At 39.0% G+C, this 144,179-nt stretch overlaps 2 protein-coding genes across 2 annotated transcripts; both read right to left on the bottom strand.

The window, feature by feature from the left end:
* Positions 1–23,455: 23,455 nt before the first annotated feature.
* Positions 23,456–89,281, bottom strand: PGM2L1 (phosphoglucomutase 2 like 1). Its single transcript, XM_065881610.1, has 14 exons — positions 88,932–89,281; positions 48,265–48,432; positions 45,938–46,044; positions 45,137–45,221; positions 41,644–41,727; positions 35,197–35,390; positions 34,154–34,343; positions 33,508–33,605; positions 32,621–32,801; positions 30,745–30,838; positions 30,286–30,415; positions 29,864–30,053; positions 26,049–26,182; positions 23,456–24,213 (listed from the first exon to the last, which is right to left on the bottom strand). The coding sequence occupies exons 1-14, from the start codon at positions 89,040–89,042 to the stop codon at positions 24,111–24,113; spliced, it is 1,869 nt and encodes a 622-aa protein (XP_065737682.1). The 5' UTR covers positions 89,043–89,281; the 3' UTR covers positions 23,456–24,110.
* Positions 89,282–137,006: 47,725 nt separating this feature from the next.
* On the bottom strand, positions 137,007–137,311 carry KCNE3 (potassium voltage-gated channel subfamily E regulatory subunit 3). The gene has a single exon (XM_065883108.1). It carries the CDS (start codon positions 137,304–137,306, stop codon positions 137,007–137,009), a length of 300 nt encoding a protein of 99 aa, XP_065739180.1. The 5' UTR covers positions 137,307–137,311.
* Positions 137,312–144,179: the final 6,868 nt, after the last annotated feature.

Here is a 144,179-nt window from a genome sequence, read left to right as displayed (position 1 = left end):
TAACAAACATTTAGCACCTGTTCCACTGTGCTGAGGACAAAGAGAAATAGCAGATCCAACCCTAGACTCACAAGGGGAGACAGAGATGTAAACAAATAACCACAAAGTGCTGTCAGGGTAACCGAGGGTTGTGCAGTGAGCAAGGGCAACTCTGAGGAGGGAGCCCATCCCCATGCATAGACGGTGGAGAGGGCTTCACAGAGGGGGCAACGTGTGCAGGTCCAAAAGGATGAAAAGGAATTGTCTGGAAGATGTCGGGCAAGGGAGGGATGGGCTTTCCTGGAGAAGGTACTATGTATGCCAAGGTTCGGAGATGGAAAATAGTTTGAGTTGCAGAAATGATGAAAAGTTCCTTGTGGTTGGGCCTGTCAGATTGTGAAGTGTTTTTGCATGTCATACGAAGAAATTTAGCCTGTTATGAAAATCCAATGGAAGTTTTTTTTTAATTGAAAAAAAATTATTTATACAGCTGCATCGGGTCTCAGTTGCGGCACACGGGATCTTCGTTGAGGCATGCAGATCTTTCGTTGCGGCGCGCGGGCTTCTCTCTAGTTGTGGCGTGTGGGTTTTTCTCTCTCTAGTTGTGGCACACGCAGGCTCCAGGGCATGTGGGCTCTGTAGTTGTGGTGCCTGGGGTCGAGAGCGCATGGGCTTTGTAGTTTGCAGCATGCAGGCTCTCTAGTTGAGGCACACGAGCTCAGTAGTGTGGCGCACAGGCTTAGTTGCCAGGGATCAAACCCATGTCCCCTGCATTGGAAGGTGGATTCTTTACCACTGGACCACCAGGGAAGTCCCCCAGTGGAAGTTCTTAAGGTGGTGTTAATAGCCATCCAGTGACTGAGCAAGGTGAGGGAATAAAGGCCCAGCCATTTAGGCCCAACATGAGACAGCTCTGAGAGGCAATACTAGCTCTAGCCCTCCTGCCACATTAATCAACGCTTTGTCAAGCCTCTTTGACCTCTTCCTCTGCCCTTTCCTGCTTCCTGTCCCTTTCACAGATGTTGATCCCTAACAAATATCTTGCACTTCAAACTTCATCTCAGCATCTGTTTCTGGAGAACCCGATCTGTAACACCAATGCAATCAACATACACAGCTGGTGAGTGTAGAGCAGGAACCTGAACCCAGGTGGTGTGGATCCAGGGGCCATATTCTTAATTGCTACCAGAGGCAGATTTACCACGAAGCCTTTGAAGCTTAAGCCTCAAGGCCCCTAACTTGCACAAACCCTTTCCAACACCCTCAGGATTGAGGGGTGGCAGAACCTAACAATATGTTCACATGGTTATATGTATTTGTAAAATTTGCAAAATAAAGCTATTTTTTTTTTTTTTTTTTTTTTTTTTTTTTTTATGCGTTACGCGGGCCTCTCACTGTTGTGGCCCCTCCCGTTGCGGAGGACAGGCTCCGGACGCGCAGGCTCAGCGGCCATGGCTCACGGGCCCAGCCGCTCCGCGGCATGTGGGATCTTCCCAGACCGGGGCACGAACCCGTGTCCCCTGCATCGGCAGGCGGACTCTCAACCACTGCGCCACCAGGGAAGCCCAATAAAGCTATTTTAATGACAATTTTCTCTTTCCACTCTGACTTCCTCTCCATTACACTTCCCCTTATTGTGCGCATGTTGGAATGGCCAAGGGTCTGTATTTACAACTGAGTAGTCATCTTAGCCTGCTTTCTGCCCATAGAAGGTTGAGGGTTGTAGTATGAAGAATCATGGCCCCCCAAAGATGCCCATGTCCTAATTCCCACAGCCTGTGACTATGTTGCCTCACACAGCAAAGGGAATTTTGCAGGTGTGATTAAGGATCCTGAGATGCCCCATTTATTTACTTATTCATTTATTTTACATCAGTATGGGCTCATGAATTTTACTGAATTAATTATAATTCATTACTTTGCTTATTTTGAATCTCATATTGCCCTAGAGTTGGTCAATGGCAGCCTCTTCAATCTGCCTCCTGTGTCCTTCTGATATGTCCCCTTCATTCCTTGAGCACTTCCATAATTTGTTACTTCCAAGGTATTCCAAATCGCCATGTACTTTCCCTGCTCCTGTCCTGGAATCAAGCATTTCCCCCATGAGCCCTGTTTCCTTGTATTCAGAAACTAAGATCTGGGTGCTAAGTATGCTCATTGCAACTGTAGTGTCTCTGTTCTCAGGTCCTTTCAGCAGACAGAACTACGTAATTATATATAACTCTGTTAAACTTTTCTTAAGTATTTTTTCTTTTAAAAAATGAGATATAATTTACAAACTATAAAATCCACATTTTTAAAGTGTACGATTCATTCATTTTTACTATGTTCACAAGGTTGTGCAACCATCACCACTAATATTTTCTTGCACCCCCCCAAAAAAAACCCCTATGCCCATTAGCTGCCACTCTCCATCCCCCTCCCATGTGACAACCACCAATCTATTTTCCATCTATATGGATTTACCTATTATGGGCAATTCATATAAATGGTTTCACTTTTGATACTATAATAAATGGAATTTTCTTAATTTCATTTTTAGATTGTTCATTGTTAGTATATAGAAATTCAGTTGATTTTTGTATATTGATCTTGTGTCCTGTAACCTTACTGAAATTGCTTATTATGTCTAATCGTGTTTTTTGTTTATTCCTTATAATGTTATATATAGAAGATTAAAACATTGGAAAATGGAGAGAGTTTACTTCCTCCATTTGAATTTGGATGTTTTTTCTTTCTTTTTTTTTCCCCTAATTTACTTTGCTAGAACTTCCAGTGTAATATTGAAGTGACAAGAGAGGATATCATTGTCTTGTTCCAGATCCTGGGTGGAAAGCTTTCAGTCTTTCACCATTAAGTATGATGTTAGCTGTGCGTTCGTCAATGCTTTAACTAGGTTGAGGAAGATCTCTTCTGTTCCTAATTTTTTAAGTGTTTTTATCTGTCAAGTACATTTTCTGCATCTATTGAGATGATCATGTGGTTTTTATCCTTTTTTGTCTTAATATTATGTGTTATAATGATTGCCTTTTAATATCTATTTACTTATTTATTTGGTTGCATTGGGTCTTAGTTGCGTCAGGTGGGCTCCTTAGTTGTGGCAGGCAGGATCCTTAGTTGTGGCAAGTGAACTCTTAGTTGTGGCATGCATGTGGGATCTAGTTCCTGGATCAGGGATCGAACCCAGGCCCCCTGCATTGGGAGTGTGGAGTCTTAGCCACTGCACTGCCAGGGAAGTCCCATAATGATTGATTTTTCTTTGTTAAACCAACCTTGGATTCTGGGTTAAATCTTGTTCATGTGTTGCTGGGTTCACCTTGCTATTTGTGCTTCACTGAACTTCTTGGTTTATGTTTTTTCAAATCTGGGAAATATTCATATATTATTTCTTCAAATATTTCTTTTTGAAAATCTTCTGGAATTCTGATGAGATAAATTAGGTACTGGCTCACAGATCAATAAGGCTCTGTACACTTTTTTTGTTGTTATTTTTATTTTTGAATTTTTTTTTTTTTTTTTTTTTTTTTTTATTTTTGAATTTTTTAAACATCTTTATTGGAGTATAATTGCTTTACAATGGTGTGTTAGTTTCTGCTTTATAAACAAAGTGAATCAGCTATATATATATATATATATATATATATATATATATATATATCCCCATATCTCCTCCCTCTTGTGTCTCACTCCCATCCTCCCTATCCCACCCCTCTAGGTGGTCACAAAGCACGGAGCTGATCTCCCTGTGCTATGCAGCTGCTTCCCACTAGCTATCTATTTTACATTTGGTAGTGTATATATGTCCATGCCACTCCCTCACTTCGTCCCAGCTTCCCCTTCCCCTTCCCTGTGTCCTCAAGTCCATTCTCTACATCTACGTCTTTATTCCTGTTCTGCCCCTAGGTTCTTCAGAACCATTTTTTTTTTTGAGATCCCATATATATGTGTTAGCATACAGTATTTGTTTTTCTCTTTCTGACTTAACTTCACTCTATATGATAGACTCTAGGTCCATCCACCTCATTACAAATAGTTCAATTTCATTTCTTTTTATGGCTGAGTAATATTCCATTGTATATATGTGCCACATCTTCTTTAACCACTCATCTGTCGATGGACACTTAGGTTGCTTCCATGTCCTGGCTATTGTAAATAGAGCTGCAATGAACATTGTGGTACATGACTCTTTTTGAATTATGGTTTTCTCAGGGTATACGCCGAGCAGTGGGATTGCTGGGTCGTATGGCAGTTCTAGTTTTAGTTTTTTAAGGAACCTCCATACTGTTCTTCATAGTGGCTGTATCAATTTACATTCCCACCAACAGTGCAAGAGCGTTCCCTTTTCTCCACACCCTATCCAGCATTTATTGTTTGTAGATTTTTTGATGATGGCCATTCTGACTGGTGTGAGGTGATACCTTATTGTAGTTTTGACTTGCATTTCTCTAATGATTAGTGATGTTGGGCATCCTTTCATGTGTTTGTTGGCAACCTGTATATCTTCTTTGGAGAAATGTCTATTTAGGTCTTCTGCCCATTTTTGGATTGGGTTGTTTGATTTTTTGATATTGAGCTGCATGTAAATTTTGGAGATTAATTTGTCAGTTGCTTCATTTGCAAATATTTTCTCCCATTCTAAGGGTTGTCTTTTGGTCTTGTTTATGGTTTCCTTTGCTGTGCAAAAGGTTTTAAGTTTCATTAGGTCCCATGTGTTTATTTTTGTTTTTATTTCCATTTCTCTAGGAGGTGGGTCAAAAAGGATCTTGCTGTGATTTATGTCATAGAGTTCTGCCTATGTTTTCCTCTAAGAGTTTTATAGTGTCTGGCCTTACATTTAATCCATTTTGAGTTTATTTTTGTGTATGGTGTTAGGGAGTGTTCTAATTTCATTCTTTTACATGTAGTTGTCCAGTTTTCCCAGCACCACTTATTGAAGAGGCTGTCTTTTCTCCATTGTATATTCTTGCCTCCTTTATCAAAGATGAGGTGACCATATGTGCGTGGGTTTATCTCTGGGCTTTCTATCCTGTTCCATTGATCTATATTTCTGTTTTTGTGCCAGTACCATACTGTCTTGATGACTGTAGCTTTGTAGTATAGTCTGGGAGCCTGATTCCTCCAGCTCTGTTTTTCTTTCTCAAGATTGCTTTGTCTATTCAGGGTTTTTTGTGTCTCCATACAAATTGTGAAATTTTTCATTTTAGTTCTGTGGAAAATGCCATTGGTAGTTTGATAGGGATTGCACTGAATCTGTAGATTTCTTTGGGTAGTATAGTCATTTTCACAATGTTGATTCTTCCAATCCAAGAACATGGTATATCTCTCCATCTGTTTGGATCATCTTTAATTTCTTTCATCAGTGTCTTAGAGTTTTCTGCATAGAGGTCTTTTGTCTCCTTAGGTAGGTTTATTCCTAGGTATTTTATTCTCTTTGTTGCAGTGGTAAACGGGAGTGTTTCCTTAATTTCTCTTTCAGATTTTTCATCATTAGTGTATAGGAATGCAAGAGATTTCTGTGCATTAGTTTTGTATCCTGCTACTTTACCAGATTTGTTGATTAGCTCTAGTAGTTTTCTGGTAGCATCTTTAGGGTTCCCTATGTATAGTATCATGTCATCTGCAAACAGTGACAACTTTACTTCTTCTTTTCCGATCTGGATTCCTTTTCTTTTTCTTCTCTGATTGCTGTGGCTAAAAATTCAAAAACTATGTTGAATAACAGTGGTGAGAGTGGACAACCTTGTCTCATTCCTGATCTTAGAGGAAGTAGTTTCAGTTGTTCACCCCTGAGAACGATGTTGGCTGTGGGCATTTTTTTTTTAATCTTTTTTTCTGTCTGTTGTTCAGATTAGATAATTTTAATGAATTTATCTTCAAGTTCACTGAATCTTTCCTCTGTCATGTCTATTCTGCTATTGAGTTCATCAATGAGTTTTTTAGTTTGGTTATTTTACTTTCATTAGATTTCTCTTTATATCTCTTCTTTCTTGATAATTTCTACCTTTCCATTCACTTCAAGAGTATTCACCCTTACTTCTTGGAGCATTTTATAACAATCTTCAACAATTTCAACATTTGCGTCATCTTCTCCTTGACATTTGTTGATTGCCTTTTCTCATACTAATTGAGATTTTCCTGATTCTTTGTGTGCTGAGTAGGATTAAATACTGGACTTTTTGAATGTTTTTAAATGTCTAGATCTTGTTTAAATCTTATGGATAATAGTAATATTTTTAGTTTTAGCATACAGCTCACCCAGTTTGAGTCAGAAGTACTGACCTGCCTCTGTGGTTGTGGTTCCAATGTCAGTTCAGTTTTCAAAGCTTTTGCAATGCTATTCAGATCTGTCCCAGTTGTATGCCACCCAATGGCCAGTCCTAGATCTGGACAGTGGTCTATTGTATACCTCAGTACTCAGGTGTATGGTATGCTATTTAGCATCAGATCCATGCCTGCACAGTTCAGGGGTGAGGTCAAAAATTATGGGGTTGCTCTCCTGAACTCCTCCCTCTCTGTGATTTCTCTGATACTTTCCAGTCTTCTGAACCCACTTTTCAGTCCTTTGGCCAAAAACCTGGGGGTTCAGTTACTCTTCTCTGCTGTGTCCTTTTCATGATTGCATGTATCTAGGGCCAAGTGGCAGGAGGATAGAGGTAGAAAAAAAAATCAATGGGGGTTTTCCCTACTACTGGGATTGTTGAAAGCAAAAATTACAGCATTATTTGATACGGTTTCAGTGTACGTAGATGTAATACGTAAGATAAATTGAAGTTTTAGGTGGCCATAGGCACTCACTGCCACCACTGCCATTGTGGCCACCACTGCGGGATTGCCTGGAGGGAGGGGTGCAGGAGGACAGAGAACAAAAGACAAAAAAGGTTGGATGTTACCCCCCCACCTCCAAACCTCAATGTGAGAGTCCTCTTCCCCTCTTCTTGAGCCAGAGTTAGAGGGCTTCCCCTGCAGCTTTCTCAGTACTCAACCCGGAGCCCACTTACAGGTTTAAGGCTGCTGAGGATCAAAAAGAGGAAACTCACTGCCAGTTCAGTGATGCTTCAAATTCTGGTCTTTCCCCTCAATCTAACTGCTATCATTTATTTGCAGAGTGCTCAATTGCCTGTTCCATGGATTCTGTCCAGGTTTTATAGATGCATTCAGGGGGCAAGACATCATCCCACAACCAGAATTTCCTACACTTTTATATTGTGTTTTAATTCTGCATCAGAGAGGAATTTTTGAAGTCACTCTAAGTAACAACAGAGTTCCAAGTTCAGCCAAAACCAAACTAAATTTTAACTAAATTATGCTACAAGTACAAATAATTGTGTGACAATAGAATAGATATTTTCCAAGAAAGCTAAGTTTGTGAGGCTCAACTTATGTTCCTGTTTGGTACTCAGCAAGGTTTTCTTGTTTGTTTATTTTTTGACCTGTGTTATTAGACAATTTCTATTTCTGAATGTTAAAAACTAAAAAATGCATGTTAGCTTTGAAGAAATGTTACTATTAGGTTTTTTAGTGCAAAAATAGAAAATTGAAGTAGAAATAAAAGGGTCAAGGAAAAGATCACGATTTCCAAATAAATATCAAGGCAGAGGAGAGAAAGGCTTTTCCATAAATAATCAACAGCAGCAGCTTCATGTCATGCCCCTCTTCCCTGCTCACTCCACACCAGCCACACTGGCCTTTGGCCTTTTCATTTCTTGCTCCTGCCAAGCTCTTTCCTGATTCATGAGTAATTTCTGACTCACCCCTACTCACCCTTTGAGTCATTTCCTCAAGGATCTTTTATTTGTCTGCAGATTTGGTTCAAATCCCTATAATATTCAAAACACCCCCTATATTTTCCCTTGGTAGGATTTATTACATTTATAATTCCTTATTTCTATAATTCATGTCAATCTGCTCTACCAGATCATAAGTTTCATATAGGCTGGACTGAGCTTAGCAGAGTGCCAGGCAATAGTAGGTACTCATTTAAAGAGAATAAATAGAGCAAAAGGAACATTCAAAATAATCCCACTCATCAATCTCTTTATTGAGGGTCCTCTATGTGCCAGTCCTCTGCCAAGTCTTTTCTAATATTTATCTCCTTTATTCTCACAATAAGCCTATAAGGTATGTATTGTTGTTTTGCATTTTATGGTTGGGAAAACTATAGCTCATTGAAGTTAGTGATTCAACAGCAAGATGGTAAAGCCTGAAATTGAAACCAGCTCTCGGCTGAGTACACTTTCCACTGCATCATTACTTGGTGTTGCTCATCACCAGCTCCTGGCTCAGCCTCCTTCCAATACCCAAGAAGAGTTTCTGGGATACTCACTTCTCACTTCTCAGTTTTATTCTCCTCTGTATTATGAAAGGATTAAACAAATGGATTGGTGTTTCTAAAACTGTGGTCCACAGTACACCTGCATCAGAATTATAGGGGGAAGAGTGGATGTGCTTATGAAAAATTCCGTGTCCATAGCCCTACCGGACTCACTGAATCAAAATGTAGGGGACGCGGAGCCAAAGTCCAAGAATCTGCATTTTTAACTGGCTCTTGAGGAGATGCTTATGCATATTTAATTTAATTTGGTGATTTCCAAAGTTCCCTCCAGCTTTGACAGTCTTTTCTTCTAAGACATTAAATTTGGAGGGCATGCCTTTGTATCTCTATCATCTTTTACAGAGCTGTGAACTCAACATATACTATTTCTAGTGAATGAATACATTTGAATTTGGAAGACAGATTCTTAAGTATTTACCAGCTGTGATTCCTTGGGAAAATTACTTCACCTCTTGACTGTTAGAGTTATCATCTTTTAAGATGGAATTAATAATAACAACGCCTATCCTGGCTTCCAACAGTTGGTGTGGGAGATAAATTAAATCATGTTTTTGAAAGCTCTTGTGATTCCAAGTTGAGGAACCACTACAGGTATAAAATGGACACCAACATGTGTTACTTCAGTCCTCAAACTCACAGATGGCTCAGTTACAGCTCTTTCAAATGCAAAGAATAGGTAGTTTATTAAAACATAAAACAGCAATCACCACCTTTGAAAATCATATTTCCTTAGAAAGACTCTAGCTTTTTTTTAGAAACCTGAGGCATTCCTATCGCGCCCCCTGGTGGAACTTAGAAGCTAACTCAAATCCACAATTCTTGTCAAACGCTGTTTACTTGGCAACAATGTATATAGCCCTGTCCGGGAAGATCCCACATGCCACAGAGCAACTAAGCCCGTGCACCACAACTATTGAGCTTGTGCTCTAGAGCCTGTGAGCCACAACTACTGATCCCACGTGCCACAACTACTGAAGCCCACATGCCAGAGCCCGTGCTCCACAACAAGAGAAGCAACCACAATGAGAAGCCCCCGCACCACAACGAAGAGTAGGCCCTGCTCCCCGCAACTAGAGAAAACCCGCACGCAGCAGCAAAGACCCAAAACAGCCACACACACACAAAAAAAGTGGAGTCAATTTCCCCTCCCCTTGAATCTGGGAAGGCCTTATTCCATTCTTTAGCCAATAAAATGCAACAAAAGGGACAGTGTGCCAGTTTTGAGCACAAGGACACTTGCATGCTTTGGCCCTCTCTTTGGGAACCTTGCACGGGCACCCATGTGAGCAAGCCTGGGCTCGCCTGCGGGAACATGGGAGCTACATGAGGCAGAGCTCGGCCAACCCAGCCGAGGCCGTCCTGAACTAGCCAGCACCCAGGCAACTTGGCAGCTGACCTCCACCTATACGTGAACCCAGCTAAGACCAGAAGAACCAGCCTACTGACCTCAGTCCAAATTGCCAAACTGCAAAACTGTGATATATATAAATACTTGCTGTTTTAAGCCACTAAGTTGTGTATAGTTTGTTTTGCAGTAAAAGTTGTTACAGAAATTGGTGTCTGAAATGCTACCTTTAACAAAAACCCCCAAATTCACGGCATTGGCTTTGGGATCAGGGATGGGTGGAGATTGGAAAAATGGCAAGCAAACAGTGAAGTCTCGGAAAATGGTGAGGAAATTGTGACCGGAGGCTGGAAAAATGGTAGTGTCTTACAGTGGCAAAACAATTGGCAGAACTCTTGCCTATGGTAACTTGGAAGGTGGAGGATAAATACTCAAAAATTTTTGGTTTGACTAAGGAGATTTCTAAGCAGAATGTTGAAAGTGTCAGTTGGGTTCTTCCAGCTGGGTATTATAACTTTATAACAGGAAGAGAGGTATGAGCTAAAGAAAGGACTGGCCTGATTGAAACATGAATTTAGAGAGAATAGAGAGGGGCAGGACCTACTATGTTAAAAAATAAAACTTTCTTCATCTTGAGGCTCTCTAGCCAGCAAAGAATTTTTACAAGGAACTATAGCCTGGAGATGTGAATCACATCAAAGGTGTGGCTGTAACACACTTTATTAAGACCTTTGAGAGAATTAAAGTGATGTCTAGTAGACTTCTAGACAAAAAGACTTCTTGGAATCTTAAGAGCAATATCCACAGATATCTAATTCCAAAATAGCACTGACAAAATTGAGAGAGATGTCTCAAAAACGATTGTCAAACAAACAAACAAAACGATTGTGTATGTGTCATTTGGAGTATGGAATAGACTATAATCAGATACATAGAAAACCCACAAAATTTGTAAATGAGTCACACATGTGAAAGTGCCACCAGCCAGGACTAAAAGGGACTGAAATAATTCAAATTGCCACTCAGCTGCCAATATGAGCCACTTTGTCAGAAGTAGCCAAGGAAGGTGATAGACAAAGGATAGTTCAGAGAGCAGAGCAAAGAAGCAGAGATCAATAGACTAGGGGACTACTCCCAGGGAGTAGAATTTAGGCCTGAGCAAGGAATATTCCCTCTACCGGGATAGGGGACCTGACAACCTTCATCTACCTGGAGTCCAAGATTGCTCTGTTTAAGGATGTCTATGTACCTTTCATGTTTCTCCTTCTTGAATGGAAATGTCTATTGATGTTATCCTGTCTGCCTCATTGCATACTACGTGTTTGGGAGGCAAATAACTTATCTTTTAAATTCATAGATATCAAGGTCAGAAAGAACAACATTTATCAAGTCATTTACAAACCTGATATAGATGATAAGATCCTAGACTTTGAGCCTGATGACATAATTGCAAGAGACTTTTGGGGGTTCTGGAATGGAGGTAAGCACATTTTGCCTGTGGGAGGAATGTGAATAATTAGAGAGTATATATACTGTGGTAGATTATAAAAACGGTCACAATCCTTCAGCCCTCCCTGAATCCATACCCTTTGAGTTGTGACACTGCAGTTCCTCTCATCGAAAGATGGAGACTATTTCTCCATCCCTTAAATCTGAAGTGGCCTTGTGACATTTTTGGCCAATGGAATGAAGCAGAGGCATGCTTAAGGCTCAAGATGCCTCAAAAGCATGTTTCAGTTCTTTTTCTTGAAATCCTGTCCTGCCGCCCACGTGAACAGACCTGACCTAGCCTGCTGGAAGACAAGAGACCACATGGAGCAGAGAGGAGCCATCCCCGCAGAGGCCATCCAGCTCCCAGACAACTTGGCAGCTGACTTCAACCCATGAAATGAACCTAGCCAAGACCAAAAGAACAGCTCAGCTGAGCTCAGCACAGATTCTTGATTTGCAGAATTGTGAGCTATATAAATACTGGTTTAAACCACCAAGTCCTTTGGGGGTGTAGTTTATTATTCAGCAAAACTAACCAATTGAAAGACATCTAACCAGTATAGGAGTCAAGGCAGGGAATTGGATTGGGTAGGGGTTTTATACGAAAGGAAAATATATGAGACAAATGAGAAAGAGTATTGACATTTATTGTTCTAGGTGGTGGGTAAATGGGTGTTTGCTGTTATCTTTCTAATTTTATTTATTTTAAAGACTTTATCATGCAAAATTAGATTAAATTATAACTTTAAATTTAATATAAAAAGAGTAAATGTGGAAGTTCCAAAAGGCAAAGGCTCTCCTCTCCATACTGTCATTAGGTGATCATATTCATGTCCGTGGCTTTAAATATGTTGATAATTTCTAAATTTAGATCTCTAGCTTAGACCTCTCTTCTGAGCTCCAGACTCATATTTCCAATTGCCTATTTGTCGTCTACACTTGGATGTCTCTCAGGTGTCTCAAACATAGCATGTTCAAAATTGGTCATTTCATCTTTCTGTCTGTGATAGCCTGTCTCCAAGACAGCCCTCATGATCCCCACCTCCTGCGTAGTCCCTCACAAACTGTATCAGGATTGATCTGTATGACCACAGAATTTTGCAGAAATGACAGTGTGTGACTTCCAAGGCTAAGTCATAAAAGACACTGTGGCTTGTGCCTTGCTCTCTCTTTGGATCACTCACTCTGGAGGACCCTCAAGTAACCCTATGGAGAGGCCCATGTGGTGAGGCGCTGAGGCTTCCTGCCATGTGAGTGAACTATCTGCGAAGCTGATCCTCCAGCCCCAGCTGATCCTAAACCGCGCATGACTGCAACCGCAGCTGACATCTTGATTGCAATCTCACTGAGACACGGAGCCAGAACCACCAGTTAAGCAGCACCCATACTCCTATTCCACAGGAAAGTTCAGGGCTTCCAAGCTCACACATGTGCCTCTCCATAGGGCTGCTCATGACATGGCAGCTGGCTTCACCCAGAGCAAATGATCCAAGAAAGAGTACCAAGATGTAAGATAAAGAGGCTTTTATAACCTAATCTTGGAAGTAGGATGCCATTACTTCTGCCAGGCAGGGATTACTGGGGGCCCTCTTGCAGGCTGGCTTTCATATTGCTCAAGGTCTCATAGCTAGTAACTGATAGAAAGGGGTTTTTTGAAACTCGGCGCTCTGAAATTAGAATGTGTGTTCTTAACTACTACAAGGTAAAGAAGAAAAAGGGGGAGTTTTATAGATACTGTACAACAAGACTCCACAATAACTGAATTCAGTTGACAACTACAGCTGGATCTCAAATCCTGGTTGGGCTAGAGTTATTGGAAGTGAAGGCGAGGCTCAGTGGGTAAACGACAAGACAGCCCCAACTCTGGAAACTGGAAAGTAGAGAATGGGGTCCCAGGGTTCCCAGTTTTCTACTGAGCCAATCTCCCCACATAAGCTGACTGAATGCATGTCAACTAACCAGGCAAGTTCCAGAATCCTTGCTGCCATTCCTAAGCCCCAAACAGCCTTAGAACCAGGAATTGTTTCTAAGCCATGTCTTAGGCTGGCTTAGAAAGGCTAGATGGATCTGGATGGTACAACCAAACTTCCAGAACTTCAGGCTGGCTCCATTACCCTAGTAATCATATGACTCCATATTTTATTGTTTTAACTGAAAAAAAAAAATCCTCACCTCCATCCTGTTACAGTAAGAGGTTTTCATGCATTAGGAAGTAAGATTGGCAGCTCCAGGTGCTTATTTCAGTGTGGGGGAGGGGTGGGGAGGGAGAAGAAATAATGAACGACGACGCATTGAGACAGTCCATAGAGGAGAAGGAACGAGCATACTCGCACTGGGGGTGGGGTGGGGGGTGGGTAGTCAGGTGTGAGAAAAAAAGCTTAGGCCTGGACAACTTAAGTTTGAAGTGCTGTGGGACATCCAGGTAGAGATGACTTGAAAACTGTTGTGTGGCTCTGAAGCTTGGAAGGAAGGTCTGGCCTAAAAACATAGACCTGTAGTCGTCAGCTTCAGAGTGATAGTTGGAACTTCGGGCATTTCACCCAAAAAAAGTGCGTAAAATCGGAAATGCCGTTGGCTGAGATCAGAAACCTATTATCTAGCCTCCGCAGGGTGCTTCTTCCTGCATTCTTTTTGCTGTCTGCTGTGTCTGCAAGGTCTGTTCTCTTTTCTCTACCTGACAAGCTCCTGCTCTTCCTTCAAGGCTCCACTCTAGTCCCAGCGATTCTTTAGAGCCCTTCCTGGATCCAGCACAGATGCCCCTCTATTCCTGCACCATTCTATGTTTACCTCTACTACTGTACTTCTATTGCATCCTAATTGTTTTTTTCTTCTTAAAGATGTGGGTTACATCTTACCAACTTTTTATTCACTGTCCGGCTCCTGGTAGGTTACTAAATATTTGTACAGAAGGAGAAAGGGACTACGAGTCAGGAGACCTGAGTATTAGTCCCAGGTTTGCCCCTGAACTGCTTTGTGACTCAAGGGATCACTTCTCTTCTCTGGACCTTAGTTTACTCCTGATTACAAGGAGGGAGGACTCCTTATGGCTGAAGACTAAGATTCACTGAATGAATTTTTTTTTTTTACATCTTTATTGGAGTATAATTGCTTTACAATGGTGTGTTAGTTTCTGCTTTATAACGAAGTGAATCAGTTATACATATACATATGTTCCCGTATCTCCTCCCTCTTGCGTCTCCCTCCCTCCCACCCTCCCTATCCCACCCCTCCAGGCGGTCACAAAGCACCGAGCTGATCTCCCTGTGCTATGCGGCTGCTTCCCACTAGCTATCTACCTTACGTGTGGTAGTGTATATATGTCCATGCCTCTCTCTCGCTTTGTCACAGTTTACCCTTCCCCCTCCCCATAGCCTCAAGTCCATTCTCTAGTAGGTCTGTGTCTTTATTCCTGTCTTACCCCTAGGTTCTCCATGACATATTTTTTCTTAAATTCCATATATATGTGTTAGCATACGGTATTTGTCTTTCTCTTTCTGACTTACTTCACTCTGTATGACAGACTCTAGGTCCATCCACCTCATTACAAATAGTTCAATTTCACTGAATGAATTTTAACCAGGTCATGGGGGAGAAAGCAACAGATTGGGAAGAAGATGAGTTGGGTTCTGCAGAAATCCACTCTGTGGACTCAAAGTGGATCTCCAACCTGACCCTCAGGCTTTCCTCACTGTAAAGAGAGATGCTTGCATTGAATTTGGGTTCCTTCCAGGGCAGAGGTTCTGATTTTGTTTCACGGGACACGGATCCCTATCCACCAGGGGAAGCATGCATATGTGGGAATGGCAAACAATTGGAAGAAACTCTGATCCAGTTACTGTTTTATTTTTTTCTGCCCTCGCTCCCTGCTCACCTGAGAATAAATCTCTTCCACCCCTGCCCCAATCCAGCTTTCCTGATTTAGCCTCAGGTTGGTTTCCACCCCACCTCTCCTGGTATTATATTAATTTTGGACACAGCTCTTTGAAAATTGTCCATGGGGTGATCAGGAAGGTGAGTAGGATCTAAAAAATAGGTCACACACCAGTCAGAATGGCCATCATCAAAAAATCTACAAACAATAAATGCTGGAGAGGGCGTAGAGAAAAGGGAACCCTCTTGCACTGTTGGTGGGAATGTTAATTGATACAGCCACTATGGAGAACAGTATGGAGGTTCCTTAAAAAACTAAGAATAAAACTACCATACGACCCAGCAATGCCACTACTGGGCATATACCCTGAGAAAACCGTAATTCAAGAAGAGACATGTAACACACTGTTCACTGCAGCACTATTTACAATAGCCAGGACATGGAAGCAACCTAAGTGTCCATCAACAGATGAATGGATAAAGAAGATGTGGCACATATATACAATGGAATATTACTCAGCCATAAAAGGAAATGAAACTGAGTTATTTGTAGTGAGGTGGATGGACCTAGAGTCTGTCATACAGAGTGAAGACACAGACCTACTAGAGAATGGACTTGAGGATATGGGGAGGGGGAAGGGTAAGCTGGCACAAAGTGAGAGAGTGGCATGGACATATATACACTACCAAACGTAAAATAGATAGCTAGTGGGAATCAGCCACATAGCACAGGGAGATCAGCTCGGTGGTTTGTGACCACCTAGAGGGGTGGGATAGGGAGGGTGGGAGGGAGGGAGACGCAAGAGAAGAGATATGGGGATGTATGTATATGTATAAATGATTCACTTTGTTATAAAGCAGAAACTAACACACCATTGTAAAGCAATTATACTCCAATAAAGATGTTAAAAAAAAAACAGGTAACACAAGGAACGGTTGCTGAATTATGCATATTTAGACTGAGGGGAAAAGTCTTTGAGTGACAAGGAAATGGATTTTTGTATAACATTGAGTTTCTAAGTGCAGCCAAAGAGTAGAAGCTTCAGGAGGCAGATTTCAGCTGAACACAATAAAGAACTCTCTACTGGCCTTTCTTTCAAAGGGAACAACTTGTCTTGGCAAGTTGTCACTGGAGAGGTTCAAATATATATCCTCATTTGCTAGCCATATTGCAGAAAATGATGAGATTAGATAAGATGACCTTTAAGATTCTTTCCAGTGGTGGATTCTCTCATACCTCCCCCATCCCCACCATCCTCTCTTGGAGACTTTCTGCTTAAACCTTCCTGTGACTCATTACCTGCTGATTGAAGTCCAAGCTCCGCAGCGCAGCACACAGGGCCCTCTCCCACCTCTCCACTGTCATCCCTACTCCCAGTGTCGCAAGACCGAACTACTCATGGTTCTCTGCACACTCATGCTGTCTTCTGCGCTTAAGATGTCCCCCTCTTCCTTTGCCGAGCTTTTGCTTCTTCTCCAACGCTCCCTCTGGCACTGTAGCGGATGTTTGTCACCTTTTGTCTGCACCACAATTTCCAATTGGTCAATTAACTTCCTCTCACTGTCTTGATGGAAGGGTAACTGCAGTGCCCTGTCTCCTGCTACCATTCAGAAGGAAGGTGAGGGGGTCAAATCTTTCCCTTATCAGGCTCTAGTTTTAGCTAGGAGGTAGGCATGTGACAAAAGTCCAGCCCGCTGGGCCTTCTCTCCAGGTACTTTGAATCCAAAGACATCAGGAAAAGATAAAGGTGATCTAGTGGTGTGAGGGCGGTGGGAACAGTGTCCCGAACAGGCTGTTCCAGCAGTAACCTCGTTGCTGTGTCCTTTTTCCTATTTCTTAGCCTTCTGCAGTGCTCTTGGTTCCTACATATTTCCAGGTCAATAAATATTTATAAAATGAATGAATGAAGCAGAGGGATAAAGGTCAAAGAATTAATTTAAGCAAATTACATGCAATACTGGACCATTTAATGATTAGAACCAGAGGTAAAGAGAGGGAAATAAACAGGAGAATGGTCACATCACTACAGGAATGAGGAAGTGCTAGTTTGGGGAAGACAGGGAGGTAGAATGGGGAATAAACATTTTTATTATAATCCCTCCTCCAAGACATCTCCATTTATATACACATGAACTCTTCTCCTTTGGGGATAACAGTTCTATTATTATTTTAGGTGGGATTAGCTTCTTGGTCCCTGTTTTAGGTGGGTCTCAGATCAATGGCCTTGCCCTTACCTTCAGAGACTGTTAAATTTAAAGAACTTGTCAAATAGCACATATCCAGTGGCAGGAGAAATCAAAGATGACTTGGAGATTTCAAACCAGGAAGATACGGGGCCAGGAAAGCAGGAAGAAAATGCTGAGCTCGAGATCTCAGGAGGACATGGGTAGAGATGACCCAGAGGCAGCAAGAAGTAGGTGTTGCCTGAATGAGATGTGGATTAATGGGTTTATAAATCTCTAAAGCTGGTGGTATCACTGCTGCATATTTCTCATCATGTGCAACTCTGTGCGTATGCAGAATCAGTGCAGAATTTAGTGCTTTTCTGCTGCAGGCAGAAACATGAGACGGGTTCATCCATTCAATAAACATTTACTGAGAACCTGCTATGGTGCCATGCACTGTTCTAGGCAGTGGTAAAGTAGTGAAAAAGCTACACTCATGGAGACTATGGAGTCAGGTAATACTACTACTTAAATTTATTTGTTATACTGTTTATGTGCTATGAACAATAAAATGGAAGAAGTGGGAGGGATGGGATTAGCATGGTTCCCAGAACATTCCATGCAGAAGGTGATAAAATGAACTTGTAGAATGTTTCTCTCACTCATCTTACCTTTAAGCCTGATCAGAGGAAGGCAGGCAGTAAAGACCAGGACTACAGGGTCCTAACAACCCTGGAAACTAATCCCATGACCACCACTTTATCACAGCTATATAGTTACTTCTTTGAGAGATCTCCAAACCTTTAACTTTTTATTATGTTAGCTGATGCTAACATGGGCAGAAAAATTAGGTCAACTGAAGGAGAGATGGAGAAAAATAAGGTGGAAAGAACTTTAATGTTAGTCCTTTCTTCTGGGACTGCTGATGAACCAATCAAGAAATATTTATTGAGTAATGAGCTGTAATATTCATTTAGGGTCAAAGTTGCTTCTAGGGTATGCCATGTATATATATCAAGAATGTGTTCAGTTTGGATAGCCAACTTTATAAACTACACAGTATCGAAGATAATAAAAAGTACACAGAAACTCATGCCTATGAAGAGACCTGTTTATTACTGATAACACTTCATTTGGCTAAAACCACACGAAAACCACGCACACAAATACTTAAATGCAAATTCTCATAGGCAGTACTTATGATACACCCTGGTGTTTTTGCAAGGAAAAACGAGAAGATGTTGACAGAAACTATTAAAACAAGGGCACAATTTTGAACTACTGCTACACAAAAAAATAAATAATTCTTAACTGCATATATTTTATCTGGCATATTCAATGATGTATACAAAGAGTTTGTTTTAGCCTATAACACAAGGCCTCATCATATACAGATGCAACTCTTGTTTGAGTGGTTCTTGTAAGATATATGATGAATCATAACACTGAACAAAAATATACCAAACAGTATCAAATTAGTTGTGACTCACTTGGAAAGCAGCCCTAGCAGGCTCATAATGGCACTAATACTAGTGATATTAAGTCTACACAGACACTTTCTTAGCCTTCTTGGCCAACATCTTGCTTTGAGCGTAAAACACTAGGCCTTACATACAATTTCGAAATAGGAATATGCTCTTCTCTCTCCGAAGAAACAGGGTATTTAAGGGTGTGCATGCTTAATAAACTTCAGTACTGAGAATTGTTTTAAAAGCTGCATCAGAAAATGAACGTTTTCGATTGTTTCCTAAACTATTTGTTTCTTTAAAATAAAATCCCATAATTCCTATTGTCACCCATTAAGTACTCTACAACAGGTGCTATACTAGGTGGTGTGGAGATGAAAAAATAATAAACCATGATGCTTGCTCTCAGGGAGCTGATAGTCAGGTGCCCCTTCTTAGTCAAGGAATGCCAAAGAATTAAACAGAACAAACTGGCCAACACCTCTGACTATATTACAAGGTTCAGTGGTAACATAACTGTTTCAGGTCACTTGAATTTGGCATTAATACTTTCAAAAGTCAGCTTCTAAAGGGAATATCCTTGGTATGTGTTATGTTTATATTTCTCACACTAGAGTCAGTGCGGTACCCCCAGGGATATGCAGCAACTGAGGGCGGGGGGTGGGGGAGAAAACTGAGAGCCCATGTGATAAAACGGTGCCTCTTTCTGGCAGCACCAGTTTCCATGAAGACTGAAGGAATCATTTTTATACTAAAACAGTTTTATTATGGAGAATGTAAAATTCACTTACATTTTTAAGAGAGAACACGAAATTTCATGAGTGGCAGAGGCTGCTTCTGATTTTGCTCTCGGGCCCCTTCCCCTACACATTCATGCTCCTCTGCTTGAGGATTATGCTGGTGGAAAAATTTGAGAAGCAAACTTTAGATATGTCACTTTGCCCTTATCTTGGTCACTTTACTCATTCTTCTATGTTCTCTTTTTTAAGTACACAATCGTGAATTAACAAACAGATGTCTTAATGAATATAACAGTATGGTGAATATTTAAAGTAACCAATGGTAAACACTAACTTTGTTTCAAACTGGGAGTAAAATCAGGCTGTGTAAAGAGTCAGACAATGAGAGACTCTCTTCTTTCCACTTAGTCTTCTTATGGCTTAGGGTAAGATGCTTTGAGGGACAAATGTGAAAAAAGATTATCTCGGATCTTGTGCTTTGGATGCCCAAAGTACAAGGAAACCTGAAATAGAATGCTAGATCAATTGACCATTCATTTAGGTTAGTATGACTCTTTCTTCCTCAGTTTCTAGAGCAATTTCCGAAAACAAGTGAATTGTAAAAGGCCATAATAAATTAATATATAGTAGTATCCAGAAAACCAAAAAAGGTTATGCAATAGATTTAAAATTACGTCTTACAATGTCTTAAATATTCTCACAACAATAACAAAAGAACCCAAAGTCCATAAACAAAAACAGCTTAGGAATAAGTTTAAAGCATTCTGAATGAATACAGTTAAGATCACTTATCAGTGAGGTAATAGGACAACAGCTTTTCACAGTAACAAAATGTGGGAGGGCACCTAGGGAAAGAGGGAGGTAGAGAGAAAAAAGCATAAAACAAATTTATCCAAGCAGAATTTGGATTTTTCAAGCATTACAAACATCAGTGGAAAACATCTAAGAGAAATACCAATAGCAGCAGTTCGTAGAACATTTCTCCATTAAACTCCAGCTAATATCTTTGTTGCATCAATTCCAGAAGCAACTTGCTTAAGAAATTGGAGGTCTATTCCCTATATAAAGATATTCCAAAGCATCCAACCTCTTAGAACCTTCTGTCTGCTGAAGTTACAACATCCAAATAACAGTAATTTATATTTAAAACAAACCTCTCAACTATCCTATAATGCTATACACTCTTCAAGATGAACAAAATTGTGTTCACATCTCACTTAATTTGCAGGTTAAATTAAGCAGGTCTTTATACAATGAATAAAGACTGCACTCATGCATTTACTATTCAACATATACAAAAACTATCTTGTGAGCTACATTCTTCTAGGTATGGAGTGAAACTGAAATGTTACTTTCAGTGCTCTTTATGACATCATCTTTGTTCCAACCTGAGATTAAAAAAAAAAAAGTATTGGAAGGAACCTTAAAAAGCCATTTAGTATACCCCTTTAATATTAAAATGTTTAATTTTATTTAAAAAAATCCTTATTCCCTATTATTCTGTCCTTGATGGAGATGGAGAACAGTTTGTCATATTATCAAACTTCCTACTTTGAGTTCTTCAATAAACAATTCAATTAATAACTCAAGAGTTATTAAACCATCTCAACAGCTCTCTCCCCTCCAGAGTTAAATGATCTTAATCCTTTGAACTTTTTCTCATGGATCTTATTTCCCAGTCTATATTTCATTCCTTTTTATTTCTGCTATATCCTCCCCTCCCCAGTTCCCATATGATCCTAAGATACAACATCCTAGCAGGAACTGAATCAGTAAGAGAGGTACTTTTTCTCACCTCCTCAAAGGCCTCCCTGGTCTCTTTTTAGTGGTCACTAATAAAGGAAAACAAAAGCATCACTATCTGCTCATCATAATAACAAATAAACACAAGTAAACAACTTGCCCACAGTCAGTTCACTCCCCACTTTTCGGGTGATAAGTTTGCCCTTCACACGAAGCATTTCCTGTGCCACCTTACTGACCTTTCTATTGTTATTTCTACTGTTTATTTCCAGTGCTTTGATCTTGCCCCATTAATTCTTTCCTTTTCCCCAAAGCTCTAGAAAATACCAGTTTTGATTTACACACTCAATGAGAATGCATTCATTTCCATGATATTATTCATAAACAAAAAGATAAACAATGTAGATCCTAAGGCTGAGACCTACCAGCCAGTACTTCTGTTTCTCTTGGTTGGCTGGGGCTACTGAATTTATTCTGTTAGGCAAGTGTACACCCACTATGTCAAGTTCTTGTTAAATATCGTGCTTAGACAGACTCGAGAGCTTGGCTAGAATCATATAATTCCCTCAATCTATACACTTCAGGAACATTTGTAAAATTTTGTTAATTTTAACTTTGGATTTTTAAATTTTTGAGATAAGAATCCAAGCCTTAATGACTTTTCACCTTGATTAAGATGACTCAAGTGTTGCATTATATTAAAGCACTCAAAACTGTTCTATTTATAATAGAACGACAGTATGACACGACTTTAGTGATTATGAATGAGCTATTGTATCATTTTAGCTCAACTTTGTTCTTCAGTCACTGAAACACAGATACTAAAACCCAATATACATATTTTTCATGTATATATATATATATATATATATATGTAGCATTGTTCATACCACTTTGTAGATTATAGGCCATATCCTAAATTACAGTCTGCATTCCCAAAAGCAAATAAAGCAAAAAATTCTACACATTTCGTCTTTAGTGCAAAGCCTTTGAAAACAAACTCATTCAGAAATAGTGCTCTACATTTAGCTCTATTATCTACAGTCACACAAGACTCAGCTACAAGAAAGTAAGGAAGGAACAAATTAACAATAGTGCCAATACAATAATTTGAAACTCACATCTGGATTATCTGGATTCAACCAAATGTTAGCTGATAGCTGCAATAAACCAAACCATGATTTAATAAATATTCTAGTCAGTTCAAATTTTATATTACTATTATTATTTAGGAAATAAATTCTCATACTAGTTATCGCCCATAGGCAATTTGTTTAGTATAATTACGTACATCCAAGGCCTCATTATTGTTACCTCTTAACTATACCACATGTATTAAGTACTCTGTGAGCTATATAGGATAGGATACACTTTAAGAAGATTAAACAACACTTCTCTATTAACTCTTTTAGAAGATGCAGAATCAACTAAAAATGACCTTCCAAAAAATTTTTTTTCCACACTAAAACGATAAGTAGTATTCTTGCGATCAGAAATTCTACAGAAGTTAGCAAGATGCTAGGATAAACTGGACTTTAGTTTTATTTATTTATTTATGGCTGTGTTGGGTCTTTGTTGCTGCGTACAGGCTTTCTGTAGTTGTGGTGAGCGGGGGCTACTCTTCGTTGTGGTGCGTGGGCTTCTCATTGCGGTGGCTTCTCTTGTTGTGGAGCACGGGCTCGAGGCACGCGGGCTTCATTAGTTGTGGCTCATGTGCTCTAGAGCACAGGCTCAGTAGTTGTGGCACACGGGCTTAGTTGCTCTGCGGCATGTGGGATCTTCCCGGACCAGGGCTCAAACCCGTGTCCCCTGCATTGGCAGGCGGATTCTTAGCCACTGCGCCACCAGGGAAGTTCTGGACTTTAGTTTTAAAACATGTAGTTTTAGTGTTTCATAAGATCTAAAATCTGGATGTTTTATTTCTTAGTAAAATGAGCATCACTTCATGTGATAAAGAAATAAATACACTTGTAAAAATGTAATTTAAAGGTTAGGCTTTTAAATAAATTCACAGCTCCTTTCTTAGTTTGGATATTTTTCTTTACTTAGAGGTTGTGATAACTGACACAATTCTAACATGAAGATCCTTAACTACAGTTACACTGAGCCTGCTTTTATTGAGATTTTTACCTACATTCATAACACTTTAAAATCAACAAACCTATTTGATATAGAGGGGAAGCACCTATATAGTTTGGAAGATTTTCTTTAACTGTCTGCAAATTAACTGATTAGATTATATTCAATGCAAGAACACTATTTCAATTCAAACCATGCCCTGAGAAGGCACTGAGAAATTTGACAAGAAGCAAGCCACTAGGAATGTTGCCACTACTGTTTTATGTTCGGTAAATGTCAGAATTTTAAATAAATACAATAAATTTACACTGCACCAAGAGCACCGGAAACAAAGGTGCTGAAACCACATATTGTAACATCTGTTCTAAGCTAGAAATGCTAAATACCTCATTTCAAATACTCTAATTTGTAAGTTAATACCTGTGATGTAACAATGACACTTTTCCACAGTATACTGGGAACAGTGCCATTTTCTTGCCAATTCTATGGATTAATTTCCTTAACTAATTCTACAATTACATAGCATTTATCTGCCTTAAAAAAAATGTGCTATACACAATTGCAAGAATATGGAACTAAGGTTAATCACACTTTACTAAGAAAACTCATTTGTATTGTTTTGTTTCTGTTGAAGGAAGAACGACGTGTTACCATAATACTTTTAATGTAATGACTTTTGTTCAAGATTATGAAAAAATTTGAATCATTTCTCTCCAGACCATTTCATTTCAAATGTATACAGTTTGTTTAGTCAGCCAACCAAAAAGAAAGAAAGGAAAAGGAAAAAGATAACTCGGCCAGATGAGACAGAGAGAGAATGCTAACTCGAGTTCAATGCATGAAGTTCTTGGTTGTTCTGTTCCATGGGCCAGTGCAAAGCAATGACGTACTGGTGAACACTACACAGAACGCCAGGTCAGTCCATTTTTCCTGGGCTCAAGAAAATTCTCAATCAAAGCTTCAATGAGTTTCTTCAATTCCTCTTCTAGTAAGGCAGTGTCACTGAGGAAAAAGGTTAAGAGTTTTGAAGTTCTTTATTTTCATAGCCTTAAAACAACTGGTAAATGAAAGAGAAATTCCCTCAGTTAAAACAAAACAAAACAAATCGAGACCAAAGGTGGGAAGAGGGGAATCACACACACAGAAAACACCATTATCACAAACTGAAATTGAACTGCATTAAAAGGAGTTCCTTGGTACATGAAACATGGATGAGTTATAGTATATCTAAAGATTTCTCCTGAATCAGATAATTTAATGGCTTAGAACACCAATATCAGGTATTAAGATAAAATGGCTTCCTGAGATGTGACTAAAAAAATGAGATGTTTATAAAATAGCAAGTATTCCCTTCAAAGTTATCACCTGAAGAGGTGCCACTGCCCAAAACATTTCTAGGAATGCCTCTTTAAAACTGCCTTCACAGTCATTTTACAAGCTACACAACAAATCAATTTTTTTTACTTTAATAATCAACCTTCATTCTTAACCAAAGATAGCATTATTCAATATGTTTTACTTCACACTCTGCTCTGAATGACTTCAGGAGGTCATTTTTTTCCCCCAAAGGAAATAAAATCTGCTCCTAAACACAAAGATTAGGGAAACAGTAAATAATGTAACTTGGGCTCTGAAGGCAATTCCAAAAAAAATCTCCTTCCCAAATACATATTGATCAATACACCCTTGTAGGAGATACTACTTATGAAAGTTTAAAAAGTTTAAATACCCTCTGAATATATTATTAAAGTCAAGTTAATTTAGTCACAATTTATACTCCTAAAAGGATATTAATTGGCCAGATTAAGTCAAATCATGTTACATGTAGAAAATAAGAATTTGGCAATAAACAAACTACTTGTTGATCAATTCTTTATGTTCATCAAGAGTTAAAGCTCAGGGCTTCCCTGGTGGCGCAGTGGTTGAGAGTCCGCCTGCCGATTCAGGGGACGTGGGTTCGTGCCCCAGTCTGGGAAGATCCCACATGCCGCGAAGCGGCTGGGCCTGTGAGCCATGGCCACTGAGCCTGCGCGTCCGGAGCCTGCGCTCCACAACGGGAGAGGCCACAACAGTGAGAGGACCGCATACCGCAAAAAAAAAAAAAAAAAGAGTTAAAGCTCAGAGAGCCTTCCCAAGAATATAAATTCACTAAAAAATTAAAACTCAGTTCCCAAATAATGCAGCCTCTTTGGAAAACAGTCTGGCAGTTCCTCAAAAAGCTAAACATAGAACTACCATATGACCCATCAATTCTACTCCTTATATATATATATGATATATACCTAAGTGAAATGAAAATATACGTCCACATAAAAACTTGAACACAAACATTTAGAGCACCATTATTCATAATAGCCAAAATGTGGAAATAACCCAAATGTCCATCCTCTGATAAACGGATAAAAAAATATGGTATATCCATACAGTGGAATATCATTGAGCCATGATAACAAATTTTTTAAAAACGGAATAAAGTACTGATTCATGCTAACATGGATGAACCTTGAAAACATTATGCTAAGTAAAGATGCCAGTCACTAAGGACCACATATTGCATGATTCCATTTATATGAAATGTCCAGAAGAAGCAAACCTGTAATGACAAATAGTAGATCGGTGGTTGCCTAGGGCTGGGAAGGAGGGAAGTGGAGAGTGACTGCGAACGGGTATGGGGTTTCTTTCTGAGGTGATGAAAATGTTCTAAACTTGATTATAGTGATGTTTCCACAACTCTGAATATATTAAGAAACACTGTTGTATACTTTAAATGGCTGAATGTAAATTACACCTCAATAAAGCTTTTATATATATATAATATTTAAAAAGTCAATTCTCACCTCTGGTCAGGTGACGCACACATCTCTGCATAATACTTTATCTTTGGTTCTGTCCCACTTGTCCGAAGAGTAGCAACACAGCCATTTTGAAAAGAAAACGTAATCATTTGGCTGTTTTTACTCACAGGCAGCACCTATGCACAAATGCAACAACAGCTCAATTACACTTGGTACCTTTCTTGTTTTCAAGAGTTGTAAAGTACATTCCACTTATATGAGGTGTGTAAAGTAGCAAAATTCATAGAAAGAGAAAGTAGGAGCGTGGTTGCCAAGGGCTAGCAGGAGGGGGAAATGGAGACTTGTTTAATGGGTATAGAGTTTCAGTTTAGCAAGATGAAAAAGTTCTGGAGATCGGTTGCACAACAATGTGAATATGGTTAACACTACTGAACTGTACTCTTAAAAATGGTTAAGATGGGGCTTCCCTGGTGGCGCAGTGGTTGAGAATCTGCCTGCCAATGCAGGGGACACGGGTTCGAGCCCTGCTCTGGGAAGATCCCACATGCCGCAGAGCAACTAGGCCCGTGAGCCACAACTACTGAGCCTGCACGTCTGGAGCTTGTGCTCCGCAACAAGAGAGGCCGCGACAGTAAGAGGCCTATGCACCGTGATGAAGAGTGGCCCCCGCTCGCCGCAACTAGAGAAAGCCCACGCACAGAAACGAAGACCCAACACAGCCAAAAATTTAAAAAAATTTAAAAATTTAAAAAAAGGTTAAGATGGTAAATTTTATGTGTTTTTTTAGCTGCAATTAAAAAATTTAAAATATTTTTAAAAGAATTGTAAAATACAAAAGATTACATGCATAATAATTCACAGCTGTACCATTTACTAAACATTTATAATTGTACAGGCACTGGATTATATACCTTACATACATGATCTCCAGGCCTCAACAATAATCCTGCAAAGTAAATATTACTGCCAATTTACAGACAAGGCTCAAAGAGAATAAACGACCTGTTCAAGGTAATCAGCTAAGTGGCAGAGCAAGAAGTTTTAAGCCAGGTCTATTTGTACGAAAGTCCAAACTGCCTCTACGTTTGCAAAGTGCTTTAGAATTTCAAAGCACTTTCACAGATAGTTTATCAGTAGTCTCCAAAGCAGAGTGCACATATCCTAGAGGACAGGCAAAATAACCCACTGGGGTGCAAAATATATATCTATTTTTTTTTACCTAAAAGTTAATACATGAAATGAAGCTTTATTGGGGTTTCCCTGGTGGCGCAGTGGTTGCGAGTCCACCTGCCGATGCAGGGGACACGGGTTCGTGCCCCGGTCAGGGAAGATCCCACATGCCGCGAAGCGGCTGGGCCTGTGAGCCATGGCCGCTGAGCCTGTGCGTCCGGAGCCTGTGCTCCATAATGGGAGAGGCCACAACAGTGAGAGGCCCGTGTACCGCAAAAAAAGAAGTGAAGCTTTACTGACATTAAATATATGGATTAACACTGGTACTCTTCTTGGATCACAAATCAGTCTGTTAAGGTATCTCAAGGGACCCATGGCGGTTGTACTAGGGCAGAAGGGTTGACAGTGGTGCCTTCCCTCTAGCGAGCCTGGTCTTCTCCGTGAGATCCCTCTCTCAGTCAGTGGTACTACTAGTTGCTTAAGACAGAGACCTTCCTTCCCTCTTTTCCACTCACAGACCATCAACTAGCAAGTCCTGTCGATTCTATCCTTTATTTAACTCAATTTTGTCTGGCTCTCTCCATCACTACTACTACCATTCAGGCTCCCATCATCTCTCATCTGGATTACTGAAACAGCGTACTAACTGATCTCCCTGCCTGGAAGTCTGCCCCTCTCTAACCCACTCACTGCACAGGCCATTCTTCTTTGCACTCCACACTACAGCTGTAGAGAATTCCTTGTGGTTCTTTGAAAGAAAACATGCCTTCTCACCTCCAGACATAGCACTTGCCGCTCCCTTTGCCTGAAACATCCTCTGTTCCTCCCACATCTGGATAACTCCTACCCAGACTCTAGGACTCAGCTCACAGAAGTCCTCTGCAAAGCCTTCTGTAAGCCCCTCAAATCTGAGTAAGGGTCTTTCCTATGCTCTTCCATGGCACCCTTATGTACCCCCAGTAGCCCTTATCATTTTGTAAAGTAACCACTGTTTACTTGACCATTTCCCCACTAGACTCCTGAGTGTAGAAACAGTGTCTTTGTCATTACTGTATTGCCAGTGTGCCTGTGCCTGTAGCAAAGAAGGGTTTTAATAAATGCCTGTTGAACACACAGTTAATGCCAATCTGAAGTTGGAGAAGAAAGAACTCAGGAAGTCTTTGACAGTCACTGTGTGTGACCTTAGGGGATTAACAAATATCTACACTATGAGTCTTACAAAACTGTTGTAAGCATCAGTGGAGAATAGATAGGAAAGCACTTTGAATAACAAATATAAACTTTAAAGGGATTCAAGAGGAAAAAAGCAACACACCAAGAACTATTCTAACCACAGCAACATTAGAGAAATAAAAAGAAGCAAAAAATTTGGTTCTTTTCAATAGTTTACGAAGACAGAAAAATAGATACACACATATGTGCACACAGAATGACAACTGAGAACCAATTTTTGTTGACTGGATGAAAATACACAAAGGGAATATGGGTAGTATTCTATATAAAAGGCTTGCAGATTTCCCAAAATATATTATGCGCCTAGAAGCTTGAGACAACATCAGAAATTATAAATACAAATTTAGGCTAATAATTGCAATCATAACAATAACAAAATAAATATCATCAGCAATCTATAGGGCTTTTAAATATTAGTTGAGCACCCACTATGTAGGCAGGAGCTTTGACAGGCATAAAGCTATATTAGAAATGGATCTGCCATGAACAAGACAATGATAACATAAGACAGAAAGTGATAAATGACAAGAGGAAGGCACAATATATAATGAAACCTCAGGACGATATCGGATTATGGGACCTGGAGGGTATGTGGAGGAGGTGACATCTGCATGAAGTCTTAAAACGGCTAAAGTGTGGATATGCAGCAGTAGGAAGAAAAGGTAGACTGAGGAAAAAGCCTGAGCAAAAATAGAAAAAAAATTTTTAATGTATATATGTAAGAAACTGTAAGTTATTCCATTTGGCTGGAGGTATAGGGAATAAAGTTGAAAAAGGAAGTTAAAACTAGAAAGATGAATAGCTTTGAAATTATAAGCATTTATTTATTTTTAGGTGCTAAGATGATTAGGTAAAACATTAAAATTTTTTAAAATTTTAATTAAAAATTTTTTTATTAGATTCTTTTCCATTATACGTTATTACAAGATATTGAGTATAGTTCCCTGTGCTATACAGTAGGTCCTTTTTGGTGATCTATTTTATATATAGTAGTGTATATATTTTAATTCCAGACTCCTAATTAATCCCTCCCCCACTTCCCCTTTCATAACCAAAAGTTTGTTTTCTATGTCTGTGAGTCTGCTTCTGTTTTGTAATATGCTCATTTGCATAATTTTTTTAGATTCCACATGTAAGTGATATCATATGATAAAATTATGGGCTTTTAGACTTTATTTTCAACATTATTTAGCATCATCACACCTTTCCCCTCCCTCCCTTTCTCTTTCTGTCTCTCTCATTCTCCTTCCCGCTCCCCACCCACAAGGGTAGCATACACTTGGGGGAGTGATGAGGACAGGATGGGAGTCAGAGCCAGTTGGTGAACTTACAACTGCTCTGGAGAAAAACAATGGACCCTAGTTTTAAGAAACTCACAGGCTTGACCTTCAACTATTTTACTGTAGTATGAATTATTACAAATTGTTTAAAATTAAAAAAAAATAGGTACTTACTGATTTCTTATTAGGCTGGCTGCTATCATATCCAGTGGTAACATCTCGTATATGCAATATAGCAAATGTCCCACAAAACTTTGGGTATTCTTTTGGAGAATCAAAATTGCGAAGCCTTTCAAATATACTTTTGATGGTAGTTGGATCATAACACAAGAAATACGAAGTTTTTGAAATATGATAACCATATCTGCACAGAGATTTAAAGTGTTAAAATCAGATTTCAACTCACTCTTTCGAAAAGTATGTATTAAAGATAAGCCTATTACAGTGTTATGTAGAAAGTGGCAGTCCTTAATGCAGACAATTTTAGTACTTTTTAAAAAGGAATGACTATTCCTCAGAAATAAATTTAGAAGGTTAAAAGTAGCACCAAAAAAATAAAAAAATTAGAATGCCAAATTCCTAATAGTAGAACTTACTTTTCATAAACCTTAATCAGTTGTTGTTTCAATGTTATATTCATGGTTTCCAGGTAAGATGCCATCTCAGCAACAACAACGGCTGCACTCACCCCATCCTTATCCAAAACTGAAGTTCCACACAGAAAACCTAAGAATTAAAAACATCTTTAAAAAGAAGGAAAACATAAGCCTATATATAATTTCAATAGTTTTACATTTCTTCAGAAGGACGAATGAATTTAAAAGCCTAGTAATAAATGAAACCCACCGATACTGAAGGTATTTAGGGGACCTTTAAGGTCTTTTTTTTTTTTTTTTTCCTGACGAGAAATGTATCTACACATTTCGGAGTTCACGGTGGTTTCTTTTTAACTCAAAATGCAAAACCAGATGACAAAAACTCCTCTGTACAGAATTAACTATATTTTAAAAAATGCTCTCATTCAAATTTCAAATATTTTAATATTTACTACATACCAATAGACTCTTCAAATGCAAAAAGGACTTCTTTCCCATTTTCCAGGAGGTCTTTTATCCTACTTCCAATCCATTTAAAACCTGGTAACGTTTCCTGAAATGCAGAGGAGGCTATTCTAGTTAAGTGACTCTCTCATAAAAATACATATTAGAGAAACGCCTGTCACTAAATGCACATAACACTTCCATAGTGATCTTCTGTTATGGTCTTCACCACAAAGATTTATATAGTGGTAAACATATAGTCATAAAGGGCATGGATACACACACTGTTGTGACTGATGACCTATCATTTTATCGAGCACAGAAATAGGTGATGTAATCCACCAAATATAATCCAATAAGTGGTGATGCATATAGTCACAAAGTAACATAAATACACACATTATTATGATCATCTGCTATTTATCAAGCACTGTAACAGGTGCTTTACATTATTATCTTTTTTAATGCTCACAAAAACTCTGTTGCTGAAACAGAGGCTCAGAGGTTCAGTAAATTTGCCCAAGATTACACCGCATATAAGAGATCGAGCCAGGATTCAATTACACGGCTTCTTAGAAATTGTCCTTTAAGCTGTATTATAGTCACTAATATAAAAGTGCCTATGAAGGTTGTAATTTAGTCCATCTGAGTAATCAAAGGCATTAAATTAGGCATTAAGGCAATAAAGGCATTAAATCAAAGGCATTAAATTAAAGCTTTTTAATGATACACTTTTAACATTATCACAACATATACTTGAACCAGGTGTACTTTTACCATAACAGCATGGCCCAAATAAAACCATCAAAAAGTGACTAAGTCCTTCTTTGGAAGTTAGATTTGAGGACTTTTCATCTGATGAGCTACTGTTCATTTTAAAGACATGAACTCTTTTAGAGTCAATAGAAAGCATGTAATACACAGTGACTCTGGAGCTCTCCATTACTAATTTAAGATTTCTCATTCACCTCTCTACCTCCTCACTGGGAAAAAAAAAAAGCCAAAAATCTCTGCAGCGCCCCATCCCCAACAAAAACAAGGAGGCACATTTATAAGTAGGTCTTTAGAATCATGTTCTTTTTTCTCTTTTGTGTTCATTATACATTTTTCTTCCTACAAGGAAAAGGTTAACATTAGAGTAATTCAGAATTTTAGGTTTGAATAAATTTTCAATTTCTTCTGTTTTGCTATTTGTACTTTAGAAAGCCAGAGACTGGAAGTTCTATTTCATTAAGGAAGGTTCAATTTTCTTTTAGTTAGCCAATTAGTGTTAAGACCTGTAGCTTGATTGTGGCTCAAGAAAAATGCCCAGAGGTGACTTTTTCACTGATATTTGGCAAAGTTGGCAGAGGAAAAGTAACTTAATTGGCATCAGTCCCAGTAGCTATAAAAGTGGTCAGTTTAACTGCCCGAGGCTCACAAAGGTTAATGATCTGTGCTGAGAGAGAGTCATTATTTGTTTTTTGGATGTAGAATCACTGGGTCTTAATTTGCAATCTAGGAGAGTATTTAAAGTTTCTTAAGACTGAACTTGAAGAGCCTAAACATGCAGTCAATGACACCTACAATTTTTTGGAGTGGAGTTTATGTGATTGATGAGGTCACTCGGAGCCAGATTTTCTCAGTATGAAAGCCAGATACTGTTGTATGGAATAGTAAACATTAAAGCAATTTTTAAAGAACGTCCTATCTTAGTTTCAGAAACTCACATACAGGATGAATTTGGCTCAAGGTTACTAAACAATCAAAAAGATTAAGAAAGTGTTAACAGAATTAGAAAAAAAGCGGGAATTAGAAATGAAATCAATAAAAGTCAGTTTTGGTGGGAAGATGGCTTTAATTTATAGAGATAGGTTTAGAAAAGGAGCACAGAGATATTATCTATTCTTACTTCAAAGTGAAATCCTTCTTTTAGTGCAATTGCCTTCAAAATTTTGGAAGAGACTGTGGTGGCTAACATATAAATGTTCTTCACATCAGCATTTCTTGATTTATTTTTCTTCCAGCAATCAAACATCCACCACCCAAACAAAGCTGCCAACTCATTCCCTGTGAAAACTTTCCAATCACCACTGTAGAGAGAATGAAAATTCAAGTCAAGACCTTTATAACTTCTCATTAAAACTCCTTGACCCCAGGACCTACAAATTACCATCATTCACACAGGAAAACCCAAAAACGACTGTATGGGATTTTTGAGAAAACATTTACTACTACTTCTCTAACTGACCAGGGAGAGCTTAGGGTAGGAATGGCAGCAAAGTACTTTGATAAATTATTATGCTATTACTTTTATTTCCTTACTTAATGAGAAATATGTTATAATATGATGTCCTCTTTATGGAAAGACATTTGTCACCACATTATAATGGCAAAAATACACAGCAACCAAAAGGACCATGATTAGGAAATGATTACACTGATAAAGCAATCTGTTGGGATACTATGCCAGTTTAAAAATGAATATTTTAAACAATATTTAAGGACAGAGAAAAATGCTCACAGTACAATATTAAGTGGAAATAATCAAGATACAAAACTATATATAGTATGATTACAATTTTATAAAAAACAAATATATCTTAAATATTTGAATAGAGAAAACATAGGAAGGAAATGTCAGAATATCAACCTAGGTGGTTATCTCTGGATAGTACGCTTACGGGAGATTTGTTGTCTTATTTTTTTTTTTATTATTTCCAATGAGCCTATAAGACTTAAAATCAAAAACTATTTTTCAAAGTTTAAGCTTTTAATCAAATAAGACGTTCTACTTACTTCTCCTGAAGTTCTGCCACTGCCAGTCGGTCTGCATCAGGATCTGTGGCTAGCACTATCCGGGCATTTTCTTTCTCTGCCAGTCTCAAAGAAAGTTCCTGAAATGGTGATCCAAAAAGCTGGATTGCATTGAAGATGTTAAATTCAATGTAATATTCCTAAATGTAGGCACTATGTTAGTGATATGAATTCTAGAAGGAACATAGTTTGGCTAAATTGTTTTTTTTACTTTATTTTACTGAAGTATAGTTGATTTACAATGCTGCATTGATTTCTGCTGTACAGCAAAGTGATTCAGTTATACATATATATACATTCATTTTCATATTCTTTTCCATTATGGTTTATCACAGGATATTGAATATAGTCCCCTGTGCTATACAATAGAACCTTGTTGTTTATCCATTCTATATATAATAGTCTGCATCTGCTAATCTAGTTTGGCTAAATTTAAAATAAGCCTAGAAGTAGGGATATCCACCATAGAGATTTCAAACAAAACAGAATATATGGCTCTAATATAATTTAAAAGATGTAAACTAAAGTGGTTTTTGCTTTTGTAAGTAATCTTTGAATTGTCAAAGAGTTCTGGCTATATGATAAAGTTTAATACACTAATAATAATTTAAATATAGAAAAAATATACCAGCACAGATTCCCCTTCTTCAGGATTTGGGCATTTAACAGTAGAAAAGTCTGGATCAGGATCTTTTTGTTCTGGTACTGGAATTGGAGGCTTAAAACCAAATACTTGAAAAGCCAACTGCACATAGTCATGTCCAACTCCATGAAAAGATGTATGTACAAATTTCAAGGTGGTTTTTGAGTTTAATTCCCTGTAAAGGAAAATATCATTCAGTCCGTATCATAAAACTCACTACTTGTGGTATAATTAAAATAATCTAGAGAAAAAGCTAAAATTTATTTTGCTAGAATAAGGAAAATATACTCAACAAGCCATGATATTTTCTAAAAATAGTGTTAGCTATTTATGGAATAGTTACAGAAATATAGAAATAGGTAAGGAAAAATCACATTTTAGAGGAAATTTCCTTACCTTATATAGAACGAATACATCTATTCAGCTATAATTTTTAACAGCTTTATTGAGAGGTAATTAATATACTATAAATTCATCCATCTATAGTATACAATTGAATGGCTTTCACTATATTCACAGAGTTGTTCAACCATTACCATAATCAATTTTAGAACATTCTCATTACCCACCAAAAAACTCCATACCCCATAGCCACCACACCCTAATCCTCCCATTTTTCCCAGCCATAGGTAGCGCTAAATACACTTTCTTTTTCTATCTCTACAGATTTGCCTACACTGGACATTTCATATCAATGTAACCACACAACATGTGGTCCTTTGTGACTGGCTTACTTCACTTAGCCTATTTTTAAAGTTTATCCATGTTGTAGTATGCAACAGTACTTCATTTCTTTTCACTGCTGAATAATATTTCATGGTATGGATACACTACATTTTATTTATCCATTCATCAGTTAATGAGTATTTGAATGTTTGTGTTATTTCTACTTTTTAACTATTATGAATAGTAGTATTTAGCGATAATTTTAATATAAGGAATAGTCAACACATTTTTATCCCCATTGCTTTCTTTTATTTGTTAATCTTATGCTAAGGTAATATTATCCTATATTCCCACTTGGATACCTGTAAAAACAGATCTTTTTCAGATCTTCCATGTATCTCCTACAAATGTCCTGCAGAGGATCTCTCTTCAGTGGGCTGGTATCCACTAAATTATCATTCCAGGAACCATTCCAGGGTTCCACACATTCTTCTATACATTTCAGAATTTCTTTATCATGAGGAGATGTGATCTGAGCACCGTTTTCCCAATAAACCTAGATGATAGGTAAACACAGCTATAATTACTTGAAATGTTGGCCATATGTTTTCTTAGCTACAGTAGAGATATTTGACTTTAAAAAGAAGCATACCTGGACTTCCCTGGTGGTGTAGTGGTTAAGAATCCGCCTGCCAATGCAGGGGACACGGGTTCAAGCCCTGGTCCGGGAAGATCCCACGTGCCGCGGAGCAACTAAGCCCATGCACAACAACTACTGAGCCTGTGCTCTAGAGCCCGCGAGCCACAACTACTGAGTCCGCGTGCCACAACCACTGAAGCCTGCACACCTACAGCCCATGTTCCACAACAAGTGAGGCCACCGCAATGAGAAGCCCGCGCGTGGCAACAAAGACCCAATGCAGCCAAAAATAAATAAATGTATTAAAAAAAAAAGAAGCATACCAAATTAATCAAGTAGAAAATGTCAACACTGGATTAACTTAATAAATACCTAAGGATACTGATAGTAATGATTCCACAGGGACTTTTCAATAAAATGTTCCAGTATTATTTTCTCATTTAGAAGTACACTTTAATAACAATACAAGTAAAATATAATTGGGGCATCATTATGACAATGCTAAAATATGCATATACCATAATGTACAATCATAATCTTAGATCTATAGCTAAATATATACTAAAGAAGATCTAAGAAACCATGGAGTATCCATGAAACTTGATACTATGAAATTTTAGCATTATAAAATGGTCCTGTTATATGATAAAGAAGAAATTATTTTTCAGCTATAAATTAAAGTAGAATTTATGTCACACTAAATAAAGTCTATTCCAGGAAAGACAGTTAACATGCTAATTATTCCATACACATTTCAGTATATGTATTTTCAGTATTTAATGAAAATACATTTCATTAAGTTGTCAGTTTGTCAAGTAGCCTGATCAATAAGACAGTAGGAACAGTTAACAAAAAAGCAAGAAAATGTATTTCTATAATTCACAGGCTCTCAAGGTTAGAAGGGACTCTGCTTAGGGAATATCTATACCAACTTCTCCCATGTATTTGACAGGAATCCCTTCTACTGCATCCTGAATGAAGGAAAGAAGAATACTTTTGAATATATGCTATGTACAAAACTTTGTACCAAGCAATATGGTAGACTACATGACCTAAAAATTCTCACTCTGTAAACACCTCAAAATGCTAGATAAAGTAGAAAAAGTATTATCTAAAATGTACAGCTTGGCTCATAAGAAGGAAAGGGAAAACTCCAGGCAGTGGGAAAAAAGGAAAGAATGGAAAACCAGAGTGATAAAGCTGTGGGCTGACGCTGTGGCCACCTGGGGTTTGGGAACTGTTCGTTTATCTGGCTCCTGAGTTTTTTTTTTTTTTATATCGTCTCCAGAGTTTTAATGCCCATGTGGAAGGTAGGGAATTGGAACTGAGATGCCCCTCTTAGTGGAAATGTAGAATAGAAAAAGTTCTGCCCACTATTATTGAAAGATGATGAGGAAGCATGTCTGTTTCTTCCTAAGTTCTGGGTGATTAAAAAATTTCAAATCTGAGATCTCAATTGACACAGAAATTGCTCCCAGTCAGTGAAACTCCTGCGTTTCCTGCAGAAATTTAAAAAACAAAACCAAAAATTGCTCTTAAGGGGTGCTCCCACATTCCAAGCAACCAACAAGATTCTGTCCATAGGCCCTGAAAGCTCTTTATGAAAATTTATATAACATGAGAAAAAAACATCTTGGCCTTTCTCCCTGTCTTGTATGTGAATGTGATGCCTAGAGGAACAGCAACACATATAATGGCCATGCTTGAAGAAAAGGCCAAAAAAACTGCAGAAGTGCCAGACCCGACAACGCTGAGCTACAGAACCATGCCAGCAGCCACATACTTCTGAATTTTTTGTTACGTGAGAAAAATAAATTCCTATCAGCTTAAGCCACTTTTGTGGGTTTTCTGAACCTGCAGCCCAAAGTATCCCTACCTGATTTAGTAACAGAAAAATCCATGCCACAAAATATACCCAGGAATAAACTTAAAAAGAAATGCAAAAGATAAAAAATCTTTAAAATGTTACTGAAGGGGCTTCCCTGGTGGCGCAGTGGTTGAGAATCTGCCTGCTAATGCAGGGGACACATGTTTGAGCCCTGGTCTGGGAAGATCCCACATGCGGCGGAGTGACTAGGCCCGTGAGCCACAACTACTGAGCCTGCGCGTCTGGAGCCTGTGCTCCGCAACAAGAGAGGCCGCGATAGTGAGAGGCCAGCGCACTGCGATGGAGAGTGGCTCCCACTTGCCACAACTAGAGGAAGCACTCGCACAGAAACGAAGACCCAACACAGCCAAAAATAAATAAATAAAAAGTAAAAATAAAATGTTACTGAAGGGTCTAAAAGAAGTCTTGGAAGAATAGAAAGATACATTCTGTTCTTGAATAAAGAGACTCAATAATATGACAAAAATATTGAAGCTCCCTAAATTAATGTACAAGTGAAATATCATACCAATAAAAATGTCAAAATAATTTTTCCAGATGGAAAAAAAATACCATAATACCATGCATGGAAAAATATCATAAATAAAGTCAAAAGGCAAATGATAATATGGGGGGAAAATATCTGAAAAACAGATGACCAAGAGCTACTTTGGAGTTCCTACAAATCAACAAGGAAAAGAGCAACTACCCAAGAAAAAAATGGGCAAAACCTTAAACAGACTTTTCAGGAAAGGGAACACAAATATCATATAAATGCATGAAAAGAAGCTCAACCTTACTCATGAGACAGGTACAGATTAAACATAACATTTCCACATATCTGATTGGCAAAGATGAAAAAGTTTGATAATACAGTAATGTACCGTGGGGGATAAAGACCTTCATATTGGTGGTGAGAGTATCAACTAGAACCACTACCTTGAATAGAGAATGACAAATTTTATTTCATAGTCCCTTTGACTCAGAAGTTTCACATCTAGAAATTTATTTTATAGCTCAGCAGGGCCACAGAAATATAATGTGAGCCACAATGCAAGTCATATTTACATTACATTCTTTTATTGTATTAACTGTCCGAAATCTGGTGTGTATTTTACACTTACAGCACATCTCAATTCAGACTAGTCATATTTTAAGTGTTCGATAGCCATAGGTAGCTGGTGGCTGTCAGCTTGGACAGTGCAGCTATAGATAAGAATAAAAACAATAGGTAACATTTATTATTTACTGGAGCCAGACACAATACTAAGCATTTTTCATGCACTATCTCCCTTAATCCTTACTCTCACCCTATGATGCTGGTTCTATTATTATTCTCAGTTTGTAGATGGAGAAACTAAAGCACAGAGAAATTAAGTAACTTGCCTTAGGTTACAAAGCTTCTGAGTGGCAGAGATAGGTTTCAAACCCACCCCATAATTCTCTTTTTTTTTTTTTTTTTTGCGGTACGCGGGCCTCTCACTGTTGTGGCCTCTCCCGTTGTGGAGCAGAGGCTCCTGACGCGCAGGCTCAGCGGCCATGGCTCACAGGCCCAGCCGCTCCATGGCATGGGGGCTCTTCCAGGACCGGGGCACGAACCCGTGTCCCCTGCATCGGCAGGCGGACTCTCAACCACTGCGCCATCAGGGAAGCCCCACCCCATAATTCTCTTAACTGCTATTCCATATTGACTCTGTAAGTCTACTTGTACATATGAACAAAGATGTATGTAGAATAACATTCACTGTAGCGCTGTTTCTAAGCAGCAGATCAGAAACAAATGAAATATTCATCAACAGAGGACTGGTTAAATAAATTACAACTCATCTATATAGGTTTTTAAAGATGAATGAGGCAAACCTATCTATCTATAGATGGACTGATGTAGAAAATGATCTCTAAGGCTGTTTCACACTGTTGTGTGAAAAAACCAAGGTGCAGGACACTATATATAGTGCCCTGCCATTTATGGGAAAAAAAAAAAGAGGAGTGACCAATACGTGATTGGTCATGATTACACGTGCATAGACTCTCTGGAAGGAAACCAAAGCCAGAAACAGTATTTGCTTCTGAAAAGGGATACTAGGGGAAGAGGGTGGGAGAAATACTCCTTATTGTTTAACTTTTTACACTGGTTTAACTTCCATACTTTTTACCTTGTGCTTATATTGAATACTTTAAGAAAACAAATCTTTGAGGGTCTACTATGTGACAAGGATGTTCAATAGCAGTAAATATCAAAACAACGTCCCTCCACCCATGAGCTTATATTGGGGAATGGGGTGGGGACAGTCAAACAAACAAGTCAATAAACAAACAAGATAATTCATTGTAAAGAAAGCAGGTAATTACAGATAGTGATAAGTTTTGTGAAGGAAATAAGATGAAGAGAAGGTCACTGAGGGAAGCCACTTCAGATAAGGTGGCCAGGGAAGGTCTCTTCACGAAAACAACATCTGGGCAGGAGCCTGAAGGATGAAAATAAGCAAATCTGCAAGATTTGGGGAAGAGAAATCCAAGCAGAGGAACAAACAAAAGCCTCAGAGTGGGAAAAGGGTTTGGTATACTGAAGGAGCTGGAGGAATGGAAAGGAGCCACAGTGTAACTGGGACGTACTGAGCACAGGAGAAGAATGAATGAAACAAGGTGGAAGAGGCAGGCAGGAGACAGTCCTGTAAGCCCCAAGGTAAGCAGTTTGGGTTTAGCAGGAAAGTTAACATGGCCTGTTTACATTTTAAAAGATCATCTGGCTGCTTGGTGAAGAATGGACTGCAGGGAGAAAAATGGAAGCAGGGAAGAGACCAGCTAAGATGCTGTAGTTCAGGCAAAGACAACAGTGGTTTAGAACAGTGAAGGTAGAAGGTACTGGCAGAAGTGTATTCTACGTATATGTGGATGTATATGTAGATACATATGTATCTCAAATTATACATACATATACATTTGGATGTATATATAAAATTTGTAGAACCTGTTAGTAAATTAATGTCAGGAGTAATCAAGAATGAATTTTGGTTTTTGTTTAGGTGGGTGGTAGTGTGAATTTACAGAGATGGGTAAGACTGGGGGAGGAACACATTTGGGTGTATATGTGGCAGGTCTGGGGGGAATCAAGACCACTGTTTCAGAGACACTAATTTTGAGATGTCCGTTAGGCATCCCAGCAGATATTAAGTTGGCAGCTGGATTCAGGAGTCTGTTGCTCAGAGGAGAGATCTGGGTTCTTAGCTCTCTTTGACAGTTGACCTCTCCCCCCTTGCAACTCCCTTACCTCTTTCATTTTTATCATACCAGCCTCTTCCGGTCTTTGTCCTATCTCCAGCTCCTCTTCTTTCTCCCTTCACTTGAAGTTGATATTCCCTAGGGTTCCATTCTTGACCTCTTTTGCTAACCTACACTGTCTCTGGGCTGCTCATCCAAATAAAGAATTTGCAAATATTCTTATATGCTCTAATACAATATGTACGGTGATCCCCAAATCTGTAACTTCAGCGCAGATTTCTCCCCTGAGCAACAGATCTACTTATTCAACTGCCTACAGGTCATTGCTGCCTGTTTGACCCATAAATCCCTCAGACGTAATTATGTCCAAAATTAATTAATTATGATTCTTCCCTGCCTCTATAAATGGTAACACTACCCATTTAGCTGGCCAGGGCCAAAATCTTAGATTAGGATTAAGTACTTTTCCCCAGTAAAACAGAGCTTAGTGTGCCTGGAGTCTCCCTACACAAGATGAAAAAAGAATATAAGATCATGGACTCGTCAGCTAGGAGCCCCAAACACTGGTTCAATACTGCGCCATATCTTCTGTTTGCCCCTCCAGAGCCACTCTTCACCCTTCCCCACCCTGCTTTCTGCCATGAAGCCTGACACATCAAATAGATCCTGTGGCCAATAGGGAGTCCCAGCAGAAGGTTGGAGGGAGAGGAGAATGAGGTCAAGATACAATTCCTCCGGCTCTCTTCCATCAAACTCCCATTTATTCTTTAAGTTCTTGGTACAAAATGCCTTTATTTCTGAAATGGTAGAGAGGGTGGATTTCGGATGGGTTGGGGAAATCAAAGGCAGTTAAGATATCAGAAGTAAAAAGACCATTGAAGAGACTTTTGTAATAGTACATATTGAAACGTAATAAGGGCCATTAGGGATACACTTTCTTTGAGGGGTAGCCTCAATGTTTTTATCTTTCTGTTCCCAATGTCTAACCCTGCTCCTCACTGTAGAAAATATATTCAGTACATATTATTTAAATAAAATAAGAACTATGAAATGACCAAAGATGAGGAGTCCAAGGTTTACCTTGTATCCATTGTCTTCTTTGCGGTTGTGAGATGCAGTAATCATCACACCTGCAACTGCTTTGAGCTCCTGGACTGCATATGGCTGAAAAAACAATAACAATAAATATTTGTTTCTTAGCTACTCATACATTTGACATAAGAATAACTTTGATTAAATAACTGGAAAAGACATTAAGATATAAATAGCCTAAAACCTCAATAATCAACTCCAGGTTCCTTGGGTGGGATATAACTAAAGCCATCTAAATATTAGGTCATCAATAACCACCTAACTGTTAGACTGAATGGTTTTGTTCCCCCTCTAGTCTCATTTAACTTAGTCCTATAATTATTTTGTTCATTTAACAAATATTTAACAAACACCTATTATATGCCAGATACTCCACAAGACTCTGGAGATATGAGAGGGGAATATAATCATAAAATATTAGACCTGGAAGTAAATTTAAGAAATCATCTAATGTATCATATTTTACACACTGTATACTGTTTATCCAACATTATATAATCATAAGGGAGAATATATAAGAGAAGAACTTAGGTCTCTTGCCTTCCAATTTGAAGATATTTACATATGCTCTGTGGCCTCTATAGCATATAAAGGTCAATTTACCATCTCTCCCAAAGTTAATTCCCAGGTTGAATTTCCCTTTTTCTTTGCAGATATTATTTATTTGCCTAAGACGTTCCCCATATTCCTTCTACCATCACATCTAACTTCTCTCCTCCTGGCCATGGGCGGGTGGACACGTGACCCTGATCTGACTAGAGTAACCTATTCCCTTGATGATTTAACTCAGAGATTGGCTCACAACCCAAGCCTGGTCAGAGTCTTTCTCTAAGATGTCTCTGCTATAGGTAGTCAAGGAAGATTGCCTTTTGACTCAAAGACATGGTAATAAAGGGTGCTAAAAATAACTTCCCTAGCAGCTAGAGCAAATCTACCTGCAATAAGACAGGAAGGCCAACACATAGTTACAGCTGGAAATGGTAACCCAGTGGCAGACTCCTACATAAATGTTCTACATTTCTGGGCCCTCCCTGGTTTCTGTCATTCGTTAGAGCTAATTGTTTAGAAATTCCTTCAGTTCTTTGAGCCACTCCGTATATTTCCAATAAATCATTAGTAACAGTTTATAGAGACATTATCTAATGGTCAAACATTTGGTAAAACTTGTCCACAAAATCATGTGAACCTGGCATTTTTATTTTGAGAAGATAAATAAAAACCAGTTCAATTTCTTTAGTGGTTATAGGTCTATTCAGGTTTTCTATTTCTTATCAGTTTTGATGTATTAGTTATTCTAGAAAATTGGCCAATTCTCCTAAGTTTCACATTTATTTGCACTGTTATTCAGAATATTGTGATTTTCTTAATAGCTATGTATTTATTATTCACTCTTTTACTTTCTTTGTCTTTTTTTTCTTCAGCACCCTTGCCAAAAGGCTTTGTCTATTTTATTGTCTCTTCAGAGAGCCAACTCTTGCTTTTGTTGATACACTCTTTTCTTTATTTTCTATTTAATTGATTTTTCCTCATATCTTTATTACTTTTATTTTATTTGGATTTATTCTGTTTTGGTTCTAACATACTAAGTTAAAGTCTTAGCTCGTTATTCTAAAAATTTTTTTCCTAATATATTCATTAAGACTATAAATTTCCCCTTAAGTAGGGCTTTAGCTATATCCCATAGTTTTTGCTATTTATTGTTTTCATTGTTGCTCAGTTTTAAATACAGACAGTCCTTGCTTTGCAAAGTTCCAGTATACATGAATTTCTGATACCATATTTTAGTTAAATAATACCAGTCTCCCAACAACATGCTCAAATTTTAGTTACCATGCTACACTGTGAGTAACTGCATCAAGTACAAACCTGGCTGCTAGCTCTTCAGTCTGAAATAACTATGTATATAAGAGATCCATCATGATTAATAACCAATCATGTCATCAAGTCTGTCAGTGATTGGTCACTGTGCATCTGTTAGTCAGCTCTCTCACAGACAGCAAAGCATGTAGCTGTGTTGCCTCATCTCCCAGTGATATACCCATGTGACAATTTTGCAAAAATGGACAACTGAAAGAAGGAACTGGCCAACAAAGATGAAAGTGCAGCAAAGAAACAAAAGTGATAACAGTGGAAGTGACATTTGAATCGACCATAAATGGAGTTATAGAAGAAATAACCGGGAATGTTGACACTGCTGTCATTCAAGAGACTCTAGATGTGCAACCAGGTGAGCTTAGTGAAGGTGAATGTATGGATATCAATGAAGGATGTGGTTGTGATGAAAGGGATGAAGCTGTCCCAGAGGGAGTGACACTGGTCAAAAAAGGAATTCTCAGAGACATTTTATGATACTGAAAGTACAAGCAATAGGGAATTCCCTGACGGTCCAGTGGTTAGGACTCCACGCTTTCACTACCGAGGGCCTGGGTTCAATCCCTGGTTGGGGAGCTGAGATCCCACAAGCCGCACAGCACAGCCAAAAAAAGAAAGAAAGAAAGTACAAAAGATAAAATGTGGGAAGCTGATCCAGACTTAGAAAGAAGTGTGATAATTCAGCAAGGCATAGAGAAGATGCTTACTCATATTGTTAAGTCATATGACAAGAAGCAAGCACTGGTCACAGTCCTGATACATTGTATTACAAAGAAATAAAACACTAAAGTGTTTTACCACTTCTAACGTTTTAAATTACAGAGTAGCAAATAAATATTAGTTTATTACTTTTTTCTTTTCTGTGTACATTTTTAATCAAGAGAAAAGGTATATTTAAGGTTTTGACAAAAAAATTTTAAAGGTCACAGAACAATCGTAATTTCCCCCATTGATAACTAACATTGCTTTGCATGGTTTTAGCTTACACAGTTATCTTTACAGTCCTGCACTACCATGCAAAGCAAGGATGGCTATAGTTTCTAATCTTCATTATATCTTCCTTAATCCATAAATTACTTACGAATGTGTTTTTAAAATTCCAAACATATGGGGATTTGTGGGTTTCTTTATTTTAAATCTTATTGCATTGGGGTCCAGGGCTATGGCTTAATAAGCAATTATCTTGTATTTGTGAGATTTCCTTTGTGACCCTATTTGGTAAGAATGAGTATCCTACCATCACTGAATACAGGGTTTACACACAGACACACACACACACACACGATTAAGCACGCTAATTGTGTGTTTAAATCTATCCGTAATAATTTTTGCAGGCCTGATAAATCAGTTTCTGAAAGAAGAGTATTAAAATATCCCGCCATGACTGTGGATTTGTCATCTTGTTATAGATCAGATTCTTAGGTGGTTCGACACATGCTTGTTGAATGAAAATAAATTCAGCGCAAAATTGGTTTTCTTTAGGTCCTTGGTATCACTTAATACAGAACTACATGCATGACAAAGATTTAAATCCTGCTTGATTTAAGAAATCTTTTCAAGAGCAATCTTTTCAATCTTTTCTGTACAATCAGTGATACAACACACTTACTACAAAAGGCGTAGGAACATATCTTGAAAAAAGGTACACAGGAACATCTTTGGCCAGTAAGACTGCAGCAGTGAGTTTAGCAAGCCTAAAAAAAAGAGATTTCACTTGGTCCTTAGCTTTACATACTTTTTGAAAACCAACCTCCCATAAAATAAATGCATTACAATTATTCTGACTATACAGTAGCATAATACAACCGATTCTTATAATCACTAGTTATTTAAGATTCATGCTCCAACTTTAAAATGTTAAATGAGATTTTTTTGAAAAGGAGTAACAAGGAACAGAATTGACATTTAAATTTCTTCCTTTTTTCTCATTCATCTTCTGATGGCTCTTTTAATAAGAAATAAAACACGCAAAAGCAAAAAACATGGAAGAAAGTGAAACCAGAGACTTTGATAAACACAATATGCCTATTTACCCCGTGAAGAAAAAGTATCACTATATCATGATTATCTATGTGTGAAAATACCCTAAAACTAATCAAATAGGACTATAATGAGAGAATGCAAGTTACATAATCCTCCTACCCAGTGCCTCTGCCAAAATATTAAAAATCATCACACAGTCTATGTCATTCTAAACACTAACTCTAAACATTTAGAAATTTACTCCTTTCTGTAAAAACCAAAGGTTATCTTTGAAATGCTTCTATTTCAGCTCTAAAATAAACATTAGCATGTGATCACATTTTTTTTTGGACAGCTTCCTGTTTCAGAAATCCTACAACTGGGCATAACATTTTTTTCAAGGTTTTATTCCAATCCAGCTTAATCTCTGAAACAATTAACACTGTACCTCTGGCTGCTGCAGCTGCTGGTTACTTGACCCCGGGTGTCGTACCCCACGACAAAACCTCTTTGCTTGAAGTTTGAGAAACATCTCTCAAGGTATTTGTACATCCCCTGAAGCAGATAAACACAGAAAATTAGTTCCTGACTAATGCCTGCATTTTCTACAACTTAAGGGCTATTCTTTTTATGTGTGGTGTGCAGCTTATTGGCTCTCAGGGAACTGGCTTCCTCCTTTTGCCCATGGTTACCAATGGGAGAAGAACAATGTTCAGTCCTCGAATATGAGATGATAAACACCTACTTCCTGGAGTTTCAGACACGTTTAATACCACAGAAATATCAATTAAGTAACTTAAATCCAATATGATACATAAAACATTAGGGGAAAAAAAGATGGGACATGAGAGTCAGAATGCTAAAAAAAAAAAAAAAAAAAAAAAAAACTTGTTAGAAGAGCCAAAAGAAATTGTTTCTTGCCTTAAGGCTCTAAAGAACAAAATTTTGACCATGTTAGGCCCTGCTAAATCATAAGATTGAAACTAACCAGAAGATTTGATCTAATTTATGACACAAATATTTAAAAGCAGCAACATAAACCTTCATTAGAACATTTCTTAAGGTGGCTGATCCCATTCTTTAGTTTTAAAATCTCACAGAAAGAAAATCTCATAAACGAGGAAATTTTGCAGTCAAGGGTGACAAAAAAAATGAAATGAAGTACTTAATATTGAAAATATCACAATAATAAGCCAAAACACCATTTTTATGAATAATTTGCTAACTCTAATAAACACTTCCGTCCGTAAAAATAACACTTCATATTGCTACAGTCCTTTTAAAACTACTTTCTCGGATGTTGCCACATTTAATCCTCACAACAACCCCCAAAAGAAAGAAATGAAGATACCAGTTCTATTTTTGTCTCTGTCTTTCAACATTTCTTCCAAAAAAGAGGAAACAAAATAAGATTGAAGCTCCATTTAATGACTTACCCAAAGCCATTCATTCAACCAAAACTATGTTATACTGATTTATTGAAGACCTACTATGTGGCAGGGACTACTAAGTAACTATGTGGCAGCACCAGAGGAGACCCCAGTGACTTCTGGACCCTTCTTTCATGGTTCTTTCAAGTATAATTATTCTTCCTAACCTACTCCCTATGCGTGAGTGTGTACCCAAGCATGCATGCAATATAGCCCAAATTGACTAGTTTCACCAACTTATTTATTTCTAATGATGATACTATCCTAAAACCTCACAGAATCTCATTCTATGGTGTAAAAATCCATCTTCTCATATCCATACATAGGTTCTGAAAAAAACTAGGGTTTAAGAATTAGATTCCATCTGGCTTTTCCACTTCAAATAATGGAATCTCAACTCCTGTAAAAATTTGCACTTCTGTAGAAATTGATTTTCAAACACCTCCTCCACTCCTTTTTCTGAAGTCAAGGAATCTTCAGTTAAAATGAAAGCTTATAAGGAAGCCCAACATACAAAAAAGATCAAACTGAAGCATTTCTGGACAAAGAAAAGGGGATGGGGGCAGGAGGAGGCAAGTATCCTACCTATTCAGTCATCTTGTCATCCTTTGTTCCTGATCCCCTGCATTAGCCGCTGGATTTAGAGAATTCCCTCAGAATAAGGGTAAAGGTGATTTACTGTTTGGCAGTATCAATTAGAATTAGATCTACTGAGCAATTCTCTAGTTCAGAACTATTTTTAGTATATGCTAAATGCATTTTGGCCTCAAAAGTGGAGCTCCTTGAAACACTAAGGATGATTCACTGGAAAGAAAAGTAATCTGTTTCTAGAATAAGTTGCATAAAAATGGGGAGAAATAAAACAAATTGTATCATATCAACACTGTCTTAACTCTCAAAGTATATGGAAAACCATGTTAAAAGTAAATATTTTCAACTAAATTTTCCAAATACTCTGGTTAATCTTTACCAATGGCCATATGCCAAAATGAGCAATCACCTTCTTTCTATCTAAATTTGTTTCTTTGTATTAAATGGAAATGTCAATATCCATTTCCTGGTTTCAAATGCAAAGTAACATTGTCAAGAAGTTGACAATGGCAACCAAAATAACTCAATAAAAAAGTCAGTCTGTGACTCTAAAGATACATAAATGACCTCTAAGATCAGTCTTGTGCAAGACCAAAGGTCAGAATTTATTCTACATTTTTTATTTACAAGAGAGTATCTTGCTGGATATAAAGCTTTTTTTGTTTTTGTTCTTTTTTTTTTAAGAAAAGAAACTAATTTATAAAGCAAAAAATAGAGTGATAAAAGTACACATATTATAATTTATAATACTTACCTGTGTTGATTGTATTACTGTAAGATCATTAATATAGCAAAATCCTGCCCCCATAGCAGAACGAAGTCCTGCAGTCCCGAAAGTCATTCGGCAACAAAGTCTATCTCGCAGCTCCTTGTTCATCCCATTCCTTAACAGATTTTCAATTTGCTCTTTTGTCTTGGGATTCTATAAAAAAGATGTATTAAAACTTAACAGGATCACAAGTAGAGTCCTAATATGAAGCCCTTCTGAGGAAGCAATAAGTATTATTCATACATAACAAGGTTCTACGTTGACGACTACAAATTCCACAGTACTACTTATTAATATTAGTATGCATAATAAAAAAACACCTGCCATTTATTGAGTCCCCAAAGAGGCCAGACCCTATTGAGTGTGATTTATATATCTCTAATTGTCATATTTTTAAAATAATATATTCAAGAATTTTTTTTAACAAATTGACAAGAGCTATGGATCCAAAATAAACCTCGTAGTCAAAAATGATATCAATTAAAGCCTATGTTAAGTTTTAAAAGAAATATGGAAGCTATTAGATAAATGCCATCAAAACATGCCTACTAAATACTTCCTAAACATCTGTAATTCAAAATGGCCAGATAAGCCTTACTGCTCTTTAAAGTCACAGAAAACCGTTCAATTTATCTACAGCAAAAGTTGACCATGAAAAGGTCTTAAGTGTTAAATGTGGACTTGGTTAAGAGTGAGAATGAAAATTCAGTCCAAATTTGGCTTGTGAAGCAAGACATGCCAACGTCTTTATTTTAGGGTTCGTATTTCATTAGCACATACTTCAACTTATTTTCATAAAGCTCAGGGTGCCTATAACTGAAAACAGTGCTTCACAAATGAGTAACAAGTTTTGAATAGAAATGCAATTACAATGAGAATAAAACTTAAATGGAATTTTCCAGTATTTTCTTTTTTAGGAGAAAGAGTCAAATAATAAGAAAATAAGGTAAAGCATAACTTCTCTCTTCCATACCATACGTAATATGGATTTAGTCCAGACTAACTGCATAGATTGTCTACATCTACAGTCTATATAATGACAATGAATATTCAGAATGATAAACCAAGGCACTTGAAAGATGCTAAATGTTAGAGTATATTTGTACTTGTAAAGAAATAAAATCATATTAATATATAATTTAAACAAAAAGGTATTCTGGGGATAGTGGAAACTAAAGTAACCAGAGGACATGCCACAAACTAATGAGAAGCCATGGAAATTTTGATCAACTGAAATTGTAATCTGCTTAAACTAGATGGATGTTAAAAAAAATGTGTATATATACACACACACACATATATATATATATATATAGAGAGAGAGAGAGAGAGAGAGAGAGCGCACCTTGACTCAGGGAGTCTATTTCATAAATGGCACAAACTAACAAATATAGAGCCTACATTAAAATATGAATAGCTATTAAGAGAAAAATCTAAACAATAAGATTTTCTGGGCTACTATATATTATTCCAATGTCTAAGATATTGCCAGATTTGATACAGAGGTCAGAGACTTGAAGAGAGTTAACATTTAAAAATAGGTTATAAGAAAGACAAAAATTGAAAAGACTGAAAAACTTCAGTACTATAGAGGGTACAAGGCAGTGTCATACAGTTAGTTACATTGAAATTGGGAGTCTTTTCAGAGTGATTTTTCAGCAATTATCAATATTTAAACTGCATATGCCTTTTGGCAAACCTTCACATAAACAAGATTCATTCATACAAGAATATTCACTGCAGTATCTTACTGGTAGTAGTATTATTACCATCGTATTGAGATTAAGAGATAAGAGATTAAGATTTAGAGAAGGAGCCTTGTAACACTGAGCTAATATTGGAGGTCTAGACAGGATTTGAATCCAGGTTGGTCTGGCTCTAAAGCCTATACCATCTCACTATAAACAAAATAATTATGTAGGGCAGGTTAATAATGCTTCTAATAATAATTTAACTCCAGCTACAAAGTAAAAAATATTCCTTTTTATTACAGCTATATAAATATAAAAGTGATCCACCAGACATGAACGCTATTAGGTTACTGAGTATACTTCCTAATATTTATTGCACAGCTATTAGAGTAGGGCCTAAAAATTCTATTTTCTGTTATACATCACAGCCAGTTCTAACCTAATTCCTGGTTCTGAAAAAGCCTGTAAATTGGAGAAAAATAAAAATGGGTAAAGAATCATGATGCATTAGAAATAAGCAAATCTTTATGGTAAAAAGAGCTAAGTGACTAGGTGACAGTCATTTGAAATCTACTTTAAAGTCAGATTTCTCTACTATTTCATAGCTAGACATTAAGTTAGATGTTGATGTTCCAAACATTTAAAAATGTAATTAAAAGTCTATCTATGTAGCCATGATTATCATATATTTTCCATTTGGATGATGAAATTACATTTGTATTTTGCTGTTAAAATCTTCAAATAACCATGATTTTTATAAACTATAATATATGAAGATTCTCAAGAATTACAAAATTATTTTAAAAATACTATTTCCGGGCTTCCCCGGTGGTGCAGTGGTTAAGAATCTGCCTGCCAATGCAGGGGACACAGGTTCAAGCCCTGGTCTGGGAATATCCCACATGCTGCAGAGCAACTAAACCCATGTGCCACAGCTACTGAGCCTGAGCTCTAGAGCCCATGAGCCATAACTACGGAGCCCACGTGCCACAACTACTGAAGTATGTGCGCCTAGAGCCCGTGCTCCACAATAAGAGAAGCCACCACAATGAGAAGCCCGTGCACTGCAATGAAGAGCTGCCCCTGCTCGCTGCAACTAGAAAAAGCCTGCACGCAGCAACAAAGACCCAACACAGCCAAAACTAAATAAATAAATAAATTTATTAAAAAAAAATACTATTTCCACAAGGAACTAAGATATATTAAATGGAAAGGAAGGAAAAGCAGAAGAGTATATAAGGTGTTTAAATTTGTATAAAAAGATGTATATGTATACTTATGTATAATTCTAGAAATACTCCATGCAAATATAAGACACTACAAATAGTGATTATCTATGATGGGAAAATCAGGGGAAAATGCTGAGGTAGAAAGGATTATTTTTATTGTACAGTCTTGGTACTAATGGGCTATTTTATGTACGTATTACTTATTTTATGGTAAAAATTATATAGATATCCATGGAGGCTGAGAAAAACTACTACTTGTGTATCTACATGAATACTTTTTACCTCACAAACTACTCTCTTTTTCCTACGCACAGAAAGCTATTAAGAAGATCTGAATCTATAAAACATATATTGGCACTTTCTCAAATACAAATTATTGTTTTCTTTCTAAGTGTGCGCTCTTATTTACAATTCACTCATTACTTGAGAATAGGAGAAGCCTTATCAGCAAAAAAAGAAAATTGTTCAGCTGTTAAAAAAAAAAAAGCACCTCTAAAATTAAAATGTAAGTCAGTAGGAAAGTTGATTTACATACTTCTTAGAAATGTACTTATTGACCTACTATATAAAATGAAAATTAATTATTTAGAAAGTAAATGTATCCAATCTGAACTAAATTTGCTCTTAACTAGCATATTTTAGAATCCTAATAATTTTAGTACCCTAAAAAAGTAACCCTGAAGAAAATCCAAAGAGATTTTAGTGACTACTAGCATGTTCTATACTTCATCGGAAATGAAGCTGGTTGTTTAGTATGAATCAGTAAGCTAAAGAATACAGAATTAAAGCCATGCATTATTTTCAAATTTTACCTGTATACCAAAAATTTTCCTTTGGTTCTAATCATATGGATTGCTGCAACTTTATACGGCTGAACTGAAGACAAGAAAGTGTCTTCTTACATAATACTGCGTGGAGGTTTGTTTTTTTTTTTTCCATATTGTAGGTCCATAAGGCCCAAATTCAAAGAAAACATGAAAGAACTGATTTACAAAAAAGGCAACACTTTAAATATATAGAAGTGCCTCTTCTAACAAACTTAACTTCTTAAAGACTTTCATAACTGTGAAGAAAGCTCACATCAGCCTCAAATCACGCCAACTCTGCCTGCCATGAAATGAAAGTATTAGCGTTTACTTATGAAGGCTCATTTTGGACTCACCCAAGCTTTTCTGAACCTATTCTGTTAATAATTAGGGGGCTTCTGTATTATTTATGCATAACAAATATAAATGTGTATAAAAGTATATAAAAAAGTACGTAATCGTCATTAAATAAAACAAATCAAGTTTGCCAATGAGGAATTCACCTGTAAATCTTCTTTCCTACTACTTTTATAAACCTAGTATTTTTATAATTCTTATACAGTTTGAATCTCTATTAATATTCTACTACTAAACCTAACAGCTTAAAAGCAATCTAAAATATGAATCTCATTGTTTAGAAGATTAGAACAGATCTAAAAGAACATAACATACATTAACAATTCCAAATCTTAATATTTTTAAACATCTAAAGAGGAGACAACATATAAAATTGATTTTTTAGTAACTCAAATATATCTAAAATTATAAATCTGTAACACTTTTAAATGCTTCTGACAGAGATGGGTGTCTAAACAATAAATATCAGTTTTATATTAACTACAGAGAAAAAAAATTCAAGTTTATTTCTAGACAGAAGTTAAAACAGGAAACTGCAATCTGAAAATCTGAAGGGTGAATGCAACTGACATTTACTTCTGAGGGTCAGCCAGCTTGGAGATCCAAGTCTAGAGTCCTGAAGCAGAACATGTTTTCCAAACCAGATGCTTCCTGAGTCCAAAATACACTCTCTTAAAACAAAAAATTTTTTTCCCTTTAAAAGAATTTTGGTGTAATTCTAAATTTAATTTCTCCATCTTTAAAAAAATTGTAGAAATTAGCATAAGCTAAATTGGCTTAGATAAAACACTTGAATGACTATACTTGTCATATAAAGTGAGATTTACTTAATAATAATTGGTTTAATAAAAGTTGAATAATAATCACTGAGTGAACATAAAAATCATATCCAGGAAATAAAGATGCTAACTACTCCAAAAGTAGAAAATAAGCTTTAAAATAAAATACATTGAGGGCAGAGAGCAGAAGCAAGAAGAACTACAATCCTGCAGCATGTGCAACAAAAACCACATTCACAGAAAGACAAACAAGATAAAAAGGCAGAGGGCTATGTACCAGATGAAGGAACAAGACAAAACCCCAGAATAACAACTAAATGAAGTGGAGATAGGCAACCTTCCAGAAAAAGAATTCAGAATAATGATAGTGAAGATGATCCAGGACCTCAGAAAAAGAATGGAGGCAAAGATCAAGAAGATGCAAGAAATGTTCAACAAAGACCTAGAAGAATAAAGAACAAACAAACAGAGATGAACAATACAATAACTGAAATGAAAATTATACTAGAAGGAATCAATAGCAGAATAACTGAGGCAGAAGAATGGATAAGTGACCTGGAAGACAGAATGGTGGAATTCACTGCTGCAGAAAAGAATAAAGAAAAAGAATGAAAAGAAATGAAGACAGCCTAAGAGACCTCTGGGACAACATTAAACACAACAACATTTGCATTATAGGGGTCCCAGAAGAGGAAGAGAGAGAGAAAGGACCCGAGAAAGTATTTGAAGAGATTATAGTCGAAAACTTCCCTAACATGGGAAATGAAATAGCCACCCAAGTCCAGGAAGCACAGAGAGTCCCATACAGGATAAACCCAAGGAGAAACACGCTGAGACACAAAGTAATCAAATTGGAAAAAATTAAAGACACAGAAAAATTATTGGAAGCAGCAAGGGAAAAATGACAAATAACATACAAGGTTAACAGCTGATTTCTCAGGAGAAACTCTACAAACCAGAAGGGAGTGGCATGACATAAAGTGATGAAAGGGAAGAACCTACAACCAAGATTACTCTACCCCGCAAGAATCTCATTCAGATTCGATGGAGAAATCAAAAGCTTTACAGACAAGCAAAAGCTAAGAGAATTCAGCACCACCAAACGAGCTTTACAACAAATGCTAAAGGAACTTCTCTAAGTGGGAAACACAAGAGAAGAAAAGGACCTACAAAAACAAACCCAAAACAATTAAGAAAATGGTCATAGGAACATACGTATTGATAATTACCTTAAATGTGAATGGATTCAATGCTCCAACCAAAAGACACAGGCTCACTGAATGGATACAAAAACAAGACCCATCTATATGCTGTCTACAAGAGACCCACTTCAGACCTAGGGACACATATAGACTGAAAGTGAGGGGATGGAAAAAGATGTTCCATGCAAATGGAAATCAAAGGAAAGCTGGAGTAGCAATACTCATATCAGATAAAACAAACTTTAAAATAAAGAATGTTACAAGAGACAAGGGAGGACACTACATAATGATCAACGGATCAATCCAAGAAGATATAACAATTATAAATATATATGCACCCAACATAGGAGCACCTCAATAAATAAGGCAACTACTAACAGCTATAAAAGAGGAAATCGACAGTGACACAATAATAGTGGGGGACTTTAACACCTCACTTACACCAATGGACAGATCATCCAAACAGAAAATTAATAAGGAAACACAAACTTTAAATGACACAATAGGCCAGATAGATTTAATTGATATTTATAGGACATTCCATCCAACAACAGCAGATTACACTTTCTTCTCAAGTGTGCACGGAACATTCTCCAGGATAGATCACATCTTGGGTCCCAAATCAAGCCTCAGTAAACTTAAGAAAACTGAAATCATATCAAGCATCTTTTCTGACCACAACGCTATGATATTAGAAATCAATTACAGGGAACAAAACGTAAAAAACACAAACACATGGAGGTCAAACAATATGTTACTAAATAACCAAGAGATCACTGAAGAAGTCAAAGAGGAAATCAAAAAATACGTAGAGACAAATGACAATGAAAACACAATGATCCAAAACCTATGGGATGCAGCAAAAGCAGTTCTAAGAGGGAAGTTTACAGGAATACAAGCCTACCTCAAGAAACAAGAAAAATCTCAAATAAACAATCTAAGTTTACACCTAAAGGAACTAGAGAAAGAAGAACAAACAAAACCCAAAGTTAGCACAAGGAAAGAAATCATAAAGAGCAGAGCAGAAATAAATGAAATAGAAACAAAGAAGACAATAGCAAAGATCAATAAAACTAAAAGCTGGTTCTTTGAGAAGATAAACAAAATTGATAAACCATTAGCCAGACTCATCAAGAAAAAGAGGGAGAGGACTCCAATCAATAAAATCAGAAATGAAAAAGGAGAAGTTACCACAGACTCCGCAGAAATACAAAGCATCCTAAGAGACTAGTACAAGCAACCCTATGCCAATAAAATGGACAACCTGGAAGAAATAGCAAATTCTTAGAAAGGTATAATCTTCCAAGACTGAACCAGGAAGAAATAGAAAATATGAACAGACCATTCACAAATAATGAAATTGAAACTATGATTTAAAATCTTCCAACAAGCAAAAGTCCAGGACAAGATGGCTTCACAGGTGAATTCTATCAAACATTTAGAGAAGAGCTAACACCCATCCTTCTCAAACTCTTCCAAAAAAATTGCAGAGGAAGGAACACTCCCAAACTCATTCTATGAGGCTACGATCACCCTGATACCAAAACCAGACAAAAAGACTACAAAAATAGAAAATTACAGACCAATATCTGTGATGAATATAGATGCAAAAATCCTCAGCAAAATACTAGCAAACAGAATCCAGCAACACATTAAAAGGATCATACACCATGATCAAGTGGGATATATCCCAGGGATGCAAGGATTCTTCAATATAAGCCCATCAATGTGATACACCATATTACCAAGTTGAAGAATAAAAGCCATATGATCATCTCAATAGATGCAGAAAAAGCTTTTAACAAAATTCAACACCCATTTAAGATAAAAAAAACTCTCCAGAAAGTGGGCATAGAGGGAACCTACCTCAACATAATAAAGGCCATATATGACAAACCCACAGCAAACATCATTCTCAATGGTGAAAAACTGAAAGCATTTCCTCTAATATCAGGAACAAGACAAGGATGTCTACTCTCACCACTATTATTCAACATAGTTTTGGAAGTCCTAGCCATGGCAATCAGAGAAGAAAAAGAAATAAAAGGAATACAAATTGGAAAAGAAGAAGTAAAACTGTCACTGTTTGCAGATGACATGATACTATACACAGAGATCCCTAAAGATGCCAGCAGAAAACTACTAGAGCTAATCAATGAATTTGGTAAAGTTGCAGGATACAAAATTAATGCACAGAAATCTCTTGCATTCCTATACACTAGTGATGAAAAATCTGAAAGAGAAATTAAGGAAACACTCCCATTTACCATTGCAACAAAAAGAATAAAATACCTAGGAATAAAACTACCTAGGGAGACAAAAGACCTGTATGCAGAAAACTATAAGACACTGATGAAAGAAATTAAAGATGATACAAACAGATGGAGAGATATACCATGTTCTTGCATTGGAAGAATCAATACTGTTAAAATAACTATACTACCCAAAGTAATCTACAGATTCAGTGCAATCCCTATCAAATTACCAAAAGCATTTTTTACGGAACTAGAACAAAAAATCTTAAAATTTGTATGGCGACACAAAAGACCCCAAATAGCCAAAGCAGTCTTGAAGGAAAAAAGCAGAGCTGGAGGAATCAGACTCCCTGACTTCAGCCTATAATACAAAGCTACAGTCATCAAGACAGTATGGTACTGGAACAAAAACAGAAATACAGATCAATGGAACAAGATAGAGAGCCCAGAGATAAACCCACACAGCTATGGTCAATTAATCTATGACAAAGGAGGCAAGGATATACAATGGTGAAAAGACAGTCTCTTCAATAAGTGGTGCTGGGAAAACTAGACAGCTACATGTAAAAGAATGAAATTACAACACTCCCTAACACCATAAACAAAAATAAACTCAAAATGGATTAGAGGGCTTCCCTGGTGGTGCAGTGGTTGAGAGTCCGCCTGCTGATGCAGAGGACGCAGGTTCATGCCCTGGTCCGGGAAGACCCCACATGCTGCAGAGCGGCTGGGCCCATGAGCCATGGCCGCTGAGCCTGCGCGTCCGGAGGCCTGTGCTCCGCAGCAGGAGAGGCCACAACAGTGAGAGGCCCGCATACCGCAAAAAAAAAAAAAAAAAAAAGGATTAATGTAACACTGGACACTATAAAACTCTTATAGGAAAACATAGGAAGAACACTCTTTGACATAAATCACAGCAAGATCTTTTTTGATCCACCGCCTAGAGTAATGGAAATAAAAACAAAAATAAACAAATGGGACCTAATGAAACTTCAAAGCTTTTGCACAGCAAAGGAAACTACAAACAAAATGAAAAGACAACCCTCAGAGTGGGGGAAAATATTTGCAAACGAATCAGCGGACAAAGGATTAATGTCCAAAATATATAAACAGCTCATGCAGCTCAATATTAAAAAATCAAACAACCCAATCCAAAAATGGGCAGAAGACCTAAATAGACATTTCTCCAAAGAAGACATACAGGTGGCCAGGAAGCACATGAAAAGCTGCTCAACATCACTAATTATTAGAGAAATGCAAATCAAAACTACAATGAGGTATCACCTCACACCAGTTAGAATGGGCATCATCAGAAAATCTACAAACAACAAATACTGGAGAGGGTGTGGAGAAAAGGGAACCCTCTTGCACTGTTGGTAGGAATGTAAATTGATACAGCCACTATGGAGAACAGTATGGAGGTTCCTTAGAAAACTAAAAACAGAATTACCACATGACCCAGCAATCCCACTGCTCGGCATATACCCAGAGAAAACCATAATTCAAAAAGACACATGTACCCCAGTGTTCACTGCAGCACTATTTACAATAGCCAGGTCATGGAATCAACCTAAATGCCCATTGACAGACGAATGGATAAAGAAGATGTGGTACATATATACAATGGAATATTACTCAGCCATAAAAAGGAATGAAATTGGGTCATTTGTAGAGACGTGGATGAATCTAGAGACTGTCATACAGAGTGAAGTAAGTCAGAAAGAGAAAAACAAATATTGTATATTAACACATATATGTGGAACCTAGAAAAATGGTACAGATGAACCAATTTGTAGGGCAGAAATTGAGACACAGATGTAGAGAACAAACATATGGACACCAAGGGGGGAAAGCGGTGGGGTAGGGGGTGGGGTGGGGTGGTGAATTGGGAGATTTGGATTGACATGTATACACTGATGTGTATAAAATGGATAACTAATAAGAACCTGCTGTATAAAAAAATAAATAAAATAAAATTCAAAAAAATAAAAATAGAATACATTGTTATTTAAGTATAATATTGGTTATGCCAATATTAGTGTGAAATATAAAAACATTAATCATTTTATTTTAAAACTTAAGATTACATAAAGTCTTTATTTTAACTTACAGATTTTTTTCTAACAAAGCACAGTCTACTGAGTCTACTATGTTCAACTCTTCTTCTTGGGCACACAGCTAGAATATTTTTTCCAGCCTCCCTTAGAGCTAGATGAGATCATGCGCCAGAGTTCTGGTCAATGGATCTGAGTAGAAGAGATGTGTGGCATTCCAGGCCTAGCCCATTAAACACTCCCTTACCCCTGCAATCCTCTCTTTCCCCATCTACCCATGAAAGAGAGAGGGCTCCAAGGACTTCCAGGAGTATGTAGCATCAAGATGGAACAAATGATTCACAGAGCAAAATTTCCCTCTACCTCCTACCTCACAAATACTCCAACAAATTTTGGAGGATTTGTTACCACAGTTAACCTGACTTGTTTAATAAAATTAGTATTCAGAGAGGAATACTTGCATACTCCTCAAAACTTTTTTTTTAATGGTAGATTGAAAGAAATCACTTCACTTTCTATGTTTGTATCTTCAGGGCTTATGCAGTATCCTGGTTGGGCTTACTCTTTCCATAATGTTGTTAGTTTCTTTAATAGACTAAGACGTAGAAGACTTGAGTTCTTTACCCAGTCTATTCTATCAAGTAAACTATGAGCCCTTGGACAGGTCACTTCTCTCTGAGGCTCATCAGTACAATTTAGGGGTTGGAATTTAATCTGAAAAGATCTCATTCTAGTATATAGCTTTTCTATGTGCATTTTTTTAAAAAAAAGAAGAAGAAAGAAAAGATCTCTTCAAACCCTAACATTTTGATTGTTAGACTCACTTTGCAATCTAGTCAACAGCTCAAACTCCTTGTCTCTATTTAACTTTTTCTCCAATAAAGTTCATACTTGGAATTTTTTTTTGTCCAATAAAATACATCAATTGATGAAATTTTTTTCAATCAAGGACAACTGCCAATTGCTAAGAACTGAGTATATCTTGAGTACTACCATACACACTCCTAATTCCAATCAAAAGCAAAAAAACTTAGAATTGTAATTGGATTATAAACAGACACATATATAAGTTTCCTAAGGTGTTTTAAAAGTTTGACAATAAGTCAGGAATCTGAGGACCCCAGATTGGTAATAGCACCCAACTGCTAGATGTCTCCCAATATTTCTCTCTCCTTTAATCATACAGTTGGGTACATACATGGCAGCCCAGCTAAGGGTTATACTTCAGTCTACCTTATAGTTAGGTGCGACCATGTGACTAAGTTCTGGCCAATGGAATGAAAATGGGAATGACATGTTCCACTTTCAGGTCTTTCCCTGAAAAGCATTAAGTGTACACTCTCCTGAGTCTTATTCCTCTTCCCATGGGCTGAAGACATCTTGGATCAATAGTGGAAGTCACATTTTGAGGATGGCAGAGGTACCCCAAACCAACCCTGGACTGCCACTGACCTCTGAGTGTTATGAGAGAAATTATCTTCTCTCTGCTTTAAGCCATTACACTTTATAGCCCTTGGTATAACAGTTTAGACTGTACCCTAATACAGTAAGTGATGTTTGTGTCCCAATGGGAAATAAGGTTGAGCCTTCTTGACGCCCAATATAATACTTCTTCAAAACACTGAATTCCATTCCCTATTATTCCTCCTTCTCCTACCTATCCAAGCATTCTTCTTGCCATTCATACATTAAAGCAGCATTCATCAAAGTCCTTATTTGGCAAATATTTTGAGGGAAATAACTATACATTTTTGCTATTCTGTATTTTTCCTATAACTCTAAGTGAAATGTCACTCAAAAATAAGTATTAGGAAAAAAGTTAACAGATGATAGTGGGCATTTCCTTAAAAAGAGTAATCAATTACATAATGGGGGTGGGGGTACCTTCAGTTGATAGTAGTGACCATACTTTAAACAACTTTGTATTCCCCACAGTACATAACCTGTACTTTGTACACAGAAGATGTGTTGACTATGAGTCATTAATGGTGACAAAATAGCCATGTTCTTTCAGGAAACATAAATATTAGGGAAAGAAAATATCAGAACAGGTTTAAGTTATCATGCAATCAAACATAAGAACCCCCAATTGAAATGAATTTTCTAATTAAGTGGATATATTTTTTAAGATAAAGGCCTTTGGAAAAATAATTTCATGTTTTTCTTTGAGGCTAAATTAAATCACAAATATATACTTCATGTGATCACTCAAAAATATTACTTTGTTTTAATTATTACCATATTTTCAGTACCGAGAACAGAACCTGGTACCCAGTAGGCACTCAACAAATATTTGTTGAATTAATCAAAAATATCTACTTATTAAGCACACACTATGTGCTAGGTACAGGAAACACTATAGGGAAGAAGAAGACACTGTCTTTGCTCTCACAAAGCTCAAGATCTACTGAGGCATAAAGATAAGTAAAAGGGTAATTGCCACATTGAATATAAAAATATTAAAATAGGAGTAAGTAATAGGGTTCTATAGGAGCACACAAGATAAGTCTCTAACCCATAATGGATTGAAAGATAGAGAGCAGAGTCAGCGAAACCTAACTGAGGAAGTAGTATCTGAAGTGAAAAATGAGTAGAAATTGGAGGGTAGAGGGTGAGGAACAAGTTGAGGGTAGAGTGAGAGTGAGTTCAGCATTAGACATATTTATTAAATTTGAAATGATATCTATAGACAGCATGCCAACTATTAACTTCCCTACCCAATAGCCTCTTCCTTGTAACCAAGGAAATAAAAATTACCATTTTCACTTAGAAACTTTATTAAGAGTTTTCAAAATTATAAGCCCAGTGCTGGAAATGGAGGGTATATAAATTACCACGGCAGGGGCAACAAACCACTCCAAACTTAGTGGCTTAAATCAGTAATCATTTATCTCTCACAGTTTCTGTGGGTCATGAATTCAGAAAGGGCACAGCCAGGATGGGGCTAGCTGGGGCTTTCAACAGGAATACTTATAGTGGACACTACCTGTGACATGATTCCAAGGGCAAGTATCTCAAGGGCAAGCAAGCCAGGTGGAAGCCACCTTACATTTTATGACCTAGCCTTGGAAGTCAGGAAGCTTCACTTCCACTATACTGCATTTCTGGAGACAGTTACAAAGATCTACCCAGGTGTCAGGGGAGGAGATATAGATCCTACCTTTCAGCTGAGGTGTGCCAAAGTTATAGCATGTGAGGTGGGATATGTATATATGATACAAAAAAGATAAATGCATATGATACCAAAAAATGATATATAACGATATAATATATATGCCTATATATAATATATATGGATGCAGCCATCTTTGAAAAATACAATCATAGAGGGAGTATAAACTGATACAATATCTCAGATGACAATTTGCCAATGTTATAAATAACTTAAATATTAATAGCCTTTGATCCAGCAGTTCTATTTTTAGAAACTTATCCCAAGGAAATAATCATAGATGCATGTTAAAATTTAGTCATGAGTATATAAAATTTGTTATTGTATTATGTCTGTAATAGTAAAAAATATATATAAGCAAACTACATATCCAATAGAAAACCAGTTAAATAAAAAGTATGATGTAATAGTGCATTAGAATAGTATATTAAAAATAACTTTAGAATTCTATGATATGGGAAAAAATTCTTGATATATTAAGGGGGAAAGTATATACACCATATGTGCAATATGATTTCAGATTTATAAAATGGATACATACAAATGCACAGAAAAATAAAACTAAAAGGAAACAGACTGTTCTTTATTAGTGGTCATTAAACTTTTTATTCCTTTATTTCCTTATATGGAAGGATGATATAATCAGGGAGAAAAGTTTAGAAAGTACAAATTAACCCCAAACTCTTTTACCTGTGGATTTATGTCATTCACCAGTTTAGGAAATTTCACAGCTGTTGTCTCTTCAAATGTTGTTTCTAGTTCATTTTCTTTCCTCTCCTTAAGAGATTTCAATTAAATGTATGTTGGAACTTTTTCACTGTATCATCTTATGTCTTATGCTGTCTTCTTTATTTTCCTCTTCATCCTTTTGTCATTCCATCCTTCAATTTTCCATGACCTATCTTCTAGTTTACTAATTCTCTCTTCAACTCTGTTTGAAATGTTATAAATTCATTCACTGAATTCTTGATTTTAGTTATTGCACTTTTTCAGATCCATAATTTCTATTAAAATCTACTATGTCTTTTTTGTATCATTTTCATTTCTCTGCCCAATTTTTAATTGGGAAGTTGACAAGCATAGTTATTTTAAAGTCTGCATTTGGGACTTCCCTGGTGGTCCAGTGGTTAAGACTCCATTCTCCCAGTGCGGGGGGCCCGGGTTCAAGTTCTGGTCAGGGAACTAGATCCTGCATGCCACAACTAAGAGCCTGCATGCTGCAACTTAAGATCCTGCATGCTGCGACAAAGGTCTCACATGTGGCAACGAAGATCCCGTGTGCTGCAACTAAGACCTGGCACAGCCAAATAAGTAAATAAATATAAAAAAAAATAATACTAAAGCCTGCATTTGATAACTGCAGTATAAAGAGCCCCTTCAGGAGTTTCTATTATCTGTTGGTTCTTCAGGTTCTTGTTCATGTTGACTTGTTTCCTTGTGTGTCTGGTTATCTTTAACTCTGTATTGAATATTATATTTGAAACATTATTAGTAGGAATAATTTGAAACCTGGGATGAAGGTACTTTCCTCTAGGGAAGATTTTTTTTTTTTGCTTCTTCCAAGCACCTGAAGACACTAGTAATCCGGGTTTCCCTTAATTCACTTTTCAGCCTCCAAATGACTCAGAGCTGGATGCAGTCTGTGTGCAGGATGTTTAGTTCAAGTTCACCAGTATTCACAGGGAAGTATTTACAGTATTCACAGTATTCACCAGTATTCAAGTGGAAGTATTTTCAGGGTTCCCACCTATGGTAGGCCCTCAATTCCAATATTTGTTCCTCTATCCTAGCAAGGCTAACAAAAAGACTGCTAAACCTCTTGGCTGCCCATCCTGGATCAGAAAATGAGTACAGGTCAAAGGTGGCCCTAAATGCTAAACTCAACCTCTCTGAATTTCTGTCTTCTTCCAGATCTTGAACGGGAAATTCCTGACTAACCTGCTGAGTCATTAACACCTATAAATCTATACTTTGTCTATCTTTTCTAGCTGTTAGAGGAAAGTTGTCCAAACTACCTCATCTGTCATTACTAGAACCAGAAGTCCTTCTACTATACAATACTGTTCTACATAGTATAGTTTTATATACATTTAACTTACACATATTCAACTATATGTACTTAGCCCTACCTCCCAAAGCACTGCTAAAGATTACATTTTGTGCATGTGCTCCATTATATATGGTGAATTACTATATACATTATTATGCAGTAATGTAACTGTACCAAGATAGATACCTGAAGTCACATATTCTGTAGTTCATAGGCAATTTAAGATTTCCCAAGTGTAATTTTTTACTTTATGAAATTTTTGTTATTTATTGACCTTAGAATCTAACTCCCAAGTAAGACAAGAGTCTACTATATCAGGGATATTCTGACACTGAAGTTATCTATTAGGGATACTTTAGACATTTTAATTCTGAGTAGGAGCTTAAACAAGATGACATCTAGGTCCCTGTCAACTGAGATTCTGTAATTCTATACTTAATTTAATTTGTACCAGAAAAAGATTCATGGCCTGATGTTTAATACGTATTTTGGAGTGGTGAAAATACTAACAATCAGGAGAAACTTTCCCATCAGCATGAAAACTATCAATGAAGGAAACAATAAGATGGGTTTTATTTATTTTTTAATAAGGCCCAATTTTCATATGCTTCCAAACTCATGCTACAATTATGGTCTGACTGCATTTCTCAGAAATTAAATATCTCTATCTCATATATATGTCATCTTTACATATGCTACAGAAATAATCCAAAAGAAAAAAAAAGCTGTATGCAAAATAATGCTCTCAGCATTCTTGAAAATAGCTATTAAAAAATCAGAAACACCTTATTGTATCTATATGAGATGATGGATGTTTACTAAACCTACTGTGGTAATCATTTCACAATATATGTAAATCAAACCATCATGCCATATACCTTAAACTTTTTTTTTTCTGGCTGCAACATGCAGCATGCGGGGTCTTAGTTCCCCAACCAAGGATCAAACCTGTGCCCCTGCAGTGGAAGCATGGAGTCTTAACCACTGGACCCCAGGGAAGTCACGTATACTTTAAACTTATACAGTGATGTATGTCAATTATTTCTCAATAAAACTGGAAAAAAATCAGAAACACTTTAAGATGTTCAACAAACAGAAAATGTTAAGTATGACATATCTACCAAGTATTATCTGTCAATAAAATTATAATTATGTTCTGCATGATAAAAATTACATAAATAAATCCAAAAGACAAACTGAAAAAAAAACATTTGTAATCAAAACAACTAACAACGCAATTAAAAAAATGGACAGAGGACCTAAACAGACATTTCTCCAAAGAAGACCTACAGGTGGCCAACAGGCATATGAAAAGATGCTCAACATCACTAATATTAGAGAAATGCAAATCAAAACTACTGCCATCATCCAAAAGCCCCTAAATAATAAACTCTGGAGAGGGTGTGGAGAAAGAGGAACCCTCCTACACTGTTGGTGGGAATGTAAATTGGTGCAGCCACTATGGAGAACAGTATGGAGGTTCCTTAAAACACTAAAAATAGTTACCATACGATCCAGCAATCCCACTCTCAGGCATATAAAATCCCACTTTTCTGGAAAAGACGAAAACTCTAAGTTGAAAATATACACACACTCCAACGTTCACAGAAGCACTATTTACAGTAGCCAAGACATGGAAGCAACCAATGTCCATCGATGGATAAATGGATAAAGATGTGGTGTATACATATATACACACAATGGAATATTACTGAACCATAAATAGAATGAAATAATGCCATTTACAGCAACATGGATGGACCTAGAGATTATCATACTAAGTGAAGTCAGACAAAGACAAATGTCATAGATGTCACTTTTACATGGAATCTAAAGAAAATGATACGAATGAACTTATTTACAAGACAGAAATAGATGCATAGACATAGAGAACAAACTTATGGTTGCCAAAGGGGAAGGGGGGGAGGGATAAATTAGGGGTTTGGGATTAACAGATACACACTACTATATATAAAATAGATAAACAACAAGGTCCTAACTGTATAGCATAGGGAACTATATTCAATATCTTGTAATAACCTATGATAGAAAAGAATCTAAGAAATAATACATATATGTGTATAACTGAATCACCATGCTGTACACCAGAAAGTTAACACAACACTGTAAATCAACACTACTTCAATAAGAATAAAAAATAAAATAAGGTAAAACCATCTGTAATATGTAAGTTAACCAAAGGTTTATTTCTTTAAAATAAATAAAAAAGAGAAAAGATCAATGACTCAATAGAAAAATAGACAAAAGATATGAAGACAGTTCATAAAAAAGGAAATACAGATAGATGTCTTTTAAATATATGAAAATATACTCAGCCTCATTTTTAAGAAAAATTAAAATATAGCTTTCATTTTTCACATTGGCAAAGAAAAATATTTGATACTACACTGTGGTGCAAGAATTTGGGAAAGCAGGCACTTTTATATATTTCTGGTAGAAGAATAAATTGGTACACCCTCTCTGGAGGGCAATTTGGTAATATCTACCAAAATTTAAAGGCACATAACCTGACTCAATATTCTGTTTCTAGGAATTGATGTCACAGAGATACTGAGAAACACACGTCTAAATATGTGTGTGCTACAAGCATTACCCTGACTGCAATAGCAAATAACAAAACCAAACCATAAATGCCCATTAGTAAGACACTGGTTAATTAGTTTGGATATCAATTTAATGAAGTACTATCTAGCTCTTATAAAGAATGGAGCAGTTCTATATATACACAGACAAAAATATTTAAAGTGGGGGAAAAAAGCAAAGGGCAGGACACTGGGAGGACAGTATACTAGAATTTATATTAAGGGACAGGTTAAATATCTGTGAAAATACGTACAAAAAGCTAATAGTAGTGTCTCTGGGTAGGAACACTTAGATGGATATGGGAAAACAATTGAGAGGGTATTTAGTCAAGTACCTTTTGAATTTGTGTATGTATGGCCTATTTGTTTAACTATATAAAATTACATAGGATAGAATTGCATGCTATGAGCATGGAAATGTTGTGGTAAATAGAAAAAGAAACAAAAATTTAAGCACACTGTGCTAACAGGCAAAGAAAAACTAGATACACTTACAGACAAAGACTAAGTGGGAGGGACATTCCTGGTGGCTCAGTGGTTAAGAACCCACCTGCCAATGCAGGGGACATGGGTTTGAGCCCAGGAAGATCCTACACGCCATGGAGCAACTAAGCCCATGCACCACAATTACTGAGCCTGCACTCTAGAGCCCGCGAGCCACAACTACTGAGCCCGCATGCCACAACTACTGAAGCCTGCAGACCTAGAGCCTGTGCTCCACAATGAGAAGCCACTGCAATGAGAAGCCCGTGCACCGCAATGAAGAGTAGCCCCCGCTCTCCGCAACTAGAGAAAGCCTGCATACAGCAATGAAGACCCAACATAGCCAAAAATTAATTAATTAATTAATTAAAAAAAAGACTAAGTGGGAAAGAGAAAAATGTAAAAAAAAAGATGTCATATTATAGCTTAATTTATATTAATATATTAAAATTATTTATATATAAAATACTGGTGAAGGAAAAAGACCTAGATATATGATTTTCCACAAGACTGCCCCCACTTCAGACATTAGTCTCAAGTTCCAGGCCACCCTTACTTCTTACAGATTGGCTATAAATCAGGGGTTCCCATGATCCCCTCCTCAGGTTCAATAATTTGCTAGAATAGCTCGCAGAACTCGGGAAAACACTTTACTTCCAGTTCATTATAAAGGACAAACTCAGGAAGAGCCAAAGGGAAGAAATGAACAGGGCAAGATACATACCCAAAACCCAAGGTATTTACCCAAGAGTAAAGCATGGCAAGATAAGAGTCTGAGAGACAAAGAAGATACAGGGTGAAGGTTTAACACATTTAAGAAGATTCCCTGAAGGAGGAGAAAGATAGAGAATACAGCAAAATCATTCTCCTCTTCTACCTACTTTCACAATTTTCTCTTTGTCTATGTTTTCTAGAGATTAACACCTAGAAACATCATAGCTAATCTTTTGAAATCAAGACAAAAAGAAAATTATAAAAGTAGGTAGAAAAAAAAAAATTACCTTCAAAGAAATGATAGTCACTCTAGGTTGACTTTTCAACAGTAACAATGTAAACTGGTAGGCAATGGGATTATATCTTTAATGCACTGAAAGAAAAAACTGCCAATGTTAATTTCACCCAGCAAAAATATCTTAGAAGAAACATTGTAAAATAAAGACATTTTCAGATAAAAACTAAGAGCTCAATGTCAGACGAAAATAAAATGATCCCAAATGGAAGGTTTGAGTTGAGAAATGAAGAAAAAAGGATATATAGATATATAGATTACTTTACATAAATATTGACTATAAAAAGAACATATGGTAGGGCTTTTAAAATATAGACTAATAAAAGTAAATATAGTTAGTGTTCTAAAATCCTTGTGTTATCTGAGAGTTAGATAAAGGTATTGATTAACATCTAAATAACACAATGGTCAAAAAAGAAAACAGCAATTAGGAATATTTTGAATCAAATGGTAATGAAAATACTACATATGAAAAATGTATGGGTACAACTAAGTAGTAGTTTGAAGGAGAAAAGTGTACATAACAGAAAAGGCTTAACATCAATGATATAAACATGCATTTTAAGAATGAAATGAGGACTTCCCTGGTGGCACAGTGGTTAAGAATCCACCTGCCAATGCAGGGGACATGGGTGGTTCGAGCCCTGGTCCAGGAAGATTCCACATGCCACGGAGCAACTAAGCCCATGCACCACAACTATTAAGCCTGCGCTCTAGAGCCCGTGAGCCACAACTACTGAGCCCATGTGCTGCAAATACTGAAGCCCACGTACCTAGAACCCATGCTCCGCAGAAGCCGCCGCAATGAGAAGCTTGTACACCGCAATGAAGAGTAGCCCCCACTGGCTGCAACTAGAGAAAGCCTGTGCACAGTAATGAAGACCAAACGCAGTCAAAAAAATAAATTAATTAAAAAAAGAAAAAAAAAAGAATGATATGAACAATGGAAGGACCAAGAGGACATTATGCTAAGTGAAATAAGCCAGTCACAGAAGGACAAATACTGCATAGTTCCACTTATATGAGGTATATAAATTAGTTAAACTCATAGAAACAGAGTAGAATGATGGTTGCCAGGGGCTGGGGGGAGAAGAAAATAGGTTGTTGCCGTTCGAAGGGTATAAAGTTTCAGTTATGCAAAATGAATAAATTCCAGAGATCCGCTGTACAACACTGTGTCTATAGTTAACAATACTATATAGTGTACTTAAAAATATGTTAAGAGGGTAGATCTCATATTAAGTGTTCTTACCACTAATAAAAGAAAAAAGAATGAAATGAATAATAAAATTGACAATGAACAAAACCCCCTAAACTAGAAGAGCATAAATTAATGAACTAGAAAATAAACATCAGGGGCTTCCCTGGAGGCGCAGTGGTAGAAAGTCTGCCTGCCGATGCAGCAGACATGGGTTCGTGCCCCAGTCTGGGAGGATCCCACATGCCGCGGAGCGGCTGGGCCCGTGAGCCATGGCCACTGAGCCTGCGCGTCCGGAGCCTGTGCTCCGCAATGGGAGAGGCCATAACAGTTAGAGGCCCGCGTACGGCAAAAAAAAAAAGAAGCATTGAAAGAGAGTATATACAGGGACTTCCCTGGCAGTCCAGTGGTTAAGACTCTGTACTTCCAATGCAAGGGGTGCGGGTTTGATCCCTGGTCAGGGAACTAAGATCCCACATGCCGTGCAGCGCAGCCAAGAAAATATTTAAAAATTAAAAAAAATTTTTTAAATGAATAAACAAAAGAGTATATACAAAGCAAAACATTTGTTCTGAAAGAAAAAAGAGAAGGCACAAATAAATAACATCATGAAAGAAAAACAGGTCAGTGCTAGAGATACCACAGATATTAAAATGATAAAAAGATATTAAGAGCAATTTTGTACCAATAAATTTGAAAATTTAGACAAAATGGACAATTTTACTCAAGGAAAAAAAAACCTATTAGAATCATAAACGTGAAAGAGATTAAATAATAAAATGTTCCTGCAAAGACAGCTCCAGCCCCAGCTGACTTTAATGGCAAGTTGAAAAGTATATTTAAGAAATAAATCATTCAAATCTTAAAAGAACTCTTCCAGGGAAGATAAGAAGAGGGGACACCCATCAACTCTTTTCCTCTGTTTAGCTTAACCTTGATATAACAACCAAAGATATCATAAGAAAGAAAAATCATAGTCCGACCTCACTAATGAACACAGGTGCAAAAATCCTAAATAAAATTTATCAAATCAAATCCAGCAATATATAAAAAGGATAATAAATCATGACAAAGGTGAATTTACACCAGAATGTAACGTTGGTGTAATATTTGAAAATCAGTCAAGGTTATCCACAACATTGACAGGTTTAAAAAAAAATCAAATGACAATCTGAACAGATAAAGTAACTGATAAAGTTAAACATTTATTACATATGATAAAACCTTAGCAAACAAGGAATATATACAAACTCAGGATGCGTGTGCTAAGATCCTGTTAAGATCCTCCAGAGATCGTTTTAACTGGATGGTTGTGTCCCTCTCTAGCTGCTATAGGTACTATTGCTATGAGTTCACACATGCAACCTTCTCTGGAGAACTGCCTTGGGATGATCAAAGGTATCTTATGCAGAGGACCTGAGGGTTATACACACCTTTCCCCTACAGCCAATAGCCAATGACTGTCTGCTGCAGGAGTATAACTCTGTTATGCAATTAATACTCCAGAGAGCATAGAATCGAGCTGAGATTAAACTTCACCTGAAACTATATCATTGCTTAGTTCTTTCCTTTCCCTAACTTGATTCCCTCACTCCTTTACAGGTTTCTCCTGAGAGCATTCCTTTTATAAATCATTTGCACAGAAATTCCTATCTTTGCTTCTAGGGAACTCAACCTAAAATACATATAAGTAAAAGTGTTTAAACTTTCAACTTTTAGCACATGAGGAATAGAAAGGAACTTCCTGAATCTGATAATGGCTAGCTATGAGGAGGAGGAAGGCGGCGGGGCGGGGGGGGGGGGGGGGGGGGGGGGGGGGCGGGGGCAGGGGGGAAGAAAATCCTACAGTCCTAGCCAAAAGAAAAAGAGATAAAAAGTACAAGAATTGAAAAAAAAGACACAAAACTCTCATAATTTGCAGATGAAATGACTGAACACATTAAAAAAATCTAAAAGAGTAAATAATTTTTAGAATTAATGTTAGAATATAGTAGAGTTTTTGGATACGAGGTCAATATACAAAAGTCAATTGCATTTCTCTGTACCAGCAAACAGAAAAAGAAATAATTTTAAATGGCGCAAAAAAATATCATGTACCACCTGTTCCCTGTATAGCCAAGTAAACTCCAACCATATCTGACCTTCCCACAGGTAACAACTATAACCTCTAGACCAAATTTGAAAAAAAAGAAAGAAAACCAAAATCAACAAAGACCTTAAGGTCCTGGAGAGTGAACAAATGCAGATTTGATACTAAAAGGGAGTTAACACTTGGGAGAAGGAACCAGCATGGGATGTTTCCTGTTTTTATGGCTTTTGAGAGCAGACAGTAGTCAGAGCCCTGAACAGTGGCTGAAACACCAATGGAAATCCCACGGTCCTTGTGGCCTGAAGAACCAAGCACAAAATTCAGGGTAACCACAGCCACTGGAGTATATGTCCAGAAAGGAGAGAGTTAGAGAAGAAGAACCCCACATTCTGTGCATAAACTCTGTCCAAAACTCTAGCTGACTCCTGTACTATATGTGTGGGACAGACATCAGCTAAGGATAAAAGAAGAAACTGAGATTTGAGCAGCCTTCCAGGAAACAGTTTGCAGTTTGAGTTGAACCAAGTTAATTACATGCTAAAATAAACAAAATAAACACTCTCTTGAGGAATAATGGATTCCAGGCTCTCCATAATATAACACTCATAATGTCCACGATGCAATCCATAATTACTAGACAAATGAAGAACTAGAGAAATGTGACCCATTCTCAAGAGCAAAGATAATTAGTGGTGATCAACTCTAAGATACCCAGAGGTTAGAATTAGCAGACAAGGATTTTAACACAGCTATTATCAGTGACTTAAAGAAAAATGTTCTTGCAATGGAGGAAAAGATGAGACATCTCAGAAAAGAAACAGAAACTATACAAAAGAACCAGATGGAAATTTTTGAACTGAAAAATACAATATCTGAGATCAGAAATTCACTAAATGGTCTTAATAGCAGAATGAAGATGAAAGAGAAAAGGGTCCATGAACTAGAAGACAGATCAATAGACATGATCTATTCTGAAATACAGAGAGAAAAAGCTTAAAAATAAATTTAACAGAGCCTCTGAGATCTAAAAGACAATACCAAGAAATCTAACATATGTATAAAGAAAACTAAGAGAATTCATTGCCAGTGAATCTGTATTACAGTAAATGCTAAAGGAAATTCTTCAAGTTGAAGGGAAGTGATACCACTTGGAAACTTGAATTTTTAGGAAAGAAAGAAGAGCACTGGATATAGTAGACAGCTGGATAAATATAAAAAGACTATTTTTCCTTCTTTATGTTTAAAATGCATAGGACTGATTAAAGCAAAAATTAAAACACTTTTATAAAAAGTGATACAAATGATAAAGGATGGAGGTGGTATTGATGATAAAACATGGGCCAACATTGTTGCAAGAATTTACAAGGAGTTGTATAATATTAACTCTCAATAGACTGAGAAAAGTTAATTTTCCAAAATTGAAACTAATGAAACAAAATCCCCAAAACTCTTTATCTGTTACAGAGATTGTACTTGTTCTCAAAAAGCTTTCCATGAAGAAAACTTCAGGCCCAGATGGTTTGGGTGGCAAATTCTATCAAACATTTAAAGAAATAAATACCATCATACAAAAACTCTTTCAGAAAATAGAGCAGGGAACACTTCAACTAATTTTACAAGGCCAGCATAATCCTAATTATAAAAATCTAACAGATATATAAAACGATTCTTACCAAAATATATAAAAAGAATAACAAGTGGTATTTTTCTGAGGAATGTCAGTTGAATCAACATCTAAAAATCAATGTAATTCATTATACCTCAAAGTAAAAAAATTGTTTAATGCTATGGTACACCCAGACAATGGACTATTATTTAGTGATAAAAAGAAATGAGATCCCAAGCCATGAAAAGACATGGAGGAAACTTAAATGCATATTACTAAGTTAAAGAAGCCAATATGAAAAGGCTACATACTGTATGAGTCCAGCTATATGACATTCTGTAAAAGGCAAAAGTACAGAGATAGTAAAAAGATCAGTGGTTTCCAGGGGTTGAGGGTTGAGGAAGGGATGAATAGGTGGAACATAGAAGAATTTTAGGGTAGTGAAATTATTCTGTATGACAATATAATGGTAGATACATGTCATTACACATATGTCCAAACCCACAGAATGTACACCAAGATTAAAACATATGTATGACCAGGCCACCCAAGATGGCTGTTCTCTTGCTCTCTGAACATCTCCTATTCGACCAGTGGCTGCTTCACCTACACCATACTCACATGACTAACCTTCCCTCCTAATCATAGAGACATACTTGCCCCCAGCCCCAGCTAGTGATTGTTCTAATCTTCAGATTAGAACATCTCAGCTATGATAGCTTAACAAAGGGGCAGTGAGGAGCATGCTACTCTGCTGGTTTCCCTGGTAACTGAAGAGCCAACCTGACATCAATTCCCTCTATAACTGGTAAATTGCCCCCTCCCTTCCACAACAGCAAAGACAACTGCCATGTCCTGCCTGCCATCTCTCACACATGGCGAGGTGTTGCTCCAGGACCTTGCTTCAGACATGTAAGATCCCCATGTCCATTAAATCACTGATGTCTCTGTTGCTGACTCTGGGCTCTTTCCTCGGTCTTGAGGCTGGGCAAGTATAAGGCTTGCAGGTCTGCGGGGTGCAGCCCAACAACATAATATAAATGATGGACTTTGGGTGATTAATATGTGTCAATGTAGGTTTATCAGTTCTAACAAGTGTACCACACTGGTGGTGGATGCTGATAATGAGGGAGGCTGTGCATGAGTAAGGGCAGGGGGAGTATGAGAAACCTCTGTACTTTCACTTCAATTGTGCTGTGAACCTAAAACTGCTTAAAAAATAAAGTTTTAATTAAAAAAAAACATGATCTTCTCAGTAGATGCAATAAAAGCATTTGACACAAATTCAATACCCAATAATTATTTTAAAATTTCTCAGTAAATTCTGAATAGTAATTCCGTTCCTAGGTATCTACCCAAGAGAAATGAAACATGTTCACACTATGACCTGTACATGAATTTTAATGGCAGATTTATTCAGAATAGTTGAAACCCGATGTTTCTCAATTGGTGAATGAATAAACAAATTGTTGTACATCCATACAATGGAATCCTACTCAGCAATAAAAAGGAATAAACTACCAATATGGACAACAAAATGAATAAATCTCACAAGCATTGTTAAGTGAAGGAAGCTAAACCCAAAAAGTCTATATACTGTATGATTTCTGTAAGGCAAACTATTGGAACAGTGGAGAAATATGATGACTCGACGATAAAAAACCATCCCCCAAAAAATTGGACAAAGGATTTAAGCAGACATTTTGCTAAAGAAGATGCACAAATGGCTAATGAGCTATAATTACTGATTTATGCTACAACACAGATGAAAACTGAAAACATGCCAAGTTGAAAGAACAGGGACATAAAAGACCATATATTGTGTGGTTCCATTTATATAATAGGTGCAGAACAGGCAAATCCATGGAGACAGAAAGCAGATTAGTGGTTGTCAGGAGTTAGGAGGAGAAAGGAGTGACTATTAATTATGGGTATAGAGTTTCTTTTTAAGGTGATTAAAATGTTCTGAAATTAGTGGTGATTGCATAACTATTTTTTTTTTTTGCTGTACGCGGGCCTCTCACTGTTGTGGCCTCTCCCGTTGCAGAGCACAGGCTCTGGACGCGCAGGCTCAGCGGCCATGGCTCACGGGCCCAGCCGCTCCGTGGCATGTGGGATCCTCCTGGCCCAGGGCATGAACCCGTGTCCCCTGCATCGGCAGGCGAACTCTCAACCACTGCGCCACCAGGGAAGCCCATGATTGCATAATTTTTTGAATATACTAGAACCCCTTGAATTAGATACTTTTAAAGTGGTGAATTTTATAATTTTATGTTATGTGAATTACATTCCAATTAAAAACAACTACTGGACTTAAATTAGATCAGTGGTTGCCAGGGGCTGGAGTGATGGGATTCACTACAAAAGGACATGAGGCAACTTTCTGCAGGATAGAAATGCTCTATATCTTGATTGTGGTGTTGGTTATGCAACTATTTACACTTGTCAAAACTCTTTAAATTGAACACTTAAATGGATGAAATTTACTGTCAATTACGTAAATGTAAATTATACTTCAATAAGCCTGATTTTTTAAAAAGTATATAGAAAAGCTCTAAAACTGATGTTGGAGCAGAGGAAAATGGATAAGTACAGATGCATAGTGTTTTACCTTATAAAGCATGAATTAATGACAATATTGGATGGTTTTTTCCTTTCCCTTTATGAAACATATGGAAAATGTAATTTAATGTTAAAAATACAATACTTGGGGGGCTTCCCTAGTGGTCCAGTGGTTAGGACTCTGCGCTTCCTATGCAGGCGGCACAGGTTTGATCCCTGGTGGGGGAACTAGGATCCCACATGCCACGCAGCATGCCCCCCCACACCCCCCCAAAAAAGAAAAAGAATACAATACTTGAAAAATGCTTGAATTCTCAGTGGCTTTATAAAACAGAGTTTTAAAAAAGGATATGCAAATTACAAAAAATAAATTCATGTCAGTGTGAGTTGTGATATAATGTCAACTCTTCTACTGTTAAGTTTTCCTTCATAATTATGTAAAAGTTCCTTGATATTTGGAGGAGAGGATGTTTAAGTCATTTATTTTATGTAAGTATGAATCTAATTTTACAGAAACCACAAATACAATTGATTACTATCTTTGTAAAATGTGACATTTCTATTTAGAGAACATCTTAGGCTGTACTTGACATATGTTATTGCTGACTTTTCTTTTTAAAGAACTATAGCTTCTCAAAATCTTACAGTGTACTATTTAGGGATAAGTTAATAGTATCCATATTTTCAAAAGTTATATACTAAGCATATATTATAAGAAATGTAATACTTCAATTTTGATTTGAGTGTTTTCAGGCATTGAAATAGTTTTGACTAAGGATTTTTTTTTTAAAGCTGTTTAACCTCCAGGGTTATCTTTATTTAATTGAAAAACAGGGACTTCCCTGGTGGTCCAGTGGGTAAGACTCCGAGCTCCCAGTGCAGGGGGCCCAGGTTTGATCCCTTGTTGGGGAACTAGATCCCGCATGCATGCTGCAAATAAGAGTCTGCATGCCGCAACTAAGAGTCTGCATGCCTCAACTAAGAGTCCACATGCCGCAACTAAGAAGTCTGCATGCTGCAAACTAAGAGCCTGCATGCTGCAACTAAGACCCTGTGCAGCCAAAATAAATAAATAAGTAAGCAAATAAATAAATAAATAATTTTAAAAAAGAGAAAAGAAAAACAAAACTATTTTTTAAAGAAACAGGAAATTTAGACAAAATCCTAGTAGTCCTAAATATGCCTTAGTTACTTTGGGGAAAGGAGGAAGAGAGGAGAATGGGATCAGGGAAGTAGACACAGAAATTTAAACTGATTTTATAATTTATTTCTTTAAAAAGGAGAGCTGATTCAAAGTTAGCAAAATGCTGTGATTTAACAAAATGGGAACTGTTTACCATTCTCTGTGTTTTTAAAAAAGACAGAAATCAATTTATTAATAAGTCTCATTATTTCTTCCTTAAGTTTCTTATAAGATTCTATGAGCATCCTAATATAAAACTTTTATATCTATATTTCTAGAAGAGTCTCCAAGCTACCCTCTGCTACTCTAAACTATCTCATCCTGATTACATACTGCAGCCAGGTTAATCAACCAAGAACCAACAATAAAGTCCCATTCTGATTATATCAAATGTAAAGGTTAGAAAGGGTGGGATCAGATCTCAAAGGGCAGAGGCGTTTAAAACCTTTTTAGATTCAAATACTCTCTCCATTTCTCTGAGTTTGTGTGTAGGTTAAAAAAAAAGGTAATTACTACTTCATACAATCTTTGGAAGGATTTAAAAAGACTTTTTATATGAAAACATCTAGTACCATGTTTGGCATATTGGCATTCAATAAATACTAGTTTTCCTTCACCTATTCTTAATCGCCACAAGAGTCTAACACATGTGCTCTGAGTTTTTAAAAAATCTCTTCATATATGGTCAGTTAATCTATGAAAAAGAAGGCAAGAATATACAATGGGGAAAGGACAGTCTATTCAATCAGTGTGCTGGGAAAACTGGAAAGCTACATGTAAAAGAATGAAATTAGAACATTTCCTTACACCATATACAAAAATAAGCTAAAATGGACTACAGACCTAAATGTAAGACTGGAAACCATAAAACTCCTAGAAGAAAACACAAAACACTCTCTGACATAATCGTAGCAATATTTTTTTGGATCTGTCTCTTATGGCAAAGGAAACAAAAGCAAAAATAAACAAGTGGGACCTAATTAAACTTAAAAGCTTTTGCACAGCAAAGGAAGCCATCAACAAAATGAAAAAACAACCTACTGAATGAGAGAAAATATTTGCAAATGATATGACCATTAAGGGGTTAATATCCCAAATATATAATCAGCTCATACAACTCAATATAAAAAAAACAAAACCCATTAAAAAAATGGGCAGAAAACCTGAATAGTTATTTTTCCAAAGAAAACATACAGGGACTTCCCTGGTGGTGCAGTGGTTAAGAATCTGCCTGCCAATGCAGGGAACATGGGTTCGAACCCTAGTCAGGGAAGATCCACATGCTGTGGAGCCACTAAGCCTGGGCGCCGCAACTACTGAACCTGCGCTCTACAGCCCGCAAGCCACAACTACTGAGCCTGCGTGCCACAACTACTGAGCCTGCGTGCCACAACTACTGGAGGCAGCACACCTAGAGCCCGTGCTCCACAATGAGAGAAGCCACCACAATGAGAAGCCCGTGCACCACAACGAAGAGTAGCCCCTGCTCACCCCAACTAGAGAAAGCCCACGCACAACAATGAAGACCCAATGCAGATAAAAATTATGAATTAAAAAAAAAGAAAACATACAGATGACCAACAGGCACATGAAGAGATACTCAACATTGCTAATTATTAGAGAAATGCAACCCCAAACTACAATCAGGTATCATCTCACATTGGTCAGAATGGCCATCATTTAAAAGTCCACAAACAATAAATGCTGGATAGGGTATGGAGAAAAGGGAACCTTCCTACACTGCTAGTGGGAATGTAAATTGGTACGGTCACTTAGGGAAAACATTAAGGAGGTTCCTCAAAAAAAAAAAAAAAAAAAAAAGAGCTACTATATGATCCCGCAATTCCACTCCTGGGTACATGTCTGAAAAAAACGAAAACACTAATTCGAAAAGATACATGCATCCCAATGTTCATAGCAGAATTATTTACAATAGCCAAGCTATTGAAGCAACCCAAGTGTCCATCAACGGATGGATAAAGAAGATGCAATACACACACACAATGATGAAATTTTTAAAATAAATTTATTTATTTATTTATGGCTGTGTTGGGTCTTTGTTGCTGAGCGCAGGCTTTCTCTATTTGCGGAGCACGGGCTCTAGGTGCGCAGGCTTCAGTAGTTGTGGCAGGTGGGCTCAGTAGTTGTGGCTCGTGGGCTCTAGAGTACAGGCTCAGTAGTTGTGGTGCATGGGCTTAGCTGCTCCGCAGCATGTGGGATAGTCCCAGACCAGGGCTCGAACGCATGTTCCCTGCATTGGCAGGCAGATTCTTAACTTTCCTGCACAAGGAAAGTCCCCAAAATAATGAAATTTTGCCATTTGCAACAACATGGATGGACCTGGAGGGTATTGTGCTTAGTGAAATAAGTCAGACAGAGAAAGACAAATACTGTATGTAATCACTTATATGTGGAATACAAAAAAATAAAACAAACTAATGAATATAACAAAACAGAAACAGACTCACAGATATAGAGAAAAAACTATGGGGAGAGGAAAGGGAGGAGGGACAAAATAGAAGCAGGGGATTAAGAGGTACAAACTACTAAGTGTAAAATAAATAAGCTTCAGGGATATATTGTACAGCACATGGAATATAGCCAATGTTTTATAATAACTTTTTTTTTTTTTTTTTTTTTTTTTGCAGTACGTGGGCCTCTCACTGTTGTGGCCTCTCCCGTTGCGGAGCACAGGCTCCGGACGGCGCAGGCTCAGCGGCCATGGCTCACGGGCCTAGCCACTCCGCGGCATGTGGGATCTTCCCAGACCGGGGCATGAACCCGTGTCCCCTGCATCGGCAGGCGGACTCTCAACCACTGCGCCACCAGGGAAGCCCTGTTTTATAATAACTTTAAATGGAGTATAATCTATAAAAATTTTGAATCACTGTTTCACACCTGAAACTAATATAATACTATAAATCAACTATATCTCAATTAAAAAAAAAATCTCTTCATTGTTCTTGCATGTCCCCTGTTCAGTTTCATTTCCGTGATCAGTTTCATTCTATTTTATTACTCTATTTCTCCCACTCTAAATTTTCTGCCCCCATATCCACCATCTATTCCTATCCTACTTAACCTTCAAGGCCCAGCTAAAATTCTACTTCTTACATAAAGTCTTCCTGACTTTGAACTCCTATTGCTCTTAGAAACCAGTACCAGACAGTTGACCACTTAATTGTTCTTTGTTCATGTTTGAATTTTTACTTTTAATTATTAATTATAAGTACATCAATACACTTTCCTGTTTTAAAAAATACTAATAACACAAATAAAGCTACAGAGATCTTTGACTATTATCATTCCCAGACCCCTCTTTTAGGGAAGCCAATACTGTATGTGATGTATCTTTCCAGACCTTTATCTACATCTACATACTTACAGAAATGTAGTTTTGCTTTATCTTTTTATTTTACATATATGGTATCAAATTGTACACGATGCTCTGGAACTTGCTCATTTCATTCAATAAATCTTGGCGGTCCTCTCAATACATGTAGATATGTGTATTCTTTTCAAATGTCGCAGTGTTCTAGTTTATTTATTTATCCTTTCCCCTATTGGTGGGCATTTAGGTTTTTTTATAGTTTTTACCTACATGAATAATGAAATATTTCAGAGGGAAAATGACATGAGAAAATTCTGAAGCAGAAACCACAAAACAAAACTACCACTTACACTGAAGAGATTTTCTAACAAGGTTAAGTCTGGTGAGCCGAAAGTTAAGATGACTTTGTATCTGAGAAGCATAGTATTTTTCATTTACATTATAATTTTCATATTCTTTTGGGCATTCAGTAAGACCATTTTCATAGTTTTGTTGGTAAGGTATAGTGCTTATTAAATTATTTGGTGTAAAAGAGCCCATGCAGGATTAGATACACTACCTGTCTGTTTATTCTTTCCACCAGCATTAATCATTTTCTCCATTAACTCCCAACACCAGAGGGCAGCAGCCTCAGTACTAATTAGCAATAATGTAGAGAGTAAGTGACTTATGAAAAAAATACTCCTTTAGTAAAATCTACACTAAATTACTAACTAACCTTTTATTTGGGGGAAAAGTGTTTCTAAACATATGAAATATGAAATAGGTAAAAACAACCAAATAAGCAAAACATACTGTCTTTCCAAAAAGATAGATAAAAGAAATCAAATTTAGATTATCCGGGGAGGGACCATGAAAATCCGAGCTAGTGGAATATAACATTTACATTCTATGGTTAATTTAATGTATCTTATAAGTACAATTCGGAAGAACCAAATAAAGATAAATTCCTTTTCATTAGCTTTTTCAAAGAGGAGGAAAGGAACAGATGGGGAAAAAATAATTCCAGATTAAAGATATATCCAAATAGACTTCTAATAGCCTTGTAGAAAACTTAAAGGAACTAAACAAAAAACCTTTATGAAAGAAAAAACAGGGCAAAGAAGACCCCCAAATAAAAAGCAGAAGTAGCCAGTCTACCTATTTTGAAATTTTCAGGTGGGAAAAAAGAAAGTGCTTTCAAATAAGAATCCTTTCCCTTTCAAGTATAAGTACTTTTTAAATTCACGGACTTTAATTTTTAGAACAGTTTTAGGTTTACAGAAAATTGAACAGATAATACAGGTAGTTCCCATAAATCCTCCCACCCAATCTGTTTCCCCTGCTGTTAACATCTCGTACTGGGGCTGGAAAGAGGGGAGGTAAGGGGACTTCTTTAATGGGTATAGAGTTTCAGATTTGCAAGATTAAAAAGTTCTGGAGACCTGTTTCATAAAAATGTGAATATGAGGGCTTCCCTGGTGGCGCAGTGGTTGAGAGTCCGCCTGCCGATGCAGGGGACACAGGTTTGTGCCCCAGTCCGGGAAGATTCCACATGCCATGGAGCGGCTGGGCCCATGAGCCATGGCCGCTGAGCCGGCCCATCAGGAAGCCTGTGCTCCGCAATGGGAGAGGCCACAACTGGGAGAGGCCCACATACCGCAAAAAAAAAAAAAAAGGTTAAGATGGTAAATTTTATGTTTTTTACCTCAATAAAAAATTAAAATTTTCTGTTTTGTCTTCAGATTGATCCTCAACATTGAAAATAATAAGTACCAGGTTAAGATCGTCTAAATATTGTTCACTACAGACCCTAGTAGTGGGCTTGGATAAAATTTCCTTCTCACCAGGCCCACCTTGTGTCTTCTGAAGGTATTGAGATCAAATGGATTTTTTTTTTCCTTAAGCTCCATCAATTAATTGTTCAAAATCATGCCCTGTTTTAGTTTTCTTCAGTTTTGAACCATAACTTGCTTATTCAGGTCTGTTTTCCTTCCTTCCTCCTGTCCCTCCCTCCTCCCCTTCCTCCCTTTCTTCCATCTGTGGATAACTGCTTTTCTTTTTTTGATGTTGCTGTTGCCAGAAATAACATGCCATCTTCAACATTATCATTAACATCTTCCAGCTTTTTATTACTTATGGCATAGACATTGCATTCTTTTTCACGACACATTTCTTTGAAGCCCAATGTCAAACTAGTACACAGTTGTCAGCTGGGATTTCTTTACACTGGACTCCTGGGGTAGTTCCTTCATGTCAGCTTCCCTCATATTTCCTATTTCCTTTTGCTATAGGTTTCTTCAACTTGTGCTTTTATATTTTCTATTGCATTTGGCAGGGGGTGGAGGGATACAGTTTTTTTTTTTTTTCCTTAACTCCCAAGAGCTCATTCTTCTTTCCTCTTCCTTTTTCATAGCATCTTTCCTTGTTTGATGGAATAATTATCCTTTTAAACTTAATTTTAAGATTTTAAGTTCTTATGTTCCCTTATTTACCTCAGTTCCTTTCTGGGTCCATTGCTTTGTTTTTATTTTTCATGCTGCTTGTTTTCTTTACATAACTTGATCCTTGGTTAGTCATTGATATCCACAGATTTTTCTGGGAAGCTGGTATGGGTTTTCTCTGGTTTTGTATACATAGGTATGTTTTCTGCCAATCTCTTCAGAAATAAAATGGCCAATTGGGAGCTCTGTATTTGTGAGCTAAGCTTACTGTTCTGGAGACTTTGTTAGCACTGATTACATTATTTAAGCTTTCAAAAGAATAACTAAAACTAATGGCATAATGAAATTTAGGCAGGGTGGGGACTTCCCTGGCAGTCCAGTGGTTAAGACTTCGCCTTCCAGCGCAGGGGGTGCGGGTTTGATCCCTGGTTAGGTAGCTAAGATCCCACATGGCTTGTGGCCAAAACACCAAAACATAAAACAGAAGCAATATTGTAACAAATTCAATACAGACTTTAAAAATGGTCCACATCAAAGAAAAAAATCTTAAAAAAAAAAAGTTTAGGTAGGGTGGAGAACAGTGTGAGTGAGCTCTCATTTTTCATAGTATGTATTTGACAGATAATATCCAAAACAAATCAAGGAATAGTGGTACTAGCATATTATTTAGTCTTTTGATGGTAGTCATGAGAATAACTAAAGACAAACAGTTAAAAATGGTTTTTAAGGAGCAAACTGAGGATGAGAAGAGGCAATTAGGAACGCCACTTTCTATTATAATACCTTTGTACTAATTTTTAAAAATCATAAACACGTATTTCTTTGAAATAAAAATAAATTGAAAATAAATTAAAAATAAAATGGTAGAAACTGAAGAGCAAATGTAAGAAATTTGGAAAGAAAAAAATGTGTGTGTGTGTGTGTGTGTGTGTGTGTGTGTGTGTGTGTGTGTGTGTGTATCTCCAAACCCTTATTTATATGTACTAAATCTCTTGGACAGAGGGAGAATGTTGTTGCCAAGGAAACCTAAGCAACTGTTGAGCAGCAAATTCAGCTCTTTTAAAAAATATTTCATGGCAATTTATTCTGCAGAATATTACAGCCTACCACAGCTTTCACAAAAGTCAGTAAAATGGTTTTAATGAGGTCCTTGAAACTTGGTTTATTATGTCACTAACATTTACTAAATATTCAGGTTAGAGTCTAGTACAGTGATAAGAAAACTAGAGTAAAGGTCAGATATCCTAGGTTTGGTACCAAGTGTACCACTTAAAAGCCATATGTCCTTGAGCAAGTCGTTTTCCTTGTCTGAAACTAAATTTCTTTACTTATAAAAATGGGGATAACTACTACCTAGCCTGCCTACCATACACGGTTGCTGTGAATATCAAATGAATCAGATCATCAAGGTTTGAAACGCTACACAAATAAATTCAAGTAATAAGCACTAATATTTTCCAAAATTAATAAGGTGATAAGTGCTCTTCATTGATTAAATGCCAAATTATGTAAAGTATTAGAAAAATGTGAACAAAAAATGTAATATAGACCAGTATTGTAAAAATTGGATTGAACTAGGTGGCAGATCCAAGCTCTGGTCCAGGCTCTACCCACCACAACTGATAATTTCCACAACTTCTTTGGGTCTCTGCACAATGAAACTGGACTAGACAACCTTTGTAGAGGTGCTTCATGGGTGTGTTTTCCATCGCATGATGATGATTTAAAAGGAAATTCATTCACCACTTTTAAAACAATTTGGGCTATATTTTGCTTGAAAAACTTTCACTGCTAGATGTTTGAAAATCACTGACTTTAGAATGAAGTCTTTTATTTCTATTTTCAGGCATTTCATAACCCTAACCTAACTAACTTATCTTTACCTTTACCTTCTACTCTTTCTCAACATAGACCTACATTCTGAGACCATAGTACTCTACTCAATATTTCTCAAAATGCCAAGCCAATTCCTGCCTCTATATTGTTTTCAATATGTATGTAGCTGTTGCTGCTACATCTGGCTGAGCAGCTCTGCCCTGGGTCCCGTCCCACTCCCCACCCATACATTCACACACCCAAATTTGGCCAGTGCTTAATATCTTTGATAAGACTGTTTTCAAAAAGTTAAAATTTACAGCATATAAAAAACAGGAGAGAGTTGTCATGTTAAAGAGAACCTGGCGTCTAGGCCAGCAAGACTTGTCTGTAGTTTGATAGAATGTATGAAAGCTGTGAAAGAAAGACGTAGGAAGGAACTGAGGGCCTTAGTCAGCTCTAAAAGATAGAAGGGGAGAGCACTGTAGAAGAGTCATCTGTGCATTGCCTGGAGGAGGAACACCTTGATCCACAGACTTGTTGGATTCCAGTGGTAGGACAGTCCCATCATAGAAATTGATGCATTTACTTATTACAGGCTAATGCTGTTAAACATTTATGCCATATATCTGACTCCCCGTGATTTGATTTCACAATCACTAAAAATATTCTGATTCTTTGACTTCCCTTATGGTGCATCTAGAAAATGGCTTGACTGAGACAAATCTATGTATATTACAACTGTATCATAAATTAATAAAACAGCATTCTGAATTCAGACATCAGTTTCTGTAACCTTGAGCCGGGTGAGTCCATCCTGAGACAAGACAGACTAACAAATTAGTCTGAAGGTATAGGAACCAAGGGTCAGATTCTGGACTATACTAAATGGCACAACAGAATGCCATTCCATAGGAACAGGAAGGGGTACATGGGACCTCCCCTGTCTTGTTGCACTAATTTCTTTTTAACACTTACATACACCTTTATTTATTCAAGGCCACTAACGACATACTAATGCATTTCTATGACCTGGTCTACATGCCTTTCCAACAATTTCTCTCTATGTACCCTAAGCTACAGCAGAAACAAATATTCTAAGTATACACATTAATGTTTTTATCTCTACTTGGAATATTCCTCCTCTCAATGTTGACAAGTCTAAATTTTAATTAATCCTGAAGGTTCAGCACAGATAACACCTTTTTCATGAAGAGATTTCAAAGAACACCACCCACCAAGGCTAAAACTAGCAATACTGGTGACCTAGGCAAGTAGCAAATTGCCTTACATCAATTTATGTCTTAGTACTATGTGCCTCACCAGAGTCATCAAGAATCAGGGCATTTGGTAGGTTCTTTTTTTCATTATAAAAAAAATAAATAGGTATTAATCAGGTATTAAACTCAGTTTCTCTGTGCTGGAAGACCATATATGCCATCCATGTGTAATGCACACATGATCTATTATTTTACATTTCTGCACTCTACATTTCAGTGCCCTGGGACATCATAGCCTAGCTTACCTACACTATCCATCTACAGTAGATACACCTTTGCTTACTAATTAAAAGTATTTTTCTCATTAAGAGAGGGATAAATTAAGTAAATATTATTTTTATTAAATAATTTTATTTTATTAAATAATTATTAAACTTATTTAAATCTATTTATCTGTTAAAGGCACTTGTTACTTGTTCCCTGTATTATATTTTTGAGCTTTTGTTTTATTTTCCCTTCTATTTTCTTTGAAGATACAATCCATATCTAGCTCATCTTTGTGTCTCCCACAGATTTTCAGCCAGTGCCTTGTATGTAGAGGGCACTTTAAATATAAATTAATTTCTCTTCCACTTACAGTGAAGGCTCTCCTCATTCTTTTTAGATGCATCCCATCTTCTTATTGTCTTCCTTGACTACCCAGTCCACAGGTCACTTACTTTTAAACTACTATAAAAACTGACTGCCTATAAACCATTTAATTGCCACCAATACCACCCTTGCATTATCTTTTTACATGTATATGTATTTCATAGTCTTTTTACATTTTAGTATACCCCAACAATATCTAGGTATAGCATGGACAATTAATAAATATTAATTCATTCAGGTAATATTTTTTAAAAAATCAAATCAACAGACCCATTAGGAAAAGTGTAGTCAGAACTGGCACCTAGGGCTTCCCTGGTGGCGCAGTGGTTGAGAGTCTGCCTGCCGATGCAGGGGACACGGGTTCGTGCCCCGGTCCGGGAAGATCCCACATGCCGCGGAGTGGCTGGGCCCGTGAGCCATGGCCGCCGAGCCTGCGCGTCCGCAGCCTGTGCTCCGTAATGGGAGAGGCCACAACAGTGAGAGGCCCACATACCGCAAAAAAACAAAAAAAACTGGCACCTAAAGAGAACAAAAGATTTCACCCATGGCAATGAAAAACAAACTCCTATTGTTGAAGGGCCAAAGGCTATGACATACATAATAGTTACTAGGAAATTAAATTGTGTTGGAATTCTACAAGTGTCTTTGAAGTTCATAAATCTTCCTTTCACTTTAGGGAGACACAAGTGCAACCACATCCATTTACTGACAGCAGATGGCTTTAAACAACAGCAATTAACTATATTAAACATATAAGGATAACTTTCACTTGTAATTTAGTTAGATATCCCTGCTGAAGATATTTATACAGTCAGTTTGTAGTATATATCATTTCACAGTATGCTAAGCCTTAGCTCTTTTATTTCTATTAGGCTTCCTCCTCCCTAATGAACCAAAAGTAGAAGAGCAATCTCTGAATCTTCACTTCTTTTGTATCCTTTCACAACAAGGAACTATATTCACAGCAGGCAATTAATAAATAAAAAGTTCAGCTTTTCTTTCTGAGTTTCCACACTGTTAATAAGTAGATGAAATACAAAAATACATCAATAGCTCAAAAGGAAAAAGAGAGAGAGCATGAAAAAGGCAGGGGAAAAATGTGGTTTCACTTCCAAATGTGAATAAAAATAATTATGGATGTAAGGAGGCCAGCTTTAGGTTTCAATCATTGTTTTTCCACTACCTAATAATTTGCTATTCAGCTCCTGCTGTCACATAGCTTTTGAGTTGGGTGGCATAAGCTCACCAGATAACCTAATGGATTTAAAGGTATTTGCATTTTGCACATCCTTATGATAATTAATGGGATACCACAGATTTTTCACACTTGATTGAAAAAATATATATGTATATACATACATATTTTTTATATATATGGTCAAATCCTACAAGAAGGGTGTTAGCTCTCTAGTATCTCAGTCAGAACACTCTAGAGCCTTGCTACTCAAAGTGTGGTCCACAGCCCAGCAGCATTGGTAACACTTGGGAGCTCATTATGAGGCAGAAGCTCAGGCCCCACCCCAGGTGTCCTAAATCACAACCTGCATTTTAAGATCTCCAGGTGATCTGTAAGCACTGCAAAGTTTGAGCCGCACTTGTTTAGACTCCACAGGAGGAATTAGAATGTCCAAGATACATATGATCAAGTAATACTAAATAACTCACAATTGCTTATTTGTTGGTCTTCCTCATCTGCTGACTGAAGGCTTTTTGAGGGCAGGAACCCTTTCTAGCTTCCTCACCACCAGCATACGCTGGACCTTAAAGGCCCTGAAGCACTACCCAGTGCTCAATGGATATTTTTTGCTGAATGCATGAATGACTGAACAAAGTGAAAAAAACTTTTTAAGAAAGCTAATAATCCTTTAGGAAATTGAATAACATGATTTCACATATTACCACACTAATACTTTAATTCAGTATTATTAATTCCATTTAAAATATGTTGACTTCTCTATTTCAACAAATTCATTTAATGCATTCAACAAAGCAAAAGCCTGGATTATCTTCCTCTGTTGGAGCCAAGGGCCTCTTACAAGTGAAATAACTGCATTTTAATTTTAGCTCTCACATACCCATCCTATATGCCTGCACAAGATGAAATCATCGCAACAATTTGGAGGGGGTGGGGGCGGAATAGAGGAGGAATGGGTAAAGCAAAAACAATTCTGTATCAGGAGCATCACATGAAATCTGGAAAACATGATTTTTGGAATAGGATACTTCCATAAAATAACTCCCGGCCAGAGAAAGAAAGAGAACCCTTATCTTTCTCAAGAGCATAAAGGTGATATTAGAGAATACAAGGGAGCGATAAAAGACCAGCGACTACCTAGCGACGCAAGGTGGAAACACACCAGAACAGAACTAAAAAGGATAGCGGTTAGATAGCGTCCAAGAACAGAGCAAAAAACCACTTTCAGATTTGCAAGAAGGAAGTCAAGAGAGAAGAAAGGGGAAAGGAAACAGATGTATTAAGGGTATAGCTTACGATGATAATTATTATTATTTTTTGGATTAAGAGGGATGACATACACTTGAAGGGGGGGTAGGATGGGAGGAAGGGAGGTTGCACTTTCGCGCACTGCAAAAGGAAGGGACTACAGGCGTTCTTTCCCAGCTCAGACGGTCCCAGGGAGGCAGCCCAGGCATAGGTGGGTGGCAACGCCCGGCTCCGCTAGCCGCTGCCGCATGGCCTGAGCCATCTCCCCCACAGCCTGCCGAGCACCGGGTGGGGACGGGAAAGGGCGTACACTGGGTAGGGGGCGGATGTCGGGCTGACCAGGTACCCACCTTATCCCAAGGGAGCCACTCCCAATGGCCGTGTGTAGCTGAGGGTCGCCGGAGTGACAGGGGGCGGATGCCGGGCTGACGAGATACCCACCTTATCCCAACGGAGCCACTGCCCGATGGCCGTGTCTAGCTGAGGGTCCCCGGTGTGATAGGGGGCGTGGAGTAGGTTGGAGTTCAGGTCCCCCTCTGCGTTTTCAGCCATGGCAGCCAGACTTGGGTGTGCGGGCCTGGGGGGCCGGCAAAGACACGTAGCTGGAGGGGCTTGACGTGCGCTCACCAGGATCCCGACGCCCCCTCCTCACTGAAGGGCATCGGAGACCAACCGCAGGATGTTTGTGCCAGCTCCTGCCGCAGCTTTGGGGAAGCAGGAGAGAGGGGGGACGCGGCCGCCCCGCTCCCAACTAGACCAGCTCCTGGTCTTTCTGGGCGACCAGACTGAGGCGGTCCCACCGCAAGAGAACAACAACAGTCCTAGATGTCTGGGTCGTGGCCCCGCCGCGGCCGCAGCACTCGCCACTCTAGGCCCCGCCCCCCGCGCCGCTGGCCCCGCCCCTTCCCAACCCCGCTGACTTAAGCTTCCGAGACCCGAGGCGCGAGCCGGGAAGCGCGCTTCCGACGTCTCCCGAGCTGCGCAAGTTAGGACCCGCGGGGTGGTGAGGAATTAGGGCACAGCCCTTTTTGTTTTTTAATTTGCCTTTTTCCACGTGTTTTATCCTTGTTACAACCCCCACACACTCCCACGCGTCTCATTTTCTGGATCAGCCGCTACGGCCACCACAACGCGCTCCGCCTCAGGGATCGCTTTGTGAATCCCCGTCGCGCGCGTAGGCCCCCTCCCGTTTGGTCTTGGGGCGCCCGCCGGCGGGAGGGTGCGCGGGGCTGTCCCCGCACGGCGTCACGGGAGTTGTAGTTCTTTTCTTTCCTCGAAGTATGTGGAGGCCGCCGCAAAGACTACAACTCCCGGCAGCTCCGCGCCCTGCGTTTTCTCAAAGGAAAAAAGATCTACCTCTAGGCTGTTCCCTACAGACACGCCCTGTCCGTGTTAGGTTCGCTGCGGTTTGTGGCTCTGGGCTTCAATTAAATTAAACAAGGACTGGTACAGTAAGGGGACAGCTGATACCCATTAAGTGCTTTACAGTTTACGAATCGCGTTTTGTCGTTTCAACCGTCGTGTGACAGAGTAAATGGACGTGATCCATCCCCATTTTACACACAAAGAGGAAACTGCCTCTGAGTGAACCGACTTTTTCAAAGAGGCGGAATTCGTGATGGAACAAGGGTTCCAACCTCATTTCAGATCTCAGATGGCAGTTGTTTTTGCTCTGCTGCTACAGTGGACTGGGAGGCAGGAAGAACAAGATGACTGGGGAAAAACAAAAATCAAGTTGTGAAAGAGAGAAGATGTGTCAGCATTTAACCATAACATAAGTAAGAATGGATAAGAGAGTGCCAAAATCAATGGCACTAGGAATACAGAGGAAGAAGAAAGATTATTGAAATAGTCTTAAATTTCTCCTTATTTTGGCCTCCTCTCTTCTACAAGAATGCTCACCTTTCAAGTCACACGACTTTAGGTGTGGGAGATGCTGAGAAGTGCTTACCTGTCAGACGCAGCTGCTCCTGAGTTTCTTGGTGTAGCCTTACAATGGCTCCATGATTTTGATCGAGTATCTTGTAACTCTTTCTCTGGTCAGCATTTTTGCAAGGAGAGTGTAATAATATTTACACCTTGGCTACAGTAACTTAATGAATGGCTTTAAAATGCTTTGAGGTTCACAGATAAAAGACAATAAATTCAAAGTATTACTTTCTTTCCTTTAAAAATGCCACTTACCATAATAAAATCCCAACTACCACGGTACAAAAGGATTGTAGCACCAATCCCTAAAAAATAACGTGCTGTGGTTGGGAATTACAGTTTTTGCTAATCAGTTGGGTGTTTCCTTTATGGAGTCAGCGGGTTGTTTTAATCACACAAGGCCTGGGAAATAGCCATGAGTCCTGGAGAGAAATTCATCATTCACTATCATCAGCATTATTGTCTGCGATGAACGTTAATTAAACATGTACTCTGTGCTAAGTGTTATGCCAGGGGCTGAGGCTACAAGAAAGTATGCAATTGTTCATTTCAAGAAATAAAATCTGTCTGGGCAGACAGGATGTATGCAAGAAAAGGTAGCCCATGATAAACAGCAAGTGCTTTTTGCAGACAACTGTTAAGGATTTAGAGTGTGAGATAGTCGATAAGAGCAACAAGTGACAGAAGGGACCAGCAATGAGCTTTGAAGGATAAAAAATTAATAACTAGAGAAAAAGGTAGAGGGCATTTTAAACCCATAGACCATTGGTCTCCCTAGGAGTTTGTTTAAAATATATATTCCTGGGGACTTCCCTGGTGGCGCAGTGATTGAGAGTCCGCCTGCCGATGCAGGGGACACGGGTTCGTGCCCCGGTCTGGGAAGATCCCACATGCTGTGGAGTGGCTAGGCCTGTGAGCCATGGATGCTGAGCCTGCGCGTCCGGAGCCTGTGCTCCACAACAGGAGAGGCCACAACAGTGAGAGGCCCACATACCGAAAAAAAAAAAAAATATATATATATATATATATATATATATATATATTCCTGGACACTGCCCCAGAAATTCTGAATCAGTGCATTGGGATGGGGATAGGACCTAGGTACGTACATATTTAACAGATATCTATTGATTGTGACATAGGTGGCTACTCAAAGTGTGATAGGAGGACCAGTCTATTAATCCTCTGGGAGCTTATTTAGAAATATAAAATTCAGGCCCCATCCCAATCTACTGAATCAGAATCTGAATTTTAACAAGATCTAGTGATGATTTATATACATATTAAATTTGATTAAGCAGTGGTTTTTATAAGACAATTCTATTCTGAGAAACACTACTAAGTCAACAGAACTTTCAAGAGATATAACTATATAGGGCAAGTATAAAAGATGGGAGAAATACAAGTTCTAATTCAATACCAGAGTCAACCAGCCCTCAATTTTATCAGCAAGATCATGACAGACATAAACTGGTTACCAGAAACTGCCCAGCATCTCCAGCTTGTTGCTTAGGAATTGAAGGGTAACCAAGAGGACCCAGAACCCATCAAATACAAGAATGGTATCTAAGTATGTCCAGAAGAGGGAGTATAATAGTTTTCCTAGTCAGGGAAGCTCAGAAGCTTTCATTTCTGTTGGAATTTGCCCAGGGTGTCCTGCATTTTTATTTGCTAAATCTGGCAACCCTAACTGTGGTTATGAAAGAGAATAGCTCTCTTGATCCTAATATATACCTTTTATTTATTGTCTTTAAAAATTGAATTAAAGGGCTTCTCTGGTGCTGCAGTGGTTGAGAGTCCACCTGCCGATGCAGGGGACGCAGGTTCGTGCCCTGGTCCGGGAGGATCCCACATGCCGCAGAGCAGCTGGGCCCGTGAGCCATGGCCGCTGAGCCTGCGCGTCCGGAGCCTGTGCTCCGCAACGAGAAAGGCCACAACAGTGAGAGGCCTGCGTACCGCAAAAAAAAAAAAAAAAAAAATGAATTAAGATACTCAAACTTCTCATTCTGTTAAGGTAGCAAGAAATTAAATTTTCATCATCAGGGATTCTCATCTCCAACCCAGGCTTTAAACGATACTGGGGAAAGAGAGCAGATAGCTCTAGTTCATCAAGGTTTCTGCTAACATCTGTATTGTCCAGGGTCATAGTGGTCTCTGGAACTCTGACAGCTTTCTCCTTGCATACCATTCAGGTATGGCCAAGAAAGTTGGCTGAGGCTATGAACTCCAAAGCCTCTGTCTAGGCACATGGCCATCTCCTCTAAAATCCTGCCAGTTCCTTGAAATGCTGCACCAAGCAGAGCTCAGGTCTCATCACCTTCCTATTTTAGAACTTTAAAATTTGAGGAAATATGTCATTCTATCATTTTGCTTATGATCACTCTGAAAAGAGACGTATTTTCTCTTCTTCTTGTTCCCAAAGATGCTTGTCATAAACTCTAGTGAATGCTGTATTAAAAAAAAAAAAAGGAAAGGAAATGAGTATCTTGCAAGCAACTTTCTACTTTTAGCTCCCTTACTTAAAATATCTGCTGAGGGACTTCCCTGGTGGTCCCGTGGTTGAGACTCCACGTTCCCAGTGCCGGGGGCCTGGGTTCGTTCCCTGGTCAGGGAACTAGAGCCCGCATGCCACAGCTAAAGATCCTGCACGTGGCTACAAAGATCCCATGTGCAGCAACGAAGACCTGGTGTGGCCAAATAAGTAAATTAATGAATTAAAAAAAAACAACAACAAAAACCCTCTGCTGAGACAGGGGATACAACAGCAAAAAATAAAAAGTGGTTTTCTTTGTGTAAGAGGGAAAAGATGCAGAGCACACCTGGGATTAGGGTGAAGCAAGGTAAAAACAGCTTTATTGAGATAGAATTCACATACCAAACAATTTACCCGTTTCATGTATACAATTTACTGTTTTTTTGTTATGTTCACAGATATGTACAAACATCACCACAGTCAATTTTAGAACATTTTCATCACCTCAAAAAGAAATCTTACGCCCTTTAGCTATCAGACCCCTGTCGCCCTGTCGCCCTATCTCCCACTCCCAGGCCTAAGCAATCACTAATCTACTTTCTATCTCCATAGATTTCCCTGTTCTGAACATTTCATATAAATAGAATCAAATACTATGGGGTCTTTTGTGACTAACTTCTTTCACTTATCATAGTGTTTTCAAAGTTCATTCATGTTGTAGGTGTATCAGTCTTTCATTCCTTTCTATAGTTGAATAATATTCAATATGTAGGTTTACAACATTTTGTTGATCTGTTTGTTCATTGGTGGACATTTGGGTTGTTTCTGCCTTTGGCTATTATGAATAATGCTGCTATAAACATTCACGTACAGTTTTGTGTAGAATATGTTTTCGTTTCCCTTACGTATATACCTAAGAGTGGATTTCCTGGATCATGTGGTAACTTCTATGTTTAATCATTTGAGAAACAGCCAGACTATTTTCCACAGCAGCTGCACCATTTACATTCACACCAGCAGTGTATCCAGGTTCCAATTTCTCCACAGATTTTCCAACACTTGTTATTATCTCACTGTTTGATTCTAGCCATTTTAGTGAGTGTGAAGTGGTATCTCATTGTGGTTTTGATTTGCATTTCCCTAAAGACTAATAATGTTGAGAATCTTTTCATGTACTTATTGGTCATTTGTATATCTTCTTGGGAGAAATGTCTATTCAGATCCTTTGCCCATTTAAAAAAATGTTTTTAAGTTATTGAGTTGTAAGATTTCTTTATATTTCTGGACATAAGCCCTGAAACAATTCAGATATATGATTTACAGATATACCCCTTCATTCTGTGGGTTGTCTTTTTTTTTTTTTTTTTTAAGTATCTCTATTTCTCTGGGGTTTTTTTTTTTTTTGGCCTTGTGGGTTGTGGGATCTTAGTTCCCTGACAGGGATTGAACCTGGGCCTTCGGCAGTGAGAGTGCTGAGTCCTAACCACTGAACTGCCAGGGAATTCCCCATATTCTTTTCAGTGTCCTTTGAAGAACAAACGTTTTTTGTTTTGAGGAAGTCTGGTTTATTTTTGTTGTTGTTGCCGATAATTTTGGTGTCATATCTAAGAATCCTTTGCCAAATCTTAGGTTATAGAGATTTTCCCTTTATTTTCTTCTAAGAGTTTTTATAGTTCTAGCTCTTACATTTAGGTCCTTGATACCTTTCGAGTTAATTTTTATATATGGTGTTAGGAAGGGATCTAACCTCATTCTTCTGCATATGGCTATTCAATTGTCCCAGGACCATTTGTTCTATTCTTTCCTTATTGGATGGTTTTGGCATTCTTGTTGAAAATTAGTTGGCTGTAGACATATGGGTTTATTTCTGGACTCTCAATTCTAGTCCATTGATCTATATGTCTATCCTTGTGCTAGTACCACATTGTCTAGATTACTATTACTTTTTTTTTTTGGCCACACAATGTGGCATGTGGGATCTTAGTTCCCCGACCAGGGATTGAACCCGCACCCCCTGCATTGGAAGCTCGGAGTCTTAATCACTGGACCACCAGGGAAGTCCCTAGATTACTGTTACTTTGTATCAAGATTTGAAATCAGGAGGGATAAATTAGGAGGTTGGGATTAACACATACACACTACTACATATAAAATAGATAATCAACAAGGACCTACTGTATAGCACAGGGAAGTCTGCTCAATATTGTGTAATAACTTACATGGGAAAAGAATCTGAAAAAGAACAGATACATGTATATGTATAGCTGAATCAATTTGCTGTACACCTGAAACTAACACAACATTGTAAATCAACTATGCTCCAATATTAAAAAAGAAAAAAGATTTGAAATCAGGAAATATGACTCCCACTTTGTTCTTCTTTCTCAAGACTATTTTGACTATTCTAGGTCCCTTACAATTCTATATAAATTTTACAAGGATTTTGTCAATTTCTACAAAGAAGTCAGCTGGAATTGGGATTGGGATTGTGTTGAATCTGTAGATCAGACTGGGGAGTATCCTTGTCTTAACAAGGTTAAGTCTTCTGATCCATGAACATGTAGTATTTTTCCAATTATAGATCTTCTCTAATATCTTTCAACAGTGTTTTGTGGCTTTCAGAGTATAATTTTTGCCCTTCTTTCATTAAATTTATTCCTAAATACTTTATTCTTTTGGATGCAATTGTAAATGGAATTGTTTTCTTAATTTCATTTTTCAGTAGTTCATGCAAATGTATAGAAATACAATTGGTTTTTGTATACTTATTGTATCTTGAAAACTTGCTGAACTTTTTATTAGTTCTAATCAGTTTTTAGTGAATTTCCTAGGATTTTCCATATACACTAGCATGTCATCTGTGAATAGATAATTTTACTTCTTCCTTTCCAATCTAAATGACTTTTATTTCTTTTTCTTGCCTATTTGCTCTGCCTAGAACCTCCAGTACAAGGCTGAATAGAAGTGGCAAGAGCAGACATCCTCGTCTCATTCCTGACCTTAGGGGGAAAACATTTAGCCTCTCATCAGTAAGTATAATGTTAACTCTGGAGTTTTATTGTGTGGATATTCTTTATCATATTGGCGAAGTTCCCTTCTGTTTCTAGTTTGTTGAGTGTGTTTGTCATGAAAGAGTGTTGGATTTTGTCACTCTTCTGTATCTGTTGAGATGTTCATGTAAGTTTTGGTTTTTTATTATATTGATATGAAGTATTACATTAATTGATTTTGGGAAGTTGGACCAAACTTGCATCTTGCTTGGTCACGGTATATCATTGTTTTTATATGTTTCTGCATTTGGTTTGCTAATATTTGTTGAGGATTAATTTGACCATATTCATAATAGATATTGGTCTATAGTTTTCTCGTGATGTGTTTTTCTGGTTTTGGTATCAGAGTAATACTGGTGTAGTAAAATGAAATGAGAAGTGCTCTGTCCTCTTCTAATTTTTGGAAGAGTTTGTGAAGAATTGGCATTAATTCTTTATACTTTTAGTAGAATTCAGTGGTGAAGCCATCTGGGTCTGGAGTTTGTGGGTACTTTTCTAATTATTGACTCAATCTCTCCACTTGTTATAGGTCTATTCATTTATCTATTTCTTCTTGAGTCTATTTCAGTAGTTTGTGTCATTGTAGGAATTTGTCCATTTTACCAAGGTTATCTAATTTGTAGGCATAAAATTGTTTATAGTACTCCTTTATAATCCTGTTTATTTATTTTCTGTAAGGTCAGTGATAATGTCCCTTCTTTTATTTCTGATTCTAGTACTTAAAGTCTGTTTCCCCGCCACCCCCCCACAACCCGCCCCCCTGCCCTGGTCCGTCTAACTAAAGGTTTGTCAATTTTGTTGCTGTTTTCAAAGAACTAACTTTTAGTTTCATTGATTTTCTCTATTGCTCTTCTATTCATTATTTCATTAATTTCCACTCTAATCTTTATTATTTTTCTAATTTCCTAATTTTCTTTTCATCAGAATGTAATCTTCTAAACTGGATGGGCCTTGGGTTTTGTGTATATGCATGTATTCCAATAAAACTTTATTTACAAAAACATGTGGCAGACCAGATTTGGCCTCTGAGCCACCGTTTGCCCATTCCTGATCCAGAGTAATGGATCCAAACCCTGGATGCACAGCATTTTAAGGAACCGACTCCTGTGTCTTACTCCCTAAGATTCTAATTCAACTGATCTGGGTTGGAGCATGGTAATTAGTGGGGTTTTTTTGTTTTGTTTTGTTTTTGTTTTTTTTTCGGTACGCTGGCCTCTCACTGCTGCGGCCCCTCCCATTGCGGAGCACAGGCTCCAGACGTGCAGGCCCAGCGGCCACGGCTCACAGGCCCAGCCGCTCCGTGGCATGCGGGATCCTCCCGGACCGGGGCACGAACCCACGTCCCCCCACATCGGCAGGCGGACCCTCAACCACTGCGCCACCAGGGAAGCCCAATTAGTGGTTTTTTGCTTGCTTGTTTTTTTGTTTTAAGCTCTCCCAGGTGTTTCAAATGTGTAGCCAAGGCCAAGAGCGATCTTTTCAGAGCAGGGATTTGACCTTTGGGATGTGTTTTGTGTGTGTGTGTGTGTGTGTGTGTGTGTGTGTGTGTGTGTGTGTTTGACTTGAAACAACAGAAATTTATTAGAGTTTGAAAGCCAGAAGTCCAAACTGAAGTGTCAGTAAGGCGATGCTCTCTCTGAAGGCTCTAGGGGAGAATGCTTCCTTGCCACTTTCAGCTTCTGGTGGCGCTAAGTGTTCCTTAGCTTATGGCTGCATTACTCCAACCTCTGCACCTGTCTTCACATGGCCTTCTCTTCCTCCAGCTCAGGAACAGCCAAATGGAAGAGATACATAGGCCAAAGTATGGGGAGAGGGCGTGGCGTGGAGCTTCCATTCCCTCCCAGGGTGTGCCACCATCACCATCCTAGCACCTGGATGTGTTCACCAACACCTTTGGGGTTTTAATTTCAGTTACTGTATTTTTTATTTCTAGAATTCTTTTAGATTCTTTTGCAACTTTATTATAGCACTTTTTATGGTTTCTATTCTCTATAGAGATCTTCAAACTTGTTTTTCCCTTATCTATAATCAGCATAGTTGTTCAATATCTGAAATCTTTGTGGATCTGTTTCTCTTGTCTATTGTTTTTGCTAGTTCTTGCTCATAGACTCTAGTTTCTTTGTGAGCCTTGTGTTTGTGTTGGACATTATATTTGATCAATTATTTGTGAGAATAAATTTAGACTTGCAAGGAAAGTACTTTTATCTAGAAAGGATTTGCACTTGCTTCTGCTAAGTTCCTTGGAGTTCAGCTACTTTAAGGCTTATAATTCTCTGGCGCTCTTATGACCCTACATAAGGTGTAATTCTGTATAAGATATTTCTCTCCTAGTTTATCCTCACTCTGGGTGTAAAGTTCCAACATATTGCGAGAAGTTTCTTCTATGAGACTCTCAATCTTTTGCAGACCCTGGGCTTTACTTTCTGCCTTTCTTGCCCGAAAGGGTTTTTAATTTAAGGTACAAAATTTTAAGGATTGACAAATGCTTTCAGGGAAAAAAACCACATTTCCAGTTACCTCTCTGGGATGACCTTTTCCCTTCACTTTTGGCCTAGTAATTTCTTGTTGGCTTGTCACGTTTCTTCCGTGATTTAAAAGAAGGTGAAAAACTATTAATTGAGCTTTGTTATAGCAGGAAGATTAATTTAAAAAAAAACCCTAGTCTGCCATTTTAAGAAATATTATATTATTTTGATAATCATCTTTTGGCTGTAAAATATTACATCAAGTTGATCTACCATGTTATTTTTTATTTCTTTATTTTTTTTGCGGTATGTGGGCCTCTCACTGTTGTGGCCTCTCCCATTGCGGAGCACAGGCTCCAGACGCGTAGGCTCAGCGGCCATGGCTCATGGGCCCAGCCGCTCCGTGGCATGTGGGATCTTCCCGGACGGGGCACGAACCCGTGTCCCCTGCATCGGCATGTGGACTTTCAACCACTGAGCCACCAGGGAAGCCCATACCATGTTATTTTTTAAATGAATCTCATTTTGTATGACTCTTAGCTTATCTCCATTTTTCTTTAATAAATAACAATAACAATGAACATTTTGTGCATAAAGCTGTTTTTGCCTTCTGCATTATTCCATACATCTAACTTCTTGGGAGTACAATTACTGAGCAATATACTATAAATGTTTAGGACATTTGATTTCCAAAGGGTTGATTGAGTTTTTTATGAATTGAATTGCATGATCTTAATCTATTTAATTTTGTCATGGTGATATTAATATCTTTTAAAACCAAGTCAGGTAAACAAGTCCTGGCCACCTGTGTAAATAGTTCTCAGGCAAAAGATGACCTTTATGAATTTTCTTTTAAAATATTAACTTTTTTTACAAAAATTATTGAAGTTCAACTTAATGCAGCAAATACTTGCATGTCTGTAGTGTGCGGGCACCCTTCTAGGTGGTGCAGATTTAGTGGTAAACCAGATAGATCTTCGTCCATACCCTTATGAAATCTAAGGTGGGGAGCACAGACAAATAACACATCATTGAAATGCACTGTGGTAAGTGCTTTGATGACTGTAGTTCAGAGTACTGAGGGAGTGCAGAAGAGAGGCACTTAACCCAGACTGGAAGGGCCATGGAAGGTATCCTAGGGGAAGGAATAGCTATGCATAGTAAGTCTTGAAATCAGGTAGCCTAAATTCTCCAACTTTGTCCTTATTTTTCAATGTTCATTGAATTTTCCTTTGCATTTCCATGTAAATTTTAGAATAAGCTTGTGAATTTCTACCAAGAAAAAAAAAAAAAGCCTACTGAGATTGTGATTGGAATTGTGTTAAATCTCTACATCAGTTTGGGGATAACTGACATTTTAACAATATTGAGTTTTCCAATCCATGAAAATGGTGTATCTCTTTATTTTTAAGGGTTTCTTTAATTTCTCACAGCAATGTTATATAGTTTTCAGTGTAGAGGTCTTATAAGTCTTAAATATATTCCTAAATATTTTATTTTTTAAGCAAGTGTAAATGGTTTCATTTTATAGCATAGCTTGGAACTGAAGAATAAATAGGAGTTAGGGAAAGGGGATATGACATTTTAGGCAAAATTAACAAAGTAAGAAGAATATTTGGATGTTGAAAGCTCAAAATGACAAATATCAAGCCTCTTTTATCATACTGACATGGAATAAATATCTCTGAAGTAAGTAACAAGCACAACAAAGAAGACATATTCTTTTTGAATTCCAGGGTCTGCAGCTATATACCTAATAATAATACCTAATAATGTTTATTAGGTGGAAATTATTATCTAACAATAGAAAAATAATATCTAATAAGTTGAAGAGTTAGTTTAAACTCTTTTGGAGAAGGAATAATTTGGAGAACTTACTCTTTCTGCTTTCAAGACTTACTATAAAGCTATAGCAACCAAAAGAGAGTGTGGTACCAGCATTCTGAGGGACAAATACATCAATGTAACTGACTCAAGAGACCAGAAACAGACTCTGAGTCACTTGATTTTCAACAAAAGCACTAAAACAAGCAAATGAGAAAAAAAAGTTTCTTCAAAATATTATGTTGAAACAACTAAATATCCATCTGGAAAAAAACAAAAGTCAACCTCAACCCCTATCTCACACCAAATTAATTTTAGATAGATTATAGACCTAAACAAAAAGCTAAAGCTATAAAGCTTCTCGAAGAAAACAAAGTAGAATATCTTTGCAACTTGGGAATAGGAAAAGGTTTCTTAGGATAGAGAAAGCATTAATCAGAAAAAGATAAAATTGATAAATTAGTTGTCATCAAAATGAAAACATCTGCTTATCCAAAGACAGCCTTAAGAAAATAATTAGGTAAGCTACAGACTGGGAGAAAATGTTCTCAAAATATGTATCTGATAAAGAACTGATATCGAGACTATATAGAGAACTCTTAAAATAGAATAATAAAAAGAGGGGGAAAAACCATGTCTTTTGATTACAGTGGACAAAAACAACCTTAATATAGTTTAAGTAGAAAACAATTTTTGCACAACAGTGTGAAAGTACATAATGCCACTGAACTGTATACCTAAATATGGTTAAAACAGTAAATTTTATGTTATTTATATTTTACCACAATGAAAAAAAATGGAACTTATCAGCTTATGTACCTGAGAAAGGCAGGAGTGGAGCTAGTTTCAAGCAACCCTGGATCCTGACACGAAGACTCTGTCTCCATTTTTCAGCTTTACCCTCTGCCCCCTGAACCGTACCCCAGGCTCTCCTACTTAACGCTTCAGAAGAAGACAGTTATGGCTACACACAGCTTCTGGCAAATGTCATCCCAGCTAGCAACCCCAAAAGGAAAGAGAGGATTTATTTCTCTGCTTCAGTAGATATAAGTTTCAGGAAATAATTGGCCCAGCTTGTGTTCTGCACCCACCACCCCTACAGCCATAGGGTAATATGATTGATCACTCCAGAAGAATCACATAAAATGGATAATGAAGGAGGAACAGTTCCTCGAAGGAAGGGCAGGGTTCTGTTACTGGAAGAAGGGGAAAGGAGAACCTAAACAGAACAACAACAAAAAAGCCTTCAAATTGATTCATTTTCTCTTCCTTTTTTTAAACAAGTTCTTTACCATCTGTCAGTCACCTTTCTCAGTTCTTTCTGAAATATCCTAATTTTGATTTATTTATTCAGCAGTATTATATCATGCACCTCTATTGTGCCATGTACTCTTCCAGGCATTGGAGAGAGAGTGTGGTGAGCAAGTCAAAGTCCCTGTACTCCTGTGACATGAATGACTTCCTCTTTTATAAGCAAGTATTTGCCAGCTTCACATTGCAGCATATCCAAAGACCAACAGGAAAGAAATTTTTTTTTCCTCTTGAAAGAAGAATGTTAACATTTTGAAAGGTCAAAAATAACCTTCCACTTTTAGTGATGTTGTAGTATTCTTTACCTAGAGCCACTTAATGTGTCATTCTAAGCTTCAAAAATTATGAAGTATCGTATATTTATTTCAGTTCTAAACCTTTATTTCCCCAGTTTGTGTTCATTTCATTTTCTGCATACCCAATATCTCATTTTGAAATAATATGTTGTTTTCTATTTTATAAAAAGTGTGCTGTGGATGCTATAAAGTGCATGTAGATGATTATAAAATTATGGTAACTTGTTTTCCTATAAATATATTTTTTTGGTGTTCTGTTTATTCAGTGAAAGAACTGGTAGCCAGTAGTCAATTTTCTATACTTAACTTTGTTTCATTTCCTGATGAAATCCAAGATCTACCTTATATTGTGATATGCAGACAGTATGGTATATTGTAGACAAAGGGAAATTGAATTAGTTGTAGTCAGCTCTGGACTCTGGAAGAGAAGCTATGATTTTATGATGATGTGATGCCCTCAGCCTGAAATATCCTAGAAATTTCTAGGATTAGAAGAAACTGACACATTCTGGACTCAGAGCAACAGAGGGGAAAAAAACCCACATTGTTTGGTAAAGGGAAGACTAAAAGATATTATTTTCTGTGGAGTTCATTGTTTTAAAAAATTCTATATTAGTTACAAGTTGGAACAAGTTATATATCACATATGATATTTAATTTTTCTGCCCACTCTTTCGTTAGGAACATCAGTGAGGAGTGAAATGGCCAAAAAATGTATCAGTTATGATTGTATTCAGCTACCTGTAATGAAAACCACACTACAGTGGCTTAACCAAAGAGAGGTGTACTTTTATTTTCCAAATAACAAGAAGCACCTAGGAAGGAAATCCAAGTGCAGTAAGTCAGAGACATCGTTAATGACTAGCCTCCTTTTATCTCCTTCTCTGTCATCCATAACATGTGGCTCACATTTTCATGGTCAAAAGATGACTGTTGACTTCCAGTTTCTGGTCTGGCATGTAAGGAGCTTGGAAATCACCACTGTATCCTAATAACAAGTAAAAAGCTGAACAAATTGAAAAAAGATCAACAACTCTTCTTGGATCCATCAGAGAAGTGAAGTCACAGTGCAAACTGCTGCCCGAAGACACAGGCCTATAAAAAGAATCACAAACTTACTGGAGCAGAAACCCACAAGCAGAAACCTCAGGAGCCAGTGCAAGGGTCGGAAAACCTAAACTGTAATTGATGAATTGCTGGAGAGAGGCTTACTGTGGACAAGTTTGCAAGTCAAAAACTTCAAGGGGGACCCAGTTATATGGGGGGGGCGGGGTCCTACACTTTTGTCAGTTTCACCTCCAGGCGCTTGACCAGGTTCTCTCAGTGAATATTGGAGAAAAACCCCTTGTGCTTCTGGCAGGGAAAGGGGGAAAGTAGCCATTTTGAATATGCCAGAGCATCTCTTCTTCTTAACAAGGTCTGCCCGCAGGAGAAACTATTTAACCAGAGTCTAATCTGCTGGGCTTTTATCAGAGCCTAACTGACCTGGGAAAAGGGAAATACCCAACTGCAGCCTACTCTAGCCATCCTGTCCCACCTAAGGGTTGGGGGAGGACTAAGAAGTACTTGTCAAGTTCAGACTCCAGAGGCACAGGCACATTAAAAGACTGATACCTAATCTTAGGACTACAGGCACTTCCTCTCCCCCCACACCTTACCACCACAAATGACCTTAGTTTGGTGATAACTTTTTAGCTACAACACCAAAGGCACAATCCATGAAGGAAAGAATTGGTAAGCTGGATTTCATTAAAATTAAAAATTTCTACTCTGTGAAAGATACTGTTAAGAGAATAAAAAGACAACACACAGACTGGGAGAAAATATTTGCAAAAGACATACTGATAAAGGACTTATCCAAAATATACAACACATTCTTAAAACTCAACAATAAGAAAATGAACAACCTGTTTTAAAAAATGGACCAAAGACCTTAAAAGTCACGTCACCAAAGAAGATACACAAGCATATGAAAAGGTGCTCCACATAATATGTCATCATGAAAATGCAAATTAAAATACAATGAGATACCACTACATACATAGTAGAGTGGCCAAAATTCAGAACACTGACAATGCCAAATTCTGACAAGGATGTGGAGCAACAGGAACTCTCATTCATTGCTGGTAGGAATGCAAAATAGTACAGCTGCTTTGGAAGATAGTTTGGCAGTTTCTATTTTTTTATTAATTAATTAATTAATTTTTGGCTGTGTTGGGTCTTCGTTGCTGTGTGCGGGCTTTCTCTACTTGGGGTGAGCGTGGGCTACTCTTCGTTGCGGTGCGCGGGCTTCTCATTGCAGTGGCTTCTCTCGTGGAGCACAGGCTCTAGGCGTGCAGGCTTCAGTAGTTGTGGCACGTGGACTCAGTAGTTGTGGCTTGCAGGGCTCTAGAGCTCAGGCTCAGTAGTTGTGGCGCACGGGCTTAGTTGCTCTGCGGCACGTGGGATCTTCCCGGGGCCAGGGCTCGAACCCGTGTCCCTTGCATTGGCAGGCAGATTCGTAACCACTGCGCCACCAGGGAAGGCCCTAGTTTGGCAGTTTCTTATGAAACTAAACATATGCTTACTATCAAATCCAGCAATCATGCTCCTTGGTATTTACCCAAAGGAGGTGAAAACTAATGCCCACACAAAAACCTGCACATGGATGTTTATAGCAGCTTTATTCATAATTGCCAGACCTTGGAAGCAACCAAGATGTCCTTCAGTAGATGAACGGATAAAAACACTGTGGTACATCCAGACCATGTAGTACAGTTGGCCCATGATATCCACAGGGGATTGGTTCCAGGACTTGCCCCAGTTACTAAAATCCACAGATGCTTGAGCCCCATAGTTGGCCCTGTGTATCTGTGGTTCCACATCCCAGATTTAACCATGTATCATATAGTACTGTGTGTATTTTCTGGAAAAAAAATCCATGTATAAATGTACCCTCACAATTCAAATCTGTGTTGTCCAAGGATCAACTCTATTATTCACTGCTCAAAAATGAGCTATCAAGCCATGAAAAGACATGGAGGAAACTTAAGTGCATATTACTAAGTAAGAGAAGCCAGTCTGAAAAGAAGCCAGTCTGAAAAGCCAGTATGATTCCAACTGTATGACATTCTGGAAAAGGCAAAACTATGGAGACAGTAAAGAGACTGTGGTTTGCTAGGAGTTAGTGGGGAGAGAAGGATGAGAGCACAAGGGTTTATAGTGCAGTGAAACTATTGCATACAATACTGTAACCATGGATACATGTCATTATACGTTTGTCCAAACTCATAGAACGTACAACACCAAGAGTGAAAGGTAATGTAAACTATGGACTTTGGGTGATTAAGTTCATCAATTGTAACAAATTACTACTCTGGTGGGGGATGTTGATAGAAAGAGAGGCCGGCTATGCACGTGTGGAGGCAGGGGTATTTGGGGAATCTCCGTACCTTCCACTGAATTTTACTGTGAACCTAAAATTGCTCTTAAAAAAAATAGAGTATTTTTAAAAGATCACTAAACCACCTTATCATTGTATCTGAATTCTAGATAAGAAGAAGAGTGAAAAGTGAAGGGCTAAAGGTATTTGTTAGAGAAGTTTACCCACCCATCTTTTTTTAATACAGGAAAAGCAATTGCTTTCCCATGAGCTCCTTTCAGTAGACTTTCCCTTACATCTCATTGGCTAGAAGTATGTTATACAGCCACTCCTAGGAAATCAAATTTCTAATGGTAAGGAAAAAGAAAAATGAGATTCAGTAGGTATTTAGCAGTGCTGCCACAAGTGACAAATAGAGGAAAGAAGGTATGGCTCAAGATCTGGGTACATCTTAACCTCTTTAGAAACTATAACATGTTTCCTGGAAAGTTAATGAGCATATTAGCATCATTTATACAACATCTAGATCAATGCCTAGCATGGTTCTGTGGCAAACACAGCAGCAGATTTCAGAGTCCAGTAATGGGAGCCCCAGTCAGTTACCTTCCCTATAGTTTGAAGTATGGAGGTGCATTCTCTAGGCTGCCACAGCATTCAAAACACCACAATTTACGGCATTCTTTGCTATCTTCATTGCTGGCTTTTAATAGCCCATTATTTAAATGCATATTCTTTGGGGTTCTTTTTGAAGCCCTTTTCTTAATTTTCACATTTTTCCTGGATGATTTTTTTTTGTGTTCCTGTGGCTTCAGTCATGAATTAATTTATCATGTTTCTCAAATCAATGACAGCAGCCTTTGTCTCTCTTCTGGCCTCCCAACCCCATCAAATATTTCCACTTGGATATCTCATAGACAAGTATTAAGTATTCTGATTCCATTATTTTAATACTATTTTAACACCACTATTTCAACCATGAGGACATTTTGAGAGTAAAGAATCTCATCAGAATTAGGTCAATATTGATGAATTTTCACTAAGAAACTATTTTATGGGGTAAATTATACCACACTGGTTTAATGCCATGATAAATTTTATATTTTATACTATTTCTTCCCAGTTTTCCTCTCATTTTTATTTTTCCTAAAATTGTTTTTAAATAAATTCTTCTTCCTTTACATTTTACAGCAAAGATTTGATTCATTGATCAGTTTTCATCCGTATCAAATGTTTCCATAACCTCTGCCTTTTTGAATTTTCTTTTGTGGCCATTATTTCCACAAAATCTAATTTTTCTGGAGTAGCTATTTTAAATGTATTTTTTGAGAAACAAATAAATTGTAAGGAAAAATAGAGAGAGGGAAAATTGTAGATTAAAACAGACTTAAGAAACATGTGAATCACATTTAATCTGCACACCTTGTTTGATCTTGATTTGAACAAATTGACCATCAAAATTATGAAGCAGCTTGGGAGATTTGAATATTGACAGGCATTTAATGTTAATAATGAGTTATTATTCATTTTAGGTATGATAATGCTATTTTAGTTATATATTTACAAGTCCTTATATCTTGGAGATACTTGCTAATCCTAGAGGTATTTCCTGATGAAATAATATGAGGTCTCCAGATTTGCTTCAAAATATTCTAGAAATGGAGAGAGTAGGTGGGAGTATAGATGAAACAGAATTGACCTTGAGTTGACAGTTGTTGAAGCTAAGTGATAGGTACATGGGACTTCATTATACTAGTTTCTATTCTTTTGAATTATCTTGAATTTTTCCACAATTAAAAATGGGAATAGATAAATCCTTTGAAGATTTGATTCTCTGAAAACAACAGATTTTACTGTATGTAATTTTAGCCATTGTCAGTTTTATTCTGGTGTTAATTATTTTTTTAACATCGTTATTGGAGTATAATTGCTTTACAATGGTGTGTTAGTTTCTGCTTTATAACAAAGTGAATCAGCTATACATGTACATATATCCCCATATCTACTCCCTCTTGTGTCTCCCTCCCAATTATTTCTAATGCTAATGGTTATTACAAATTGGATAGAATTTGATAGTGTGTGTTCATTTCTTAGCTATCCATGAGAAACTTGTGAGAAATTTTGTTAGAATGTTTCAGCTGCAAGTAACAAGAAACCTTAACTCAACTGGTTATGACCTTAGGGGAATGTGCTGTTTCCCATAACTAGAAGTTCTACATTGGGACCACGGCAGGGTTTATTCATTCAATGGCTCAGAACTGTGCCATCCTCAGTATGTCACTCCTGTCCTCATAGTTGTAAGGGACTGCTTCATTTCCAGTCATCACATCTGGATCCAGTAATGTCTGAGAGCAGAAAAGGACTGTGTATCTCTTTTTACTAGCCTGAGAAACCTTTTCCAGAGGTCCTTGGCAGCTTTCTACTCATATCTAATTGCCCAAATTAGATACATGCCTAATCAGTCCCTGGCAAGGAGAATGAGACCGCATGAGTGTTTTAGATCAGCCATCCTTCCCTCCTGGAGTGTGCAGGAGCTGAAGAGTCTTGGGCAGGAAGGTGGAATCTACTCAAAAGTGGAGGTCTGCCAGCATGAGAAAAGGAAGAAGTGGCTCCAACAATATCTGCTAAAGACAGGAAAAGTAACAACAAGGAGAGAGAGACAGAAACAGAGACACCAAAAGAGAGAGCAGGAGACAGAGGCCACACTATCCTAAGCTCTTGAATGCACAGTAGCATCAAAATTTCCCAGGGAGGGCTTCCCTGGTGGCGCAGTGGTTGAGAGTCCGCCTGCTGATGCAGGGGACACGGGTTCGTGCCCCGGTCCGGGAAGATCCCACATGCCACGGAGCGGCTAGGCCCGTGAGCCATGGCCGCTGAGCCTGCACATCCGGAGCCTGTGCTCCGCAACGGGAGAGGCCACAGCAGTGAGAGGCCCGCGTACCGCAAAAAAAAAAAAAAATTTCCCAGGGAGGGCATCAAAACATCATACATCTTCCACAGGGACCTCAAGAGAGAGAGACAAGTTAATGCAGAGATTAGCAGGTGCTCAATTCTTATTTTTTAGTGTATGGACTTTTACATTAGAGGAAATCATAATTGACCTCATGAAATACTTTTTCAAATATTTGGCATAAGTTCTGTCCCAAGAGCAGTCCTTTCTCCCTATGATATGTAGTTACGGAATACTTGGAGAAATTGTTTCTATGTTTGATCTTAATCAAAGCAAAGTAAGCAAGGATGGAGTGCTGTGGACTACCTGCTTTTACTTAAAGCATTCTTTATCATCAAGAGATGGAATATTATTTGTCTGGACTGGAATTTCATTAATTTCATTGGTGAGTCCCATTTGAAGTTTTTTTTCATGAGGTCCTTAAAAACCTGAGGCAATTAAAGCAAGTTGCCTTAAAGGTTGGCAACTTGCCTCTTTAAAATAAGTTGAACCAGTCCCCCCCACCTCCTTTCTTTAACTAATCAAGTTAAACAGTTAAAACTAACCACACAGACTGTAGTTTATTTATTACATGCATTCAAGATGAAAAGAAATGAAGTGGTCTTAGCAAGTCACCTGGGAATAGCTCAAATTTTGCATCTAGCCTTGCTACATGATTCTTTCTTTGCACTTGTCTTTTCGTTACCATGACAACTGGAGAGCTCAGGGGGAAGAAAGATTGTTTTGACTGTTGGACTGAGTAGGAGGAAGAGTTGGGATAGGTGTCGAAACATGGATTTAGATCAGGGAACAATAAGAACTGGGGGCTATGTGGATGTGACTCTGCTGAGCATTTTATATTATTTTATAGGGCAGACAGGCATGATGCTGAGTAATATTACAATGCAGAGTACTTGAGTAAGACATGGAAAACCTAGAGGCTAGTGGGGCAGAAAAGTTTTGTGTAGCCACAGTGTCCCCTGCTGTCTCCTGCCATAGATTTTGTGCCTTAATCCACCCGAGAGTATGAATGCCTGATCCACCCAGTCCATCAGCCAGGCAACTAACACAAAGAAAATATATCCATTTAATAGCTAAGTAAAAATCCTTTCCCCCAACTCCACTCCCTGATATCAAGATATCTTGAGTAGAAGAATACAACCAGCTTGATGCTGTCTTGCTGAGGTGCCCTCAGGGGAAGGGACTTGATGCCAGAGCAGCAACAGCAGGCCTTGACAGGTCCTCTCCAAAGTGTGGAAACTAGCAAGTCCCCAACTCATGGAGCAGCCAAGGTGTGTTGGGGAACACTGTCCCCTTCGGCGGCCCTGGGAATAGGTACCGGCAACGGACAAGCTGAGACTAACTTAGAAGAGGGCTGTTGTTCCCAAGTTGGACCTGGCCTAATTTGGTACACATTGGTAAAGGCTGGTCCTCACACAGGATGCCATTCTTGGCAGTGCATTCTGTCCATTTCGGCCGTGGGCACAGCCACCTCTTGGGCTTCAGCGGCGATGGGGACAGTTTCAGAATTGATTCTGGTTTCTACCCATCACAGATGCAGAATCCCTCCCTCGTGTTTTATTTTTAAACTTTTTATATTTAAAAAATATTTTTTTACTTACTACTTTTTGTTACAGTACTGATTCCAAGTAGGGGTAGAGCAAGTACTTGTTGCCCAAAATAAGAATTGGAATATTTTACTGCTTAAAACCGATGATGAGTCATTTGACCCTCAGGAATTCTTCCATAATGAATCACTGACTTGAATTATATCACGTCTTTATTCTAAAGTCTGCCTTTTGTGTTACTTCCTCTATTTCCCTGACCTCCTGTTGGTGAAGAGGGAGTTTGGTGGTGTCTAACCTTTGAAAAGTGCATTCATTAAGGTTCCCAGTACCATGTCATTTGAGCATTACAATCCTGGCTTTTTATTATGTTTTTTTCCCACTTGTTCTCAGTTTTTACTCCTGAATGTTCTGCAATCTCTCTTTACTGCATGTTGAATTACAAGTATACACACAAAAAAGGCTTTTATGACATGCTAAGGCAAGGATGTTGTGTTTTATGACATGCTAAAGACTGAATAGGCTCTACTTCAAAAGACTTTTAGTTAATTAAGGTTAGGGTGGTGAAGAGCCTAAAAAGTAACTCTTTGACCCAATACTAGTTTAATTTAGCTATTAATTAAATATATTTTTATTGTGTATATAGCCTTACCTATTAGTACTTTTGTTTGCAAATAGACAAACAAAAATGCATGTGCTGAAAAGATGTTAGCATCACTAATTATTAGAGAAATGCATATTGAAACTTCAGTGAAGTATCACCTCACACTGGTCAGAATGGTCATTATAAAGAAGTATACAAATAAATGCTGGAGAGGGTGTGGAGAAAAGGGAACCCTCCTACACTGTTGGTGGGAATGTAAATTGGTAAAGCCACTATGGAGAACAGTATGGATGTTCCTTAAAAAACTGTATGGTCCAGCAATCCCACTCCTGGGCATATATCTGGAAAAGATGAAAACTCTGATTTGAAAAGATACATGCACCTCAATGTTCATAGCAGACTATTTACAATAGCCAAGACATGGAAGCAACCTAAATGTTCATTGACAGATGAATGGATAAAGAAGATGTGGTGTATATATATATATATATATATATATATATATATATGAAATGGAATATTACTCAGCCATAAAAAAGAATGAAATAATGCCATTTGCAGCAACATGGGTGGACTTAGAGATTATCACACTAAGTGAACTAAGTCAGATAGAAAAAGACACATATCATATGATAACACTTATATGTGGAATCTGAAAAAATGATACAAACTATACTTCAACTTAAAAAAGGAAAAAATAAGAAATAAAAAAATGATACAAATGAACTTATTTACAAAATAGAAATAGACTCACAGACATAGAAGACAAATTTATGGTTACCAAAGGGGAAGGGGCAGAGGGATAAATTAGGAGTTTGGGATTAACAGATACAAACTACTGTATATAAAATAGATAAAACACAAGGACCTACTGTATACCACAGGGAACTATATTCAATATCTTGTAATAACATATAATGGAAAAGAATCTGAAGAAGAATAGGTAGATAGATATACGCATAACTGAATCACTTTGCCGTACACCTGAAATTAACACAACATTGTAAATCAACTATACTTCAATTAAAAAAAAAAGAAGAAAGAAATATAGTGAAAAAAGAAAAAAAGTGCATGTGCATGTTAGACTGCCTTTTTCTTCTTTTATCTACACTATGACCTACTAAAAATGATGTCATATTTGCTGACACAGTACTGATGATTCACATTTATTACACAGTTAATATGAGGTGTATTTTGCATCTAGGAGCAGCAACCTCGTCATCTGTTCTCCTGCCCCCTCTCTGCAAGCCATCTACTTTCTCTCATAACAGCTCTACTGCTTACCTATTCCACATGCTGGCTCTGACAAAAATTCATTTATTCATTTACCCAACATCTGATATGTCCATGGCACAATTGTACACATTGCAGGAAATGTAAAAAATAACAGTATATTATATACTGTTTTATAATTTTAAAAAATATTTTTTTACAATGTGGGGTGGGTGGGAAGTAGTCAGGAAGGCAGTAGGATTCATTAGAGATGAACCCTGAAGTTGATACGTGGGATATTGCCAGACAATTGAGAGAGAAGAGAGTCATATATAGAGATGTAAAAATAGGTAAAGTTTACCCGTGTCTCTCCCATCTTGCCTCCTCTCTTCCCACAAAACTTGCTCCCAGCATGCCTGTTCATTCCTTCCCAAAATGAATGTGAGCTTCATGAGGGCAGGGGGTTTTATCTATTTTATTCACTGCTGCATATTCAGTACAAGAAATGTCTGGCACATGTAGATGCTAAGTATTGTGAGTTGTTGAATGAATAAACATATGAATGAAATGATAATTACCTGTAAGGTTTAGGGTTTCTGGCCTTCAAGATGTCAGTTCACTTTTCTCTCCTTAAACCTTGGCCAATACAATTTATTATCAAACTTTTAAAAAGTCTTTTATTTTAATTTATATCTTTAAAATTATGAATGAGATTGCACATCATATTATGTATATATTGCAGACAATTTTTAACTTATTGTTATTAACTTCTGTTTGTCTTTTCCCGTTTTTATATTGGTTTCTCTTATTGCAAGAGCTCTTTTTATATATCAAGAAAATCAATTTTCTGTTTGTCATATGTCTTACAAACATTTTTTCCAGCTTATCATTTATCTTTTGACTTTGTTTATTGTATTATTTACTGTGTGTTATTTTTAATTTTTATGTAGTCATCTATGTAAATATTTTACTTCATATTTTTGGAGTTTCTCCTTGATTATTTAAGAAAAATTATCTCATACTGGGACTGCCCTGGTGGTGCAGAGGTTAAGAATCCGCCTGCCAATGCAGGGGACACAGGTTCGAGCCCTGGTCCAGGAAGATCCCACATGCCACGGAGCAACTAAGCCCATGAGCCACAACTACTGAGCCCGTGTGCCACAACTACTGAAGCCCATGTGCCTAAAGCTGGTGCTCTGCAACAAGAGAAGCTACTGCAATGAGAAGCCCGCACACCCCAATGAAGACCCAACACAGCCAAAAATAAATAAATTTATTAATTAAAAAAAAAGAAAAGAAAAATTATCTCATACTTCCTCCTTGCAATTCAATTATTTTGCTTTTTTTTTCCTACTTATATATATCTTTGATCTGTTTAGGACAATGTTTATTAAATAATCCATCTTTTTTGTCACTGATTTGAAATATCTATAGAAAACATATATTTCTATATTTTGGATCCATAACTGATCTCTCTTTTCCATTCCATTGATCTTTTTTTTCCATTCATGTGTCTGTACCAACATGCTTGGAGTACTGTATCTTTATAATATGCCATTTGTGTGTGTGTGTAGTTCTGTGCAATTTTATCCCATATGTATATTTGTGTAACCATCACCACATTCAAGATATAGAACTGTTCATGACTACAAAGAAACTCCCTAATGCTACCCATTAATATTCCTATCCCCACCTTGTCATGCTTCTGGCAACCACTTTGTTCTCCATGTCTATAATTTTGTCATTTCGAGAATGTTATTAAATGGAGTCATGCAGTAAATAGCCTTTTGAAATTAACTTTTATCACTAAGCACAAAGCCCTTGATATCCATCCAGGATATCACTTAGTGATATCACTAAGCCCTTGATATCCATCCAGGTTATTGTGTTTACCACTAGTTTTTGCCCCATTTTTTGCTGAGTAGTATTCCAGTGTGTGGATGTACCAGATTTTATTTAACCATTCACCACTTTTTGTTCTTTTTTTTTTTGGCTGCGTTTGGTCTTTGTTGCTGCCCACAGGCTTTCTCTAGTTGTGGTGAGTGGGGGCTACTCTTCATTGTGGCAAGTGGGCTTCTCATCTTGGTGGCTTCTTCTCTTGTTGAGGAGCATGGGCTCTAGGCACTTGGGCTTCAGTAGTTGTGGCACACGGTCTCAGTAGTTGTGACTCGCGGGCCCTAGAGCACAGGCTCAGTAGTTGTGGCGCATGGGCTTAGTTGCTCCATGGCATGTGGGATCCTCCCGGACCAGGGCTCGAACCTGTGTCCCCTGCGTTGGCAGGCAGACTCCCAAACACTGCACCACCAGGGAAGTCCCCACCACTCACCACTTTACTTGGTGTTATTTGGGTTGGAAGTTTGGTTTATTTTCAGGATTTCTTTATTACAAATAAAGCTGTTATGAACATTATTCTTGGTGAAGAGAGTGTTGGATTAAACATGATCCCCAGTATGTCATCACTGGTCCAGTGCAGAGCCCTATTATTCATTTATTTATTTTCATTTATTTATCTGTACTAATAAAATAATAATAAAATAATAAAATAAATCCGTGAATCTACCACCTAAGCTAACAACAAATAACTTACATCTTCCTGTGTTCTCCATTCCTATCCCATCCCCTTTCTTCCCCCTTAGACACCCACCCTCTTGAATTTTGTTTCTATCACTACTTTAGGGGAAGGAGTGTTTTATGACATACATTGTTTGTTTTACTTATTTTTTATTCTTATAAAAAGATTTTAATAATCTATGTTATCTTCTAGGATTTTCTGTGTTACTAAAATTTTGTTGTCACTTTATTTTTATTCCTGATTAATACTCCACTGTGAGAACATAATAAGAAAATTTAGGTTGTTTTCAGTTTTGCTGTTATGAGCAAAGGTCCTACTTCTAATCATTAAGCTATAATTTAGTAATAGTAATACATTGTTTTAACAGAAATAAAAATAATGCTCTAATCTAGTAGTACTACTACTAAGTAATGTGATTGCCATCATAACACTGTTACACTGATCTGAGTTGCTTTATGATAGCCCTAGCCTTGTATTTAATGTCATAAATTAAACAGGTCAGTGGAAAACCAAGTAAGATCTAAATATTCTGCCCACTCACGGTGATACGTTTTATAATAAACCTCTCCCCAGTATACTCTTTATAGAGTATTTCTTGGGAGTAAGGGATTACTTATATGTTGACATTCAGATGACGTGAAAAAGAAATGCTCTCATTCTGCAGAGGCTGCTGTTGTTAGTGTACTGGATGTCTTCCATATGCCCCTCTAAATCTATCCTCCACCCTTCTACAGCCCACTCTGCCTCAGGGGGTTGACCTGTATGGAGTTCATCCACAGGCTTCCCTCTTGTCTGCTTCCAGTCTGTTCGGCCAATGGAGAACACCAGCAGATAACTAGAGGAAGGAGGAGATTTAGGTTGGGACGCAATCTGACTTATCCTTTGGCACAACTGCTGTCAGATGACCCTCTTCACACAGCTTTTTGGTCTCTGATTCCAGTAACTGCTACCTCCCCTCATCCCTTCAGGCCTTGGAGAGGTAACAGATCTCCACCAGGCTGTTTCTAGCCCTGGGGCATTACATTATCCTTTGTGGTATTTCTACCCATATCTTTGTAGTAATCTCTTTGTACTCCTCAGATTACTCAGTCTGAAAGGCCTCTCTTTCCTGTCAGCACTCTCTCTGATACCCTGAGGTGGCAGGTGATCATTTACTTGCCACATAGTGGAACAGGCATGTCTTCAGCAGAAAATAATGAGACAATTAAAGTACAAGATGCAGAGGGAAAGTCCTGATGCCGCAGAGATCTGAATTCCAGTCCCTGAAGTCCTTGTTTCTACAGCTCTTCCTTCCATTCCTTCAGTTACCTTAGTAGACTCCATGGCAAACAGGCAAGTAACAGGAAGCCCTTTAATGTCTATGCTAATTTGAGTTGAGTTTTCTATTACTTGCCATGAAGTATACCAAGATAGCTCATGGCTTATGAAACTGCAAAGTCTAGAGGTGTATTGGGCTTCAGAAATAGTTGATCTAGTACTTTAGTAATGTTACCAAAGACCCTGTTTGCCATCCACTTTGTCATCTTTGTTCTAAGGCTGGTTTGCTACATAGTTGTAAAAAGGAAGTTGTATCCATTCCCCTCACATCTGGTGGGAGACATTTCTTTCCAGATACTTTCTCATTAAATTCAGGAAATTCTTTCCCTGAAACTCTTAGCAAACCTCTCCTTGCTTCTCATTGGTCCATATATTGTCACATACCTGTCCTTGAACCAATAACTGTGGCCAGGAGGTGGGATTATGCTGATTAGTTTAAGATTGAGCCTAAGCCCTTCTTCTTGAAACAGGGGTGGGTCAGTTTTCCCCAAAACACATGGGCTTCACAGTAGGGATGGAAGGGGAGAGAAGAGAATGAACAAGAAATAGGGGAGATTCCAAGAGAAAAGAGAACAGATATTGAGGAGATAACCACAATATCTTTTATACCTTGCCAGCTACCTAAGCCAGAAGTTTGTTTCCTGCTTAAACTATTGTATGTTAAGTTTCTTTCTTGTCTTGAAAAAGCCCTAATTAATTCCACAAGGAACACCTTGGTATTAGTCTTAGCTCTGCCATTTCCTAGTTGTGTGACTTGGGGCATGTTGTATAAGCCATCGAAGACTTAGTTTCTGCTTCTAAAAAATTAAGATAAATTACATCTGCCTGACAAGGTTGCTGGGGGCTCAAGTGAGATGAAAGATATGAAAGCACTCTGTAACCTGTAAAGGGCTAAACAAACGTGAGGGCTTTTTATTAGCAGTAGCTTTGTTCTTCCATACCCTGGAGATCATGTTGCTCTCTTTAGTGAGCAAATTAAAAGTTCCCACCTGACTCAGTAATGCTAAATTGTTAACAACCTCACTAAGGTTTTATCTTCTTCCCTTTTCATTAGAGACTTTTCTCTGAGCTACTAAGAGCCAGAGTTGGATTAAATTAGGAGGTTTTCTCCCCTGTTCTGGAAAAGAACCAAGATGTACAAGTCATTCTAGTCAATCCAAAAACATTTATTAAGCACCTTCTGGTATCTCCTACTGTGCTAGATATAAATATAACCATAACAAATTGTTAGCGTGAGTTATCACAGAGAGAGCAGTCCCCTACATAACTGGAGAAGCAGAAAACGTTTACTGTGCTATCTTCTAGGCATTATGCAAACTCCTGTCAATGTAAGGACTTTTAGGATTTGACCATAATAAGGAGGAAAGCATTGACGGTAATGACTATATGGTTAGAATTTTGCCAGGTGGGTTTTGTAAGTAGACTGTAGAGAGCTTGGGACACTTATGAATCTCTTCAGTCCCCTGGAGTTGATAACTCTACTTTGAGAAAACAGTTACTGGGTTCTATTGAATAAAAATAGCTCTCAGTAATCAGAATAATCATGAGATATGGAGAAAGATGCTTTCTCCCTGCAACTGCACAAAGCTGTTAGAAGTAACTACACTGAATAATCTCAGAGTCTAATACGGTAGTGGTTCTCAGCAGGAGAACATTTCCCAAATACATCTCTCTCTGTTGCCTTCCCATCCTAGAGTACATCAATGAGCAGGAGAAGGGAAGGATCAAGTCTGTGTATTGTGATAAAAAGTGACCGTCCCACCCCAACCTTTGAGACCCATTGGCCTAAGATGATGAGCTTTGAGTACCCAAGGGCCCCTGCTCTCTTCATCCAATATTTTCTCCCATTGTACCATAGATTTAAGGGATAAATAAGTACTTCTTGGTCCAGAATCCCAGAGCCAGCACATAAGCTTGGAGCCTGTGCTTCTAAATCCAATTTTCTTTCCCACCGTTCCAAGCTGCTTCATGCTCATTGTCAACACAATCCTCAACAGGGAGGTTTTGGGAGATATGTATTGCCCTTCTAGTATGTTTAGTGCACTTTGATAGAACTACAAGGTAAATATATATATGGACATATTTTTATATGCATATGTATATATATCAAGGTTTTTGCTTTTATTAGTGTTTTTAACCTAGTTAGGAACATAGGACATATCCTTTAAAAGATTTTTAAAAGAGGGGTGTGTGCTTAGTGCCAAATGAGTGATTTTTTTAAAAATGTTTTAAAAATTTTATTTTCGGCTGCGTCGGGTCTCAGGTGTGGCATGCGTGATCTTCTTTCAGGCATGCAGGATCTTTCGTTGTGGCACGGGCTCTTCGTTGGGGCACGTGGGCTTCTCTCTAGTGGTGGCATGTGGGTTTTCTCTCTCCAGTTGTGGCGCAGGGGCTCCAGGGCGTGTGGGCTCTGTAGTTTGTGGCACGTGGGCTCTCTCGTTGAGGCGCGTGAGCTCAGTAGCTGTGGCGCGCAGGCTTAGTTGCCCCGTGGCACGTGGGATCTTAGTTCCCTGACCAGGGATCCAACCCACGTGCCCTGCAATGGGAAGCGGATTCTTTACCACTGGACCACCAGGGAAGTCCTGCCAAATGAGTGATTGAGACCAGTGAAACATCACAAATAATTTATTGCTGATAATGAAGCAAATTTTGCAAATGATTTACCTTTATAAAATAAATTAGGAAAATACAGACATTTTTATTTACATTTCAGTATACTTTCTTAAACTGGGGAGAAAGGGGTTGAATTATATCCAACTAGCCAGAAGTTACAAATTGTTCATAACAATAAATCATTTCACATGTAACTTAATCTATTAAGTTTTTCTGTAGGGATGGGGAAAAGGCTGAGAACAGTTAATTTATACATAGAACTTTGGAATTCCCTAATATAGCCAGTTATTGAAGGCTAGTGATTTTGGAAATTTTTGCAAAGAAGATGAGACTAGAACTGCATTTTTTTTTTTTTTTGTGGTACGCGGGCCTCTCACTGTTGTGGCCTCTCCCGTTGCGGAGCACAGGCTCCGGACGCGCAGGCTCAGCGGCCATGGCTCACGGGCCCAGCCGCTCCGCGGCATGTGGGATCCTCCCGGACTGGGGCACGAACCTTCGTCTGCTGCATCGGCAGGCGGACTCTCAACCACTGCGCCACCAGGGAAGCACTAGAACTGCATTTTGATTGAAGTATAGGATTTAAGCAGATTGCAGAGAGACGATGGGGAATGGGAGGAAGGATTCACTCCAGACCCTAAAAGTGTCGAGTAACTGTAAGACTTACAGCAAGTGAAAATAACATGGCATATATGGTCGTTATAACATGGCATAAATGGTCGTTAGGTACTTATATATTATCTTATTTAATATTTATAAGAACCCAAGACAATTGGGATTACTTTCACAATTTCCCAGATAAGGAAACTGATCTCAGGAGAAATAAATTGCCCAAGGTCAACCAGCTAGGAATTGAGGTAGATTACATATGGCCACAAATTCTTTTCAGCTCTTCTCACCAGCACCACCATATAAGGAACCTGGTTTAGCCTTCTGGAGGATGAATAGCCACATGGAAGACACCCCAGCAAAGCCAGACATGTAAGTGAGGCCACGATGAACCTTCCACCCTGCAGACCATCCCACTAATTGCCACCCCATGAGTGAGCTCAAGTGAAACCAGCAGAGGAATGGCCCAGCTGATTCACATAATTGTGAGAAATAATAAATTGCTGTTGTTCTAACTGCTAAGTTATGGAGTGGTTTGTTCCACAGCCATAGGTAACAAAAACAGCCAAGTTTTGACTTTAGGTCTTCCTTGTTCCAAAGCTGGTATTCTTTCCATGACACATACTACTCTTTGTCAGTGATAACACAGGATTATTCAGGAAGATTATCAGGCTCCTTCGAATTCTTAAGAGAATTATATTCTAGATGCACAGAGTTGGAAAAGTCCAAGATGTGTTTGGATAACAGGAGGAGGCCATTCTAAGTAAGGTGGAAAGTTGTTGTCCATGAAGTAGTAGAAAGAAGGGTCTTATAGCATAGTGATTAAGAGCAAGAGCTGGGTTTGAATCCTAGCTCCATCAGCTGATAGCTCTGTGACTTTGCCCAAGTCTTATAACCTCCCTGTGTCTTGGTATTCCCATCGTTAAAAGGAAATAAAAATAGAACCTTCTTCCTAGAGCTGTTGTTGTAAGTATTAAATGAGATAAAGCATGTGAAAACTTAGAACAGGAACTGACTCGCAGTGGGCACTCAGTACAGGGACACCAAGTACAATAGATTGAGGAAGATACCAGAGGCAGGGAGTCCAGCCTGCCCTTGAGGTGAGGATAATGTCATAAAAGCAGTGCTTGACTCTGGTGATGATGTTTGCTGATGGCAGTAGCAGGGCCCTTCTAAACATTTAAGAGTCTTGGAAACTTTTGTGGATGGAATGCTGAATTTTTTTTTTTTTTTTGGTATCTCCATATCAGAAGCAGAGGTTTTTTTTTTTATAGTAATAGCCGATTTAATGAGTTGACATAATAAGTCCTTCACATAATGTGTTCAGCTATAAAGTATTCACATCCTTTTGTTATTTGATCACTACTATGCAAATAATTAGGAACCATGGAGTCAGTTCTGGTCATTCATTCAATAGATATTTATGCAACATTTGCCATGTGCTGAGCTTTTTGCTGAGTCCTGGGGGAAACAATGGTACAGAGAAACAAAAATGAATAGTCTCTGTGCTCACAGAAGTTATAGTAGAGAATAGAGATAAAGTAAGCAGGCAATTACTGTCCAGGGTGATAAATATTTTGTTGGAGGAAGTATGGGGTACTAATTGTGCTTATAGGAGGTATTCCTGACCCAGCCAGGGGAAACAGACCAAATAAAATATATTTCACTTCCCAAAATGAAGTGATCTAAATGGATATCTGAGAGAAAAGTTGGAGCTAACAAGTTGATGCCTGAAATTCTGCCACAAGTCAAGACTAGTTTGCTTAAATAGTGGGTTCATGTTGAAGAGTAATGAAGAGAATATTGCATAATTGGTGGGGGAATCTCTCATTCCTGACAGCAGAGAATAAGACAACAGCTAGTTGACTGGGACCTGGAGGTGACTAAACAGTAATCTAGTAAAACTGACCTAGAGAATGTATCTCAATAGGTGACCCAGAGATATAAAAGAATGGGAAGAAGGTGAGATGAAGGGGTAGCTCATCTTTTAGGTCATAAGTGTGCAGAAAAACAAAGGGTGCCACAATGGGAAAACAAGTGTCAGATGACATGGAGTCTGCTCTTGGTATGGCCATTAACTCCCTTTTAATATGATGTTGGATAAGAAGTAGTCTGTCTCGGAGACTGATTTCTTCATCTGTGACCATCTCAAGAGAGTGGCCTTGTCTCTGGTCTGTTACAAAAAAAGAAAGTGAAAGTGGTCAGACTAGCTGAGTAGTATTTTGTTTCAGTAACATTGTCACTTGAGCCACAACCAGGCCAAAGCCCAGAGGATTTTAGGATCGAATGTTGAGCAGGTTAAGTCGGTAGCTACCAGTTCTAGAAAGGAAGTTACCAGTTCTAGAAAGAGAGCTAACCTTTCTAGGTTAGTGGTTGGCCCCTCTGATTATTTACTGAAGGTTTGCAGAGGAAAGTGGACTGTGATTTTACTTTGTTGCCTATCCTACTCCCTGCTCGTGTCACCCTTCTGCTCTCCTTCTGTTACAGGGAACTCAGAGAAGGTATATGATAAAATGAGCCTAGGGGAGCAGAACCCAAACCAAAGCTAATTAATTGCAAATGGTGGCACTTCAGGTCTCAGTGTGGGAATTATCTTTAGAAAACGGTGATGGACCACATTTACAGTATTGTTTTGTCTGCCTGGCACCCACCCTTTCTTCTTGGAACAGTAACCTCCCTTCTGTTTGAACACTGATTGCCCCACTGCAGTCATGTGGTTCCAGGGGGGGCTAGAAATCACAGTGTCCCCCACCCTTGGCACGGAGTTGGATATGTCACTCAAGCCAGGACAAAGGGAGATTTTGCAAATTGGAATTAAGAGAAGGGGCTCAGTGCCTCTCAGCTGGCAAAACTGTGAGGTGGAACCTGAAACTAGTGGTAGCCACATCCCTTGCTGTGTTGAGGGAGCCCATCTGTAGTAGGTAGGCCGAAAGAGAGGGAGGCAGGTGTGGGGCAGGGTTGGGGGTAGGGGGAGACGAGAAGGGGAAGGAGAATTAGAAGGCTGTCTACCTTGTGGCATTATTGTGCCTATTTCCATTGTCTTGGAGGCCCAGCTACAACTTTCCCCTTGTTATGCGAAGAAATATATTTGCCTTTTAGCATTTTTGGGTTTCTGTACCGAGCAACCAAAAAAGTACTACCCGACCCAGAAATCTTTAGTTTTCTGTTGGAAGTCACTACTCACTGTTCAGATACAAGGCTACTGCTGGTCCTGGGGCTCTCATAGGTCCAGCTGCCCTGGAACAGCCTCTTACTTCTCATGTTGTTTCATATTTTTACAGTTTACCAAGTGGTAGTTTTAAATCGTTCCTCACGATGACCCTTTGAGATGCACAGGGCAAGGCAGGGTTATTCCTATTTTGCATCAAAATCAAGTCACACAGTTTGTGAGAGGAAGAGCAAGGTCTTGAATCCAAGATGTGTCTAGGACTCTTCTTACTATGGCAGGCTCTCTGTCCACTTGGGCAAGAGCCTCGGGCTGGCTCTGAATATGTTGCTCATTCGTTCAGCAAATACCACTGAGCCTGCGCTAGGGCCAAGCAACTTTCTTGGCCCAGGGTACGGTGTCGAACAAGACACAGACTCTACCTTCACAAAGCTGATAACCCGGAGTGGATATAGACCAGTAAACAGGCATTTAGAATAAAGTGTGATAGATATGATGGTAGGGGGAGTACAGGGTCCTTCTGAAGGAGATAAGAGGGGCACAAAACCTGATCTGATTTAGGAAAGGCTTCTCAGTAGGATCACTGACAGCCCAAAACTGATACCTTTTCCTCAAAACACTTGACAACCAACTGCCAAAAAATTGTTATAAAAATATATAAATCTGTAATACCTATACTGTGACACACCCTAGGTGTGTGCAGTGTGCAGCCTGCACTAACTGTGTGAGGCACCCTACTTCCCAGAGGAAATACTATTTAAGCTGGGATCCAAAGGGTGAGGGTGAGTTAGCTGACTCTCTACCTGTAGGCCCCAGGCATGAATCGGGTTTGCTGCCAAACACGCCGTTATTTATTTAGGCAGCACAGTCCTCCTGTGGCTACTCTCATGTCCTCATGGACACCACACCCTTTCCCCTTCACTTCAGCCTGGTCTCCCAGGGAGCCCAGAGCACTCTGTCCCTGCGGGTCATACAATCTCCCCAGACCTGTTTGTCTACCAGAGACTAGGTTTAGGGTTTGTGTTTCTGGACCATAGCCCTCAGTGGTGCTTAATTCAAAAGGGAAGAAATCCCAAGAGAAAACCTGATCCTCTCTGGGAGGCACTGGCCTGCAAGGTACAATATCTGAAGGCCTGGAGCCTTCTCCCGATTGGCTGCTAATTATGCCATTCCCTTGACTGCAGTTTTTTGTTTTTTGTTTTTAACTGTGGTGTTTTCTTAGCTTAATAAGAGAAATAAACGAGAAGGGAGCATGGAATCCTGTTCTTTTATTTTTTTTTAATTTTTGGCTGCATTGGGTCTTGGTTGCTGCCCGCGGGCTTTCTCTAATTGCGGCAAGCGGGGGCTACTCTTGGTTGTGGTGCCTGGGCTTCTCATTGCAGTGGCTTCTCTTGTTGCGGAGCACCGGCTCTAGGAGCACGGGCTTCAGTAGTTATGGCATGCGGGCTCAGTAGTTGTGGCTCATGAGCTCTAGAGTGCAGGCTCAGTAGTTGTGGTGCATGGGCTTAGTTGCTCCACGGCATGTGAGATCTTCCTGGACCAGGGCTCAAACCCTTGTCCCCTGCGTTGGCAGGCGGATTCTTAACCACTGTGCCACCAGGGAAGCCCCGGAATCCTGTTCTTAGTATCCTAAAATATTAGGCCTGGGGAAAATCCCACGGTATGCTTTCCCCTCCAAGCGTTCTTATCTAGGTGAAAATAAGCAGCAAATGCAGACTTAAAGGGGAGTAGAAATTGTTTGTATAAGAGAAAACTGGAGGAGGGTTCATAAAGGACAAGGACAGTGCTGTGTTGATAATATTGGGGGTTCATGTGTTGGTGGAATGTTTATGAATCTCAGATCTTTTAGAACCAGCTGACAGGTGGAACTATTTTCCTCCCCCGATCGTCTGTACCTCTATATAAAGATAGAAGAGTCACGTTTTGATGTCCTGAATGTCTTGATCATGAAATAAGCTCCACTTTAGAGATTTTACTGGTCCCCATTCCTATACTCTACTACTTATCATAATGATTGTTATGTTTTGTTATGTTATGTTACATTATGTTATATTATTTCTGAGTTCACTGGAAATTCTTTTCATCTTAACACCCCCTCTTTTTCATGCCTCTCTGCAGGCTCTTCCAGGGTTGTTTCATGGAAGCTGTTAGAATGTTAGACTGTTCAAATGGGAAGAACTTTAAAGAGTGTCTGGCCTAGCTCTGCAGATTATAGCCAAGGAGCACAGGCCCACAGGGGCACTGAGTGACAAAGGTCAGCCAGGGAGTTAGAGGCAGAGCTTGGGTGTCATGCCCAGCGTTCTTTCTGCCACGGACACTATCTCTTTTGCCAGGTGATGAGGCTGAGATGAATTTTGGCATGGTTCTGAAAAGCCCGCTGTCTTCTTTCTTCCCACTATAAATCCCTCTTTCCCAGTTCCTTCCTCTTCTCTCCTTTCTCCCTCCCAAACTTTGACTCTGATCCAGGAGCTACAACAGGTGTTGGGCCTGCCTTTCAGCAAATCCTGAATCTTGGCTGGCATGGTCCTGGGGGTGGAGCATGCCCTTGTGCCACCCGGTTGGCTGCCAGATCTTGTTTCAAGGTCTCTCTGGTAACCTGCAAGGCCGATTCTACTAAAAGTCTCCTTCCTCCTTGGCACATCTGGTGAGTGGCATGAGAGAAGTCTTCAAAATTCTCCTCTGAGCTCCCCAAAGGGGAGGGATATTTTATTGCAACCTTATCTTGAGCTCCCTAAGGATTTTTCTTTTTTGTATTAAGCTTGACACAGTACTAGTATACAATGGAGGCTAGTAAAACATGCCTAGTGTTGCTAATAATGGTAATAAAAAACTTACCTGATTATCTGAAACCTTCCCAGACTCACTCATTCCACTGGAGAGGGTGTGGCTGCTGTAGTGCTGAGTGTAATACCTTTTAGAGGCTCGATAAATGTTTGTAATAAATATGTCAAATATGTGTTAACTTGAGCTTAAATTATATCCACTTTTTGACTTCACACAGGTGTGTGCATGTCTGGCGTGGCAGGCATGGGGAGTACACTGCTCAGATCCCCCACATGGAGAGCTTGCTGGGAGGAGTGTTGCTGTCTGACAGCCTCTGGCTGTAGCACCTCCGAAATCTACTGCTGTGTTTACACCACAGTCATGCCCTCCCTCTCCTTCTCCCTTTCAGTGGCTGAGCACTGCAGACATGCTAGAGCCAAGCCACTCCTGCCTAACACAGCGTTCCTCTAACGGGCAGTCTTGTTCTGTGGCTTCCGATTAGCCTGGCTGAGACTTTCTCAGAGCTGCATCGAAGTCTGAGGCTTCTCCTGCCCAAGGCTCCTTCCTTCTCCCTTTCGTTTCACAGGTGTCAGACCTGCATTGCAGCCTGCGGCTCTCCAACCTGCTCCTCTTCCCTCTCCCTTTTTCTTTTTTTTTTTTTTTTCTTTTTGCGGTATGCGGGCCTCTCACTGTTGTGGCCTCTCCCGTTGTGGAGCACAGGCTCCGGACACTCAGGCTCAGCGGCCACAGCTCACGGGCCCAGCCACTCCACGGCATGTGGGATCTTCCTGGACCGGGACACGAACCCGTGTCCCCTGCATCGGCAGGTGGACTCGCAACCACTGCACCACCAGGGAAGCCCTTCCCTCTCCCTTTTATCCTTCCCAGGTGTTTCCCCCTAGTAAGTCTCTTGTATTTCTTACGCCATCTTGGCATCTGCTTCCCAGAGGACCCAAACAGGTGCTTCCACCTTAGTGGGCCCAACTCACAAAGTCTATTTTTCATGAAGGTCTTGGGTCTCTCTGGGGAGGAACTCATCCTAAGGAAAGCAAGGAGATAGGCAATCGGGTCCAGCAACCGAATCTTCAAAATCAACGAGAAGTGAGTCAAAGTTCAATCAATATTAGGTTTATCATGCAGATTTGTTTCCTGGCCTCACGGCAGCCCTACCCCTACCCCTACCCCACCATTGGTTCATGCTTAGTAATTTGTGGAGGGGAATGGGGGTGAGGAGGAATCAGCAAAATATAGAAGACCTTCTTTACTAAAAACTCCATGAGTCAAAAGGGCATAAATAACACCTATTGGAAGCTCATGTGACAAAATATAGCACAATGGCAGGAGAAAAGTATTCTTCTCTCCTCTGCACAATCCATATAATGGATTCTGTGGACTGGGGACTCCAGAAGGGTCAGCGTCACCTGGTATCTCAACAACCCAGTGAGTGAGAATCACTCTTTGGGCCTCCCAGAAATTAAGAGATGCATTTCTCAAGGAGCTAGGGTCCTTTATTAACAGGTGGAGGCAATAGCTTGCAAAACTATGTACAAATATAAATTACAGATTATCAGAACTGAAAGGAACTGTAGAGATCATTTAATCTACTGGTTCTCAAACTATGTTCCAAAGAGATTTTCACAGGCCTGGGGGAAAGAGTGCTACAGACAAAATATAAGTGTATGGTAGCCAAAGAAGGGAGAGATTAATTTGATGAAAAAGGGTTTTCAATGAAAGTAAGAGGATAAGCAGATGAATGAACTAGTCTAGGTCCAGTGGCTAATAGAGGAAGAGCTAACATGAGAATCATGATTTCCTGGCCTCCTGTGTGCTTTCATAAGGGACTTTAGCTGTTACTTTTATGATGTGGTGGCTGTGAGCAAATTGCTCAGAATGGAAAGAATTTGGGGGTCATGGTGTATGTTTTTTCCTCTATATTCCTACTCCTGGGAGAGGGGCAGAGCAGATCTGTCTTTTGGATGCAATTAGGTGACTCTAAACAAGTATGCTCTTTCTGGAGTCTGGTTTTCATTATTTTTATATCCTCAGGCTCACAAGTCAGCCAGGGCAGAGAAGTGGACAGGAAGGCCTAATGGAAGGGATATGTTTGCTTCTAATTTAGAATAAGAACAACCACACCCTGCAGATCAAAATCCATGGAAACTTCCACTGCCCTGCAGCAGTGTATAAGAAAGCATTCTTAGGGCTATTTAATAGGCTCCTGAGAAAGGATTCCATATCAATACTTGGGGGAATGTTCCATTTAATATCCTTGTCTTGGAGATTCATGTTGCTCATAGAAAAGTCTCTTGAAGAACTCTGCAAAAGATGTCTATTTAACCTTAATCCAGTGTTTTGCAAACTTGCTTGTTGATGGAAACTTTTATTCATGGAATATCTATTGCCATTATACAGAAAACATTTGAGAAGCGCTGAGGTGAAGACTACTGACTGAACAGAGGAGGTCTGGGTTGTGGTCCTGGCTCTGCCATTAACTCACATTTTTCATCTTCTTTGGACTTTAGTTTCCTCAGCTGCAAAAGGAGAGGGTTGGAATCAATGATCTAGAGAGCAAAAAGAACTACCATTTATTGCACACTTACTCTGTGCCAGGCACTGACATGCCATCAGGACCCTTAGAGGGGCCCCATGCTTGGTTTAATCTGCTGTCATCATCTTGAAATTCTTAATAATTTTTAAACAAGAGGCTTTGCATTTTCACTTTGCACTGAGCCCCATAAATTATGTGGCAAATCATGTAGCTGGTCCTATGTGTGCTGGTCCTATGTGTGTGTATGTATGTATGTGTATGAGAGAGAGATTATCTCTAATATTATCTCTAATCTTTACATCAGCCTCAAGTATGTGTATTATTATTTATGATATACAGATATACAGAATGAATGAGGTGATATAAATTGCTCAAGGTCACATAGGGAGTGAATAGCAGAGCCAGGATTCCAAGTGAATCCACTGGGCTCTAAAGTTTTGCTCTTTCCACTAGACCAGCTGCCAGTGCACACATTCTGTAATTCTAAGATGCTTTCGTTCTTCAAGCTATTACTAGATCTATCTCACTGTTCAAGTAACAGAATAACTGTATTGCTACCACTCACTGCCTAATTGAATATCTGGCTAAATGAATTAGTGAGCAATGGACTAGATGTCAGTGAATGCAAGGCTAGACGACAATAGAAAGTTAGACAGATGTGGAGTCCAGAAAACCTGGTTCTGCCATTTACTAACCATGTGACCTGCAGTGACCCACTTGACTTTTCTAGGTCTCAGTCTACCTCATAGGTACATTGTGAGGGTTAAATGGAATAGTGTATTGCCTAACGCCTGATAATCCCTCAAAATATTATTACTATTCTTTTATTTACCTCGCCAGGCTAGATTTACTATTGTGATATCAGAGCTCCAACTATTGGAACCCATTTGACTTGTTCAATAACAAGCGCAAAAACATTAGATGTCTTTACTTTTCTTCTGAATCAAATTAAATTTTAATTTTTCTAAGTCAAATTAAATTTAGCTTCAGCCTCATCTACCATGTTGGTGGGACATTCGATATCAGAACTTCTGTGGGGATAAAACAACCTCAGGGCTTACCCAATCTAGAAAACCTGGGGAAGTGTCTTCAGTCCATTGAAGTTGTAGCTCATTGTCCAAGCAGGAGTATTGCAGTCAGATGTATCTGACCCAGTTGCTCAAGGCATCTGCTCCTTCTATTCTAAACCAGGCCACCAAGAACTCCCCTATGGCTCCCAAAGCCATGGCTTGGTGTTCATTCCCCAGGTGTGCTTATAGTCACCACTGCCAGAGATACTGGGAGAGAGCCAAGTTCAGGTCCCCTCCTGGCTGTGTAGACTCCAACTCTGCTCCCTATTACTCTTCAGAGTTTTCCCCCCTCCCAAACAATCCAGCTCTGTCCCTTTGAGAATGTATATGTTGGAGGGCTTCCCTGGTGGCGCAGTGGTTAAGAATCCGCCTGCCGATGCAGGGGACATGGGTTCAAGCCCTGGTTCGGGAAGATCCCACATGCCGCAGAGCAACTAAACCCGTGTGCTGCAACTACTGAGGCTGCGCTCTAGAACCCGCAATCCGCAACTACTGAAGCCTGTGTACCTAGAGCCCATGCTCCGCAACAAGAGAAGCCACCACCATGAGAAGCCCTTGCATCGCAACGAAGAGTAAAGCCCGCTCACTGCAACTAGAGAAAGCCTGCATGCAGCAACGAAGACCCAATGCAGCCAAAAATAAAATAAATACATTTATTTTTAAAAAAAGAATGTATATGTTGGAAACTAGTGAATAAAACAAAAAAGAAGCAGACTCACAGATTTAGAGAACAAACTAGTGGTTACCAGTGGGGAGAAGGGGAAAGGGCAATATAGGAGTAGGGGGAAAAAAGGGTTATTATGGGATTACATGAAATCATGTGTGTGAAACTTTTGAAAATTGTAAAGCACTATAGAATTTAAAGAATTTTTCATTCAATTAAAAAAAGAATACAACATTAAAAAAAATTAAAAGAATGTATATGTTGGAAACAGAGACCTCTAAATGGTCCAAACCTTCCCTCCCTATCCCTCAAAGAAAGCCTTCCAACCTACAAAGGACTAACTGTGTTTCTGAAAAGGATGCAGAGGAAAATTTTCTTTAAGTCTTTTTACTGAGTCCACAGCAGAAAAAAAAATAAATTGATTTAATTAATCAATCATTAATTCATACACCATGTTCTCAAACTTTTTCATCTTCTGTGAAGATTCCCATGACCCCTTTCTTCCTTGGCCACTATAGTTCATATGCAATCCTGTATGTCTTATCTTTACTGCCAACTGGGGAAGTGGGCGGGGAAGGGGAAGTGACAGGACTAAACAGATTATGTTGCTGATTCTCTCCATTTTGGGGTGAAAATTGTCACAACCAACTGTTTGGAATTCCACATTTCTGATCTTTGGAACCCCTTGGGAACAATGAGAGCAGTGGGTGGAAAAAACACAGGCTTTGGAAGCTTTGATTTATGGGAATACGTTTATATGTAATGGCACAGAGTGCTTGGTGACAGGGTATTGGAACAGGCTAGGACACTGATGTTCATGGCATAGGTAAAAGAGAAGGAAGCATTAGACCAGCAGTTTTCCCCCTCGTGTAGACAATTATACTGGTGTCTGCCAAGTCAAGGGCAAAATTAGAATTTTGCTCTAAGGTAGCAGCAGAACTATAGATGAGTAGTGCTGGGCCCTCTAGTGGCCAGTTTTTATTCAGTGACCATAACTCGCTGTTTTTCTACACTGCCAGTCTCTATTACTGCCTTGTCTTCATTTTGGTTTTGCTAGAACCACTAACTGTCTCCATCTATATTCTATCATCTCATTCCTCTGTCATTACTGACAACTACTTAGGAACAGGCTCAGTGCTAGGGAACAGTTCTTGAGGGAGAGATTGATTCCCTTGGAAACAGACTGAGGTGGAGAGTGGCATGCAGGTCTTTTGGAGAGCGCTCTTGGGAGCTACATCAGTAAGGAAGTGAGGAAGCAGGAGTGGGCAGAGGGAGAAGCTAACTCACAATTTGGTTGCAACCGAAACCTCAGCTGATCCTACCAGGAGTTCTGGAGCTGAGATGGCTCCTCAGTTGTCCCAAATAGATACGACGGAACCAGCCTTATGTATCCCTGTATCAGTCTGTCATTGGTCATGAGCTGCCCCCCAGTAGGGGTTATAGCCTTGGCTGAAATAGTTCCCTCTGGCCCAGGAAAATGCACAGTGAGGGGTGCAGCTGTGAGCTGCCTGCAGCCCATGTTTGCAGCAGTTGGGTGATGGGTGCATTGACCCCAAGGATCCGGGCAGAGTGTCACTGTATCCACTCCTGGGAGTTAGCAGTCATATTTAGGGGCTCCCCGAGCACTTTGTCTGTACCTTTCTTTTGTCAGTTACCCCTGATGCAGGGAGGAAAAGTCCAGAAACAGAAGTCAGGAGACATAGATTCTAGTACAGACTACTGCTGCGTGATCTTAAGTATGTTACCTAAATTATCCTGGCCTCAAGACTAGCAATAGTCAATATGGTTCAGTAACAGTCCTTACCATTCGTATTTTACAAAGTGTTCTCACATCCACTTTTAACTGAATCCACCAGCCCAGACTCTCTAAACCAAATGAGAGAATGGAGATGGAAATGTCTTGAAAGGTTGAAAGCACCATACACAAACACGTGTGAGAGATTATGTAGCACAACGCTCATAATAATGTTGCTTCATCTCGCCAATACTTACGGAGCATACACTTTGTGCCAAGCCTTATTCTAGTGGATGAGGGCATAGAGGTGCATTAGACATGGTCCCTCCTTGCACCTTTGCAGTGTTTCTAGGAGGGGAAAAGACATGCCTGGAGAGTACATTGTGGTAAAAATTATCAGAGAATTATAAGCAGGACAATAACATGAGTGAAAGAAGCCTTCACCTGTGAAGAGGAGGGTAGTTCAAAGTAGAGCTTCATAGAAATGGAACAGTTTTCTAGGTAGAAAAACAAGTGGGTGAGCTAATCCTTGCCCCCATTGAAGACAGGGACTGTGCCTTTCTTGTTTGCGGCTATATTCTTTTGCCAAACACATTGCCAAATATCTTGGTTGTACTTAATAATTATTTCTTGAATGAATGAATGGTAATCCAAGAGCAGAACTGTAAGCCTGTAGCTGTCCCACAGAGATCTTTTGAAATGTATTTAAATAATCTCATCCTCTCTCCAACTGAGGGAGGTGCATCAATGATTCACATTAGATCTTTTCTTGAGATTTAACCCTTCTAATCTCCCAGCAGATTCTGTGGCTGGTCTCTATATGTTTCTCTTATTCCCAGTGTTGAGTTAGTGCTGTAGGGACTCAGGGACTCTTACCCAAGAGCTGTCCCAATTGACTGATTATTCCCATAAGCACTGTGACAATGACCTCTCTTCTCTGAGGCATCTTGCTTGGAGGTAAAAGGAGCTGGGCGAGGACAAGATTGCGACTGCTCTACTTGATCCATGAAGGGGAGCAGAGAGGCCAGCCACAGAGTGTGCTAGGAGATTAAGAGTGTTTAGTTTCAAGAAGGGAACTAATGTGACTCTCAAAGGGACCAACTATAGTGGGGAGAATATGGGCTTTGAATTTAGGTGAGTCTGTGTTAAAATCTAGACAGTGCTACATATTAAGTGAATGTTAAACAAGCTATTTCACCTCTGAGCTTCTGTTACTTCATCTATGAAATGAGGTTAAAAAGGTAATTACCTCTAGAGCTTCCCAGCACAGTGCCTGGCAGAGATTGGTTGGTCATCAAATAGTAATTTTTCTTCCCTTTCTTTCCTGTTCACTAATTTCCTTCTCTCCTGCTCCTAGACCTCATTCTGTCACAGTTTAACCATAGATGGGTTCTCTGATTTCATCCAGGCAGATCATGTTCTTGGTTTCCTAGTGGCACGTGAAAGAGGATTCTTTTTCCTACACAAAGCTGGCTGAAAGACTTGCTTTGTCTGTTTCCCCTTTGCGTAAACAAATATCTTGGATATTACCACTCCAATGAGAGGAGAGATCAGACTCACCAGTGCCAGAAAAAAAATAAAAGAGCAAAAGTCACATTCCCAGGACAGGCTTAGTTAGACCTGCAAGGCTTCCGCCTGCACCCCTCAGAAAACATGACTGAATCAGAATAATAGCACTTCTTCCTCTTGGCAGGACTCTACTTTTTTTTTTTTTTTGGCCACACTACACGGCTTGTGGGATCTTAGTTCCCTGACCAGGGATTGAACCTGCGCCCTCAGCAATGAAAGCACGGAGTCCTAACCTCTGGACCACCAGGGAATTCCCAGGACTCTACATTTTTTTTATCATGACCCGTCCCGGGGAAAGTGAGGAGGGTAGAGTGAAGACCACTAGCTGTCCACAAAATCCATTCTTTCTTCCTTAGTAATTGAGGTTTGGCTGCTTGCAGCCAGCTGTGGCCATGTTACTGAACCCTTGTCAATAGATGTGAGAAGATGGGATGTATGCAGCTTTTGCCTTTGCTTGCTTAAGAGCAAATCTCAGGCTCTGGAATTCTGTTCTTTCTCTCTCCTCACTAACTAGAAATGCTTCAACCAGAGTAAACTTGGAAGCTACACGTTGAGGATGGCTGTCATAATCCCAGGTCCCTGAATGAGTAGAGCAGAGCCATCCACCTACTTGGAATGCTGCCTTGGACCATACTACACTGGACCACCTAATCAAATCCTACCTCACATCTCCAGGAAATATCCATGAATACATCCCTCTCCCTCTTCTTGACCATCACATTTAATATTGGTTCCCCACATTTTCTGTACTTAAGTGTATTGTTTCCTATTGGGTTCTTTTTGGTGTAATCTTATTTTGTTCTTTATTTAGTGTGTGCTTCTCGGCTGTTAAGCTAGAAGGAGATCACAAGATGTGACACTCTGCTTCTGCTCCCATTTCCCCAATAGCACAGCTGTTGTGGATGCTGACGGAGCCCCCGTGTGGCCCCTTCCCCAGCTGCTGTGAGTGTTGGCTGCTGTCACCTCAGAGCTGCTGCCTTCTCCAGCTCAGCCAAACGTGAGCACCCGTGGGAGGTTACATGCCCCCCTTTAGCAGCCAGCAGTCAATGGTGACTGACACAGGGTAGAAAAGGATAGTCACTAAAGATGGGGTTGATCCTGTGATGAAAATTGAGCTTCAGAACCTTCCTGAGGAACTAGGCTGTTGCAGATCTCCAACCAAGACAACTGGTCTAGGCTGCAATTGCTCACAGGTGCCACCCTTCTCCAGAGACCTGCCCTCAGCTGATGGGCACCTCCTCACAACCCTCCTCTCTTCCCCCTCCCCACCAGGGTGGCCCACAAGCAATGACTGACAGATATGGGGCATAAAAGCCCGGTCCCTTTGCCTCAAGGGGGTGTAAGTCTGCCTTGTGGTTTACGCCCCAGTTCCCTGTGGATCAGGCCAGGGCTAGATGTGACCTGACATGTACCTTGTTTGTCTTGTTCCCTTTTCTATCTACTTCACTCTTTCCCTTGCACGTTTCCCCCAAAAAGTGCTCCCTCAATAAATGCCTGTCTGAGACTTTGCTTCTAGGGAACCCACCTTCAGTCTACTGATGTCAATACTCTGCCGTCATCTTCCCAAATCATCTCCGGGGACCGTTCAGACCCATGGTCTGGGCTGGGTATGCCATGGTGCTGAAATTGGGCTGAGAGTGAGGAAGGAGCTACGTGAAGAACAAGTGGGCTCTACTGAAGTAGTTGTAAGGAATACCTGCTACATAGGGATGTTATGAAGGTTTTAAAATCTAAATGAGTTAATGTCTGTAAAATGCTTAGGCCATAGCCTGACATGTAGTATCTTAAGTATTAAGTGCTTTTAAGTATTAAGGCAGGGATTTCTTTGATCTTTTTCATTTGTTTATGTATTCCAAGTGTGCCTAGATGAGTGCATGGCACATAGTAGGCACTCAGCGTCTGAATGAGTGATTATTGAAGTTTTGCTTTGAGGGCCCAAGGTGATGTGCTGGGATCTGGCCAGCAGAGGGCAGAACCAGTGCAGCCAAAAGAGCCTATGGGCTGGAGGAGGCAGTGGGATAGAGCTGGGGGGAGAGCCAAGGGGAGTACCTACATCATAAAATATTAGAATGTTTAAATTATACCTTAAAATCTTATATTTTTATTTAGCCCAACGTTGAGTGTACATAATGAGGTATATTGAGCCCCTACTTTGTAAATTAAGACAAATAAGTAGTTCCAGGCCCCAAGATCCGTAGAGTTGCCCCAGTATCTCCTCTTTGGTTTTTTTTTTGTTTTTTTTTTGCAGTACGCGGGCCTCTCACTGTTGTGGCCTCTCCCGTTGCGGAGCACAGGCTCCGGATGTGCAGGCTCAGCGGCCATGGCTCACAGACCCAGCTGCTCCACGGCATGTGGGCTCTTCCAACCACTGCGCCACCAGGGAAGCCCCCGGTAGCTCCTCTTTTGAACTACCACATACTCCTCTCAATAAATCCCCTTTTGTGCTTATGCTAACACACACTGGATTTCTGTAACTTACAAGCAAAAGAATTTGTATTACTCTATTTTTAAGCCCTGTGAGTATAAGGACTGTGTGAAGGGGAGTCTCCCCCATAGATGGGGACACTGAACTCCCAGCGCAGCCACTCTGGGGTGCTTCCTGCTCCATCCAGCTGCCGACCTGCTCTCTTCAGGAGGGTGGTCTGGCCACATTTCTGCCTCCAAGCTTCCCTTGTCTTGTTCCGTTCATTCTCTCTGCCCACGTAGATCTGTCCTATCTCTCAAAGCCCAGTTCAAATTCTACCTTTCTCTGGCTCCTCTGCATCCACTCAATCTCATTTCTCAAAATCCTGATAGCATCCATTACCTTATTCTTGTTGGGATTCCATATTTTATTTGGGTGTTTGGGCTAGGCGGTCTCCAAAGTGCCATCCAGCTGTAGACTTCCGAGTCCGTTGTCCACCTATATGTCACGTCTTCTTAAGCAGGTCTCCACCTTCTCTCTCAAGAAGATATGAGGAAAGGCTTGAGAGCACACGTGGGGCTCAGCACTGATTTGCATGGAATCAACATGGCTAACTGCTCATGGGAGCAAATGTGTTCTGTGATCCTCCATTCAAGTAACACACAGGTGTTTATTTTCATTTTTTCAAAGTAGAAGTAGCTCCCCCCCACACCCTATTATATTAGAAACATACTTACGGTCAAATAAATCAAATATTACATAAATTTTTAAAGTAGAAAGGGAAGATCACCCATAATCCTTCTCTTCAGAGATAAGTGCTCTCAAAATATGCTTTCAAAGTTTTTGATATACACAAATATGTGTGTTTTGATAGGGCTTTCTGGAGACCCCATGGAGATTCCTTAATAACAGAAATTAAACAGAACAGTGGGAGGTTCCAGCCTGGGATTTGTAGCTGGCCACATTTCATGTATTCAGCTGAAGCATGTGAAACTACTGATATTCAGCTGTTTTTGACCTACAAGCACAGCAGTTTTATGTGGTTCAAATCAATGTATGTGAAGCCTAGAATATCAGATCTGGTAGAGCCCTTAGAGACTTTCAGTTATTTCAACTTTCTATTTCACGGTGCTGAAGAAGGACAAGAGTCAGAGAGGGAAGTGTCTAGCCAGTTTATGTACCACACTGGTAGTAGAATCAGGGCTGGTTCTCTTTCCACTATCAGGTACCTGCCTCTTTTAATATGGTAATCTTCTACGTGTGATAATAATCTTCTAGAAGCAGATTTCAACTTGATATCAGAAAATTACTCACAGAATTCATTCAAAATGTTAGAGGCTGCCTTAGAGGTAGTGAAGTCCCCAGGACTGGAGATGGGGCTGGGAAAGGCACTGGGACATTGGTGGAAGGGCACAGGGACCATGGAGCTAATGAGGCTTAACAGTCAGGGCTCTGTACTTGCATGGCTCCTTCTTAAGATCTTAGGAGGGGCCCCAACAATGTATTAACATGGTGATATGTTTTTGTAATACTTGCAAAAATAAGATACTTTAAAATTCTTTTTCTTAAGGAGGGCCCCCCAGAATTATATAAGTTTCAGGCCTAGATCCACTCCTAGGTAGCATACAGTTTTGCAAAGCACTAGGCAAGGTGACCAGAGAACCTGGGTTCCAGTCATGTTACTGCTTTGGCCCAAATGGGCAGAATGGCACTTGCTCTGCTTCCCTCACAGGGGGTAAAATCACAAATGTTAAATGGGCTGAAAAACATAAAATGTGAAAAAATATAAATAAGTAACATAACTTAGATTTCCTGTCTGTGATATGATAATCATTGCTACTTCTCATGGTCATTGAAGATAACACATCAAAAAATGTGTCCACAGGGCATTTTCCTGTCTCATTTCTCTCTGCTACAACTTCCTCTTTTCCTTCCTCTAGCCCCTAGCCCCCAACACTCCGGCCACTAGAACACTCATTTGTCATTATATGGTGCCACTTATATATATATACATATATATGTGTGTGTGTGTGTGTGTGTGTGTGTGTGTGTGTGTGTATATATATATATATATATATATATATTTTTTTTTTTTTTTTTTTTTTTTTTTCCACACTGAATGGCTTGTGGGATTTCAGTTCCCCGACCAGGGATTGAACCCAGGCCCTTGGCAGTGAGAGCACGGAGTCCTAACCACTGGAGCACCAGGGAATTCCTGCCACTTTCATATATTTGTTCAAAGGGCTCCTACTGTCTATAACGTCTATCTTTGATGGAAAAAATCCTTATCCACAAGGCCTAGGTCTGCTAGATCCTCTCCTCCTTCCCCAATGATGACCTCCCTTAGTACTGTTTCTTGTTGATCTTACAGATTAGAACACTGAGGCCTGATGTAACACATAGCTGAGTTCTGGAGGCCCCACAAGATAATCCTCAGGAATCTTGATCTTCTGCCATCCCCGGCCTCTTAGCATTAGAGCATAGACACACGGTTCTTGATGTATACATGATAGGGGTCACTGCGCTTATCCACTTTGCGGGAGCGGGTGTATCCCAGGATGAGGCTGCCCACAGTGGCAGCAAATAGGAACATGACGAAGAGAATGTACATGTAGGAGTTGTCATCGCGGCCAGGTAGGCTGGCCCGCCTCTCCTCAGTCAGGTTGTCTGACCCTGGCCGGCAGAGTAAGTTGCTGTGAAGAGTAGCATTTAGAGCCTTCAACACAGTGTGCAGGCTCTCATACCAGGTCTCAGTCCCATTGGTGGTCTCCATAGCAACAGGGATTCAGGTGGGGGAAGAATCGGAGGATGCTCTGATAGTGACAGAAAAGAGAGAGGATGGCTTCTGTTACTTGTAGATTGAATGACCTTCCCACTCTTTCAGACCCCAGCTAAAATCCCAACATCACAATTTATTCTAACTACGTTTGCTTGTCTGTCTTCTCCACTAGACTGCCAGCCCAAGGAAGGCAGGGAATGTGTCTGTTTTATTCACTGCTATGTATGAGCACTTATGACAGCACTCAGTAGGTGCTCAATAAATACTTGTGGAAGGAAGTCTTCCTTGACCATTGTAAGCATGCTGATCTATCCTTTCTTTGGGTTCTAAAAGTCAGTGAGCTTTAGGCTAGAAGGGCCTTAGGGATTATTTAATGTAATTTCTTCCATTTTACACACAGGCCCAGAGAGAATAGTTGGCTTGTCCATGATCACAGAGAATACTGGAGGTAGAGCCAAGGTACAGCCCTGCTCTTCGATGGCCAGCTCAGAGCTCCTCTGGCCTCCACACCAGCTCTGGGGAGGACTGTGTGGCACAGTTAGAAGACATTCCTCAGAACTCTCCCTCAGCACAGTTCTTTCTTATGCTCCACAGACACCATGTAGAAGATGTTTGGGGTTGGCTTAGATTTCCCCCTACCTGGAGGCCAGAGGCTGGGTCATTTGACCTCTAAAGCATCCTAGGTCCCACTCTAGGTATTCCTAGCTATTGAGGAGAAATTCTGTTGGAAAAGAGGTGGCTGGGGGAGCAGGCAAAGGCTGATAACCACTGCAGGCACTGTGGGCCTGAGGGCTTTGGAGTGAAAGGAATACTCAGTCCAATTTGGGGTTATACCCACCCCAGAGAGAAAAGACACTAGCACCTCAACTATCCTGCCTTCCAAAACAATGTCACTGTGTACATGGCATATAACTGGTGATAGCAGATGTTCCTTTTCCTTCCTCTCAGAGATCCTTAGTCTACAATGTAGAAAAATAGCCAAAGGCAGCCTTGTATCCTAGTCTCTGGAAAAACATATGTCATTCCTTTAAACAAGGCTCCATGCTCACTTCCTTCAGGAAGCCTTTGTGTGCTCCCAACATACTCCACAAGCTTTATCATCGCAGCCTTCCCTTTGCCCCAGCACTTACATATAAGGCAATGTGTGGTTGTCCTCTTGCTATTGATAAGGGTTATCAGCAGACCACATGCTCCTGGTCAGAAAGGCTGTGTCTCTCCTCCAAGTCTAGGGGACTACCCTAGTTCTCCTTCCCTCAGTGGTCTCCAGTAAAGATGGCCACTTTGGATTTCTCTATAGGCCAGGCACTCAGTGTTCACTGACTGGTTCCAAAGCCCTCCTTTATCTAGGTAGAGCTGTTTAACTTCACTATTAACCATCACGTCTCTTCCCCGGAAAAGATGACAGTTAGTTATGACATGATAAATATTCATGAAGAACTCTATGAATGCAGAATTTGGGGGGAAGAATCAAAATAATACAGCAATAATCCAGGACTGGCCCACAATTTATGCAAGGCCTTGGGGCCCCCTGCCATCTAGTACTCAGGCAACCTTGTCTGGATGGAAAAGGGGAAGAGTTAAGATCGAGGAGGCATAGGTTCTCATCTACTATCCCACTTGTCAGGCAACAAGTGGGAAAACAACATCACTGTGTACATGGCATATAACTGTGCCTTCCTCTTTCCTCATATGGGCTAATGGAAAGCAGGAGCAGCACAATGAAATTAATGGCTCAGTGAATCACCTGGCCAGTCATCGTTTATGGAGCCCCACTCCTGGGCAGCCTTATTCTGGGAGCTTTAGGAGGCCAGTCCCTACACTCAGGGGCACAAAGCCAGCTCTTAATGTGGGAGACAATGTAGGAGCTACTGGGGCTTAAAGGAAGAAGGGATGAATTCTGACCAGTGCTCAGAGAGTGTTCACAGTGATGGAAGAATTTGAGTTGGACCTTGAAGGATTTTTTGGAAGTAGAGAAGGCAAGGGAAGCAAACAGATGGACTAGAAAGCACACTTTGAAGAATGGAAAGTAGCATAAAGAGTGTAAGATGCGTGAAAGGATAAGATAGGATGTGGGATGGAGACATTGGCCCAAACCAAATCATAGAGGGCCTTCAGTGCCAGGTTGCAGAGTTGAAACTTTATCCTGTAGGTGGAGAAAAACCATGGAATGATATTTTAAAAGGGGGTAAAATAATCAGATCTGTGCTTGGAAAGGACACTCTGGCTTCTATGTGGAGTGTGGAGTAAAGAGGGCAGGGAGCCCAGTGATAAGTGAAATAGTGTGGGTTCAAGGTGCTGAGTCCTGAGCTGGGGCAGAGGGGATGACAAGGTGGGGGCGGGGACAGATAGAGGATGTGAGAGGCATTTGGGGGTGGGAATGGCTAAAGCAGTGGTTGCAGGAGGAAGGGGCCTCAGACAGTTTTATAAGCAGACAACAGACAGATGGCATAAGTGCGGGAAGAGCTCACTTTGAGGGAAATAAGTTTCTTGCCCTGTTTGCACTTCAGTTTCCTCATCTATCAAAAAAGATTATCACCAGGAGTTGTTGTTCAGTGGGTACAGAGTTTCAGTTTTGCAAGATGAAAAACTTCTAGAGATCTGCTACATAACAATGTAAAGATAGCTAACACTACTGAGATGTACCATTAAAAATGTTAAGACAATAAATTTTATGTTGCTTTTTACCACATTAATATTAAAAAAAATTTTTTTTAATTAAAAAGGAAAAAAAAAAGATTATTATCTCTGCTCTGCCCCCTGCCCCAGGCTTGCTTGAGCATATACTTTTATTATAGTGAAGAGGATTTTTAAAATACATTTTAATAAAAAACACAGTTTTCATTAAAATGAAAATCTGTTTTTCATTTTTGAGAAGTAAATACCTATACACAGCAAAAAAAAAAAAGAAATTAAAGCAGTACGTACAATGAAAATGCAGTCTCTCTGTTCCCAATGGCCCAGGTTTCTTTCCCAGGGCAGTCACTGTCACCAGTTTTCTTCGATAGCCTTGCATGGGAGTTTGAACTGACAAGGCAGACGGAGGGCCACCTCCATCTGGAAGACTCACCAAACAACAGCAAATTCACTGGCTCCTAGTCAGCTCCAGGAATCTCCCTGTGGGCGCCCTAAGGCTCCTCAGCCCCTCAGGATGTCCTGACATGTCTTCAGGATGTCCCTGGACACATCTGGGGTCTCAATATTGACTTTGGGAGCTGGGAAGGCCCAGAGCTGGGTGGGGAGGGGACAGAAAAAGAAGGAACTAGACACACAGAAAAAACTTCAGAATGAGGGTGGATCGCCCGAGGCCAAGCCCCAAGGGTTGTGCAATAGCTGTGCTTTGGGTGCTGACACCCTGCCGCTTCCCCTCCCCTTCCTGCAGCAGCTGGATCCGGCCAACCTAGGGCTGCAGTTATAGGAGCTGTGCCATGGCCAAGGGACATCCGATTGCTGTCCCCCGACTCCAGATTCACAATGTCTCATCTGGGTGACTTCATGAGAAACCTCAGTTCAACACATGAGCTGCTGCTCAGGGACCAGCTAACAGTGCAGTCTAAAACATCCCCTTTCCCCAGGGTACTGGCATCTTAGCAGGAGCCTCTAAAAGGCTGAAAGGGCCTGAGACCCAAGGAAATGATGTGAGTGACAGAATGGCAGCCAGCAATTGGGTTGCTATTTTATGTAGGAACGAATGATGTTACCAATCAACCTATTTGGATAGACTGGGTATAAACATAGGCATGGCATCAACACTATCTGTACCATAGCTTTGTTGTGAAAATTAAAGAAGAAAAGTATGCAGTGCCTGGCACTAGACACTCCACAGATGTGGTGGTGGTTTTATTTGTGCAGAGCAGAGGCTGGCAAGGCCTTCAGAGTCCATCTAATCTAACCTCCCTCATTTTACAGTGAAAGAAATAAAAACCAAAGAGCTGTCTTGGTTCAGCTGCTACTTGTGTGACTTTGGGCATGTGACTTCCCTTTTCTGGGCCCCAGCTTCTGTCTGCATCTGTAAAATGAAAGGGTTTTTCTATGTAATCTTATAAGGTCCTGATCAGCTCTAACATGAAGATACTACAAAACCATACGTGAGATTTGGGAGATTGGGTAGGCTGGTGGGAGAGGATTTGGGGGACTCTCTAGAGTCCCTTAAATCACGAGATAGAGAAGACTTCAGATTCTTTCCTCACAGGTTAAGATGCTTCAGAGTCCCAGGACTGAGTTACACTTAGTATTCCAGCCTAGATAAACTGAAGGCCAAATTTGCTGACTTGTTCATTTTTCCTCTTTATAGCTCACCTGCCAGGGTGATCTAGCCTGGGGGAGACAGACTCTGTGTTAGAAAGTGGGGTTAGGGGGAAGCGTCGGAGACAGGGTGGGCTCTGACGTGGAGTTCAGTGAGGGGAGTAAAGGTTCACAAAACCATTTATTCCTCACACCCTCCTTCCAGTGCCTCTCTGGATAGACCTGGATGGATATTTGTAGTTCTGATGGAACATGCAAAGGAGCCACAGTTGCATATCTTTAGAAGCTGGGTTGAGGTGGGATGGAGGACCTGTGTGCAAGGAGAGGCAGAGAGCTCATAAAGGGACAGCTTGGTTCTCTATGACCTGCCTCTGGGTCCCAAGTTGGGAATTGGCAGCTGGCAATATGGGGAATTTTGTTCCTCTTTCTGAGCTCCTTGGCTTCCCTCTTCAAGACAGTTGCCGATTGTGAAGGTCTATGGATGGGGAAGACAGAGCTCCTGCCGTGGAGAGTCCCTGACTTGAAACAAGAGATAATCATTTAGGAAGGGAGATGAACAGTGACTGAAAAGAGATTTTGAAGATCGTTTAGAATCTAGATTCTAGGCCAACCCCTCCATTTTGTAGTTGAGAAAGCTGAAGGTCAGAGAAGGGAAGTGACTAGTCCAAAATGACATGGCTAGTAAATGGTAGAGCTCTGATGAGAACCCAGGTCTTTGGGGTGCTGTTCAGGTGCTCTTTCCGCTACAAATGGCAATGTCTTCTGGCATCTGAGCTGCATATCACACCAAACACAGGCTCCTCATGTCCTGGGGCATCATCTCCTCTAAGTCCACCACTACTCCTTTTTCCTGCACTACAGATTCTTGCTAATCTTTTTTTTTGGCCACACCACTGGCATGTGGGATCTTAGTTCCCTGACCAGCGATCAAACCCGCACCCCCTGGATTGGAAGTGCGGAGTCTTAACCACTGGACGGCCAGGGAAGTCGCTCTTGCCAATCTTAACTGAGGATCCAGTAAGGGGAGAAGTTGGTAACTTTTGGAGGAGTTAACCTTCCTTTCTAGCCTTGCTCCCCATGGCCCTTTCTGCTCCAGACCTACTCCTGCTCTTCTATACAAGCCAGGTGCACTCTCTTCCTCCACACCCCGATGTCACTCTTTCCAACACATTAACAGCTTTGCCCAAACTGTTCTTGACTTGAGCTCGCCTGGCCTCTAACTTGGGGATGGAGGCGTAAAGCTGGGACCTGGAGAATGAACTGGGTATCTTAGTAAGGTTTTCTTTCAGGTTTCTCTGGGGAAAAGTGAAACACCACCATCGGTTCTTTTGGTTTCCCTATGCTCTGTTTCAGCTTCTCTTGCAGAATGAGTGTCTGAAGTGCTTGGAAATGTGGTAGAGAGGCAGGGGAAAAAGGCCACATAAAGCAAGTGGATCCAGAGATAACTCCTGGGAATGCACAGTTTTGCCTCTGGCCCCTCTGGTGGTCTTATCACCACCATGGGCTGGTGGGAGAGGAACCTTAACGTATAGTTAGAAGGAGACACAGAAATAGAATCTGAGCTGGAAGGGATCTTAATAATCACGTCATTGGTGTAACCCCCTCATTCAACCAGTGGGAAAAACCACCCCACCCCAAGAGGAAATCACTTGCTCAAGGTCTCACAGCCTAGGAACTGGGACCAGAAACAGGTATCTCATCCACATATCTTTCCACTATAAGTCCTCTGTTGCCTATAGGACAGTCTAACCTCCTGCGATTATCATTCAAGCTCCTTTGGATATGACCCTGCCTCCAGCCCCATCTCACCACAGCTCTCCCCACTGCCTGTGTCCCATGATACTGAGCTATAGCCATTCCCCAAACATTCCTTGCACTTGCACACCTCTTGCCTTTGCTCATGCTGTTTTCTTAGGCAAAAATACCCTTCCTCTTTTTTATCTGCCTAGTGAACTCCTACTCATCCTTCAAGACCCAGCTCCAATATAACCTCTATAGACCCTCTCCTGAGACACCACCTTCCCCACTCCCTAGCCAGTTAAGTCTCTTCTTCTCATCTGTTCCTAAAGTGCTTTGCATAAAACCCTATTAGAGCAGTATGCTATACTGAAATTGGGTGTGTATATCTGTATAAATATAAATAGATATAGATATAGGTATACTAAACTGTGCGCTGGGAGGTGTGAAGGTAGGGACCTGTGCCTCATACATTTCTTTATAGCAGGCACTCAAGAATAGGTGGATAAATGTCTCTTCTTATTAGACTATTCCCCCCTGCGCACACACATACGCATTCATGAAAACAGCTTACAGCACTTAAAAAGCAACTTCAAGGGCAGGCCAAAACAGATTCCATTTGGTCTGGGGAAGGGGAAGCTCAAAGAAAAGACACCATCTCAGTCATATGGGCAAGTGAGTCAGGGGAGGAGGAATTCTAAGCCACCTTTGGAAGCCCAGATGTTCCCTGCACCGGAACCCCATTCAATCCAAAGGGCAAACATTCTTTTTTTTTTTATTGCGGTACGTGGGCCTCTCACTGTTGCGGCCTCTCCCATTGCAGAGCACAGGCTCCGGACGCGCAGGCCCAGCGGCCATGGCTCACGGGCCCATCTGCTCTGTGGCATG

This window comes from Phocoena phocoena, chromosome 8 (genome assembly GCF_963924675.1).
Source record: "Phocoena phocoena chromosome 8, mPhoPho1.1, whole genome shotgun sequence".
Lineage (NCBI taxonomy): Eukaryota > Metazoa > Chordata > Mammalia > Artiodactyla > Phocoenidae > Phocoena > Phocoena phocoena.
Note: the sequence above shows the minus strand (reverse complement) of the source record. Positions and strands in the feature narration are given on the sequence as shown.

Coding starts and splice junctions, on each gene's coding strand:
- KCNE3 (XM_065883108.1), bottom strand. CDS start 137,306: ATGGAGACCACCAATGGGACTGAGACCTGGTATGAGAGCCTGCACACT.
- PGM2L1 (XM_065881610.1), bottom strand. CDS start 89,042: ATGGCTGAAAACGCAGAGGGGGACCTGAACTCCAACCTACTCCACGCC. Junction 35,391..41,643: donor AAGAAGACAATGGATACAAG/GTAAACCTTGGA, acceptor CCTATCATCTAG/GTTTATTGGGAAAACGGTGC. Junction 26,183..29,863: donor GCCAGCCTAATAAGAAATCA/GTAAGTACCTAT, acceptor ATTTGTGCATAG/GTGCTGCCTGTGAGTAAAAA.